Source organism: Zingiber officinale, chromosome 6A (genome assembly GCF_018446385.1).
Source record: "Zingiber officinale cultivar Zhangliang chromosome 6A, Zo_v1.1, whole genome shotgun sequence".
NCBI lineage: Eukaryota > Viridiplantae > Streptophyta > Magnoliopsida > Zingiberales > Zingiberaceae > Zingiber > Zingiber officinale.
Genome location: NC_055997.1, coordinates 149,274,321 through 149,418,499, shown reverse-complemented (window position 1 = coordinate 149,418,499; position 144,179 = coordinate 149,274,321). Strand labels below are relative to the sequence as shown.

The following is a 144,179-nucleotide window of genomic DNA, read 5'->3' as shown; positions in this document are numbered from 1 at the left end:
AGATGATACTCCTACTCCTCGGCGTGTCCGTAAGGTGGACGAAGCCTATCAATCCGTCGGTGGATGAGTCCCCGGAAAACCGGCTAATAAGAACACTCCTTTTGGGTGGAGAAACCTCGCCACAGAAACTTCTTGCAACAGCAAGAAAGGTGTACAAAAATACAGCACAAAACAGAAGACAATATGAATGTACAAAACAAAGCTTGCCTACTGTTCTTGTCGACTGGAATCCGAAGCAGCAACTTCAGGAAACTCACAGCAGCAGTTGATCAGTCGAGGAAAGCTCACCCGAAGCTTCAAGAAGGAGCGAGCTCAGCAAAGCTCAAATCACAGCAGTGAAGAAGAAGAAGCAGAAGCTTCGGAGAGAGAGAGAACTGTAGAAGGCCCTCGATCTCCTTTTATAACCTGCGCAAAGAAGACAGTGAAGAAGACGGAGATAGCCGTTGTCACTCACAACGGCTATACCTGGACCGATCAGGCTCCACCCTGATCGGTCCAGGGTGCTGCTGATCGGTCATGGGGACCGATCAGGCTCTATGCTGATCGATCCCCAGACCGATCAGAACGCTTACAGAGAGTTGCCCAACTCTCTGTGCGTACCCTGATCGGTCCCGGGGACCGATCAGAGCTCCCTCTGATCGGTCCAGGGATCGATCAGCACCCTTTTCTCCCGAACTTCTTGCCTTCTGATTGTTGTTTCCTGATCGGTCTACAGACCGATCAGATAACACTCAGTAGGCTACTGTTTGGTTACTGATCGGTCACCAGACCAATCCAGATACCCAGTGTATCACTGGATCGATCCACTGATCGATCCAGAGCTTGGTTTTTGCCCAAACCAAGTCCCAAGCCTTCCAAACCAACATCCGGTCAACCTTGACATGTTGGTACATCATGCTTAGCATCCGATCACTCCCTTGACCTGCTAAGACTTTCTCAACACCAGATGTCCGATCATCCTTGATCCATCTAGATTTTTCCTTGCCCGGCTTCACTCACCAGGACTTTCACCTAGCTTCACTCACTAGGGTTTTCACCTGGCTTCACTCACCAGGATTTCCAATCTGCCCAGCTTCACTCACCAGGACTTTCCCACTGCCTGGCTTCACTCACCAGGACTTTCCCTTTCACCTAGCTTCACTCACTAGGATCTTCACCTGGCTTCACTCACCAGGATTTCCAATCTGCCTGGCTTCACTCACCAGGACTTTTCCGTCTGCCTGGCTTCACTCACCAGGACTTTCACCATCCGGTCCAGAGAACGAGCTACCGAGCCCTCTCTGACCTAGTCCGGAGAACGAGCTACCGAGTGTTGGAGTGTATACTGAAAGCCTAAGCTTTGTAAACATTCATTATGAATAAATAATCACATTTGGTCTAATTATCTACATTTGTTTGTAGTTGTTCATTTAATTTATATTGTAGATAACATAGTATGTGGTGTCACATACAGAAGATGATGTTATCAGTACCTTATAAATTATAAACAGTAGCTCATGACCAGAATGGAAAGGAACAAACCATTAGAAGGTCGTAGTGTAATTAGGTATTAGTTTATCTTGACTATATAATTACACTAGTACACTCAGAGTGTATTGAGTAGGACCATTTGAGGTCGTTCCTTTTATACTGACTTTATAAAGGAACAAAGACCTCAATTATTATGGAAGTGTGTGCTCTTAATCCTAATATAATAACAAGCACATATGTTTGATATTTATTTCTTTAATTTATCAATGGGTGAGATTTAGTTCGATGAATCAATAAACCCGATAAATTGGGAAATGGTATCACTCATAGTGTGTGTTGTTGATTATAGAAGGAACTGTGTCCTAGTGATACTAGGTTGATAATGTCCTCAAGAGGAGCTCATAAAGATTGTCATGTTAAACCCCGCAGTGGACTTAGTCCGACATGATAATAAGGTTGAGTGGTACTACTCTTGGACTTAGATATTAATTAAATGAGTTGTCAATAACTCACTTAATTAGTGGACATTCGATATCTTAAACACAGTGAGACTAACACACTCATAATAAGAAGGAGCCCAAAATGTAATTTGGGATTGGTGCGGTAGTTCAATGATAGTTCTCTAGTGGAATGAATTATCATTGATAAAATTAAGTTGTGTTCGGGACATGGGATGCTTAATTTTATCGGGAGACCAAACCAATTCCTCCTCTCGGTCCCTATCGTAGCCTCTTATTTATAGAGTACTATACCCACATATACCCACCTTCTATGCCCACCTAAAGGGGGCCGGCCAAGCTAGCTTGGGAACCAAGCTAGGGCCGGCTTAAGGCTGGCCCTAGCTTGAACCCAAGCTAGTAGGGCCGCCATAATTAATTAAAAAGAAAATTTAATTTTAATGTTTATTATTATGTGGAAGATTTAATTTAAAAGAGAATTAAAATTAAAATATCTCTTGTAAAAGATTTACAAAGATTAAAGAAAGAGATTAGATCTCTTTCCTTATTTGTAGATTGGAGAGATGTTTTATTTTCTTTAAAATTATTCACATGTTAATAAAATTAAAATTATAGATATTTCCTTTTATTAACCATGAAGAGATTTTAAAGAGAAATTTTATTTTTAAATTTCGAAACAAATAAGGAAAGTTTTAATTGTTGATTGAAACTTGTCCAATTTGCTTCCTATTGATTTGGCCGGCCATCATTGTTTAATTGGGAAATATTATTTTATTTTTCTCAATTAAATCATGTCAAGGAAATTAAGAAAATTTATTGTAATTAAATTTCCTAATTTACCTAGGCCAAGGAATATAAAAGAAGGGGTGAGGGTGCCTTCACAAGACACAACATCTATTATTCCTCTCCTCTTTTGTTCCTTGGTGTGGCCGGCCATCATCTCCTTCTCTTCCTCTTGTGGTGGCGAACCTCTCCCTCTCCTTGGAGTTCTTGTGGTGGCGGATACTACTCGAGAAGAAGAAGAAGAAGGAGAGAAAGCTAGCATCTCTTGGAGCTTGGTTAGTATTTTGGTTTTCTCCTTGGTAAAGCTTTTCTTTGTGGCCGAACCTTGCTTGGAGGAGAAGAAGGTGGTTGGTGGTTTCTCATCTTGGAAGATCGTTGCCACACAACGTCCGAGGTTAGAAGAGGAATACGGTAGAAGATCAAGAGGTTTTTCTACAAGGTATAACTAGTAATTTCTATTTCCGCATCATGCTAGTTATTTATGGAAATAATACCAAATACAAGAGGCTTACGCTCTAGTATTTCGAATATGTTTTTTGAAGTTGTGTTCTTTTGTTTCTTTCTTTTCATTGTGATTTGATTGTTCTCTTTGGTTAACCTAAAGTTATTTTAGGAAATTAAATATTAGCTTTCTATTAAAGGTTTTGTCTAGTCGGTGGTGGTTGCTCCCATATCCAAGAAGGCCATGTGCCTCGCCACGTCAAGATCTGGGAACCTTTATGGAAATTAATATTTAATGGAATTAATAACTTAAGGAGACTTGGGTCGAACGTGTTAAGTTCCGCAGAGATCCAAGTCAAAACCTAAAAGAACAAATAGATTAAGTTTTGGATCAAACGTGTTAAGTTCCTAAGCGATCCAAAATTTAATTTAAAAGAACACATGGTAGCTAGGAAAAGGTTCAGACCTTTGTACAAAATTTTGTAAGTGGAACCTATAAGTTTTCCGAGTAGCAACCAACAATTGGTATCGAGCTAGGGTTTGCCCTGCGTATTTGGTATTTAGTTTAATTATGCACATGTCATACATAATTTAGGTGATAATAGTAGGATGTGCTAACTTTGTGGACGCAGGATCCAACTATTATGGCTTTTAGTTAATTATGTGTGTGATTGGACCCTTGGACATGTCAAGGGCAATTTATATGTGTGTGCATGATTGTATTAAAATACAGCAGAGTCGTATTTAGTTTTATTAGGATTTTATTTTTGATCTAGATACATGTACATTCCTTTTATGGAATATAGGATCAAAATGTAAAATTCTATTTATGTCATGGATCGAATCTTGCAAAGCGTGGAACCTTCTAAGGACCAGAGGCGCAGCGGAACTCGGAGCAAGATAGATGTGACAGTTAGACCCGGTGGCGGTGGCCAAATATGGCAGGATGACAACACACGGAGGATAATTAAAGATAAAAGCCATAATAGTTGAAAATTAGATTTTCTATTTATTGCTTTTATATTACCGTGTGTGCATGTTAGTTTACAAGTTTAGTAGGCTAGCATAGTTAAAATTCCTCATTTATAAATAACTAAGTGGGAGAGGATTTTTAAATAAATCCCATGGTCTCCATTACTTGGTTTGTAAGTGATGCAAACAAGCTTGCGCGTTGGCTCTGAGTGCCTTCCTCCATAACGGATGAGCTTGTTTGTGGATCACTAGAACAGACTTCCATTTTTGGATGACTATAGGAAGTTAATTAAGAGCGTGTGATCTTCCCCAACGGAAGGGGCATAATCTTATTAATGGACTTAGTGTCAAGTAATGGTATACACTTAGACACATCTAATAGTATCCTCCCTAACGGAGTCACTGCTATTATTTGTGTGACCAAATAATACCAACTATTAATTTTATTTGTCAAAAGTTAGGTTGACAAGATAATAAAATTAATGGGTTAAACCCGTCCTTTTACAAAATGTTGAATTTGTATACGTCCACACTAACGTGGCATACAAAATTCACGGTGTTTTGAGGTGTTGGTTAATTTAAAATAGTATTGTTTGAGGAATCAATATTATTCTAAATTTAGAGTTCTGACCAAAAGTTATTTGTGATTCTTAGGATGTCTTTCAACCCACTGTCCATCATACTTCAACAGAATAGACTTACTGGACCAAACTACATAGATTGGAAAAGAAACCTGGACATTGTTCTTACTGCTGAAAGCTATAAATTTGTACTGACCGAGCCTTGCCCTGAAGCACCTACTGGTGAATCTACCCAAGAGGAGATTGAATATCATAGGAAATGGGTAAAAGCAGATGAGATGGCACGGTGTTACATTTTGGCTTCAATGTCAAATGTATTGCAACATCAGCATCAAGATTTACCAACAGCCTATGATATTATGAACAATCTCAAGGAACTCTTTGGTCATCAAGATAGGGCTTCTAGGCAAGAAGCCATGAGAAAGATAATGACAGCCACCATGCAAGAGGATACTCCTGTAAGGGATCATATCCTAAAGATGATGGCTTATCTGAACAAGATACAGATCCTTGGAGGAGAAATTGATGGGGAAACCCAGATCGATATGATCCTCCAAACGCTACCTATAAGTTTTGAGCAGTTTCGCCTGAACTATAATATGAATAAGAGGGTTTATTCATTAGCGGAACTACTGACAGAACTTCAAGCAGCAGAAGGATTATTTCGTCACAATGCTCAAATTCACTATGCTGAAAATGGTTCTACTTCTAAACCGAAAGGAAAGAAGAAGAAGAAACAAGCTGGTTCAGCAAAGAAAGTGAATAAATCTCAGAGTACAGGATTTAAAGCTGGAGTGAAGAAGCCGAAGGGCAAGTGCTTCATCTGCAAACAGTCAGGGCATTGGAAGGCGGGCTGTCCTCGTAAGAACCAAAACAAAGGTATATCTCATGCTCTAGTTGTTGAAACATGTTTAGCGGTGTTATCTACCAGCACCTGGTGTGTAGATACGGGAGCCACTGATCATGTCTGCAATTCCTTGCAGGGGTTCCAGGAAACCCGACGACTATCTGAAGGGGAGATTACCGTCTACATGGGCAATGCTACTAAGGTGGCAGCTGTTGCAGTGGGAGACGTCTACTTATCTTTTAGTAGAAATAGAAATTTGGTTTTAAGAAATTGTCTTTATGTACCCAGTTTTAGAAAGAATTTAATTTCAGTTTCTAAACTGTTTTTAGATGGATATTCAGTTTCTTTCAGTAACGATGTAGTTATTAAAAGAAATAAAGTGATTATCTGTTCTGGTACATTAGTTGGCAATTTGTATACTTTAAATCCAATTTCTTCCACAAAGCAAAACATGGAAATTTATAACTCATCTTCTAATTCTAATAAGAGAAAAGAACCTTCGCAAATGAACCAAGCATATCTTTGGCATCTAAGGCTTGGACATATTAACTTAAGTAGGATTCAGAGGCTTATAGCCGATGGACTTTGAGTTCATTTGAGTTGGAAAATTTTCCAACTTGTGAATCTTGCTTGGAAGGTAAAATGACCAAAAGGTCGCTCAAGGCCAAGGGTATAGAGCCAAAGAAGTGTTAGAGTTGGTTCACTCGGATTTGTGTGGTCCTATGTCCGTCCATGCAAGAGGAGGTTTTGAATATTTCGTCTCTTTCATGACGATTATTCAAGATATGGATACATTTACCTAATGCGCATGAAGTCCGAGTGCTTTGATAAGTTCAAAGAATACAAGGTGATGTGGAGAAACGACTAGGTAAAGTATCAAGACACTACGACGATCGTGATGGCGAATACCTCTTAGGAGAGTTTAGGAATTACTTATCGAAGGGATTCAATCCCAATTGTTCGCACTGGAACACCCCAGAATGGTGTGGCGAGCGAAGGAATAGGACTCTTATGGAGATGGTTAGATCAATGATGAGTTATGCTGAATTACCAAATTCGTTTTGGGGATATGCTCTGGAAACAGCAGTATACGTTCTGAACTTAGTACCTTCTAAATCAGTTTCTTCTACTCCCATAGAATTGTGGAATGGGCGAAAACCCAGTCTAAGACATATTCGGATTTGGGGTAGTCCAGCACATGTGCTGAAACCAGATGCTGATAAGTTAGAATCTCGTACAGAAGTTCGCGTGTTTGTAGGATATCCCAAATGAACAAAAGGTGGTTTATTTTATAGTCCTAAAGACCAGAAGGTCATTGTTAGCACCAATGCCCAGTTTTTAGAAGAAGACTATATAATGGATCACAAGCCCAGTAGTAAAGTCGTTTTAGAAGAACTTAGAGAGGACATGTCTACTTCAATACCAACAGTACAAGATGAAGTACCACATGAGACTACAACACGTGTCACGCATGATACACAACCACAGATAGTGCCTCGTCGTAGTGGGAGGGTTGTGAGGCAGCCTAAAAGATTCATGTTTTTGGGAGAGTCTTCGGACTTGATCCCGGGAAAACATGAACCTGATCCCCGGTCATATGACGAAGCACTCCAAGATATAGATGCAGCATCTTGGCAAAATGCGATGAATTCTGAAATAGAGTCTATGTACTCTAATAAGGTCTGGGAGCTTGTAGAACCACCTGATGGTGTAAAAGCCGTTGGATGCAAGTGGATCTACAAAAGGAAAAGAGGGACAGACGGGAAGGTAGAAACCTTCAAAGCTAGGCTTGTTCGAAAGGCACTCGTAAAGAGGGAATCGATTATGAGGAAACATTTTCAGTAGTCATGCTTAAGTCTATCCGGATACTCTTATCCATTCGCTCATATGGATTATGAGATTTGGCAAATGGATGTCAAGACAGACTTTCCTTAATGGAAGTCTTGAAGAGAACATCCATATGAAGCAACGGAAGGATTTATTGACAAAGGCAAAGAGCATCTTGTATGCAAGCTCAATCGGTCCATTTATGGATGAAGCAAGCTTCAAGTCTTGGAACATCCGGTTTAATGAAGTAATCCAGTCATATGGATTTATTCAAAGTCCGGATGAGTCTTGTGTATATAAGAAGTGTAACGGAAACGTGGTGGTATTTCTTGTACTATCGTAGATGATATTTTGTTAATTGGCAACAATGTCAAGGTATTATCGCGTAAGGTATGGTTGTCCAAACAATTTGATATGAAGGACTTAGGAGAATGTGCACACATTCTTGGGATCAAAGTTATAAGGGATCGCAAGAAAAGAATGTTGTGTCTATCCCAAGCTTCATATATAGATACAATCCTTGCTCGTTTTAGCATGCAAGACTCAAGAAAGGTTTCTTACCTTTTAGACATGGAGTAGCTCTATCTAAAGAGATGTCTCCAAAGACATCAAAAGAGATAGAGGACATGAAAGCAGTTCCTTATGCTTCGGTGTAGGAAGCCTAATGTATGCAATGTTATGACGAGACCCGATATCCGTTTTGTTGTAGGCATGGTCAGCAGATATCGAGTAACCTGGACAAGGACATTGGACTGCGGTAAAGCATATATTAAAGTACCGAGAAGGACTAGGGATTATATGCTAGTTTACCAAGCGATGATTTGCTCCATGTGGGTTACACGATTTTCAATCGAGATAGGGACAATAGTAAGTCTACATCAGCTATGTGTTTACTTTAGGAGGTGGAGCCATTTCATGGAGGAGTGTTAAAGAATGCGTTTCGGACTCAACCATGGAAGTCGAGTATGTAGCAGCGGCAGCTAAAGAAGCGGTATGGCTCGGGAACTTTCTAATGGACTTAGATGTGATTTCTGGTTTGCCCAAGATCATCACAATTTATTGTGATAATAGCGGTGCAGTTGCAAACTCGAAGGAACCACGAGCTCATAAGGCGAGTAAACATATAGAGCGCAAGTACCACCTGATACGAGATATCGTGAAGCGAGGAGAAGTTGTCATCGCCAAGATTGCAGCGGATAACCTGGCAGATCCTTTCACTAAGGCCCTTCCGGCGAAAGCTTTCGATCGGCATGTGGAGGGAATGGGAATCAGATGTATGGTAGAAGATATGGCAGCTTAGTCATTAGTATAAGTGGGAGATTGTTGGAGTGTATACTGAAAGCCTAAGCTTTGTAAACATTCATTATGAATAAAGAATCACATTTGGTCTAATTATCTACATTTGTTTGTAGTTGTTCATTTAATTTATATTGTAGATAACATAGTATGTGGTGTCACATACAGAAGATGATGTTATCAGTACCTTATAAATTATAAACAGTAGCTCACGACCAGAATGGAAAGGAACAAACCATTAGAAGGTCGTAGTGTAATAAGGTATTAGTTTATCTTGACTATATAATTACACTAGTACACTCAGAGTGTATTGAGTAGGACCATTTGAGGTCGTTCCTTTTATACTGACTTTATAAAGGAACAAAGACCTCAATTATTATGGAAGTGTGTGCTCTTAATCCTAATATAATAACAAGCACATATGTTTGATATTTATTTCTTTAATTTATCAATGGGTGAGATTTAGTTCGATGAATCAATAAACCCGATAAATTGGGAAATGGTATCACTCATAGTGTGTGTTGTTGATTATAGAAGGAAACTGTGTCCTAGTGATACTAGGTTGATAATGTCCTCAAGAGGAGCTCATAAAGATTGTCATGTTAAACCCTGCAGGTGGACTTAGTTTGACATGATAATAAGGTTGAGTGGTACTACTCTTGGACTTAGATATTAATTAAATGAGTTGTCAGTAACTCACTTAATTAGTGGACATTCGATATCTTAAACACAGGGAGACTAACACACTCATAATAAGAAGGAGCCCAAAAATGTAATTTGGGATTGGTGCGGTAGTTCAATGATAGTTCTCTAGTGGAATGAATTATCATTGATAAAATTAAGTTGTGTGTTCGGGGCGAACATGGGATGCTTAATTTTATCGGGAGACCAAAACCAATTCCTCCTCTCGGTCCCTATCGTAGCCTCTTATTTATAGAGTACTATACCCACATATACCCACCTTCTATGCCCACCTAAAGGGGGCCGGCCAAGCTAGCTTGGGAACCAAGCTAGGGCCGGCCTAAGCTTGGGTTTAAGGTGGCCGGCCCTAGCTTAAACCCAAGCTAGTAGGGCCGGCCATAATTAATTAAAAAGAAAATTTAATTTTAATGTTTATTATTATGTGGAAGATTTAATTTGAAAGAGAATTAAAATTAAAATATCTCTCTTGTAAAAGATTTACAAAAGATTAAAGAAAGAGATTAGATCTCTTTCCTTATTTGTAGATTGGAGAGATGTTTTATTTTCTCTTTAAAATTATTCACATGTTAATAAAATTAAAATTATAGATATTTCCTTTTATTAACCATGAAGAGATTTTAAAGAGAAATTTTATTTTTTAAAATTTCCGGAAACAAATAAGGAAAGTTTTAATTGTTGATTGAAACTTGTCCAATTTGCTTCCTATTGATTTGGCCGGCCATCATTGTTTAATTGGGGAAATATTATTTTATTTTTCTCAATTAAATCATGTCAAGGAAATTAAGAAAAATTTATTGTAATTAAATTTCCTAATTTACCTAGGCCAAGGAATATAAAAGAAGGGGTGAGGGTGCCTTCACAAGACACAACATCTATTATTCCTCTCCCTCTTTTGTTCCTTGGTGTGGCCGGCCATCATCTCCTTCTCTTCCTCTTGTGGTGGCCGAACCTCTCCCTCTCCCTTGGAGTTCTTGTGGTGGCCGGATACTACTCAGAGAAGAAGAAGAAGAAGGAGAGAAAGCTAGCATCTCTTGGAGATTGGTTAGTATTTTGGTTTTTCTCCTTGGTAAAGCTTTTCTTTTGTGGCCGAACCTTGCTTGGAGGAGAAGAAGGTGGTTGGTGGTTTCTCATCTTGGAAGATCGTTGCCCACACAACGTCCGAGGTTAGAAGAGGAATACGGTAGAAGATCAAGAGGTTTTTTCTACAAGGTATAACTAGTAATTTCTATTTCCGCATCATGCTAGTTATTTATGGAAATAATACCAAATACAAGAGGCTTACGTTCTAGTATTTTGAATATGTTTTTTTGAAGTTGTGTTCTTTTGTTTCTTTCTTTTCATTGTGATTTGATTGTTCTCTTTGGTTAACCTAAAGTTATTTTAGGAAATTAAATATTAGCTTTCTATTAAAGGTTTTGTCTAGTCGGTGGTGGTTGCTCCCATATCCAAGAAGGCCATGTGCCTCGCCACGTCAGTACTGGGAACCTTTTATGGAAATTAATATTTAATGGAATTAATAACTTAAGGAGACTTGGGTCGAACGTGTTAAGTTCCGCAGGAGATCCAAGTCAAAACCTAAAAGAACAAATAGATTAAGTTTTGGATCAAACGTGTTAAGTTCCGCAGGCGATCCAAAATTTAATTTAAAAGAACACATGGTAGCTAGGAAAAGGTTCAGACCTTTGTACAAAATTTTTGTACAGTGGAACCTATAGGTTTTCCGAGTAGCAACCAACACCGAGCCCTCTCCGACTTCCACTTGCCAAGTTCCCATACTTGGACTTCTCCGTGCCAAGTCTCCATACTTGGACTTCCTCCCGTGCCAAGCTCCCTGCTTGGACTTTTCCCGTGCCAAGCTCCCTGCTTGGACTTTTCCGAGTCAGGTCAACTCACCTCGGGTCAACCAGGTCAACCTTGACCAAGGGTTGCACTCACAACCTCCCAAGTTTCTGTTCTTGTTAAACATCAAGATACAACTTGAGTCAGGTCAATTCGAGTCAGGTCAACCAGGTCAACCTTGACCTAAGGTTGCACCAACAATCTCCCATCAAAATATAACTCTTTTGTTCTTGTCAAACATCAAAATACAACTCGAGTCAGGTCAACTCGAGTCAGGTCAACCTTGACCTAAGGTTGCACCAACAGAAGTTTATGTAGAGCAATCGCCCGCATTTGAAAATATAGATTGTCCAAACCATGTTTATAAGCTTAAGAAAGCATTATATGGGTTAAAACAAACACTCCGGGCTTGGTATGAGAGACTTTCATCATTTTTAATCTCCAAGGGCTTTAGAAGAGGAACAATTGACCCAACATTATTTCTAAAGTCTAAGGATGGGGGCATTTTGTTGCTCAAGTCTATGTTGATGACATCATTTTTGGCTCAACAAATAATGAACTTCTTCATGACTTTATCAAACACATGGAAAGTGAGTTTGAAATGAGTTTCGTTGGAGAATTGAGTTTCTTTTTGGGATTACAAGTCAAACAAACTAGAGAAGGAACCCATGTTTACCAAACCAAATTCGCTAAAGAACTTATCAAGAAATTTGGATTGGAAAATGCTAAAGGAACATCTACCCCTATGGGGACTAATACCAAGATAGATAGTGATCCAAAAGGCAATTAGTTGATCTAAAGCAATATAGGAGCATGATTGGTAATTTGCTATACCTAACCACTAGTAGACCGGACATATTATTTGCGGTAGGAATGTGTGCAAGATACCAATCATGTGCAAAAGAATCGCACTTAGTAGCGGTAAAGAGAATTTTGAGATACATCAAGAGTGTTGGATCGAGACGCGCTAGAGGGGGGGTGAATAGCACTCGTGGCTTTCACTCGGTTCGGAATCGTAAAATTATCGGAGTTAAAACACGCAGCGGAATAAATAAAAGCAAACAGAAAGAACACAAGGATTTACTTCGTTCAGAGCCTAGATCGACTTCTACTCGAAGGCTCGCGATCCTTGATCGCTTTCCGTGGGAAACAACTATAAGCTCGATAAGGTTTACAAGTATAACAATTTACAGCTTCATTTAAACCAGAAATCTTATACCGACAACAATAGATGAAAAAGCGAAGCTCCAGGTCGTCGGTGTCAAGTCGCAGCACTTCCGGGTCGTTGATTTAGCAGCACGCAGCAAGAGGATCACTTGGAATGAGTTGTACTGAGCTGCTGGTCGAAACCCTCTTATAAAGGGTGTTCAAGGAACCTTGAAAGTCATCCAAGGCGCCTCCATGCTGGTCGACTCATACGCTGAGATAGGGATTGAACTGGTCGAACCTTATCAGGTTCAAGGCGCCTTCATGCTTCCTCAAGGCGCCTTCATCCTCCAGTCCAAGGCGCCTTGAGCCTCCTTCAAGGCGCCTCCAAGCCTACTTCGCAGCCAGCTCATCTTTTGCACCCGAGGCGCCTCCAAACTCCATGGAGGCGCCTCGGACACTATTCATCCGAGAATTTGTGCTCCTTTGCTCCTGCAAAAGTGTTAGTCCCAAACACATACCCTGCAAAACAAAGTTAGCACAAAATAACAGTAAATATGATAACATAATATAATGACAGTCTCCGGACTGTCCGGGTCTGACTTCGGATTTCCAACCGGAAACCCTAGGTCGACCCGACGCCTACTGTTCCCTCTACGGGGAACGCGTCCTCACCTACTCCACTCAGGAGATTTACCTGATGCCAGTGTGATCCTCCAGATCGACTTAACTTTTGCTCGGTGCTCGGTGCTCGGTGCTCGATGCTTCGGGACTTTCTGCTAGACTTCCGCTTTCCGGCTGGTCTAGTCTTTCACTTGGTTTGCGACACCAGGACTTTCCACCTAGGGTTACCCCCCCAGGACTTTTGCCTAAAGCACTCGACCCACCAAGACTTTCCGCATAGGGTTACCACCCCCTATGACCTAGGGTTACCACCCCCTAGGATTTTCACCTTGCCTAACCGCAACTAGGGCTTTTGCCTAAGTATATTTAGGACTTTCCTGCAATCTCATTCAGACCGTTAGATCACCACACATCTTAACTTTAAATCCTTTGCCATTATCAAAACTTAGGTTCGATCGTCGGATGCTTCCCGCACCAACAATCTTCCCCTTTTTTATTATGGCAACCCAAATTCAAAGTTAAGTAAAACAAATGCATAAGTATATTAAAAGGTTTTAAGTGAGCAAGCTTAAGTATATAAATTCAAATAAAAGCATAACTTAAGCTAACACTTAAACTTTTGTGAAGCTCCCCCTTAATTCAGGGCTTCCTTTTTAAATTTTTACTTTTGAATTTCCTACTCTCCCCCTTTGTCATTTATCAAAAATAAGCCAGTTTTAAATAATTTTCAATTTTTCTTTTTGAAAAATAAATTAGGTTATGAAGAAACGGGATAAGTGCTAAGTTGAAAAATAAATTTTCACCTAAAATTTTGAAAGCACTAAGTTAAAATTTTGCAAAACTATCTGAAAGGTGACTTAGGAAAATATCTTAGCAAGAATTTTTAAAGTTAGGTTTCAACGTTGGCTAAGTTTGAAAAAGTTTGAAATTTGCTCTATGAATCACTTAGCTAAGCCTTTTGCAAGCATTGAATTTTGAAAATATAGCTTAAGTAGAAAAGGGGTCTTATCTTAATTTTGAATAAAATAATACTTATTTTTTGAACAATTAGGAGTAAGAACTTGTTAATTTTTAGGATGAAGAGAGAGTAGCTAAAAATTTAAGTTATTTATTCAGTTGGTCCTTAAGTCCAAGCATGAGTCAACTTATTTAACTTGTCTTGATCAGGTATCAGAGCCCTAAATTATAAGCATGCTTAATCTAAGGCAACTATCTTACCTTTAGTTCCTTGCTGATTGCCTAGAGGGCAGCAGCTTTCACTTGGTTAGTCATGTTAAGTCATTTAGTCCAGTTAGATTTGACTAAGGCTGGAAGACTTGACTTGATTACTGTTAATAAAGTATTTAACGCCCAGACTCATATTGATGCACAGAAATAAACATTCTTGAGTTGAGGCTGTACCCTATGCATCTCACACCATTCTATGTTTTTCAAGCACAAGCAAGGTATATCTAGGTATTTGTGAGATGCTCTGCCTTAAATCTAGGGGAACATGATTTCTAGGGTAAAGCCTAAACTAAGTCCAATTTTTAAAAATTCTAAGAAAAGGGGATTTTGAAATCATTATTTTTCCTAGAGTTTTTTAAGAACAATTTAAAAGTGGTTTTGAAATTTTGAAAAAAAGGGACAAATAAGTACTGAATTAAAACATAAGTCAGCTAAACATAAGATAACCAACTCCAAGATCCAACCAAAATATGAGTAAGATATCCAGGTCCAAAAAGTGAGTGACATATCCAGACAATCTAAAAAGATAGGGGCAAGCAGGTGGATCGTCAGCTGGAGGATCAGCTAGAGGCTGCACGGGGGTTGGCTGAGGTTGTCCCTGACGCCGTATCTCGCCTCGGAGAGACTCAAACCCAACAGCTATCTCGGATCGCATAGATCGAAGGAAGCAATGGCTATCTAGCACAGCTCGTCGCGTCTGTGAGGACTCGATCTTGAGCCGAGTGAGTCTGTCCTCGACAAAAAGTGGTGTCGAAGATGAAGGCCCAGCTGATGTGGAGGGCCCGGCAGAGGAAGAAGGATCTGTGAAAAAAACCTCGGCTAAGAAGTCGTCCCACTCCTGTCCCTCGCCTGGTATGTCCTCGGCCTCTGGAGCAATAGGGCCAGCGGCTGGCTGTGGTCGACCTATCCAGGCTAGAACTCCATCAGCGTTGACCTCAGCATGGGCTAGTCTATAACTGTGTGACCCTAGTTCGTCGTATATGGTTAAGGGGATAACTGTCCCTCTGGTCACATCTATGCCCTCGATGGTCGAAAAGATGGAAGTCAAAATATGGCAATAGGGCATATGCACTATACGGGATGTGACTGTACTAGATGCTGAGATAATGTTCTGGAACATGTGTAAGGCTATATCAATGTCCAAACGATGACTCAGGGCATATAGAAAGAATGAATGTGAGGATCGCATATTCGGGGCATCCCGAGATGAGATCGGCAGTATGTAGGCTGTCAGGACCCTATACATAACATAGTCCTGGACTCTAAGAAAAACTGACCTGAACTCAGTCAAGCCGAGTGGTCTCCCCCCCCCCCCCCCCCAAAAAAAAGTACGTATAGATAGTGTCTAACGTAATATGAGAGTAGGGATCGCAAAATGGCAGATCCCTACCGGGGTAGAATAGGAAGGTACACTCTGACGCTCTAAGTCCTAAGGCGGTACGTAACGAAGTGGGGGTAAGCTGGATGTCAGTGCTACCGACTCTAGAGGAGTATGTGCGATCATCAACCCTTTCAAGGTTGTGATAGAATTGTGCACATAAATCATGATTTACTGCATTATTGCAGTAAACCAATTTGTCCAGCTGATAGTATTCTATCATCTGGACCGATGGATGATAGTACTGACTAAAAAAGAGCCTATTTACGTATCTAGGTTTGATAAGGTTAAATTTGAAGTTAGCAAATGTAGCCCTAAGTTGGTCGGTTAGGAATCTGAGGTCAGCTGATGGGAGTATAGCCGGATTGGGATCGACTTGATGTCATTTCCTATGTTCATCAAAATAATTTTGAAACTAAGTTTTAAAAGATTTTTAAAATAATTTTGAAAATAAGTTTTAAAAGATTTTTAAAGTAATTTTGAAAATCAATTTTTAAAAGATTTTTAAAATGATTTTTTAAAAGATTTTTCAAGTAATTTTGAAAATAAGTTTTAAAAGATTTTTAAAATAATTTTGAAAATCAGTTTTTAAAAGATTTTTAAAATAATTTTTTAAAAGATTTTTCAAGTAATTTTGAAAATAAGTTTTAAAAGATTTTTAAAATAATTTTTCAAGTAATTTTGAAAATAAGTTTTAAAATCTTTTAAAAATTTAAAATGATTTTTAAAAGATTTTTCAACTAGTTTTGAAATTAAGTTTTAAAAGATTCTATTTAAAAAAAATATTAATTACGAATTTAATTTTGAATTTGAATTTTAAATTCCTTAGTCATCTCACCCGATCTAAATTTTCAATCAGGGAATACTATAATTTTTATGAGATGAATTGAGGTTCAATTTTAGGGTTATGTTTAATTTTGTGTTAGATTCAGGTTTAGCTTTGGGTTCAACAAGTAAGCATTCTTTGGATAAACTTCTGGGTTATGGTGAGTCACAAGGAACTCATTAAAGTAACCATGTCTTCGAGGTTTTTCAAATAGTCCTACCCATTGAACTTAATACTAAACCTTGGTCTAACTAGTTAGGATCCATTTAAGGGTAGCTTCGGTCAGTTCCACTTGGCCAAATGCACCAGGTCGAAGCCATATCTTCCTAGACATGTGATGCCCAAGCTTCCCTAACGTACTATCATCCAAAAACTTCACCAGTACCGTGGGTCAAGTTAAACCTAGCTCCTTTTAATCTAACCTTAATTACCCTGTCGGGTAGTCTACTCTTGTTTACCCATTTCGGGTAGATTAAGTTTGGTTACCCAGTCGGGTAGTTTAGTTGGGGGTGCCAGCTATTCTGGATCCTCCTTCTATATTTTTTTTATTTGATTTAAATTGAATTTTGAATTTTAAATTTTGAATTTTAATTTAATTTCAAATTTTTTTAATTTTTAAATTTTAATTTAATTTCGAGTTTTTTAAATTGAATTTTGAATTTTAATTTAATTTTGAATTTCTTAATTGAATTTTGAATTTTAATTTAATTTCGAATTTCTTATTTGAATTTTAAATTTTAAATTTTAAATTTTAATTTAATTTCAAATTTTTTAATTGAATTTTGAATTTTAATTAAATTCCAAATTTCTTATTTGAATTTTGAATTTTGAATTTTAAATTAATTTCGTATTTCTTATTTGAATTTTGAATTTTAAATTTTAATTTAATTTCAAATTTTTTAATTTAATTGGAATTTATGTTCGTTTTATTAATATTGTTTTTCTTTTTGCTCCCCCTGGATCATAGCCTCAATATGGTCTATCGAGGTAGTGTATTTGATCCTTCGGAATCCAATATTGACCAAGTCCAATTTGATTAATCAATTTGGACTTGGGGATCCATGCTTGGACTGTTTTTTTATTTGTTCTTTTTACAAGAGATATGTAAGATTTGTATTTCCTTTTTGGTTTAAATCCTAGACCAGTTCTATTGTACACGGCTCTTTGTGTCCCAAGAATTAGGTCAAGATTCTTGGAACCTAAAGAAAATCGTTCTAGTGTTTTCTCCAGATCCTTGACTTGAGTTTTCAGATTGGAGTTCTCTTCTTCATGTTTTTGAACTTGAGTTGAGTTTTCAGTCTGAACTGGTTCAGTCAAAGATTTGGAGTCAGTCACTTCTTTAAGGATAACTACTTCCTTTAAAAGTGACTTAATTCTAAGATTTGACTTAGCTTTTTCGTAATAAATAATTGACTAAGTTATTGAGTCGAGGGATACTTACAGAGGGATCGGGCCCTTCGAAAACGGATACGGATATGGATCCGTGGCTTCGCTCGGACTCGGCCTCCGACTCGATCTCGCTCTCGGATTCGTTGATTTAGTCCCGGGCCATCAACACAAGTAAACTCGTCTGATCGAGTTCGTCATCGTCATCTTCTGAGGAAGATTCGTCCCATGTCGCCTTTAAGACCTTCTTCTTTCTTTGCTTCTTTGCATCCTTTTGATTAGGGCAGTTGGCTTTAATGTGCCCCTTCTGGTTGCACCCGTAGCAGATCACTTCGAATTTTACCTTAGAACTTGGTTGGGCCTCCTTGGATTGGACTAACTTCTTTAGGTCCCTCTTATTGAAGCCTTTCTTCTTCTTGTAGAGTCTCTTCACAAGGTTCATGAGCTCGGTTGTTAGTTCTTCATCTTCATCATTTGAGTCGGGTTCTTCTTCTGACTCTGGTTCAATTCTTTGTCGTGATCTAGATTCACGCGTTCGACTGGTACCTGCAACCAAAGTAACCCCTTTCTCGGTTGGCTGTGCATTAGTCTGCTCATGTAATTCAAACTCACAGAATAATTCATCTAACTTTATTGAAGATAAATCCTTGGAGACTTTGTAGGCATCTACCATTGCTTCCCACAATGTGCTCCTCGGAAACGAGTTTAGTGCGTACCTTATGACGTCCCGATTCTCTACCTTTTGCCCGATTCCGTGGAGAGAATTGAGGATGTCTTGAATTATTACGTGCAGTGAACTTGCCATCTTACCTTCTTGCATTTTCAGATTATATAATTTATTAAGTAAAAGATCTCTTTTACTTACCTTGGTATCGGAGGACCCTTCGTGAAGCTCGATCAGCTTCTCCCATAACTCCTTGGCGCTTGAGAATGGATCGACGCGGTTTAGTTCCTCCTTTGTTAATCCGCACTGGAGGGTACAAGTTGCTCTGGCATTTGCCTCCACCTTCTTGATTAATGCAGGTTCCCAGTCCTCGCAGGGTGTAGGATTGCAGTCTTTATCCGTTGGCAGATCCAAGCCAGTCTTGACGATCATCCACGTCTCGAACTGGATCTTCAGGAAGTTCTCCATTCTGCCCTTCCAGTAACCAAAGTCCTCTCCGGTGAAGAGCGGGGGACGGACAGTGCTATAACCCTCTTGTTGGGCCATTTTAGATCAACTATGAAGAAAATGAACGACAAAAAAATTTCCAGGACTTGGTCCTGGATTAGTAGTGCGGGAAGTATTTAAAAGAAAACGATCTCGAGTGGTGTTGTACCAACTTCGAGCTAAAACTGATTCGAGAAAAGAATTAGAATATAGCTATAAAGCTAAATTCTAATTGACTCCGAAAAATCTGAAAATACCACGAAAAATAAATTGTTTTGAATGGTGGTTGCACCGATTCAAAATGACCCCGCTCTAATACCAATTGTTGAATCGAGACGCGCTAGAGGGGGGTGAATAGCGCTCGTGGCTTTCACTCGGTTCGGAATTGTAAAACTATCGGAGTTAAAACACACAGCGGAATAAATAAAAGCAAACAAAAAGAACACAAGGATTTACTTCGTTCGGAGCCTAGATCGACTCCTACTCGAAGGCCCGCGATCCTTGATAGCTTTCCGTGGGCAACAACTATAATCTCGATAAGGTTTACAAGTATAACAATTTACATCTTAATTTAAACCAGAAATCTTATACAGACAACAATGGATGAAAAAGTGAAGCTCCGGGTCATCGGTGTCAAGTCGCAGCACTTCCGGGTCGTTGATTTAGCAGCACGCAGCAAGAGGATCACTTGGAATGAGTTGTACTGAGCTGCTAGTCGAAACTCTCTTATAAAGGGTGTTCAAGGCGCCTTGAAAGCCATCCAAGGCGCCTCCATGCTGGCCGAGTAATACGCTGAGATAGGGGCTGAACTGGTCGAACCTTATCAGGTTCAAGGCGCCTTCATGCTTCCTCAAGGCGCCTTCCTCCTCCAGTCCAAGGTGCCTCCAAGCCTGCTTCGCAGCCAGCTCATCTTTTGCACCCGAGGCGCCTTCATCCTCCAGTCCAAGGCGGCTCCAAGCCTGCTTCGCAGCCAGCTCATCTTTTGCACCCGAGGCGCCTCCAAGCTCCATGGAGGCGCCTCGGACACTGTTCATCCAAGGTAAACTTGTGCTCCTTTGCTCCTGCAAAAGTGTTAGTCCCAAACACATACCCTGCAAAACAAAGTTAGCACAAAACAACAGTAAATATGATAACAGAATATAATGACAGTCTCCGGACTGTCCGGGTCTGACTTCGGATTTCCAACCGGAAACCCTAGGTCGACCCGACGCCTACTGTTCCCTCTACGGGGAGCGCGTCCTCACCTACTCCACTCAGGAGATTTACCTAATGCCAGTGCGATCCTCCAGATCGACTGGACTTTTGCTCGGTGCTCGATGCTTCCGGACTTTCTGCTGGACTTCCGCTTCCCGGCTGGTCCAATTTTTCACCTGGTTTGCGACACCAGGACTTTCCACCTAGGGTTACCCCCCCCCCAGGACTTTTGCCTGAAGCACTCGACCCACCAAGACTTTACGCATAGGGTTACCACCCCCTATGACCTAGGGTTACCACCCCCTAGGTTTTCACCTTGTCTAACCGTAGCTAGGGCTTTTGTTTAAGTACAGTTAGGACTTTCCTGCAATCTCATTCAGACCGTTAGATCACCACACATCTTAACTTTGAATCCTTTACCATTATCAAAACTTAGGTTCGATCGTCGGATGCTTTCCGCACCAACAAAGAGTACACTTAATGTAGGTCTTTGGTATCCTAGGACTAGGAATTTTGAGTTGATTGGGTACACCGATTCCGATTATGCGGGTTGCAAATTAGATAGAAAGAGTACTAGCGGTGGATATCAATTTCTTGGATCTTCCCTTGTAAGTTGGAGTAGTAGAAAACAACCTTGTGTGGCCTTGTCCATAACCGAAGCCGAGTATGTGGCCATGGGTAGTTGTGTAGCTCAATTACTTTGGATGATGCATACTTTAGAAGATTATGAGCGTCACTATTCCAAAGTTAAGGTTTTGTGTGATAATGTTAGCACCATCAACTTAACCAAAAATCCGGTGCACCACTCTAGGACAAACCACATTGAAGTGAAACATCATTTCATTAGAGATCATGTGGTAAGAGGAGACATTGAACTACTTTATGTTGAATCTAAATCTAATCTTGCCGATATTTTTACCAAACCTTTACCCGAAGCAGAGTTCACCTCTATTAGGAGAGAACTTGGTATGTGTTTTGTCGAATAGTGAGTATCGCATTACATGCTCCCACATCACATTATGCATTTACCTTTTTGCATCTCACAATAGACCTAAGAAGTCTTGCTTGTGTACCTCTTCAATTAGACATCATGTGAGATGATTAGGATGATGTTTTTGGTTCAACATGTTCGTCATGATACATGACTTTGAGCTAATATGACATCTAGTCACATTGATCCTTAATTGGACCAATCATTGGGAAGGTTTGTGCAAAATTAATGTGTGCATAGCCCTTTGAATATGATTGGAAATTTTATATTTACAATATGTATACAACTTATTTTTGAAACTTTGGTTGCAGTTTGTGTTTGAATGGGAGTTATCATTGAATAGTTAGATACGAACCTACTAATATGTTGAAGTTTTCGATAATTTTTCAATTTTGTGTCAATCTTCAAGAATAAAAGTCGTTTGTGTCAAACCTTATGTTTCCTTGAGAATATGCAACATATATAGTGTGTAGACGAAATTTCATGTTTTTTTGGAGTAGTGTACAATTAGTTGTGCATTTTCAAAAGTCGGATCTGAAAATTTTCTGAACTGCAGTAATATTAGATTCCCCAATCGATCGGTCGATCGATTGGGGAGCTCGCACTTCACCATAAAAGGTAGTTGAATCGATAAATGAATCAATTCAGGGTGCTTCAATCGATCAATGGATCGATTGAGATGCATCTTCGATTTCACAGAAGCCATCTGAATCGATCCATGGATCGATTCAGGATGTTTCAATCGATCAATGGATTAATTGAGATGCGATTTCGATTCCCACAGAAGCCATCTGAATCAATCAATGGATCGATTCATCATTTTTGAATCGATCGATGGATCGATTCAAATGCATTTCCGTCATAGAGGCTTTGTGAATCGATCGACCGATCAATTCACTTACTCTCAATTGATCGGTCGATCCATTGGGAATTTAAAGCCCAACTTCAATCACTGTTAACCTAAGTTCGCTCTCATTTCTTCTCGACTCCGTCCCGTGCCCTAGCCTGCACGATTCACCCGGCGACTCTCCTGCCTGGGTTGGCCGTCCTCTCCGACGGTTCTCTCTGGCGAAGGGCGTCCTCCCATCTCTCTTCCATCTCCGCTCCTCTCTCTCGGCGAACGGAGCCACTCAGTTTCCTTCATCTCTGCATCGCCCACACATCATGAGAACTCTGAACCCTAGGTAATCTTTTCACTCTATTTTCATTCCTTTTTTTTTGGCTCTTATTTCTAACCCTGGGGTGCTAATCTCTGTGTGTTGTGTGTTCCTTTGTGGCACATCACTTCTCTCATGCATCGCATTGTCTACATTGTCATTGCATTTTCTCTACATTTCTTCTCTGCATTATTGTCGTGCATTTTCTTGTCATTGCTGTTGCTTGTTTCCTTTCATTGGTTATCTTTAGGAAGAAACAAAAGGTTCATAAGTCGGGTGAGGGTAATCTTAACAAATTTCATCGTGATGGGAATAGATCATTGCAATTGTTGGTCTTTAACGAGGAATTCCTAGTAAGCACGAGTCATCAGCTCACGTTGACTACGTCCCTGCCCTTTGTACACACCGTCCGTCGCTCTTACCGATTAAATGGTCTGGTGAAGTGTTCGGATCGGGGGGGAGGGCATGGGTGGTTCGCCACTCGCAACGTCTTAAGAAGTCCATTGAACCTTATCATTTAGAGGAAGGAGAAGTCGTAACAAGGTTTCCGTAGGTGAACCTGTGGAAGGATCATTGTTGAGAGAGCATATAGAATGACGGATGATTGTGAATGCGTGAATGTGTCCCTTTCTTCGCCCCACCCACGTCACATCGGTGGGCGATTGATCGAAGCTCGGTGCGATCGACACTAACGAACAATGAACTCGGAAGCGGAGGGCCCTTTGGCGTGCGCAGGGGAGCCCAATGTGTCGGAGATTCCTCGGAATCAATCAAGCGACTCTCGGCAATGGATATCTCGGCTCTTGCATCGATGAAGAACGTAGTGAAATGTGATACTTGGTGTGAATTGTAGAATCTCGTGAAACATTGAGTCTTTGAACACAAGTTGTGCTCGAGGCCTTGCGGCCGAGGGCGCACTTGCTTGGGTGTCATAGCATCGTTGCCTTTGCTCCATGCCTTGTCGGTTGGTGCCGAGCGCGGAAATTGGCCCTGTGTGCCCTCGGGCACAATCGGCCGAAGAGCGGGCAAGTCGGTAGTCGTGGGGCACGACGGGTGTTGATCGTCGTGAGCGGGAACAGAATGTTGTCCCCGTCGTTTTCGGACGAGTCCTCTAGAAACCCTACGTGATTGCTGCACCGAGCGAAAGAAAGAAAGTGTCGTGTCCATCAACTTGTGGCCCCAAGTCAGGCGAGGCCACCCGTCGAATTTAAGCATATAAATAAGCGGAGGAGGAGAAACTTACAAGGATTCCCCTAGTAACAGCGAGTGGACCGGGATCAGCCCAGCTTGAGAATTTGACGGTTGAATCCGTCCGAGTTATAGTATGGAGAAGTGTCCTCAGTGACGGATCGGGCCCAAGTCCCTTGGAATGGGGTGCCGGGGAGGGTTTAAGCGGCAGAGTGACCTTGCTACCACGATCCACTGAGATCTAGCCTTTCGTTGTGCGGATTCGTCCCTCCCCCCCCCCCCCCAAAAAAAAAAACATCCTTAGCGCCCTACAACTTCTAACCACGAGGTTTGAACATCCAATCTCGCAATACACCCTATCAAAGAGCCAAAGGCACCCACCCTATGGCCACAATGATTCGAAAAGCGGAGGCATGCTGCGCCAAGATGGTTCAGAAAGCAGACGCACAAAGTGCCTTGGTGACTAGGTGCCTCGGTGGTGCGCAAAGCGGAGGCACCTAGTGCCACGATGGTTCTGAAAATAGAGGCACCCAATGCCACGATGGTGCGTAGAGCGGAGGCACCCAGTGCCTTGGGCAGAGCGGAGGCACCTAGTGCCTTGGTGGTGCGTAGAGCGGGGGCACCCAGTGCAGTGCCTTGGTGGTGCGTAAAGCGGATGCATCCAGTGCAATGCCTTGGTAGTGCACAGAGCGGACACACCCAGTGCAGAAAACGAGGGCACCCAGTGACTTGGTGGTGCGTAGAGCGGACGCATCCAATGCCTTGGTGGTTCGGAAAACAGAGGCACCCAGTGCCTTGGTGGTACGCAGAGTGGACGCACCTAGTGTAGAAAACGAAGACACCCGGTGCACTGCCTTGGTGGTGCATAGAGGAAAGGCACCCAGTGCCTTGGTGGTTCGAAAATAGAGGCACCCAATGCCTCGGTGGTGCGCAAAGCGGAGGCACCTAGAGCCACGATGGTTCAGAAAATAGAGGCACCCAGTGTCACAATGGTGCACAGAGCGGAGGCACCCAGTGCCTTGGTGGTGCGCAGAGCGGGGGGCACCCAGTGTCGTGCCTTGGTGGTGGGCAGAGCGGAGGCACCCAGTGTCATGGTGGTACGCAGAGCGGGGGCACCCAAGGCAGCGCCTTGGTGGTGCGCAGAGCGGACGCACCCATTGCAGAAAATGAGGGCACCCAGTGCCTTGGTGGTGCGCAGAGTGGACGCACCCAATGCAGAAAACGGGGGCACCATTGCCTTGGTGGTGCGCAGAGCGAACACACCCAGTACAATGTCTTGGTGGTGCGCAGAGCAGACGCAACCTGTGCAGAAAATGGGGGCACCCAGTGCCTTGGTGGTGCGCAGAGCGAACACACCCAGTGCAGTGCCTTGGTGGTGCGCAAAGTGGACGCACCCAGTACAGAAAACGGGGGCACCCAATGCCTTGGTGGTGCCCAGTGCAGTGCCTTGGCGGTGCGTAGAGCGGACACACCCAGTGTAGGAAACGGGGGCACCCAATGTCACGCCCCAGGTAGTCCCTGTCCGAAGAAATTTCGGCAGCATCTCCCCTGTACGGCGGACAATATGAAGCTCAGTATACATATATCTCTATACCTCGGCCACACACGGCCGGAATAATACAATACAAATAAGAAACAAACCACGCAGTTTATATCAACATTCCACACAGATATAATATATGATCAATCCACGCAGTTTAATAAAGAAAGACGATATAGAACCTCGAAGATATATGTAAACAGCCTACTCCACTACAACGCAGAAACAAATCCACGAAGTAATGGAAATACAACCGCAGCGGAAAACAAAAGTAGCAAACCCGAATGTGCAATGTAAAGTCCACAATACAAACCCACAATACAAGTATATAAGATGCAAAAGCAAAATATAATCCGACAAAGAAAATCCTCGCGATAATGGGGCTAGCGACTGGAATCTCTCCTGACGGCCTCAACCTGAAAAAAATAGTAACAACGGGGTGAGTTCAAAGAACTCAGCAGGTAATCCAATAGATATGTACAGCAACATATAACTACCATAATATCCTAAGGTATCTCCTAAACCATAGGACCTACAATACAGTCTCCTAACAATATAACAGGTATGCATAGTGAATAAACTGTAGTAAGTAACAGCATGTAATACAGTTTACAGAAGAATAATAAGAAATGCATAACTGAAATAAACTGTACTCACTGCGAGGCTTGGGCGAATGATTGTGGACATACACAGATAAAGATAGGAACAAATACATATCCCTGTATGCATGTCAATCATATCCAATCACCCAAGTGTATCATCCAATATGCAACAATCACAATAAATGCAATCATGCATATGATGCGATATGACATGGTCACCCCGACGCTAGTCAGCCGTCTCACTGCGATGGCGAGACCGAGTAGGTAGGGTTGTACCGTGCACTCTGTCGTCACTACCCCGATGAGTGACCGAGTGGACGGATGCTTGTCGAGTACACCTATCCTCCTACCTCAAACATAGTGAGGAGCGTAACGCTCTCACCCGGTGCACGATGACGGGAGGAATCCCTGCCGGCTACCACGCTGCATCACACTACCCATGAGCGGACCAGGGAGCGCTACAGAGCAACCGCCATACACACCCTGGTGCTGTGCCACTACCCATGCGGTGGTCACGTGGCCCGTGTAGCCGACCGACGAGCTCAACAATAATGGAGTCGTCAATCTCCCAGATGCAATCATGCAGATGGTGCATGACACTATGTCATACCGAACATAGCCTCCTCCATATACGGGTGCCCAAAAGGTAAACGCATATATATAACCATGATATAAACGGATAAACTCAAAGATATCACATATAACAATGATGTAAGTATCATGAATCCAAGAGCATGTATCCCACATGTAAAGCAACTAATCCAGAGAGTAGAGCACTATAGACATGCATCTCTATGAACATATATATACATGGCAAGAGGTAAATATCCAATCCTGAAGTAAGGCAACTAACAGATGAAGCATGTGATAGGTATCAACTAGCTAAGACCAGGGAAGAAATAAATCTACCACCTATCACTAGCAACTATATATAAACTATACATATCATAAGACAGTATCAAAAGATAAGTCAAAGGGTACCCGCCTCCAATAGAAGGTACAATCAAGCAATCCAAGGTCGAGACGTCTGTCTCTAATCAGAGTCTTGTGTCAATCAAACAATATATATATATATTTTATTTAGCTAAATCCAAATGAATAGCTAAATAAAATCCCTAAACCTAAATTAGGGCAAAGCCCTAATCACAACCTCAATCTACATAATTAAATCTAATGGTTAATTAGGATTAGTTACCTAATCTCTAATCACCAATTAGATTAGAAATCCAATCTTAGATTAAATCCAATAGTTGACTAGGGTTAATTGTCTTAACCCTAATCATTCCATTAGTTTAATCTAAGCAATTAAATCTAATCACAATCAACATAACCCTAATTCATCCACAACAGGCATAACCATCTAAAATAACCAAACTACATGATGATCTACTACCCAATCAAAAATCCTACACCATACCTTAACCTCACAGCCCCCTATTGATGCTGGAACAAAGTGTTCTGCTCGATGGAGTAGCTGCCGGAACCAAAGAAACTCCACAGCAAGCACAGACCTCACCTCCTGATCGGATCAAGAAGGGTTCAATCAATGGAGATCACGGATCACACAATAAACCTTCAAGCCTTTGCTCGGCAACTCAATTGATCCCATCATCTCCAACCAAAACCTAAACCAACCACAATAAGATGACCAATTCAATCAGAGAAGAATCCAGCACAAGAAGATTCAAATCCAAAAGAAGAACCCTAATCTAGCTAAACCCTTGAATCAACAAGGATCCAGTGATGAATCAAGAGGCAATTTCAGAAGAGGGGCTTTCGGTTAAAGCTGGCTTACCCACGCCGGCGATCGAGTGATACAGATCCGGACTAGGGCACCTCTCCAAGCTTCGGTAGGCGATTGGTTGGGAGTCGACGCAAGATCTGGTCCTTCACTGTGCCCTAGCCGCCGCACCTTCGGCGATCGGCCGCAAGCACCACCGGAGCAGAGACCCTTCGGCCGAAGGCAGCCCGGTCTTCCTTGGCACCGTCGAGATCCAGCGATGAGTTCCTCAGGATCGGCGACGAAGGCTAGAGAGATCGAGGAAGGAGAGGGTCGCGTAGGAGGAGATCGGCTTCCAAATCCGCCGGACAGAACCCCCTGATCAGATCCAACTCCTCGGCACCGTCAAGCTCCGGTGACCCCACTAGTTTCCGTCGAGGTCGACGATCACCGGAACCCCCGGCTGTGCTTCGTCCGCGAGAAAGAGAGGTCGAGAGGAGTTGGGGAGATCCGGGAAGAAGGTGTTCGGGTTGGGTGAAGAGTCGGGTGAATCGGCGATGGGGTTTGGGGGAGAAAAGAAATAAAGGAAATGAATTTATATATTAACACATTTCCTCACTTAAACGAGTATCCTAAACAGGCTTTATCCGAGCCCAAAGTTTATCCCCTCAAAACCCTCCGTACGAGCTCCGAAAAATTCCCAGAAAATTTCTAAAAATTCCGGAAAAATTCTATAAGGCTATTTCCCAAATAACCTTATTTATTTAAATTTTTCCGAGATCTCACATCCTCCCCTACTAATAAAAATTTGGTCCCCAAATTTCGCTATAACCAGCCGCTAACACTAGATATAACCAAAACGTATAAATGCTGAAAGAAACTCTAACCCACATATCTCAAATAAAAAGATGGGGGTATCGAGCTCGGATCGTATCCTCCAGCTCCCATGTAGCCTCCTCGTCAGAATGATGCTGCCATCTGACTTTAACCAGCCGGACAGTCTTGTTCCGCAACTGACGTTCTCTACAGTCCAGAATTCGTACAGGAACCTCCTCGTAAGTAACATCCGGCTGAATAAGAACAGATATATCTGACAGAACATGTGCTGGATCGGATACGTATCTCCTCAGCATAGATACATGGAATACATCGTGAATGCCAGCTAGAGATGGTGGTAGCGCCAGACGGTAAGCTACTGCGCCAATCCTCTCCAAGATCTGGAATGGTCCAATATATCGGGGAGCTAGCTTACCTCGGAGCCCAAATCTCTTCACCCCTTTCGTGGGTGAAACTCTAAAAAATACATGATCACCAATGGAGAACTCCAGGGATCTCCGTCTCTGATCAGCATAACTCTTCTGACGGTCCTGGGCCTCTGACATCCTCCGTCTGATAGTGCGAACTAACTCTGCATCCTGCTGAGCTCTCTGAGGTCCTATCAGCTGGGCCTCCCCAACCTCTTCCCAGAGGATGGGTGTCCGACAAGGCCTACCATACAACGCCTCAAACGGTGCCATCTGGATAGCCGAATGATAGCTGTTGTTGTAGGCGAACTCCACTAATGGCAGGTGGTCCTCCCAACTGCCTCCGAAGTCCATGACACAAGATCTCAGCAAGTCCTCCAATATCTGAATAGTCCGCTCTGACTGCCCATCTGTCTGCGGATGGAATGCCGTACTGAAACGAAGCTGTGTGCCCAAGGCCTGCTGCAGACTCTGCCAGAATCGGGACGTGAACCGTGGGTCTCTATCTGATATGATGCTCAAAGGAACACCATGTAATCTAATAATCTCACGACAGTATAACTCTGCTAATCGATCCAGAGAATCAGTCTTCCGGATCGCTAAAAAATGTGCGGATTTGGTTAATCGATCAACGATTACCCAAATCGCATCATGGCCTCGTCGAGTCCTAGGCAGTCCTACCACAAAATCCATAGTAATATGCTCCCACTTCCACTTTGGAATAGGGATCCTCTAAAGTAAACCAGCAGGTCTCTGGTGCTCAACCTTCACCTGCTGACAAACAAGACATCTAGCTACAAAATCTGCGATGTCTTTCTTCATGTCGTTCCACCAATAGGAACGTCTCAAATCGCGATACATACGAGTCCCACCTGGGTGGATAGCAAATCTAGAACGATGAGCCTCCTGAAGTAACTCCTCCATGACCGGGTGAGACTGAGGCACACACAATCTGCCTCGGAAATAAACAATACCCTCGTCATCTCGTGTAAACTCGGTCTGCTGTCCGGAAACTATCTGGCTGCTAATGAACTGTAAATGCTGATCTCCGGCCTGGGCCTCTCGAATCCTCATCCTGATCGACGACTGAGCAACCATGGTAACAAGAATACCCTGCTCTGTCCGTCCCTGCTCCTCAAGGCCCAACTCGGAGAATCCCTGAATCAAGTCCGTGACTAAAACTCGGTGACAAGCTAAAGTCCCTCTGAACTTCCTGCTAAGTGCATCAGCAACCACATTAGCTTTACCCGGATGGTAGCTAATAATACAATCATAGTCCTTCAGGAACTCCATCCATCTCCTCTGTCGGAGATTGAGTTCCTTCTGTGTGAAAATATATTTGAGACTCTTATGATCAGTAAGAATCTCAAAAGTAATACCATAAAGATGATGTCGCCAAATCTTCAAAGCAAAGATAATAGCGGCTAGCTCTAAATCATGTACTGGGTAGTTCTTCTCATGCTCCTTCAACTGACGAGAAGCATAGGAGACTACCCTACCGTGCTGCATCAAAACAGCGCTCAAGCCCTGAATCTGTGTAAAGTATGAATCCGTCATCACCAGAAGGTAAAACCAAAACTGGTGCTGATACTAATCTCCGCTTCAGCTCCTGGAAGCTGGTCTCACAAGCCTCTGACCACGTGAACTTCACGCCTTTCCTAGTCAGACGTGTCAACGGCATAGCAATACTGGAGAAACCCTCAACGAATCGTCGGTAATATCCAGCCAAGCCCAAGAAACTACGGATCTCCTGGACTGACTTCGGCTGCTCCCAGCTAGTGATAGCCTCGATCTTCTGAGGATCCACAGAAATACCTCGGCTAGACACCACGTGTCCTAGAAAACCAACTGAGGGAAGCCAAAATGCACACTTGCTGAACTTCGCATACAGATGATGTCGTCGAAGAGTCTCCAAGACTATGCGAAGATGCTGCGCGTGCTCCTCCTCGGAACGCGAATAGATCAATATATCATCGATAAACACAATAACAAACTGATCTAGATACTCCAGAAAGATACGGTTCATCAGATCCATAAATACTGCTGGAGCATTGGTAAGCCCAAATGGCATTACCAAAAACTCGTAATGTCCGTATCTGGTGCGAAATACTGTCTTCTGAATATCAGAATCTCTAACTTTCAGCTGATGATATCCAGACCGCAGATCAATCTTAGAATACACTGACGTATCTCTGAGCTGATCAAATAAATCCTCAATCCGAGGCAAGGGGTACTTATTTCTGATAGTCACTGCATTCAGCTGCCTATAATCGATGCACAACCTCAGAGTACCATCCTCCTTCTTGACGAATAATACTGGAGAACACTAAGGTGGAATACCGTGGGGTTCTCCACAAGGACACTGGAATGCTCCTGCCCGTGCATGCTATATGCAACTGCTGCAGGGGGAGTTGTCCTCTGCTGACGATGCGAAGATTGGGCTTTCGGCCCCAGACTGACCAAACTGTCCTCCCGGAACAGAAATCCCGGAAGCTACATGCTGAGCCTTCAGCGAACAGTCTCGGCTCAAGTGCTCAGGCAGTTTACAATAATAGCAAACTGACTGTCCCAAGGTGCATGCACAGGTGATGTGATCTCGGGATCCGCATCGGGTGCAGTGTCACCGGTGGGTTGTTTCCGGTTCTGCTTAGAAGACCGGGAACGTCCAGATGAAGATCGTCCTGACTTCCGGGGTCGTCCAGTTGACCCAGAAGTACCCTGACCTATCTGAGTGCGACTGCTCTGCTGTTGTCCCGAAATCTGTGGCTGCTGGGTTTGTCCGGAAGTCCGATCAGTCTGCTTCCTTTTCTTGTCCGCATTTACTCTCTGATGAGCTAACTCAATCATAAGAGTTCTACCAGTGCCTCTATGTATGATGAACTACCAAAACCGGCAATCTTCACCTGAAGATGCCCGTCTAGTCCCTGGACAAACTGAAGCATACGAGATCTATCCTCGACAACTAACTCAGGACAGAATCTGGCCAACCGATTAAATTCGACATTATACTCCATCACTGAGCGATTATTCTGCCGAAGACTTAGAAAATCCTACCGTCGTGTCATCTGATACGCCCGGGGAAAACACTGACTCTCGAATGCCTCTCTAAATCTCGTATATATAACATGCTGCTCGCCTATGATCGAGCGCTGTGTGTCCCACCAGATCTCTGCCCCATCTCGTAAGTGGTAAGCAGCCAGCTCAGCCTTCTCCCACTCGGAGCAGGCCATGTAAAAGAATGTCCGCTCCATAGACTCTATCCAAGATTGAGCCACGCTCGGATCAGTCTCCCCGTGAAATAGCGTGAATTGGCTTTTCACCAACTCCGCCAAGGCTGGGATCCACGCTCGTGCCACAACCATATCCGTAGATATCGCTGCGGTACTGGGCAGAATCACTGGAGTTGATCTTATGGGTGGTACTGATGGATAGGTTGGAAGAGGTACCACTGGTGCTGCCACATAAACAGGGTAGGAACCACTAGTGGAACTACAGAGTAGGCATAAGTAGGGACGACTAAAGGTACGATGGGCGGTACCGGGTAAGATGTAACCGGTACTGCTGGTGCGGGTGCCGGGTGTGCAGTAACCGGCGCAGGTATCTGGGGTGCCAAGTACGTAGTAGCAGGCGCGGCTAGAGAAGGTGCCGAGTACCCTGTAGGTACTACTGGCGGTACAGTCGAGGTAGGTACCTCGGAAGTCGGAGCTATCGGGGTCTGATAAGCACCCGTACCCACAATGACCTGAGGAGTCTGCCCCTGACGGACAGGCTCAACCCTACCAGACCTCTCTGAAGGCTCTGTCTCAGGAGAATCTAACGGCCTCTTACGTGGCCGCCCACGTCTCGGTGCCGGTACACGTGTAGGTGGCATATCTGTAAAGAAAATGTTACCCAGATATCACTACAGGTATAAGAACTGAAAATTTTCCTAAATTACCTATTTGCCGTCTGGAGATGTCCTGTCGCTGCTTAGCCCCAAATAGAACCAATAAAACCGCGTCAAAATACCTCGGAATTTCGAAACGATAAAATCGACGAAAATCCGTACAATCCGAAATACCGAGAAATGCTTACGAAAGTAAGCCTCGTAAATCCAAAACCCGACAAGTAGGTATCGCAAAACCTGCTCTGATACCAAATAAATTGTCACGCCCCAGGTAGTCCCTGTCCGAAGAAATTTCGGCAGCATCTCCCCTGTACGGCGGACAATATGAAGCTCAGTATACATATATCTCTATACCTCGGCCACACACGGCCGGAATAATACAATACAAATAAGAAACAAACCACGCAGTTTATATCAACATTCCACACAGATATAATATATGATCAATCCACGCAGTTTAATAAAGAAAGACGATATAGAACCTCGAAGATATATGTAAACAGCCTACTCCACTACAACGCAGAAACAAATCCACGAAGTAATGGAAATACAACCGCAGCGGAAAACAAAAGTAGCAAACCCGAATGTGCAATGTAAAGTCCACAATACAAACCCACAATACAAGTATATAAGATGCAAAAGCAAAATATAATCCGACAAAGAAAATCCTCGCGATAATGGGGCTAGCGACTGGAATCTCTCCTGACGGCCTCAACCTGAAAAAAATAGTAACAACGGGGTGAGTTCAAAGAACTCAGCAGGTAATCCAATAGATATGTACAGCAACATATAACTACCATAATATCCTAAGGTACAGTCTCCTAAACCATAGGACCTACAGTACAGTCTCCTAACAATATAACAGGTATGCATAGCTGAATAACTAGTAATGAGTAACCGTATATGTCGAGTTCTGACAAGAATAATAAGAAATGCATAATTGAAATAAACTATACTCACTGCGAGGCTTGGGCGAATGACTGTGGACATACATAAGATAGTCGAACAAATACCATGTCACTGTATGCATGTCAATCATATGCGATACCCAAGTGCATCATCCAATATGCAACAATCACAATAAATGCATACTGTGCATATGATGCGATATGACATGGTCACCCTGACGCAGTCGGCCGTCTCACATGCGATGGCGAGACCGAGTAGGTAGGGTTGTGACACGTGCACTCTGTCGTCACTACCCACGATGAGTGACCGAGTGGACGGGATCTCGTCTGAGTACACCTATCCTCCTACCTCAAACATAGTGAGGGAGCGTAACGCTCTCAACTGGGAGGGATCTCGACGTGCTACCACGCTGCGATCACACTACCCATGAGCGGACCCGCGGAGCCTGACAAAGGCCATACACACCCTGGTGCCGTGCCACTACCCATGCAGTGGTCAGGCCCTTGTAGCTAGCCGACGAGCTCAACAATAATGGAGTCGTCAATCGCCCGCATGCAATCATGCGGGATGGTGCATGATGCTACAATATGTCATACAGAACATAGCCTCCTCCATATACGCGGGTGCCCAAAAGGTAAACGCATATATATAACCATGATATAAACAGCATAAACTCAAAGATATCACATATAACAATGATGTAAGTATCATGAATCCAAGAGCATGTATCCCACATGTAAAGCAACTAATCCGGTAGAGTAGAGCACTATAGACATGCATCTCTATGAACATATATATACATGGCAAGAGGTAAATATCCAATCCTGAAGTAAGGCAACTAACAGATGAAGCATGTGATAGGTATCAACTAGCTAAGACCAGGGAAGAAATAAATCTACCACCTATCACTAGCAACTATATATAAACTATACATATCATAAGACAGTATCAAAAGATAAGTCAAAGGGTACCCGCCTCCAATAGAAGGTACAATCAAGCAATCCAAGGTCGAGACGCCTGTCTCTAATCAGAGTCCTGTGTCAATCAAACAATATATATATATATTTTATTTAGCTAAATCCAAATGAATAGCTAAATAAAATCCCTAAACCTAAATTAGGGCAAAGCCCTAATCACAACCTCAATCTACATAATTAAATCTAATGGTTAATTAGGATTAGTTACCTAATCTCTAATCACCAATTAGATTAGAAATCCAATCTTAGATTAAATCCAATAGTTGACTAGGGTTAATTGTCTTAACCCTAATCATTCCATTAGTTTAATCTAAGCAATTAAATCTAATCACAATCAACATAACCCTAATTCATCCACAACAGGCATAACCATCTAAAATAACCAAACTACATGATGATCTACTACCCAATCAAAAATCCTACACCATACCTTAACCTCACAGCCCCCTATTGATGCTGGAACAAAGTGTTCTGCTCGATGGAGTAGCTGCCGGAACCAAAGAAACTCCACAGCAAGCACAGACCTCACCTCCTGATCGGATCAAGAAGGGTTCAATCAATGGAGATCACGGATCACACAATAAACCTTCAAGCCTTTGCTCGGCAACTCAATTGATCCCATCATCTCCAACCAAAACCTAAACCAACCACAATAAGATGACCAATTCGATCAGAGAAGAATCCAGCACAAGAAGATTCAAATCCAAAAGAAGAACCCTAATCTAGCTAAACCCTTGAATCAACAAGGATCCAGTGATGAATCAAGAGGCAATTTCAGAAGAGGGGCTTTCGGTTAAGGCTGGCTTACCCACGCCGGCGATCGAGTGATACAGATCCGGACTAGGGCACCTCTCCAAGCTTCGGTAGGCGATTGGTTGGGAGTCGACGCAAGATCTGGTCCTTCACCGTGCCCTAGCCGCCGCACCTTCGGCGATCGGCCGCAAGCACCACCGGAGCAGAGACCCTTCGGCCGAAGGCAGCCCGGTCTTCCTTGGCACCGTCGAGATCCAGCGATGAGTTCCTCAGGATCGGCGACGAAGGCTAGAGAGATCGAGGAAGGAGAGGGTCGCGTAGGAGGAGATCGGCTTCCAAATCCGCCGGACAGAACCCCCTGATCAGATCCAGCTCCTCGGCACCGTCAAGCTCCGGTGACCCCACTAGTTTCCGTCGAGGTCGACGATCACCGGAACCCCCGGCTGTGCTTCGTCCGCGAGAAAGAGAGGTCGAGAGGAGTTGGGGAGATCCGGGAAGAAGGTGTTCGGGTTGGGTGAAGAGTCGGGTGAATCGGCGATGGGGTTTGGGGGAGAAAAGAAATAAAGGAAATGAATTTATATATTAACACATTTCCTCACTTAAACGAGTATCCTAAACAGGCTTTATCCGAGCCCAAAGTTTATCCCCTCAAAACCCTCCGTACGAGCTCCGAAAAATTCCCAGAAAATTTCTAAAAATTCCGGAAAAATTCTATAAGACTATTTCCCAAATAACCTTATTTATTTAAATTTTTTCGAGATCTCACACCCAATGCCTTGCTGGTGTACAGAGCGGAGGCACCCAGTGCAGTGCCTTTAGTGGTGCGTAGAGTGGACGCACCTAGTGCAAAAAACGAGGGCACCCAGTGCCTTGGTGGTGCGCAGAGCGGACACACCCAGTGCAGGAAACGGTGGCACCATCCTAATTTGCCAACACTGATCTGAAAGTGTTCTAAGTATCATCAGTCTGCGATTAATTTTGACAAAAACTTGCACTTGGATGTTACATTGGGCGAACTTTCAGGCCTTAAAAGTAAAAAAATACAAATCCAGATAATTTACCCCAAAACTCCGTCGCAAGGTCCGAAGCGAAACGAAAACAAACGAGAAACGAAAACGGAGAAAGAGTTGAAGAAGAATGTAAATCGAGATAACTTACTCCAAAACTCCATCGCGAAGTCCGAAGCGAAACGAAAACGAAGAAAGAGTGGAAGAAGAATGTAAATCGAGATAGCTTACCTCAAAACTCAATCACGAAGCCCGAAGCGAAACGAAAACAAACGAAACAAGAGAAAGAGTGAAAGAAATGTAAATCGAGATAGTTTAAGTGAAACGAAAACGGAGAAAGAGTTGAAGAAGAATGTAAATCGAGATAGCTTATTCTAAAACTCTATCGCTAAGCCTGAAGTGAAACGAAAATGGAGAAAGAGTAGAATAAAATGTAAATCGAGATAGCTTACTCCAAAACTCCATCGCGAAGCCCAAAGCGAAACGGAAAAAGAATGGAAGAAGAATGTAAATCGAGATAGCTTAGCCCAAAACTCCATCGCAAAGCCAGAAGCGAAATGAAAACAGAGAAAGAGTGGAAGAAGAATGTAAATAGAGATAGCTTACACCGAAACTCGATGATGAAACCTGAAGCGAAACGAAAACAGAGAAAGAGTGGAAGAAGAAGGTAGATCGGGATAGCTTACTCCAAAATTGCATTGAGAAACTCGAAGCGAAACAAAAATGGAAAGAGCCAAAGCAAGACGAAAACGGAGAGAGAAAGGAAGGAATGAAGCACAGTGGAAGATAGTGGTGAGAGGCCTATTTATAGGCAAGGTTAGGAGAAGCAGGGCGATTGAGTGCCTGCCTGCTTAGTTAGGACAATTAGTTAGGACATGTGCCATTAATCTTTAATCTAGCGTCAAATTGGCTCATAAAATCGCCATCTCGCTATCTCCCTGATCTGGCGTAGCGTTTTTTATTATGACATAAGCAAATGATATTAATAATTATATATATATATATATAACTATTCTTTAATATTTAGAAATTAAGTTATAGTTATCAACATAAAAAATAATATTAAAAATTTTTAAATACTCACAAAAAATATATTTAAACATCTAATAGTATTTATTTCTTTTAAAATTTAAAATTAAATTAATTAATTTTAGATACTCGCGATATATTATATATAGTTAGGATTTAAAATTTTAAAAAAATGTTGATGTTCAAAAAATAAAAAATAAAAATAATTTACATGAAAAAATTTATCAAGGCGCCTATCAATTCCAGCGCCGAGTACCTGTGCTTGATTAATTTTAAAATATAATCCTCTTTCTTTTTTTTTTTTTTTGATAAATCTTAAACAACTTATATATATTCTCTCTGGTGATAAAATTAAATTTAAGCAAGTAGAAATTCTACAAGGCAATTTTGTTTGAAAAAATAAAAATTTCTGTGTTAGCTATTGGTAGACGTTCTTCGAAGTTTTTTTATATATAAATAGTTTTTTTAAATTATTCCTGCATTATTATATATCTGTATTTATGACATGAGAAAAGATAATATATATGCTACAATTAACAAAATCAATATTAATCAACATAGCAGTTGACTGCTACTCGATCCCATTCCAGAACAGTCTCTGATAGCGTCTTTAAAAACCACAATCTGATTCTTTCATTCCTGATATTCATCGAGACCCTTTTCAGATGCTCCAAAGGCTCATTAATCCTCAATGAACTCTCCTCCCGTTCGTCGAAATCTTCATCACACGGTTGCTAAAAATGAGAGATGATCAGTCAAGGCAAATTAAGAAAGCATCGCCATTAATAAATATCTCAAACTCAAACCTTTTCGGATTCAGTTAAAACGAGTGACTGTAGATTCGGCACACATCGAAGAAGATCAAACACTATGTTCAGGCTCAACCTCTCTGCGACATACATTTTGATCTTCAACTCGAGCAGTTTGTGAAAGACAGGAAACCCTCCTACGACTGCCTTATATTTTTTCTGAAACAAATCAAACCATCTGTAAGTCTGACATCTCCATTAGTTCTAAAACAATCAGGAGGAGAAGATCGAGCGAAAACATACCAGGAATCCCGTCTTCAAGCCTGAAAGGCATTTGTCCGACACAGTTATAGCTGCCGCAGTCACATCGCATAGCGTCTGAACAAATGTTCCGAAGCGCACGGAAGTCAAGGAGGGTGCTTCGATCTGCAAGTTTGTCAAACTGAATTCGGATTTTAGCCTTAAATATTGGAGTTTCGGACAAGTGATTTGAACATTTGCTGGAGCAGTTATAAGAGTCAATCTGAAAAGATTTGGCGCCGCTATTTGAACGAATTTGTGTCGGGGATATTTTGCATTTAATCTTAATTCTTCCAAAACAGGACAACCCGAGAGCAACCTAGCCAAGCCCTCGTTAGGAATAATATTTTCGCTAAGTCCGAGGGAAAGCGTCTTCAGATTGCTCAATCTGAAGGCGATGGAGTCGGAAATCGTAAATATGAAATTCACATCGTCCACGACTTGCAGATTCAACGACAAGAGCGATGGCCAATCGAACAGAAGTTGGAGAAAAGAATCGATTGTGATTCCGTATTCCTCAAAGAAGAAATTGAGGAGAGTCACGTGTCGGGCGCCGTGGGATTTGGCATATTCGACCAAGTCATAGAGGAAATTCTCACGTATAATTCTCAACTTGTAGGTCGATCCATGTCCGCCCAACTTTTTAACGGCAGTTTGACGTTGAATGCTGAGAATGCTGAGACCGGAGAGGTGAAGACGAGAAACAGAGTCGCCGCTGCGGGAAGCGAAGAAGCGCTTCATGATGAAGCGTTTTAGTTGGAGGTAGGAGAAGTCGACGACGGGGACGGAAGTCCAGACGCGGCGCCATCTGCGGGCCAGAACGGAGGTACGGATGGAGTCTATAGTGGGGAGGAAGGAAAGGATGTGATGGAGAAGCTCGTCCGGGAGATTACTGAGGTAGTCTTCCCCTTCCGACAGCACGTGCCGGCGAAAGCGGCGGCGGCTGCTACTCGAACCGTCCATGAAGAGAGAGAGGAAGACCGCTGCGGCGTCTGATCTACGGACCTACATATTTATAGCCTATAGCCAAATAATCTGATCCAAGACAATTAAATTACAGGAAAGCCCCGACAATAAAGGAAACATATAGTTTGACAATTTTTTTTTAAAAAATCTTTAATTTCCAATGTATCTGATTATTTTTTTTTTTTTTTTAATGCTATTCTAATTCAGAGCCGTCTCAACAATTGAGACTTTAAGGAAATTTTTTTTTTATAAAAAAAAATTACCTTATTTTTTTAAAAATTTAAAAATATATTATTAGAGATATTTAATTTTATTAATAAAATTTAAAAAAAATAATTGATACGATATAAGGAATTATTTTTTAATAGAAAATGATGACCAACTAGGTAATCTATAAATATTTTTATTTTTTTACAAAGCTCACTTTATTAGTAAAATTTTAAAACTAAAAATTTCTTTATGTTAAATTTTAAAGTATAATATAATAAAAATAATATATTTTTAATATAAATATTTTTAATTAAATACATAAAGTTAAATTTTATCCATAAAATGCTAAAAATACTAATTAATTTAGTAATGAATAATAATTTATAATAATACTATTAATATACATTTTGATTGTTATTTTAATTTTTTTTTATCAATCAATTTTAACTTTGATAAAAGAATATATGATGTAATAGTAAAATTATTATTATATAATTTAAATGATCCTGTCCGAAAGTGTGAAGTTGAAAAGTCGGAGATGTGACGGCTCTGCTAATTGGATGAACACCTTGCTCCACTCTGTAAAATAAACCAAACCAAGGAAAGGGTATTTGACGTTGGCCCTCCAATACTCAAGTTAGAAAAAATAGCAGGAAAAGAATATGAAAATAATAGAAATAGAGATGAATCCTCCCTTTTTCTTCATACCTAGCATACTCTTTTATACTTTTCTTAGTAACCCTTCATCTTTTCCTGTTTAATGACATTAATTACTAATAGAAAGTATATTTGTCTTGGCTTCTTCGCATTCAATGGTAGATGGAATGTTATTTTTTGTTTTCTCTTCCCCTTATTACATATTTATCTTTTCTTCTTTTATTATTTTATCGGTTCATTATTCAATGCCAATGTCATACCCCGTGCCGGACGGGTGGCCTGCTCGGCCAACCCTCCTATCGACCGGGTGGGCCGCTCGGCCCACCCTCCTATCGATCGGGCTGACACGGGCAGCTTGCTCGGCCCACTCTTCTGTCGACCGGGTTGATCGAACACTAGTGTTAGAATGTATACTAAAAGCCTAGCTTTTGGTATAAACATTTATCTAGAAATAAGAATCACATTGGTCAAATGTCTACATTTACGATAAATGTAGTTGCTCAATTAATTTATATTGTAGATAACATGGTGTGTGGTATCACACACAGAAGATCATGTTATCGGTTCCTTATAAATTATAAACAGTAGCTCACGACCAAGATGGAAAGGAACAAACCATTGGAAGGTCGTAATGTAATTAGGTGTTAGTTTATCTTAACTATATAATTACACTAGTACACTTAGAGTGTATTGAGTAGGACCATTTTGTAGGATCGAAAAGAATTTAGATATCTCCACAATGGTATGATATTGTCCACTTTGGGCCTGAGCCCTCATGGTTTTGCTCTTGGGCTCTCCCCAAAAGGCCTCATGCCAATGGAGATATCTTTCCTCTTATAAACCCATGATCTTTCCCATGTGTTTCCAATATGAGACTATGTTTGTAACCTTGCAACCCCAACAATCCCCCCCTCAAACAAAGGACCATAGGCTTCCCACGTCCGATCCTCGACCCACCAGGTCTTCCTGCCCCTCGGTCCACCCGACCTACTAGGACTTCCTTGCCTAGTCGCAACTAGGACTTCCTGCCTGGTATCTGGTCCTCTTGATCAGAACATAGGAGCCTCCACTTTCTTTGTTCGAGGTCAATATTGTACCCACATGGCTCAATCAGACCATAGCTCTTGTGCACAGTCGACGGTTAAACCTTCTGGCAGTCCGGGCTCTGATACCAATTGTAGGATCGAAAAGAATTTAGATATCTCCACAATGGTATGATATTGTCCACTTTGGGCCTGAGCCCTCATGGTTTTGCTCTTGGACTCTCCCCAAAAGGCCTCATGCCAATGGAGATATCTTTCCTCTTATAAACCCATGATCTTTCCCATGTGTTTCCAATATGAGACTATGTTTGCAATCTTGCAACCCCAACACATTTGAGGTCGTTCCTTTTATACTGACTTTATGAAGGAACAAAGACCTCAGTTATTATGGAAGTGTGTGCTCTTAATCCTAATATAATAACAAGTACATATATTTGATATTTATTTCTTTAATTTATCAATGGGTGAGATTTAGTTTGATAAATCAATAAGCCCGATAAGTTGGGAAATGATATCACTTATAGTGTGTGTTGTTGATTATAGAAGGAAACTGTGTCCTAGTGATCTAGGTTGAGAATGTCCCCAAGAGGAGTTCATAAGGATTGTCATGTTAAACCCTGCAGGTGGACTTAGTTCGACATGACGATGAAGTTGAGTGGTACTACTCTTGGAGCTAGATATTAATTAAGTGAGTTGTCAGTAACTTACTTAATTAGTGGACATTTGTTATCTTAAACACAGGGAGACTAACACACTCATAATAAGAAGGAGCCCAAAATGTAATATGGGATTGGTGCGGTAGTTCAATAATAGTTCTCTAGTGTAATGAATTATTATTGATAAAATTAAGTTGTGTGTTCGGGGCGAACACGGGATGTTTAATTTTATCGGGAGACCAAAACCAATTCCTCCTCTCGGTCCCTATCGTAGCCTCTTAATTATAAAGTACTATACCCACCTATACCCACCTTCTTACCCATCCCATAGGGGCTGGCCAAGCTAGCTTGGAGACCAAGCTAGGGCCGGCCAAAGTTTGGTTCATGGGTGCTTCAAGGTGGCCGGCCCTAGCTTGGGTTCAAGCCTGGTGTGGCCGGCCCAAATTAAAATAAAAGGATTTTTATTTTTAAAATTTTTCTTATGTGGATAACATGATTTAAAAGAGAGTTTAAAAATTTAAATCTTTCCTTTTATAAGATTCTACAAAAGATTAAGAGAAGAGCTAAATCTTTTTCCTTATTTGTAGATTAAAAGGTTGATTTTAATTTTGGTAAAAACTTTCATTTTAATTATGTTCATGATTTAAAAGAAAGTTTAAAAATTAAAAATTCTCTTTTATTAGTTTCTACAAAAGATTAAGAAAATATTTAATATCTTTCCTTATTTGTAGATTGAAAGGAGATTTTAATTTTTAGAGATAACTTTCCTTTTTGGAAATTATCCACATGTTTAAAAGAAAGATTTTAATTTGTAAAATTTCTTTTTATTAACCAATAATGAAGGGATTAAATTATTGGAGAAATTTTTATAAATTTCTAGAAACAAATTAGGAAGTTTTAATTTTTGTTTTAATTAAAACTCTCCTTGTTATGAGGAAAGAGGTGGCCGGCCAAATAAATTGAAGAAGAGAAAATTATTTTTAATTAAATAAATTTTCCTTTTCATGGCAAAAGAATTAAGGAAGTTTTTATTTAAATTTCCTTATTTGCCAAGACCAAGGATTATAAAAGAGGGGGTAGAGGAGGCTTCATGGTGAACGACTTTATTCTTTTTCTTCCTCTCTTTTCTTCCTTAGTGTGGCCGGCCCTAGCTTCTCCTTCTCTCTTCTCCTTCTTGTGGCCGAGACTTCATCATCTCTTGGAGGCATAGAAGTGGCCGGATCTAACTTGGAGAAAAGGAGAGAAAGGAGTCTTGTTTCATGCATCCCTTGGAGCTTGGTTGGTGGAAAAAGATCTTCATCTTTTGGAAGCATTGTGCTTGGACGAAACTTGAAGAAAGGAGAAGAAGGTGCTTTGGTGGTTTCTCATCTCGGAAGATCGTTGCCCACACAACGTCCGAGGTTAGAAGAGGAATACGGTAGAAGATCAAGAGGTTTTTCTAAAAGATATAACTAGTATTTTTCCTTTCCGCATCATACTAGTTATTTTAGGAAATAATACCAAATACAAGAGGCATATGATTTTAGTGTTTCGAATTTGCTTTCGATGTAGTGTTCTTTTGTTAGTTCTTTTCCTTGTGATTTGATTGTTTTTTTCGGTTGACCTAAAGTTATTTTAGGAAATTAAATATTAGCTTTCCTTAAAAGGTTTTGTCTAGTCGGTGGTGGTTGCTCCCATATCCAAGAAGGCCATGTGCCTCGCCACGTCAGTACTGGGAACCAATTATGTAAATTAATATTTAATGGAATTAATAACTCAGGTGATTTGGATCGAACGTGTTAAGTTCCGCAGGAGATCCAAGTCAAAACCTAAAAGAATAAATAGATTAAACTTTGGATCAAACGTGTTAAGTTCCGCAGGCGATCCAAGTTTAATTTAAAAGAATACATGGTAGCTAGGAAAAGGTTCAAACCTTTGTACAAAATTTTTGTACAGTGTAACCATTAGATTTTTCGAGTAGCAACCAACAACTAGTTCATCCAGACACCTGACCAAACAGTGGTTCCTCTGATCGGCCTGGTGTAGCCACTTCTCGAGCGACGCCATTGAGCATCTGAGCCCTGACATTGACCGTTTTGACTTTGACCTCCACCGTGGCCGTTGGCCCGTTCCAGGTGGGCTCCTGCTTACCGCCGCATCACAAGTCTCCCCTTTAAGTCTTGTCGAAGGAGCTTGCAAGTCCGATTGACTGGATAAGCAAAATGTGTCTTCGTTGACTGTAAGGTCCGTTTGACCCATATGTGTCAGTGACCGATCAGATTGTGCTTGGTCTTTAATTGCTGATTGGCCTACAAGCCGATGCCGCTTGGCTTCATTTTACCGTTGCTGGGTTCAGCCCTGTGACCCGTTCTTTGCACCAATCGGGATGATGAGCAGCACCACTTGGCACATGTTTTCCTTTTCCTTAGGCATCTTTGGGCGAGCTCGATTTTGACTGATGTCATCCAAATTTCTTGAAGACCGTGTAAATCCCTGATAGTTATGGCCGAGCACGTAGCCATACCTTTTTAATTAAGCTCATTAAATGTTATCTGGTGACCGAAGGACACATGCCCCACACTACCGCTCCACGCGATGCTGAGAGCTTGAGAGCTGCCCTTGAAATTCCCTCTGATTATTAAATCGGTCTTCCTTCGGCTTTTGACCGCTCGAACAAGTCGTCTCTGGGTTTTGTATGCTTCTTTAGGGACCAATGTTGGTTGTACTCGGAAAACCTAGAGGTTCCACTGTACAAAAATTTTGTATAAAGGTCTGAACCTTTTCCTAGCTACCATGTGTTCTTTTAAATTAAATTTTGGATCGCCTGCGGAACTTAACACGTTTGATCCAAAACTTAATCTATTCGTTCTTTTAGGTTTTGACTTGGGTCTCCTGCGGAACTTAACACGTTCGACCCAAATCACCTTAAGTTATTAATTCCATTAAATATTAATTTCCATAATTGGTTCCCAGTACTGACGTGGCGAGGCACATGGCCTTCTTGGATATGGGAGCAACCACCACCGACTAGACAAAACCTTTTATAGAAAACTAATATTTAATTTCCTAAAATAACTTTAGGTTAACCGAAAAGAACAATCAAATCACAAGGATAAATAAAACAAAAGAACACAACATCGAAAAACATATTCGAAATACTAGAACGTAAGCCTCTTGTATTTGGTATTATTTCCATAAATAACTAGTATGATGCGGAAAAAGGAAAAACTACTAGTTATACCTTCTAGAAAGACCTCTTGATCTTCTATCATATTCCTCTTCTAACCTCGGACGTTGTGTGGGCAACGATCTTCCGAGATGAGAAACCACCAACCACCTTCTTCTCCTCCTAGCTAGGTTCGGCCACAAAAGAAGAAGCTTCACCAAGGAAGAAAATCAAAACACTAACCAAGCTCCAAGAGATGCTAGCTTTCTCTCCTTCTTCTTCTTCTTCTCCAAATAGTATCCGGCCACCACAAGAGCTCCAAGGGAGAGAGAGAGGTTCGGCCACCACAAGAGGAAGAGAGGGAGAGGATGGCCGGCCACACCAAGGAACAAAAGAGGGAGAGAAATAATAGAGATTATCTCCCATGAAGGCACCCTCACCCCTTCTTTTATATTCCTTGGCCTAGGCAAATTAGGAAATTTAATTACAATAAAATTTCCTCAATTTCCTTGACATGATTTAATTGAGAAAAATAAAATAAAATTTCCCCAATTGAAATCTTATGGCCGACCACATCAATGAAATCAAATTGGACAAGTTTCAATCAACAATTAAAACTTCCTAATTTATTTCCGGAAATTTTAAAAAATAAAATTTCTCTTCAAAATCTCTTCATGGTTGATAAAAGGAAATTTCTATAATTTTAATTTTACAACATGTGAATAATTTTTAAAGAGAAAATAAAATATCTAACCAATCTACAAATAAGGAAAGAGATCTAATCTCTTTCTTTAATCTTTTGTAGATCTTTTACAAGAGAGATATTTTAATTTTAATTCTCTTTAATAAATTATATCTCCCACATAATAAAAATTAAAATTAAAATCCCTTTTTAAATTAATTTGGCCGGCCCCCACTAGCTTAGGTTCAAGCTAGGGCCGGCCACCCAATTTTATACCTAGGCCGGCCCTAGCTTGGTTCCCAAGCTAGCTTGGTCGGTCCCCTATTGGTGGGTATAGGTGGGTATAGTACTCTATATATAAGAAGCTACGATAGGGACCGAGAGGAGGAATTGGTTTTGGTCTCCCGATAAAATTAAGCATCCCGTGTTCGCCCCGAACACACAACTTATTTTTATCAATAATAATTCATTCCACTAGAGAACTATTATTGAACTACCGCACCAATCCCAAATTACATTTTTGGGCTCCTTCTTATTATGAGTGTGTCAGTCTCCCTGTGTTTAAGATATCGAATGTCCACTAATTAAGTGAGTTACTGACAACTCATTTAATTAATATCTAAGTCCAAGAGTAGTACCACTCAACCTTATCGTCATGTCGGACTAAGTCCACCTGCAGGGTTTAACATGACAATCCTTATGAGCTCCTCTTGAGGACATTATCAACCTAGTATCTCTAGGACACAGTTTCCTTCTATAATCAACAACACACACTATAAGTGATATCATTTCCCAACTTATCGGGCTTATTGATTCATCAAACTAAATCTCACCCATTGATAAATTAAAGAAATAAATATCAAATATATGTGCTTGTTATTATATTAGGATTAAGAGCACACACTTCCATAATAACTGAGGTCTTTGTTCCTTTATAAAGTCAGTATAAAAGAAACGACCTCAAATGGTCCTACTCAATACACTCTAAGTGTACTAGTATAATTATACAGTCAAGATAAACTGATACCTAATTACACTACGACCTTCTAATGGTTTGTTCCTTTCAATTTTGGTCGTGAGCTACTGTTTATAATTTATAAGGTACTGATAACATCATCTTCTGCATGTGGCACCACATACTATGTTATTTACAGTATAAATTAATTGAACAACTACAACTAAATGTAGACAATTTGACCAAATGTGATTCTTTATTCATAATGAATGTTTACAAAGCTTAGGCTTTCAGTATACACTCCAACAACCAATTCACCGTCGGTTTACGGTTCCCGATCCACCCTTTCTTCTCTGCTGTTTATAAATATTTTCATATTTTTTCCATCAATTAATGTCGAACTCCTTTCGACTACTGTGCGGGGTCATCATTTTATTCCACCTGCATGACATTCCCCTTACTCCTCTCCTCTTCCACTATTTCTATTATTATAATTTATCCGAGTCGAGGACTTTTCTCTTCTAAGCCCGAGTGGGTCTCATTTTCTTTTATAAGATGTCGTCCTCCAACAAGCATTAGAAGGATTACTTATTCTATGTACTCTTTCTCGAACGGCCGGACTTTCCGACCAGCTGGCAATTAAAGTGCCGAGCCCTTTGGATCTCAAGAAATACAAGAGCCAATTGAACTACCTCCACGCAGCTTCAAGCTTGGCCGGTCAGAAGTATCACATCCATAAGTTATTGCTGGAGGACATCCTCTATGTGTTCGACCTGAGCCCGATCCGCACAAACCCTCCGTCCAGCCTAGGTATGTTATTTCTTTCCCCCAACCTTTGAATCTAACTGATTTTTCTTCCGTTTGTGCAGCTCGGATCATGTTGCGAGCGCAATTGGTCTGTAAGTGTAAGCTTGCGGACGCAGACATCAACGCTGCGGCCATAACCGAATTGGAGAGTCGTGGTTTATGGCTGGTCGACTCCACTGAGGATCCGCTAGGCGAGGAGGAAGGAACTCAAGTACTGGGGAGCGAAGTTGGAGGAAGCCAGATAGCTACAAGCGACGCGACAGCAGTGAAGGCAGACCTTCCGCCCACTCGGGCGTCCATGGTCCCCATAGCGGTTGCCTCTGAATTAGGCACCTCCGATGAGCCTCTTCTACAACGCAAGATACGCCGAGCAGATGAGTCCTCCCGAACTACCACTTCACCCCTGCAGACCGCGACAACGGCCGTCTCTCGACCCTCATCCGAATGAGGTGAGACTTCACGTCCGCCTCTCAAGCAGGGAATCAGGGAACTCCCTACATCCCTATCCTCCGACCGGATACTTTCGTTGTATGTGCTACCTCAAGGGACGATTTGCGCGTCGTCGCTTGCATGCATGCCATCGCCTTTGCTAGCAGTGGAGGTGTCTCGCATCCGAACCATCTCCTCCTCACAGCCCACGGGATTGGGCAACTTCTGAACCTTCTGGTCTGAGCGGCTAGAGATCAATAACAACAATTATACACTTGCCGACTGACGAGTACCGCCATCTAGACGACCTAGTGTCCCTCACCCCCGAGCATCAAATAAGAATCCAAGGGCCGCTCGCACATATATGGGATGATGCCCAAGCCCGCATGATGATTATAACTCCGGGGGAATTGGCTAATAGCCACACCCAGATGTCTACTGGGGTATGTATACCTTTTCCTTTTTCTTTGTTGTTCGCTTGGCTTATATAATGCTGTCATCTTTACAGTACTGGTGAAAAGCCTAGTCATGTGCTACAAGCTTGCTTATCTGGAGCATGAAGTCTAGCAGCTTCGTGCTCTGAGCGACCAATCATTTGCTTCTCAGGTGCAAGCAGATGAGCGCTGAGATGGCTCAACTAAGAACTGATTTGAATAAGAGCGCCGAGCAGCTTGAGGCAGAGAGGGGCAGGAGCGCCGAGCAGACTACCCAATTGGCTCGGCTTAATAAGCAGGTCACCTCCTTCAAAGCGAAGATCCACTCGGCTAACACCAGGAAGCTCCGAGCTATAGAATACTTGAAAATAAAAAATAAGGAGTCGGGTATTGGTCAGAACCTGAAGGATGAGGAGGCCTTGCAGAACGCCGAACGAGAGGGAAGGTTGGCCCATCGGTCGGCAATGAAGTCTCTGCTCGACACTAAGGATGAGGAGCTGGCTCAGTTGAAGGAGGAGTTGCAAGCGTCCCGAATGCCAGCACAGTATCACCCTTAGTAAATTTCTCAAAAATCTTATTCACGTAATAAGATTAACTAAGAATAAGTCCTTTTGTTGTTCTAAGAATTTTGATTCCTATAATCACATCAGCTAGGCCCATATTTTTTATATCAAATCTTGAGTTCAACATATCTTTAGTAGATTTGATTATCTTATCATTACTCTCAATGATAAGTATGTCATATATATATGCATATGAGGTGTTGTCACCATGAGGTCTGGAGTTCGAATCTCGGTAAAGCCGAGGTAAATGTCTCCCTTATGTGCTAGTCACTATTCTAAAAGCTAATAGCCGCCCGTGATTTACCTCCTCCGTGTTAGCCCTCGGACGGGTGGCGAGGGTGAGCGTATTCGCCTTTTGCCACCACAAGATAACGTAGTCATTCTCTATGACTTTTATTTAGACACATTTATCGTACTCCTTGATTTTGAATCCACATTTTTTTCTAACATTATCAAATTTCTCATGCCACTACTTTCGTGTTTATTTCAAGTCGCATAATTACTTCACCAATTTACAAACCTTATATTTCTGTCATAGCATAAAAACCCCTTCAGGTTATTCTATGTAGATTTTCTCTTCTAAATCACTATTTAGAAAGACTATCTTTACATCTATCTAATGTATTTTGAGATTTCGTGGAACAATTATAGCCAAAATGCTCTAATAGAAGTTATTCTCGATACCGAAGAATATGTATCAAAGTAATCAAGGTATTTTCATTATCGATATCTTTTAATGATCAATCTGGCATTATACTCATCAATCGTGCATCTAATTTCATTTTCTTCTTAAAAATCCACTTGCAACCTAGTAGTTTGCTTCCCTGTGGAAGATCTACAAGTTCCCACTTCCCAAGTGTAATTTTATAAAATAGAGTTTCTCTTAGATGTAATTGTCTCTTTCTAGTGAAGTCCATCAGAAGAGTTTACTACTTCTAAGTAACTGTGGGCTCACTTTCCAACATGAAAGTAATAAAATTCATTTCATAATTTTTTTCCACCCTAACTCTTTTACTTCATTTGAGGTCAACCTTAACTAGTTCATCATCATCTTCTTCACCTTGTGTTTCATATGTCTGTTTTGAAGATTTACCTTCCTCTTGGGTATTATATGGAAACACATGCTCAAAGAATAAGGTATTTCTTGATTCTATTATCGAGTTCTTATGTATATTCAGTATTTGTGACTCATACACTAAAAATTGATATGCACTACTGTTTTGTGCATATATAATAAATATGCAATTAATAGTTTTTTGTCCTATCTTAATCTTTTTTGGATCAGACATTAAAACTTTGGTAAGATACCTCCACATTCTTAAATATTTATAGGATAATTGTCTTCCATTCTAAAACTCACAAGGGTTTTTATCTATTTTCATTGGGGACACTTTATTTAAAAGATAATTAGCTGTTAACATAGCTTCCCCTACATGAACTCTAGTAATCTAGAGTTTAATATTAGAGCATTTATCATTTTCTTTAAATGTGGTTCTTTTGCACAGCAACACTATTTTGCTAAAGAGTATAAGGAGCTGTTGTTTAGTATCTGATTCTATGTTTAGCACACAACTCAACGAACGATGATACATATTCACTATCTCGATCACTTTGAACCACCTTAATCTTTTTATTAAGTTAGTTTGCAACTTCATTCTTATAGTGAGTGAATTTCTCTATAGCTTTATCCTTATTTTTGAGAAGATACACAAAATAATACTTTGTGTTATAATTAACAAAAGTCATGAAGTATTTATTATCACCACATGTTGGTGTACCTTTTAGGTCGCACACGTCAATGTGGATTAGGCCAAGTATTTCGTTACTTCTTTCAACATATTGAAAGGATGATATTGTCATTTTCACTTCATCATAAATTTTACACTTTTATTTCAGGTTAAGGAGAAATATAGATATGCTTCGTGAGTTGATTAATCTATGCAACATATGTTAGGACCAAAATCCATGATCTTTCCCAGGTGTTTTCAATGTGGGATTTTGTTTACAACCTCGCAACCCAACAACATATCATAGTTAACATATCATAGTCTTTCATGTCATAAACATGAACATGAAGACTCAAGTGTAAAAGTGAAAGATTTGTAATTTTATTATCCTTAGATGTAATCGCCATTACACTAAGCTTAATAGTCCATTGGTTATATAACCCTTTCCTAAATACATTCCATTTTTAAACAGAACAACTCTGTCCGACTCAAAAATAATACGAATTAAAGTCATGTTTGCTCAGAAGTGATCCGAACACTAGATTTTTCTGAATCTTCGGAACATACAATATATTGTTGTGAGTCAACTCCTTGCTCGAGGTTTTCTTTAGCACTACTTTTCCATGGCCCATGATGTCTAAAGTTGCCGAGTTCCCCAACAATTTATCTCCATTGACTTCTTCGAAGCTGTTGAGCAGTTCCTTGTTGCAGTACACATATCTGGTAGCACCGGTATCAATCCACCATTGTCACAAATTTGAACCCACCAGGTTTAGTTCAGAGACCATGACACAAAAGGTTATTCATTTATGGTCTCTCATTCAGGTTGACTTCCTACTTTTTTTTTCAGCTTTTTGCACTCTGAATACTTGTGACCTACTCGACTATAGTTGAAACACTTCCCAAAAAACTTCTTGCTTATGCCTCTTTTGAGTCTCATCTTGGTAGTTTTAGGGTTCTTTCATTTTTAGATTTAACCGTGCTCGATCATGTTGGCTTTCATAGTAGCATGAGAGAATACTTTTCTCTCAGAACTCTTGTTGTCTTTTTTAATTTGAAGTTTAACCATGAGTTCTTCTACGTTTATCTCCTTCCCCTTGTGCTTTAGGTAGTTCTTAAAGTTCTTCCAGTCGGGAGACAGTTTCTCAATAATAGTAGTCACCTGGAAGGTTTCACTCATAATCATACATTCTGAGTGGATCTCGTGCAAAATCACCTGAAGCTCCTGGACTTGGTTGATCACCGTCTTGGAGTCAACCATTTTGTAGTCTAGGAATCAGCTACAATGAAATTTTTGGCCTTCCATCCTTCGTCTTGTACTTCTTGTTCAAAGACTCCCATAGCTGCTTAGTCATTCTCTTCATGTTATACACAGCATACATCGAGTCGGCAAGACAATTGAGGATACAATTTCGACAAAGGAATTCAAAATAAGTCCATGCCTCCGCTGTACTGATGGTATGAACATCAACATCCTCAGTATGCTTGGGAGGGTTCTCGGTCAATAACTGAGCCAGATTGAATGTGGTCAAGTAGAAGAGCATCTTTTGCTGCCACATATTGAAATTCAATCTAGTGAACTTCTCTGGCATTTTCCCATGGTTAATTGACACAGCTCCAATCGGGGTGGAGGGGACTTTCATGTGTTGAGTCTATTGCACCTCAACACTTTGTTCTGTGGCTATCTCAACATAACCGAGTTTGTTTTAATATTTTTTGACAATTTGTCAAAGATGTTGGAAAAAATTACTAAATTAAAATTACACAAAATCAATTCTAATTTATCTATTGCAATGACCTGAGCGAATAATCTCATGTTGCTAGTGGGGCTAGTTTTGCCAAGCTTCTGGTGGTCTGAGTTGTAGAGTCAATATGGTGCGCAATCGAATTGGGAAAGGAATTCGTCGAGGAAGATGGCAAGGCCTGCGCTCAGCGCAATTTCCTCGAAATAGATTCGCCCCACCTCCGATTGTGCTTTGAAATTCTTTCGGGTTATCTATTTTTTTAGGATATAACGATAGAACTATGTACACAACCAGGCACTGATTGTTCATGGCGAACTAAGAATGCACTCGAGTGTTATCACGAGTAGTTCAACCAAGCGGATGCACGACTGAGAGGGAAGAATCGGGGAACGAAAGTGGAGGAATTCTTTTGCTATTGCTCTCACTTTCGTTTTCGCTTATCTTCCACTTCCATATCACTTTGCTCAAGGTCCAGTCTCCTTAAATAGGAGCTCTTACATTTCTGCAATAAATGACTAAATTATGATCATTTGATGCTGGGTTTAACATTGTTATTAATATCGAGATGTTACGAAATTATCATTAATGAATTTAATATCGCCATTATAATTAAGAGACATTATGAAATTACTATTAATGAGATTAATATCGAGACATTAAAGAATCGTCATTAATTTCATATTAATGCTTCCATTATATTTATGAGTAGGTAGTAAAAAAAGATTTATATGATAAAATGTTGGTTCATTCACTTGGACAAATTTTGCCTAGACTGGTCCGACATTCAACATGCGCAGGTCGTGCTTGTACACAAATCAACTTGGTACAGTGCAATCTGGGTCTTGGATTTGCACCCACGCGTTAGAGAGAGAGAGCCTCTCCCCATGCATTTGTTTATGCATATGAACCAATATAAACTTCCAATGTGAGATTAAAGTCTCATTCATAATAGAGTTTCTTTCCTTTTCACCTCTTCTCCATTCACATATATCCATTGATCTTTAATACAATAACAGAGAATTGTAAAAGCCACCGCCTAAAACTAGGTTGCGTTCCTTTCAACTTCTTGGTTATGAAGGAATCATGTGGTCGGTAGCAGCTACCTCATTAAGACCGTCAGAGTTATACATTGTACTGTTCGCCGGAGAAGAACCTGTTGGAATGTATACTAAAAGCCTAGTTTTTTTATATAAACATTTATTAGAAATAAGAATCACATTGGTCAAATATCTATATTTATGCTAAGTAGCCTAAGTGTAGTTGTTCGTTTAATTTATATTGTAGATAACATGATGTGAGGAGACACACAGAAGTTCATGTTATCAGCTTCTTATAAATTATAAACAGTTGCTCACAACCAAGATGGAATGAGATAAACCATTGGAGTGATTGTAGTGTAATTAGATATTAGTTTATCTTGACTAATAAATTACACTAGTACACTGTGAGTGTATTGAGCAGGGTCATTTGAGGTAGTATCTTTTTATACTGACTATATAAAAGAACAATACCTCTGTTATTATGGAAGTGTGTACTCTTAATCATGATATAATAACAATCACATATACTTAATATTTATTTCTTTAATTTATCAAAGGGTGTGATTTAGCTCGTTAAATCAATAGGCCCGATAAGTTGGGAAATGATATTATTTATATGGTGTGTTGTTGATTATAGAATGAAACTGTGTCCTAGTAATCTAGGTTGATGATGTCCCCTTGAGGATCTCATAAGGATTGTCATGTAAACCCTGCAGGTGAACTTAGTCCGACATGACAATAAAGTTGAGTGATACTACTTTTGGAACTAGATATTAATTAAAGTGAGTTGTCAGTAACTCATTTAATTAGTGGACATTCAATATCTTAAACACAGGGAGACTAACACACTCATGATAAGAAGGAGCTCATATAGTAATATGAGATTGGTGGGGTAGTACAATAATAATTTTTTAGTGGAATGAGATATTATTGATGAACTTGAGTTGGGTGTTCGGGGCGAACACGGGAAACTCAAGCTCATCGGGAGACCAAAACCAATTCCTCCTCTCGGTCCCTATTGTAGCTTCTTATTTATAAAGTCTTATATCCACCAAAAACCCGACTTCTTACCCACTTCTTGGTGGCCGGCCAAGCCTAGCTTGGAGCCCAAGCAAGGGTGGTCGGCCACATATAGATTAAAAGGAGATTTTAAATCTTTCCTTATGTGGAACCCATTATTTTAAAAAAGAGTTTTTAAATTTTTAAATCTTTCCTTTTATCGTTTTTTACAAAGGATTAAGAGAAATGTTTGATATCTTTCCTTATTTGTAGTTAAAAGGAATATTTAAATTTTTGATAAAACTTTCCTTTTTAGCAACCATCTACATGTTTTAAAAGAAATATTTTAATTTATATAATTTTCCTTTTACAACCAACAATGGATTTAAAGAAAGAATTTTTTTAATTAAAATTTCTTTCCGAAAATAAATAAGGAAGTTTTAATTTCATGTTTAAAACTTTCCTTGTTTGGAATTAAAGAGGTGGCCGACCATGACAAGAAGAAAAGGAAATTCTAATTTTTTATTTTTTAAACTTTCCTTTTTAGTCATTGGCAAGGAATATAAGGAAGTTTTAATTATGTTTAAAACTTTCCTTATTTGTCAAGACTAAAGAATATAAAAGAGAGGGTAGAGATGCCTCACCTCACAATGATACATCTATTATTCCTCTCCTCTCTTCCCTGGCGGTGGCCGACCCTCTTCTTCTCCTATTCTTCGTTCTTGGTGGCCGGTGACATCTCATCTCTAGGAGTTGTTGGTGGCCGGATCTTGTTAGAGGAAGAAGGAGAGATAGGAGGTATTGTTTCTTAGCATCCCTTGGAGCTTTGTTGGTGATCGAAGTTCTTCATTTCTAGGAGATTGTTGGTGGCCGAAACTTGAAACGAAGAAGAAGGTTTTGGTGGAATCTCGTCTTGGTAGATCGTTGCCCACACGACGTCCGAGATAAGAAGAGGAATATAATAGAAGATCGTGAGATCTATAAGCTACAAAAGGTATAACTAGTTATTTAATTCCGCATCATAACTAGTTCATCTTTTGTATAGATCTTGAAAAACCAAACACAAGAGATTATCGGTTTTTAAGTTATCATTTTTGTTATCGATTTTATTGTTCGATTTCATGTTTTGATATTGTATTTCTATTGAGATCTCTATAGTTAAACCTAGTTTACTGTGAGAAGTTTAAATATCTAATTTTTTTGAAAGACTTTGTTTAGGCAGTGGTGGATGATCCCATAACCAATAATGCCTAGTGTCTCGCCACGTTTGACTTGAAGCCGATTCTTGAAATAGATATTTAATCAACTTCTGTAATTTGATTTAACTTAGAAAGATCACATCGGTTAAACTTGAAGTAAGAATGTTAAGTTTCGTTCCCAATTCAAGTTTGACTTCTAAAGGAAAATTTGGATTAATAATGTTAAGCATTGTTTGCAATCTAAATTTAACTTTAGTAGAACACATGGATAGCTAGGATAGTTCTATGTTTGTACAAATTTTTATACAGGGGAACTAGGACGGTATTCCAAGTAGCAACCAACAGAACCTGCACCGGAGTTACATTTGTTAGGTTTTCTCCGATGACCCTTTCTTTTCATAATAACCTATAAAGTTCGATGAAAATAATACTCGATTGGAGCGACGATTTTTACCTAGGCTTCATTCCACGTTTTCTATGACAAAGAGTTACACCATTCACCGAAAAATTTTCTCCACTAGCCCGACCGACGTTTGTCATCTCCTCTCCATTCCTGCATCGTTTCTCGAAAATTTACTTGCATCGTTTATCAGACGTTGTCTTTGGTTCAGACACAGGTCAATTTCTCTAAGAAAACACTTCGTGATTCGGAAAGGTCTATTTTTTTTAACTTCAGAAGGGTAAAATAGAAATTTAACCCCCAAAAAACTACGTTACAAAACGACTACCGATTTAGGGGGCGTTTGGTTTAGGGGAATAAGAGTAGGGAATGGAAATAGCAATCATTGATTACCATTGTTAATGTTTAGATTACAGTAATAGGAATACAAATAAGGGAATGAATAATTGAAATTGGGTAATGACTCATTCCCTTCCCCCTTCAATGAGTCATTACTCTATTTTCAACAATCAAAATATTTCTTTATTCCAAAAATACCCTTAACCTAAAATTAAAATTCCCCCCTTAATATGAAAATTTATTTGTTTAATTTTCCTTTCATATCATTTTTCTCTCCTTGTTCTCTCTTATCGTATTTCTCTCTCCTAATTTTATTACACACTTTCTCTCTCCTCAATCTCTTCCATCGCAATCTCTTTCCTTTTTTTCTAATCATATTGTCTATCTCATCATACTTTCTCTCTTCTCAATCTTTCCTGTCACACATTTTTTTTTCTTTTTCTCTCATCACACTTTCTCTCTCCTCAATCTCTCACATCACACTCTCTTCCTTTTTTTCCTCAACACACTTTCTCTCTTTTCATATTTTCTCTCTCCTCAATCTCTCCCATTACATTACTTTCCTCTGTTTTTTCTCATCACACTTTCTCTCTCATCATACTTTTTTCTCTCCTCAATCTCTTGCGTCACACTCTCGGTCCTATTTTTTTTCTCATTACACTTTCTCTCTCTTCATCCTCTCCCATCATACTTTCTTTCCCATCATATTTTTTTTTCTATCATGCTCTCTTCCATCACACTCTCTTTAATCATTTTCTCTCATCACACTTTCTCCCCGATTATACTTTTCTCCCATCATATTTTTTTTTTCACATTTAACTTTTTCTCATATCTATTTTTTTTCTTATTTACTTTTAAGAGTAAAAAAAGTAAATTTTGATTTAATATGATAAAAAATATTAATTAACTAAATATTACTTTTAAAAATGATATTCTACTCATATTCATCCCTATTACATAATATTATAATTCTCATTCGAAATTCTATTTATAAGAAAAAACCAAACACCCCATGCCCTTTACAGAAAACACAAAACTCTATCTACACTGGTTGGTAAATCGTCCTTTTTTTTATTAAAATTTAATTATATTTTTAAAATGATTTTAATAAATTAAAATTTTCAAATATTTTTATTTTCCCTTGGATTTCCATTAAAATTCATGCGAGGAGAGCGTGAGAGCAGGCAGAGAGACCTTTTTGTTTCGATCGAGTTAGGTAACGATGAGAGGCGCTCTCTGACGGCTTCTTCTCTTCCCCTTGGCTTGCACTCCGCAGAACGGCAACAGAGGCCGCAGCGGCCACTAGGAGGGCTTGGTCGGACGAGGTGTCATCGCCTTCACCACTGAGGACTGGTTAGGGTTCGTGTTTTTGTTCGTTTTCTTCTATTTTCCCACATTCTCGCGTCTTCAATCGGAGAGTGCAGCACTCTTTGATTCCACTTTGTGTTGCCTGTTTAATCCTACAGGTATCCTGGTAGGTTGCGTTCTTGATAGCACGCCTTGTACACTCTTTCAATCTTTATTTTGGTTAGTTTAGCTAAAGTTGAGGGTTTTTTCGCAGCCAGCATTGAACCAATGGTACGCGCGCAATCTCAAAAGAAAAATGCCGCCGGCAGCTCCAGGAGCAAGGGAGGCGCCAAAAAAATGAAAGACCTCCACGATTTGGGCATCTCTTGCTCAATGCAAAATGCAAACCCTAGTAGTGAAATTTCCAGTGGCAAAGGGAAGGACAGGGAAGAGATCATTGCTTCTAGCTCTGGACCCAAGGACCCCTCTCCCTTGAGGAGGTCCACCAGGGAATCTCTCATGAAAAAATTAGCCGCATCAAATTCTAACTTGAGTAAATCAGAACACCTGGAAAACCCAAGCTCGTCTACCCCTTTAAAGAAAGGGAGGATTGAAAGACAAGTCAAGAAAGTGGATCAGAGTCCTCTACGAAAGTCAGAGAGGATTGACAAATCATCTGCCACAAGTTCCTCAGGCTGTAAGAATGATAGCAAAAGCTCAGATTCCTCTGGTAAGAAGAAAGGTGATGCAGTGAAGAATGAAGGAGAGGCCAAGTCTAAACATATCAATTTGAGAATTCCTCCAACGGATAACAAGAGAAAGCAAATGACTGCTAGGAGCTATAGAGCTTCGTTAATATCACCACCTGCTAAGAAAGTTAAAATGTCAGGTATATATTTGTTTTATGTTAACACTAATATTTTTCTTCTTGCCAGTGTTTAGTGTTGACCTTTGTGATGGTAGCTCCATGAAACTCGTGACTCTGGTTCTATATTTGGCCTGTTGTTTGATTGTTTCGTGTTACCTGACTCCCACCTGGGCACCTTCTAGATTCTGCTGAAACACAGCATGAGCGTGATTCACTAGCTGCAGATACTGAAGCAGTGCTGGAGGATGTAGGTGGGTGCTGTCAAAGAAAGATCAGTGAGCAAAATGTGGAACTTTGCAAAGGAGAGTTCAAAGAAGACGCAGAGTGTTCTAGTTCATGTTCAAAGGAGGATTCAGTGAAGGCCCTGGGAATTGAAGGAGGTGCAATATCCATGAAAGAACCTTTTCATGATGTATTTCAGAGATTTTTGGATGGGAATGACAATGAATCTGATGTATGTAAACAAAATAGGAAAGACTTGTTCTTGAAGTCAAGAGAAATTTCTTTTCCAGATAGATCCAATCGTGCTGATACTTCAAGAGAAAATAAGAGCAGTCCAGTAGCTTTCACAAGTTTCCAGCGGACTGATTACGGTCCAGACATGGTAGTGACACCAAAAGGAAATGATAAACTAGCTCAGGAAGTTCATACAGAAGATGTTTGTCTTTCAACTTCTTCGGCTAAGAGGGAAAATTCTGAGAAATGCGCCAAGTGTGTTAAACTCACAAGGTCCTTGTATTAGAATAGTATCTTCTAAAGTTCTTTTTTTGTGCATACATTTTTTCTTTGATGTTGGGTGGATGCTTTGATTGTTGATGTGATTTCTATTTTTTGATAATTGTGTTGCAAACTATGCAGGGTTCAAGTCGTGCATGCTAAGGATTCATGTACCATGAAAAGGATTAATGATGTTTCTTTTGCTCCTCTTGAGGTTTAACCCAATTCCAGCATATTTCTTTGGATGCAATTTTGACTTGACTTTTTCTAATTTAGTGTACATCATGTATAATGGAGAAATTACTTTTCTCTTGGATTTGCTGGTTTGTTTTGTTTATGATACTGCTCATTCTGTCCTGATCAAATTCAATGTTCTAAGATTCAGTCTGTTTGCTAAAGATCAAATGAAAGTTAATAGCATGATACTGTGATCTTCACAGCTACTTGCCAAATGCCAACTATTGTGGATAGTTTATATTATGCCCTCGTTGTTTTGTACTTCCATGCTTGAGGTCACTACAGTGAAAAAGAGAAGTAATTGTGCCCTTAATGGAGGATTTCTTAAGACCTCCCCATGTGTGTTTGGAATAGAGTCAGCCTCTCAAGGAATCAACCACTATGTTAATAAATGTGTACAGCAGAATTTTAAAGGAATTGACTAAGGATACACATGACTCACTTAAGTATGGTTCAACTTATAACATTACTTACTTAAGAATGGTTCAACTTTATCTAGCCCACTTGTAGTTTACTCTCTGACACTCTGATCATTTATGCTACCTTTAAGTACCCATTTGAGAGATTCTGGTGTTATTTTTCTTAGTTAATTACCTAAGTTCTGATCTAATGTATTGATTGGGTTGGACACTAATGCAGTTTCGCCCTTGCTCCACATTTTGAACCTTGTGTTCTTGCCAACTCATTTGTACGTCAGTTTTCTTATCTCTTCTCTCCTCTCTCCTCTCTCCTCTCTCCTCTCTCCTCTCTGGCTTGCCACATGTCAACTGAGTGAAGCCCAAGAAATCATCAGCTAGAAGGATGAAAAAATAACAACCACTATTTTGCAGGATGAAACTGGGTAATTCCATCTTGACAAAGACCAAGTTTCTCATTTGTTAATGCTCCAATGTTACTCGGGATGAATGATTTTTGCTTTTGCTAGCCTCTAATGTTTTGAGTAATTTTGGTAACTCCATTGTGGTTATATTGATCACAAGGTTTTGATGTTTAACAACAGTTTTAAGTCAGATGACTTGGACTGAGGTCCTTCTCTTGGATTTGTTGTACTAATATTTGTAATAGGACACTGGACAATCCTAAGCTTGAATAAATGGATTGATAAGCATTATGATCTAAAATTTTAGTTTTAAAAACTGGACACATAATGCAGGTTGCTCAAATCATTATTTATATATGTATTCTAAAATTTCATAAGATAGAAAGTAATAATATTTAAATAACATAGATTTATTTAATTTGAAACCAGTCAGTTTGTGAATGCAACACTAGACTGTTGCCTGCTAACTGCCAGTTGATTTCTTACAAGTTTCTTCTTTTTTCCTTTTTCGTTTCTTTGCTTTTTCCTGTAGGTAGTTGACCATCCATCTGCTCTAGGAGCACATCAAAATGATGCCAATCCTATGGAAGAAGATAAAGCAGAAGGAACTCTATTGTCAAAAGCTAAAGAAAAATTGGACGGAGCAGAAAAGTATGACATCTAAGTTTTTTTTACCTGTTATATCTGCTTTCAATTTAGATTAAATGGCCAATTTTGTTCTTCAATTTAACATTGTTGCAGTTTTAAAATTATTTCGTTAAATTTTCATGAAAGGAGCCTTGCGCAACGGTAAAGTTGTTGCTTTGTGACCTAAAGGTCACAAGTTCGAATCCTGGAAATATCCTCTTGTAAAAAGTAAGGTAAGGTTATGTACAATGGATCCTTCCCCGGGATCCCGTATGGCGGGAGCTTCGTGCACCGGGGTGCCTTTTTTTTTTTTTTTTATTTTGTTAAATTTTCATGATTGAGCTATTTGTTGCAAATGTTGATGTCCTGCCAAATCAAATGACAGAGGTGATAAAAAAATGCCCAATCATCATTTATAATACTTAAGCTTTTTATTTTTCAATATTTCCATTTTTCCTTTCCTCTCTAGTTTCTCTCCCTCGCTTCCTATTCTTTTTCTCCTACATGTTCTGTTCCTTCTCTTCTCCCTCTTACCACTCCTTTCCTTCCTCATTCCTCTTCAATTGTTTTTAATGATTTTCTATTTTTCCTTTCACTTTGTCTCTTCTCTCCCCCCTTCTCTTCTTATTCCTCAACCATCTTTTCATACCCCATGCCTAGAGTAATCTACTTGGGCAGATAGTGGCTAAATTTGCACAGCTCCAAGCACAACACCAACAACACAACTTTACTAGTTTCAGAGCGTAACATATTTAAGTTAACCTTCTGTCTATCAGTAATCACAAACAACTATCAAATAACAAGTTCCACCAACTCGACAACCTCATGAGTAGAAACATCAAGAGTGATATTCCAACGTAGATATGATGCATCTCACTCAGCATTACAATGCAACTCAGTATAGATGAAACACTCGCTCATAGGAACAATGCAAAAGTTGCATCCCCATTATGTATAACGTATCATAATTGTTGCATCAATGCTGTCCTGAGTTTATTATACTCACACAATACATCAATGCCACTTCGTATCAGCACTGTTCTCAGCACATCAAAAAAATTATGGCTGTTATATCAATTGACAACGTGATCCTGCACTTTTATAATACTAACTGTATCTATCAATGCAACAATATGCAATAATGTTATCAGTTGTGTCATAAAGTAGATCAAAGCGTAAGACTTGTGGATTGTCCTAGGTACTTTGACGTTATGGAGATGTATACCATGCCTGCTCAAGCAATGGTACGACTGTTGGCAATATATTTGTAAAAGTTTTGTGTTCAAACTGACACAAGCACAACACTCATCAATGTTCGCATCATATGATCTACCAATAGGATATTTGCAATTGTGTCAAGGAGACAAACTCTTGGTCCATAATATAATCACAATGTCTGAAGACCAAAGACATATATCCTCTCTATAACTAGGCTAGAGGTTGACAAGCCATAGTTATATGACTTGTATTCTCAAAGAGATAAAATGTATGACATGATACCTGAATAATAAACAACTCATTACATACAACTAATGCAATCATAACTCAATAATATGCGGATGCATCACATGTTAGTAGAACATGTGAGCATAGCTTGTGATACTTGGGCTTGACAAAAGTGCTTTAGGTACCTATGTTAATACGACATGACACAGGTAGGGTAATGAAAAATGAATCTGACAAGGCGGACTTGCTTGTTTGCTCGGACAAGTTGAGCAGAAGAACAAAGGAGTGAGAAGGAAGAAAATAAAGAGAAACAAACACATAAGAAAAGAGGAAGCAGTGAAGGAGACTTTCCTTGGCTTCGACATTTTGAGGGAAGAGGTAGCAGGTGATCTCCTGTTTGCAGACAGAGGGGAGAACATCATCTGCTCGACGTGGGAGGATGCAGAAGATGCTTGGCTTACGTATAGGGTGGTGAGGAGAGGAGAGATTGCGAGGAACTGAACTGGATAAAATAAGAGGGGAGTATGATGCTTTTTGAACCAAATGAACCCTACTTTATCAGTGAACCCAACTGTTTTCCTAGTGAACCATACTAGTATAATTTAGAACGCACAATTCATGTTGGGTTTAGCCTGGAAACATCTAATTTGGCATTGGTTCAAGTCCAAATTGAACCCAGCTTGTGTACTTGTAATTGATCAAGATAGAGAGGAAGCCGATCAGAAGAGGAAGGGTACTGCTTAATTTCGGTTGGAACAGAGGCTCATTATTGTAATCTAGCTCTATCCGGGGAAGTGGGATTGAGTAAGAAGGAAGATCAAGAGGTAAAATTGAAATAATGCTGGTTCATATACACTGTCGCTAAGGATAAAAACTGCTATCACTGCTAATATCATCGCCTTTGCATGTTATGGGAAGTGCAAATATGTGCATTAAGCTCTCTCGTAGCCATAATGCAGAGTGAGTGTAAAGGGATGCTGATGCCTGATATGCTGATATCAGGTGGTGAATAGGTTCCCTGCTGTCCATCTCTCTCCCTCTTCCTCCTCCTTCTTCTCCTTTTCTCTCTCTTTTTCCCTTCCCTCTCCCCTCTTCACTCTCTCCTCCTTCTTCCTTCAACTCTTTCCTGTCCTCCTACATCTTTTCGTATCAGTCTCTTCTCTCCGCACCCCTCCCCCCCCACCACTATTCATGTCCCTCTCGCTCTCATGTGTTTCTCTACCTCTTTTCTTCTTCCTTGTCAGAGCATCATCCAAACTTTGTTCTGGGACAACGACAACAGTGAGAATAAGGGTAGGAAGAAAGAGGAGAGTAATAAGAAAGAGAGATAAAAATTTGTTGTTATATTATTTTTAAAATAACAAACAAATATGTTTTGATGAAAAAAATGCTGACCGAATATCCAGCTTTCCCTACTTCAATTTGACAGAATGGCCTAGATTTTCAGAGTTATGGGATAGTTAGATAGAAAATTGCTCTATGAAGTCACAATAATATCTGTAGTTCATGCATGAATTTGGTTATTTACCCTTCATCTCATGTAAACAAATTGTTCCAGAAATAGTGGATGGATCTAAATGTTTCTTTTACTTAACAGGTCAAGTTGTCACGTGCCTCCGGTTTGTACCACCAGTGTTGATAAAAATATAGAGAAGGTACTATATCTTTATAACTATTTCCTTGCTATTCACTGAAAACGTCGATTAGTTGGAGTGTGAGCTGCTTGATGCTTTATTTGACTGTTTTCTTGCTTGATATATTGTATTAGACAAGTGAGAGTTCCTATTGTCATACTTTGGGTAGCTCAAAGAGACATGTTTGCTCAACCGGTGAGCCGTTGGCTGAAATTCAAACAGATTGCGATCCCGATGTTTGTGTCCTTTGCAGACAACAAAAAACCGAATTGTAAGTCTCTGTCTTCCACATCAATACATGGTCTATGCTAATTGATGCATCCTAACTCTCAGATTTCTGATAACCCATAGCAATTTTTTTTGTTTAGCAATGATTACCTCGAGTTTGTGTTTCTATGAAAATATATTCTAATAAATAATCAGATGACAAGTTTTGCCTCAATGTCTACTTTGTTAGTTTTAATTATAACAAAGCTTTGGGTAAATGTCTTTATAATCTTAGGTTATGTCGCGGGAAAGGGTGCAACACACGCTATCATCTTTCTTGTTTGGATCCACCCTTACCGAATGCTCCTCCTGGTATTTGGCTGTGTATATCTTGTATAAAAAAGAAAATAGAGTTTGGGGTGTACTCTGTATCTGTAGGGATTGATTCTGTTTGGAATTTTAAAGAAGGTGAGGAAAATTAGCAATTATTATGCTTATCTTGATAGCCTACTTGGCTTCTCATAAGTTGACACTATTTACTTCCTCACCCATGCCATGGTTCTAGGAGAGCAGAATAGCAAACAATACCTTGTCAAGTATAAAGGTCTTGCACATGCTCACAATCAATGGATTTCAGAAACCCAGATGCTTCAAGAAGCTCCTTCAATTCTGTCTAAATTCAACAGGGATTACCAAAAAAATATGGTTGGTCTATTCATGTATCATGCTTTTCGTAGCCTGGTGCGTATATTGTTACACTTTTGTTGATTAACTTATTTCTTTTCAGATCATTAGATGGAAGCAGGAGTGGACTGTGCCTCATCGGCTATTGCAGAAACGATTGCTGATGCCTCAAGAACTAGCAGATCAATTTTTTGAAAAGCTTGGTAATAACTTTACAAAATGCTACCATGAATGGTATGTGGAATGGAAAGGCCTTGGTTATAAAGACGCAACATGGGAGTTGGAGAGTTCACAGTTTTTACGAACACCTGATGCACTGTTACTCATGCAAGATTATGAGGTTCGTCTCAAAGGAAAAACAGCATTTGATTCTTCCAATGCCGACAAGGTTGGTGATTATCTATATCACAGACATTTCTCCTCAGCGCCAATTGAAATAGCTTGATACTTTTTCTTAAAAGTGAAAAAAAAAGTTCATTTGTCTTTTTTGGTAGGCATATGAACGGAAACCTCCCCAGAGGAGCCTTCATCAGTTATTGAAACCAGAGTTATCAAAACTCTGCGAGATATTGAAACTTCCAGTAAGTAGTTTGAAACTTTTGAAAAGCTGAGATGATTTACAACAATTGCAGTAGCTTATATAGTATGGAGACTTTGCATCTTTTCTAAAATATGCTTCATGGAGATTTGTCAGTTCAGCTAACTTGCAGGCTATTTATTTGTATTTCCCAAGCAACATTACAAGTGCTATTTAGTTGTATTTGCCATTTATCTGCATCTTGCAGGCATTACCTTTTCAGGTATTCCAATATGGGTAGAAAAAGTCAGTAGAGATACTGTATACCAGTTCATAGGGATCTTACTAGACGATATTGGTAATTATGTACCTTTGCATGATCTACTTTATCATGCATGACCTATGATCTGATGGCTGACTAACTGGTAAGGCCATCAGCATAACTGTTTGTTTTCGATTGAATTGTAGGTCAAAGAATGTATCTTCAGGAATAGGTGAAGCTGCAAAGCAAAGAATCTTGATTTAAAATTACTAAGATTTCAGTATTGACCTGATGACCTCTTTGTGTATTGGTTGAACAAGAAACATGCATGTTACCATGTTAGTATTTTCAAGCTAATTTTTTTGGTTAATTCTTGCATAGCCTTTTCTTGTAAAAAGTGTTACTTGCCATTATGAACCACTAAATTCCTTGCTTCTGAAATTGCACACACCATCTCGGTATCTTAATCCAATACCAATATGTGTAAATCTGATAGAACAAAAATGAAGGTTCATGAGGTTTGTTTCAGTCAGCATGAAACATAATAGAGAAGTATGATAAAATGAGACATTTTCTGAGAGGCTATTCACTCTTGAAGCATATAAGCTGGAAGCCTGCATATTGCAATCATGCAATGTAATAAATCCTATGTTCGTTCTATAATCACTCATGGAAAAATTGACAAACACATTTATGTGATTTTTGTATGATGCTGGCTGATATACTTGAAGTGCTTCAAAACTTCAGACTTATTAGTGGGATTATATATTCTTATGCAAAAAAAATCAGAAATCTGGTCAACACAAGTTTGTTATCTTTGATTTGAATTTAATATGAAATCATCTTGTTCTCTATCTTTTTTCTTTCAACCTTCCTTGCAATCTTTTGAATAGTAATATATTTTTTCTCCATGGTAACATTGGAGGTTTATTCATTCTTTTGGTTCATTTCAGCAGTTTTATGTGATTTCTTGGTGGATGGTTTATACTTGCAGGAGAATGTTGCAGATATGGCTCAACTTTTTCTTGAGTATATAATGTATAATCATCAAGTGAATCCTGAACCAGAAGTAATCTTGCAAGCCTTCAAGATATCACTGGTTAGAACAATCTTCAGTATCTTTATTTACTGTCAAAAATGTGTTTGTATGCATATTTAAATATTTTGTTTTGTTTGTCTTCATGCTTCTAGTTCTGAATGTTATTTTTTAGAAGCAAGCAAATTCATGTATTATAATTTTCTAATAAGAAATGCACTTAAACTCGTTAACCATTTTTTCTTCTTTTCCCTAAAAGTCAAGCTTTAGTTTGCCTGGCAATTATTCATATCTTAAGCATATTTTATAGGGACTTTGGTTTGTGTTTGTTTCCTATAATTTGTAGGAGGAAGCGTGGTTGAAGTTAGGGTGTGCAAAAATTCGGTCAAACTGACTAGACCGACCGAGTTTTAAAATTCAGTTCAGTTTATTCGGAATTTCATTTATTTCTCTTAAAAAAATCAGTTAAATTGGTTTGGGTTCAGTTTTAAATTTTCTTATTTGGTTAAACTGAATAGACCGAATTTTTAGACCTTAATTAGAAAAAATTCGTTAATTCATTTTTTGACTAATTAATTGATATTTTATTGGTTCGGTTTGTTTGGTTATTTTTAAAAATTTGGTTGGTTTGGCTAGTTCAAAAAAAAACTCAGTTAGGTTAATTCGATTCGGTTTTAACCGAATACTCACTTCTAGTTGAAGTTTTGGTCTACTAGTATCCTGACAGGTGTGTATCAAAGTGTGTCAATGTTGTTTTTAAACATTCTTACATGTGATCAATAGGCATTCTGGGTGCCTACTCATAGTCTAGCTAGTGTCAGAATATTGATGTTAGGAATGAGTAGGGAAGGGATAGATCCAAGTATCTCAGTCAGCAATCTATAGCTTGATGAGAGTGATACATCACACTTGACCAGGTCTTCATATCACTAATAAGCATCATGGGCAGAATTTGTCATTTTGCTCATGTTGCCTACGATCCACCTTTGTATTATTCTTACTAAGCGATACGAGCTTAGCATGACTTAATACTGAGCACTAAGAACAATCTATGTCATTGCTCACAACTACTATTATTGTCAGCAGGGTTCTCTCTCCCCCTTAATCGATGTAAAAGATATCCATATCTCTCTTTTTCATCACTCAAGTTTCCTCTCCATCATTTAAGTTTTCTTGAACTCTATCTTTAGACCTTATGTCTAAACTCACTTAATCTAACTTTTCTATTGTACTTGGCTTACTTGGATGGAAAGTCTTTCCTTCATTGTGTTTATGTGGAAGAGTTGTTTGGGCAGGGGAATGAATTGCATGTAGCACCCTTTCAAGGACAGCGTTAGTAGTGGACATGGCTCAATTTACTAATTTGATAGAAACAAAAACAAACTGAAATTTTCAAACCATAAATTTGTTGATGGAGAATTTAATTATGTTCTGATTTTTGCACTTCTAAAGCTCAATATATTACTAAATTTATGAGGAATAAGCCTTAGGTGATGTGACTTATCCTTGATGTGATTGGAAGCAATTGCACTCATTGCAATTTGCAATATATATTGTGACCTCTGCAACAATGCTTAGTAGAGGGCATTCAATCTATTGCACCTTTTTTATCAATAGAAAATAGACTACAATTCTCTTGTTTAGCAGGCCGTGACATTATTAGCAGAAATATTCTGACTAATATGGCATTCAATAAGTCAACCAAAATTTTGATAGAATCATGGTCTTGAATTCATAAATTAAGCAACTTAGTATTCTTTTTTGACAAGTGATGGAGGGGAGGAGGATTGAAGTGGTGGGATAGTCTAAATCAAAGGTCAGCAAGGGCCAATTCAGATCATGTATCGATACTAGAATGTAGAGATTTGGGATATGGATTTCACTAAAGCTGGTATGTCATGGCACCTTGGACATTGTAAAGTTTTTTAAGTTAAACTAATTTTGGTACGATATATTGGATAGGTTGTGGGATTTATTAGTTTCAACGGTAAAGTTATTGTCATGTGATCAAAAGGTCACGGGTTCGAATCCTGGAAACAACCTCTTGCAAAGCAGGATAAGGCTGCGTACAATGAATCATTTCCCGGGACCCTGCATGGCGGGAGCTTCGTGCACCGGGCTTCAAAAATATGTGAACGCCTCTAAAAGCACTAAATCTCATATATGAAGGGAAGATATCTGGATTAAACAGAATAATATCAGTCTTGAATTTGTTTCTTGCTTCAAGTAAAAGTTCTTCAAGTAATATATCTAGGTGCTCGATTTTTGTATGTGACTTTCACCAATTTCAGATCTGTATTTTTTTTTGCTATTGCGACCATTGTAAATATTGCACTGCACTACTTTGAAACGCGGTAAGTTGGTTATAAATTTGGTTTTTGTTATTTGTTTTTCTGAAAAAAAATGATTTACTTAAGTATAAAAAAACAGTTTCAAAAATGTAATATTTATCTTGTCAAGAGTTTGACATTTTAATTTGTTTTTGCTGAGACCAAAATCCACACTTGCTATTGAACACTTTCTGATTCCAATTTAATCTGAAGCTTCTATCAAATTTTCTTAATCAAGTAAACTGGATTTTATTGCTTGCTTTTTAAGAAATCTCGAGTATCACTGCACTGTGTACATTCAGAACTCAAAATTTTCTATATGCTTTCTGTAGCTTGTAGGTAAATCTTGATTGTTTATCCAAAGTTTGTAACCCAGTGTTTGGTTTTTTACTTTCTCTCGTCAGAGACAAGTGATTAATTTGAAGTTTACAAATATTGGATAGACCCCAAAAAATGCACATATTTTAATAAAACGAAGTTGAACGCTGGTAAACATTTATCCAATTTCATCTTGAGATCGATTCTTCTCTTGGTTTAATATGGTCATATGTTAATTATGTATATTTTATTTATTTATTTATTATTTTATAGTACAAGCAGTTATGTGTTTTTTCTCTGACATGTAATTTTGTCATTGGAACTCAATAGTGTTGGCGGGCTGCTTCCTTCTTGAAGCACAAGATTGACCATGAGGAGACACTTGCACTCGCAAAGAAGTACTTGAACTTCACATGTGATGAAGATCAGGCATCTAATATTTATTCCAAATTAAGAATTCTAAAGAAGAAGTTTTCTCAGAAAGACTGCACTTCATGGAAAAAAAGGGAGTCTGGTCCACCATCTAGTGGTGCTGATATTACCGAAGAACCTGTCTCCAAGATGTCAACAGATTCTTCAGGGCTTAATGTTTCTGAACCTGAGAAAGGTGCCTGTAATGAGGATCCAGGTCATAATGTTCTTGAACAGCTAATGTTGCCAGAGCAGGAGCAAGATCCTGGGTGTGCAACACATGCAGATTTACAGGAGCACTCTGGCTCTCGAAATGATGAGCTTATTAGAAATCAAACTAATTCCATTAACAAAATTTGTTCAAGAAGGGAAGCAGATCTCAGTGTCAAGCAAAATGAAGAAATTTTAGATTTCAACAAGCACAAGGAAAAGATGGAGATGAGTCTTAAAAAGGAGCATGAGAAAAGGATTGAACCTTTTCTAGCTATGATCAATGATTCAACTGAGAGAGAGAACAATATTCGATTATCTTCAGAAAATTTGGCTAAAAAAATTGCTGCATTTAGTAAGCACATGAGTGTGCAATATGAAAAACTGAAAAGTATGCAATCAGTTGCAAGGGATAAGGAGCATCAGATAAAAAATCACTGGTTGGAAGAAGCAAAGGGTGGTAAATTAGAGGCTGTTAACTTAGTGGATTGTTTTTATAATATTCCATTGTCAGATTCTGGATTCATGCTGGAGGAATTCAAAGTACTAGACCAAGATGATTCTCATGATAGTTTGGGAATTGGAACATATGATTCCGACACAACTGGGTCTTTTCAAAATGAACAAACTGGCAATGTGTTATCTATCGGTAACTTAGTAACCACTGAGCGGCCTTCAAAAAATTTTGAAGTTGCTAAAGCTTCTCCAGAAGTAGCTGAGTGCCTTTCAGGTCAACGTGATACATTTATTACCCAGTCTTACAGTGTGGATGAAGTCCTTGGGGATTTGCCTTTGGAAGTTCCATCTAGTGTTCCATTTACAGATATAATTGATGTGCACATGGATACTGTTGCTCTTGCTTCTAAGTTACCTGTCATGGACATAGTGACTGATGCAGTTGATGGCATGCCTATCAATAGTAGAATAGCAGCAACTGAGAAGCAAGCATTTGACAAAAATTCAGAAAGATCATGCTCGAGATCATGTCCATCACAAATTATGGATCAAGGAGAACATATGAACTATGATGATGGCGTATGCTTGGCAACTTTATCTACGGAGAACCAGGTTCACTTTCCTTCATACATATCGAGTTATTATCAAGTCAGTTTTTTAAAACTAATTAGCAGCAAAAATCTCATTAGTTTGTAATCGCTAAGTCACATGACATTTAAATTGTTATGTCAATTTTGTTCCTGATTAAATGAACACACTAAATTTTGATGAGTTAACTATAAAGAAAATTTCAGTTTTGTTTGTTTTGTTATATGCAATATCCAGGACATAGATGACATGGTTGCCTTTCAAGATGCCATGCATGGATGCACCTGCACGGTTTCATACTGGCTTCTATATGTTAGAAATAATATACGTGTTTTGTCAAAAATGCTGAAAAACTATTGCAAATAGTAGCTAGGTAAATTTCTAAAAACCGCAAATATTGATGACGAGATAAGAGCTTTATGCAATCTTGATTTCCTTCCATTATGAAACTTGAATGCTTGAGGCAATCCAACTGCTGGATGCCATCGACAAATGTCAGCTCCATCAGGTGACCTTCTACGGAGGAAACATAGAATCTAGCGATATTGGTTCTAGAAAAATATCACATGACTATTATATGGGGCTCGTCATCACTAATCCATGCATCATATTTTGCTTTTCGTCTCTACCAACAAATAAAATGGCATTGCAAACCTTCAAGGCTTGAGAACCACCTGTTTTCTATTGCTTCATTAGAAGACAATTGAAATGATTGTATAGTTGATGTTGGAGGAAAGATTAAAATGACGGCTCAAATGCCCTTTGAAATAATAATGAATCTTCTATACTGAAAACTCAATTTCGCACCTACTGAAGTATCACCTGGGAAACTTACAACTAGCTTTGTTAATGTGCAGAATTTGTTTTAAAGTATTACTAACTACTAAGGAAGATTTATAGTAAGGTTTTCAAAATTCGCATCCAATAAGCAGTAGCACATAAAGACTGGTTTGTCAACTGTTGAATTGGAAATGACTAACAAAATCTGGCTTCTAGGTGGGCCAGCAAAACTATACATGACAAAATCAGATCTTATCTAATCCAAAGTAATCAATAAATCTTTGAGCATATAATTTCTTAATTATAGAAACTCTCTAGTGTCTACTCTTTAATGTATTAATCAACCTAGATCACAACATTTACCAAACCTTATTTGTCTTATCTTGAAAAGCCAAGAAAATGTGTTCAAAATCTGGACAAGTGATGCTCTCATCCTTAGATGTTCTAGTCTTTAATAGTGTTAAGTCAATTTTACATGGCTTCGAGCCTACCAAGTCTTTGTTAATTAGTACCTCCAGTAACAAAAGATTGGAAGAAAGATATGGAATTTTTCTCCTTGCACAATCTGAGGAATGTTGTTTGCTTCATTGTATTTTTTCACTAATTTTTGGGCATAATGTTATTTTCATAGCAATAAGATAAGCTTGTGAAGTTGATTGGGACCTTGTAGTGCACTTAGATCAATTCTTAGATTTTGTTTCCCAAAGGGAGTGGGATTTTGATAGTTTTTACATTAACTTGTAGGTAGAGTCATTAGAGCAAGTATGGTTGTTTAATTCCAGTTTTAAGTGACGCCTATTTCACTCAGCTTCCATCATCTTTCTTCTGTATAGCAAATGTGAATTTTTCTTTGATAGAATCACATGATCATGGTGGAATCATGCCTGCATAGGTTCCTACGTCTTTGCATTATGTACTAATTCTGACAAAATTCTACGTGTGCACTAACAGGAACCTTGTATAAATGAGCATGCAAGGACTGATAACTCACTTGTTTTTGAGGGCCAAGGCATTGGCACTTCTCAAGAAATTCCCACATCAAATTCATCTGACATTCTCACCTTCCCAGATGAACTGCTCACTAATAACATAGCTGTTTCTGATTATTTTGACAACCCTCTGCCTATTGGTAGGGTGCCTATATTTGTACAGTGTGAAGATAACATAGCTGCATCTGTAATCGAACAAGAGCCTTCTCGACAGATGAGTGGCTCATTGCAAAATGGCACGCCAATGTTGGAGCCAACTATGTTATCTTCTGCACTTGTCTCCCAGATTGTAGACCAGTCAATTTTACAAAATTCGCATATGAGATCGCAAAGTAGTATCGGAGAAGATCTAACAAATGTTTCTAGACAACCAGAAACATTTCGTTATCCCCTCTTTCCTCTTATACAATTGATGCCAATTCAAGGTCTTCAACCAGAACCGCTGAAGAATGAACTAGCAAGAATACGGATGCAAGATGACAGAATTGGCAAGATGCATGAGGATACGGTTTGCTTTCTATGAATTATTTTAAATGCTTTCTGCATGACCTTTTTACTCATTCATCATTTAGCTGTATCCTTGTATTTCTTTTTTCTCCAGAAATTGAAACTCAAACTTGAGTGTGATCAAGAGATGTTGAAGGTACAGAAAAAATATGATATGCTTCTTCAGGATGCGGAATCAGAATGTGTTCAAAGTAAGAAGACTCTAGCAACCATCTACGATAAAGTGTTCATGAATCAAGTTTTAGCAGAGGAGTTTAGGGCCAAATTTGTTGAGAACCAAGGAGGATCTTCTTCGACCTCACAAGGTAGGATACTTGACAAGTCTTCAGTTAGGAACATATGGTTCATGGATTTGATGTTCTTACTCAACTTCCATTCTTACAAATTTATGCGCATACTAAATCCTATTTTTTAGTTCTTAAATTTTAATTTAATTGAACATCAATATGATATTGCACTTATCATGTGTATTCCTGTGAAGATGAGTGATCATTTTTATTTTTATTTTTTGATGAGTTACTGGTGGAGAAAATGCAGTAAAAGTTATCATTTGTCAATGTCCCAATCCAATTTTAGGAGCAATTTTGTTACCTAGTAGAGTGGAATAGACTGCATGAAATAAGCATTACCTATGTGGGAGTTATAAGCCAACAAAATAAGATGTTACCCTTCTTGAATCTACATATACCTTGAATATCATTCACAGTTGTTAATATTGGTTGATGTTTTCTTTTGTATACTTTTTCCCTTCCATATTTATTGTCGCATCCTGTGTACTCTCTTCACCTGGTTTGTAAAGGTTTCGCCAGCTCAGTGGTATGTGCTAAAAGTGTTTTGTTTAAAATTAAGATGTTCTACTTCTGTAGTCCCACATAGACAAGTGCAGTGCTCAATGATGTCCATGTCATCCTCCTGAATGGATAGTCATTTCGGCAATTGACCAAAACACGCACCCAAAGTTCGGAATTGACCAAAAGACATTCCAAGCTTTGAAAATGCCCAAAAGACACCTTTTTCCTGTTTTACCCCTTTGTCAAATTTGACTTTTTCTATTTCTCTTTCTCTCTTCTCTTTCCTCTCTCCTATGCATGCAATCTCTCTTCTCTTTCCTCTCTTTTGCATGCATGCATGCATGCATGCATAACTATTGTTGTGCTGATTTTTGAAAATCTGCCCCACAACTTAATTACATTATTTTTCGGCACTACAATGGCCTGATTTCCCGGAGTAGGACCACATTCTAGCTGATTTTTTCCAATAATATTTTAACACATCCGGAGAAGCTGAAATAAACAATGGAGGAGAGAGGAATGAGAAGAGAGGTTGTATGCATAAAAGAGAGGAAAGATATGAGAAAAGGGCAGCCCGGTGCACGAAGCTCCCATCATGCGGGGTTCGGGGAAGGGATCCATTGTACGCAACATTTCCTTGCTTTTTGCAAGAGGTTGTTTCCAGGATTCGAATCCGTGACCTTTTGGTCACATGGCAACAACTTTACCGTTGCACCAAGGCTCCTCTTCAGGAAAGATAAGAGAAAAGAGAGAAAAAAAAAAGTCAGATTTGGTAGAGGGGTAAAATAGGAAAAAGGTGCGTCTTCTGGGCATTTTCAAAGCTTGGGATGCCTTTTGATCAATTCTGAACTGTGGGTGTGCCTTTTGGTCAATTGCTGTAGTCATTTTGATATGACATGAGCTAAACCCTGATTTAGAGTTATGTTACATATCAGGCATAGAAGGATAGCTACCAAGTACCAGTGTGCATTCAGAGACATATTAACAAGCTTGGTTCTATTACCAAGCTAGCATTTTTTATGTTGAAATTGTGAAATCATTTTTCTACATGACAATCTTGCTCATGGATGTGAGATCCTACTGCTAGGGCACTGGCTTCTCTGTTAGTAAACATATTTTCTTGCAGACAGGAACAAAAGTTCATTGCGTGTAGTTGCATTGAAGTTTTTAGTTATTGGCACTCAATTTTTAGCATTAATTTGTAATTGAAGTTGCACTACACATACTAGTTTGAGTATTTTGAAAGTAGCCTTGGTTTTGAAATCATCTGGTTTTGTTCTAATCTCGAGGCAGTTTTTCTTAACATTGAAGTTGCAGTAGACATACTAGTTTGAGTATTTTGAAAGTAGCCTTGGTTTTGAAATCATCTGGTTTTGTTCTAATCTCGAGGCGGTTAAATGTTCACATTGTTCTTGTTACTTTGTTTATACTGCAGGTCAGCAGCGATCATTGCATCATTTACTTCAGGCCTCCCAACCTCAATTTGTACAGAGGGCTGCATCATCAACAATTTCCATGTCTAACTCACTTCCAGTTACTCGTCCATCAGCTGCTATCCCACTTCCAGTCACTCGCCCAGCAGCTGCTAACCTTCCTCCAGATGCACATCCATCAGCTGCTATCCCACGTCCAGTTACTCGCCCATCAGCTACTATCCCATGTCCAGTTACTCGCCCAACAGCTACTAACCTGGGTCCATCAGCTGCTATCCCACTTCCAGCTACTCGGCCATCAGCTACTATCCCACTTCCAGTTACTCACCCGACAGTTGCTAACCTGCCTCCAGCTATCCCACTTCCAGTTACTCGCCCATCAGGTACTATACCACTTTCAGTTACTCGCCCAACAGTTGCTAACCTGGCTTCATCAGCTGCTATCCCACTTGCAGTTACTCACCCAACAGTTGCTAACCTGCCTGCAGCTATCCCACTTCCAGTTACTCACCCATCAGGTACTATACCACTTGCAGTTACTCGCCCAACAGTTGCTAACCTGGCTCCATCAGCTGCTATCCCACTTCCAGTTAGTCACCCAACAGTTGCTAAGCTGCCTCCTGCTACTCATCTGTCAGCTGCTAGTCCATCAGCTGCACAATCAAACTCATTTGCCACTATAAGACTTCGAGCTCCATCCATCCCTTCTGGTCAGACTGTCCGAAGTCCATCTTCAGTTTTCCCAAGCAATTCGGTTAGGCACCACTTCGGCTCCATGCTTCCCCCCCGATCAAACATTCAAATCGGAAGCGAAACACGTGCACCTGCACCACATCTCCAACGTTTTAGAGCCAATGCGTCACTGACATCTTCGAGTGTCATTCAAATAAGTGGGACTAGTCCTTTTGCCAATATTGGCTCAACCACCATGGGACAGGTTGCAAATACCCCTAAGCTGCAACCATGCTTTCTGCCTGTCAGTCGAACTGGAGAACCTGTCATCTCCAATTCTGTATCTTCTTGTCAAGATGTCTCATCAACTAGTGTTGGACTGCCCCTGAATGTTCAGGACATCGGCATTGGGGCAAGCCAGCAAAGCTCCTTTCAGTTAGCTAATTTAGTTCCTACGATTGACAGAAATTCATCCAATTTCCCATCAACAACCACCCCTGGTTTGTCTCAGACATCTGCTGCTGATGTAGATAGGCACAGAGTTAACTCAGATGTTGTATGTATATCTGATGATGAAAGTTGATGCTTTTGATTAGGGTTCTTAGCACTAGTCACCCATACCCGAATTTTGCTCACTGTTGTAAATAACAGGTAACAACCTCGGGCATGCTCGACTGACCGTTTTGAGATCAGAAGACACAAGTTAGTTTAGTCTGGGTAGATTTTGGGTAATGTTCACCACTTGGCTTCTCTTGTGTTCCAGCATTGAATCAGAATTTTATCTATATTTCTTCTCACGACCCTGTACTGTTCTCAACCTGCTGGATGTTTGTAATCATGATGTTTCCAGCCAAAATATCGTTGCATCTTTTCCTTGTTTCAACAGTCTTAATGTTCATGTATTTTGCAAATTTCTTGAGTCAGTGAAAACTCAAAGGGTGGTATGTGGATGTGTGAAATGTGCATTTTCAAGAACTGAAACAGTTCGTAGAATAATGTATCATTATCAGATTGCTGCTGACTTAGCTGCTGAGAATTGACTCGGGCGAACTTTCATCACCAGTTGGCATTTAAACTCAATGAACACATTCATCTTCATTTGAACAGGTAATTTCCCTGCCAAAATTAGAAAAACAGTTTTCTACTGATCGTTATCATTGTATCTTGGTTGTTCTACTGATGGTTGCCCGTGATCTTTCCTTCAGGTGCGAGCTTCATCGCTGTTTGATTTGAAGAAAAAAATGTTGGCCAATTTTTTCTTCAGAAAATGTGTACTAATGCCTTTGTTTTTTTTAAATTCATATATTGATCTGTGCTTTCCAGGTATTCCTGATCAGAGGAGGTGAAGGTTGTTCATGATCACTGACCACCCAGTGCACCAAAAAGAAAAAAAAAAAAGGAGCAATTGCTCACACTAATAAATCTTGATTCATTCCCATAATTTCCATTGAATGAGACCTTAGCAAAAGTATCACTAAGTCTTAATTTCCTAGTATTCTTGATAGACGAATTTATAAATTGTGATACAATAAGATCAATATAGGATTAAGGGGATATGTTTGTTTTTTTTTTGTTTGTCCAGACCCCAACTAATCTCAGAGGTTGAGCGGATTTTTCCCAGTTCATCCACCTGTAAATCTGAAAGTGCTTACGGTAAGCCTCCCAACAGCAGATTAATGGTGTTACTTTGTTAATGTAGGACCTGTTATTTCTAGCACATAGGAAAGAGAATGACAAATATTTGTATTTTATTTCGCCATTTATTGTTTCTTTTTTCTGTTTCTGAACACAGTTTTTATTGCTCTGGTAAGCAATTTTGGCTGAGCAGCGCATCAAGCGCCTTCATGAGGATATAGCCGAGTTAGTTATATAGATTTATAGAATTGAGGAATTACTGATAAAGACTGCGGATACTGTTTAATATGATGGCTGACTTTGATATTTCAATTTATTCATTCTCAATGGTATAGGATAGTTGTAGGGGACGTCAGTGACTGCCCCTTCTCCAATCAAGGACTCTGGTTGGGAGTTCTTTGCTGGTAGGGATGGTAATGGATTAGATTTGAGCGGAATTTCATATTTTCCATCCTCATATTTATTGGATATCCATACCTATATCTATTAAAGGAATAAATATTTTTTATATTAATATTTTTTTCTCTTTCTCCATCCAACTATCATCATCAATAAATTTAAATATATTAGAATTAATATCATATTTTAAAAAATAAATTAAAATTTAAAAATTGATTAAATATCAATATAGTCTATCCCAAACATCATAAAAAGTAATAAATAGATTTCGAAAAAAGATAATAATTGGATATTATAGGTCAGGATATCGGTAATCTTTTTGGATGCTCTTCTATTCGGGTCGAATATCATATTCTTCATTGGGATTGGGTTCGGGGAGAAATGGTCATTTCTATTTATCGGCTTGTTCACTATATATCATATTCTTCCTTGGGTTTGGGAGAAATGGTCACTTCCTATTTGTCGGCCTGTTCACCATATATGACCAGTACTCCGTCAACCAGTTGGGGATTGTGGTCCGCCTGCTGTCCAGTGCCACGTTCGCGTTCATGGCTTCTCCTTGAATCCCATCGTCTTTGGAAGATCGAGCTCTCAGCGTCCTCCCTCTCTCCTTTGTGTTCCAGCACCTGCTGCGGCACATCAGTGGGTGAGCATGGGCAGCAGGGGTCATTAGGGCAAAAATGAGCGCCCCGTGCCTGTAAAATGATACAGATGTCCTCCAATGCGCTTTATACATACACAAGACGGTAACTGCTTCAACTAAATAGTAAACTGCATTGTAACAATTTTAAGATTGTAACTATTCAATTAAATAGTGAAATTAGATAACGTTTAATTTTTTCCTAGGAATCGGAATGAGAATAAGTATCATAATATTGTAGAATGAGAATATGTATGAGTTTGAGTATCATTCTTAAAAATAATGTTTGATTAGTTGAATATTTTCAATCGGAATAAACCTAAATTTCATTTTTTACCCTTAGAGGAAAATAAGAAAAAAAAAATTAGATGGAAAAGAAAGTTGAATGTGAGAGAAATATATGATGAGAGAAAAAGTATGATGAGAAAAAATGAAGAGAGAAAAAGTGTGATGAGAAAAAAATGAAGAGAGAAAAAGTGATAGGAGAGATTGAAAAGAGAAAAAGTATGATGAGAGAGAAAGTGTGTTGAGAGAAAAAAAAGTGATGAGAAAAAATGAAAAAAGAGAGTGATGAGAAAAAAATAAGAGATTGAGGAGAAAAAGTATAATGAGAGAGAAAGTGTGATGGAGAAAAATAAAGTGAAAGAAAGTGTGATGAGAGGACATGAGAGAGTGTTTGATGGAAAATAATGAAGAGAGAAAATATAGATAGAGTATGATAAGAGAGATTGAGGAGAGAGAAAATATGATGAGAGAGAAAATACGATGAAAAAATAAGGAGAAAATGATAAGAGTGTGTGTGATGAGAGAAAATAAAGAGAGAAAATGGTAGAGAATGTGTGATGGGAGAAAATGAGGAGAGAAAATACGATGATAAAATGAGGAGAGAGAAAGTATGATGAAAAAATAAGGAAAGAATGAAGAGAGAAAAAAATGGCGAGAGTGTGTGATGAGAGAGAATATAGTAGAGAATGTGTGATGAGAGAGAAAATGATGAGAGAGAGTGTGTGATGAAAAAGAATACAAAGAAAAAATGATAGAGAATGAGGAGCGAGAAAATATATTGAGAGAGGAAATGTAATGATAGAATGAGAAGAGAGAAAGTATGATAAAAGAGAATAAGGAGATAGTGAAATGAAAACCAATATAGTAAGGATATTTTCATCCAAAACTTAATTCTCATTCCCATTCCATCAAAATCCAAGAGTCATCCATACCCAAGTTTTTGGATTTTATTCCAAAATTTTGATTTCATTCCCATCAACCAAACGTAAGATTTAGGAATAAATTCATTCACTCATTCCCAAACCTCTAAACCAAATTGATACAGATGTCCTCCAATGTGCTTTACACACACAAAATTGTAACTGCTTCAACTAAATAGTAAATTGCATTGTAACAGTTATAAGATTGTAAGTATTCAACTAAACAAAAAAATTATATTGCAATAATTATGATTTCATAACCACTACAACTGAGAATGATGAATCATTTGGAACATGAGTTTCTTTTTTAATATTTTTCTTTTTGAGTAGTGCTACAGAGATGTTCGATGTAGAAGATATATCTTAAATATGGAGTTCATTTCTAAATTATCTTATCAAGTTAGAAAAGAATATTCATCAACTAGTTAGTTTTAAGGTTTAGGGTTTAGACTTTAAGGTTTCTAAGCAACAATTTATTCTTGGAATTGTCACTTTTCTCCCAATTAAAAAATCAACTCCTAAATCTGCTTGTGCATGGATTTCAATTAAAAAAAATCAATCCCTAATTCCGCTTGTGCATGGATTTCAGTTGTAGTAATTGGTTCATAGCTGCTATAACTATTGTAATTGTAACAACTATACAATCAAGCATGAATTTCAGTTGTAGTAACTGGTTCATAACTGCTATAACTATTGTAGTTGTAATAATTATACAATTGTAGTTACTACGATATGAGAAAAAAACTTTAATAAAAAGGACTAAATTATTTTGTAACTCTTGAAAAAGACATTTTTTAAATCTCATACGGTTATGAATCGAGAAACCAATCCTCTTATACATCTTTGAGTTTGTTTATGATAAACTACTCCAAGTCCGGGTCTAAAAACTAATCCGATATGAGATTTTCAATTGTGAAAATCCTTTATCAATACATTAACTAATCACTTATAGTTGCAGTTATAACAACTACGATTCCATAACTGATATAATTGCTATAGTTATAGTAACTATGTTCCGTCACTGTTACAATTGTGTGACAGTTCAGTTGTAGCAATTACGAATTAATAGATGCTGCAACTTATCTATTTAGGTGGGAAAAGTTAGGAGAGAGATAATAGTGAAAATAAATCACTATTTTATAATGGAGAACAGTTGTATCATTTTAAAAGAGGGTGGGGTGCCCATTTGATAACAAATTAACATAAGACCTCCTTTGATGATTTGTTAAAAACCCTTTTTTATTTTTGCCCTTACTATTACATATATAACACTCATATCTTATGCTTTATATATATAGTCTAAAATATTTTAATTACTAGCCACAGAGTGTTTGAATATGTTTTATAGGAATCTTGATAGAGATAATATTGTGAGATGCACAACATAAAATGTAAACTATTTCACAAGCAATGCTCCTAGGAAAAGGACAAATCAAATCTTATGCGAGTCTATGTAGTTATAGAAAATATTCTTAAGAATCAGCTCAAGTACTGCTCCTATAATGACTAAGTTGCCATAAACTTAAGTGGACCACCAAGCTTAGAGGTTAAGTTCAACACATAAAGGCTTATGATTAACAAGGATGTATCGTCAACTGACAACCAGTTGGGTTAAATGGTTCTGTTCTCCTATGCATAATGACTGTAATCCTATACATTATTTTAGTTGATGTCTAAATCCAAATTTGAAAGCTTCATCTACATCTTTCTCCAACTAACTGACTCAACTAAATCATATTCATTAACATGATTGATCAAGTGAATCATTCTTTATCTAGCTCAGCTAATCCATCCAAATTGGCCAGGCAATGCAAATAAGTTATCTACTGGCTTTATCCAACTAACAATGATAGAGGCATGAAGACAATACAATCTTCAAGTGATGAAATATAAAAGGGTAACTTACAGCTTGTACTGATAATTTACATGATCAATGCAAAGCTTAATGCATTCATCCTAAGTAAAGAATCTCACCCTAATGAATCTCCAAAGCTTAAATCCAAACATCAGACAGATAAACAAGATTCTACTGATGAAAACAGAAAAACAACACAGGGTTAGCAAAGTTGGAACCTAGCTTGAATAGTAAAAAAATTAATCCGAACAGGAGGAAAAGTAAAAGGGGGTCACCAAATATCCAAGTATCAAAGAAAGCATGCATGGAAGATCTGCCTACACTTGGACCATTATTTGAAATAAGTAAATAACCAGATTGGTTGCCTGCAAGAGCCAACTCACAGTGCCAAAGTGAAGAAGATTTTTGAAAGAGAGCATGCTTTCAGATGAATGAAAAGTACTTCAGCAGGCATCCATGGCAACTCTTTTGCTGCTTTTAGTTGCGATAGGTGCCTTCCCTGCCAGGATCCTTGACAGAATGTCGGCTTGTTTTGTGTTCCCTTGTGCAATTAGGCTTTTGATTAACTCATCACAACCCTTCTTATCAACTACCCCTCCTTTAGCCTTGATTTTACACAGTATATTGTAGGCGGGCAGTGTCTTATCAGCAGCATAAAGCACGTCCAATACTCGGTCATAGCTCGAGAAATTTACATCATAGCCTCTCTCCAATGTGAATTCTGCCAGCTTTTGGACTTCAGTTGCCTTTTCACTATCACAAAGAACAGCCAACAAGCGATCGACATCAGGAATGCAGTCATTCATGGTCATGAGATTGATTCGACCAAGGGCTTCTTCAATATGACCCCTCATGAAAAGAGCTTCGAGAATCTTATGGGCCAAGTCCATATTCTCCTTCACTCCCTTCTCTATCATACTCTTCATCACCCTACTGGCAGTTTGAACTCGGCCATCTTCAAACAGAGCCGACATCACCGAGCGGAACAAGGTTGGACTGGGCAAGTGCCCCTGCTCCATCATGCTATCCAATGCTGTCCTGGCATCTGCTGGCTCATTCTTCTTCAAGAAGCTCTCAACGAGCAAGACATAAGAATCAGCATCAGTTGGAACTCCACGACGTGTCATGATGGTAAGAATATCAGATGCCGATTCTAGCATAGCCTCCTTTGCATGTCCACGGATCAAGTTGTTGAAGGCAACCTTGTCATCAACACCTTTTTTCATCAGTTGCCTGAAGAAAGCCTCTGCCTTCTTTGTCTGTCCATGATCACACAAGTACTCGATCATAGGATTGTATGTAGGGGGCTCTAAAGCGGGATCCTGGGGATTCAACAATGCGCCATTCTGGAGCAGCTCATCAAGCAATGCTATCGCACTCTCATACTTTTCTCCCTTGCACAAACTCTCAATCAAAACACTATACTGTTGTGGATCCACAGAGAGATGTTTGAATCGGCTCATTTTCTGGTGCACATCTACTGCTCCCTCCAAGTCACCAGATTGGCAAAGGGAAGACACAAGCCTCAAGAATATCGACGGATCCTTTGGTGTCATTTGAAGCTCAACCATCTTATTCAGTGCTTCCCGAGCTTCCGCACCTCTCCCAACATCATCACAGAGCCCTGGCAAGAGAGCTGCAAATGTCTTCTCGCTGAGGCTCAGGCCTTTCTCGCCCATACTAGAGAATAACCGCAGACCGTCCTCCGCCCTACCAGATGAGACATAACCTTTGATCATAATGTTGTAGGAGATTGAATTCGGTGCGAAACCAGCAGCAGTGATTTCATCGAACACCTTCTCTGCAACATCCATCTTCTTCGCCCGCACCCAACCGTTGAGGATCGTGTTGTACGTGACGAGAGTCGGAGCAATGCCACGCTGCTTCATGTCAGCAAAGAAGCGCTGGGCCGTCTCCATCTTGATGGAGACGCAAAAGCCCCAGAGGAGGATATTGTAGGTGGAGAGTGCCGGGGGGACGCCCTCCGCGAGCATGGCATTGAAGAATCTTTTGGCCATTGCCACGCGGCCAGTGCGAAGGATGGCTTTAAAGAAAGCGTCATAGGAGATAACCGTACGCGTGATTCCGAGCTCGGGGAGGCGGCGGAAGATCTTGACTGCCTCCTGGGGGATGCTGGCGCGACCGTAGCCATCGATGAGGGCGGCAAACATGTCCTCGGTGGGCGATACGAGGCGCTGGGGCATGTCGTCTAGGAGTATGCAGCGGGCGTGGTTGAGCATGGAGTTCTTGGAGAGAAAGGAGATGATCTCGCGGTAGGTCTCCGGGTCATGGCGGAATCCGGTCTTCTCGACCCACCGGAAGAAGCGAAGCGCGCGGTCCGGGTGCCCGGAACCGCGGAGGACGGCGAGGACGAGGGGCTGGTCGAAGGTGGGAGCGAGATTGCGGATGGAGTTCTGGAGGCGAGTAGTCCATGGCCGCTTGGACATCATGTAACAGATGGTCTCATGGAGCTTCTCATCCTTCCCCCCGGCGTTATCCCGGCGGCGCGAACGCGGTTCCTTGGAAGGAGGAGACGCGGCGTCGGAAGGGGCGGGATCTGCGTCGGTGGAGGAGGATGGAGGGGCGTCGGAGGAGAAAGCATGGTGGAAGAGGATGGAGGTGGGCGAGAGGGCGGCGAGGGTTAGGGTTTTAGTGGCGCGGTGGGCGGTGGCGGCGGAGTTGAGGGAGGAGTAGAGGAAGGCCATTGCCCTTTTAGTTGGTCTCGTCCTGCAAGAAGACGCGACTAAAAGGTCTCGTTGCTCTCACACTCATTAACAAAATAATAATAATAATAACAGAAACATCAAAATTATTTTATTTTAATTATTAATTAAACAGATCTAATTTAATCAAAATTAATTTAACTTAATCAAAATTAATCCAACATTATTTTAAAAAAATATTTAAACGTTAATATTCATTGTATTAGCACATTCCTTATATTAATACATATTCGGATTGATTTTAACGTTAATATATACTCATATTCATTTTTAAAATAAATTAAAAATAAATTTGAGATGATGAAGATAGTAGAGAAGATATTTTAGGAGAAATTTACTATGAATAATGTATGGAATAATTTATTGATGGTAAAAAAATTGAATACGCTCGTCCGAGCGCCCTAACACGGAGGAGGTAAATCACAGACTCAGTTTTGGAATAGTGACTAGTAGTACATAAGGAAGATATTTACTTCGACTTTGTCGAGATTCGAACTTCAGACTTTATTGGTGACAACACCTTATGTGTTAACCACTAGATTTATCCGAGGGGACTATATAAAATAATTTATAGAAATATATAAATAAGGATTTTTTCAAAATTTATTTGAATGTCTATTTAGCCAATTGGAATTTATTATTTTTATATATTTTTTATAAAATCTGATCTTCAGAGACGTTAGGAATTTATCATTTTTTGAATTTTTTTTTAATAAAAGCTGATACCGTTGGGAATTTCTCATTTTTAGATTTTTTTTTTATAAAATCCAGCTGGGAAGTTCTTATTTTTATTTTTCTGGATTTTTTTTAAAATTTATTTATTAACTACGTTGTTAATAGGCATGTGTTAGAGCACTCATTTACATTGATTACTCACCATCGTACAAATGTATTGTATGTTAGGATCAATTTATAATTAGAGGAGGGGATTGAATAGTTCGTCGTACTCAGTGTCTTTGTGATGATAATATATAGTGAAATGAAACAAGAAACATATTTACAATACTAACACGAAAAATTTACTTGGTATCCATCTCAAGATGAGATGACTAATCCAATGATCCATACACACGAGCACTCTCCACTGAGAAAGAAACTATTTCTCGATACTATCGGAAGTGGAGAAACCTCTTACAACACCCACACAACCATACAACTCAACGCAAGAAGAAAAATACAAAGAATATAAATGAAAAACCTTCCTCTTGCTCTCTTGTTGCTGGTAGATGTCTCTTGAACTTTGGAAGTGCAACAACACTTGTCTTTAAGAGCTTCCAATAACTAGCGAAGAGTAGTCGGAGAAATCATGTGAAGATCGGGATAATGTTTGCGAAGAAGAAAGCGTGCAACGACTTTATACTTGGAGCTTCTAGGACTCCCAATCGATTGGGCTGCTCCCAATCGATTGCCACGTCAGATCTTAGCAATCCCAACTGTCCAAAACTTGCAACCTGCGTAACGGTCATATCTCAATCGATCGGCTGATCAATTCAGAGCGCCTTTATGCTCTGCTGGAAAAGGCCTGAATCGATAGCCCTATCAATTCAACCTTTCTCATGTCACGCGAGATTTCCAACCCCAATCGATTGGCGGTGCCCAATCAATTGGCCGATCGATTGAGGATGCTTTTGTGCTCATGATTCAGGCTCTCAATCGATCGACCGATCGATTGGGCCAACCTTCACTCGTAGCACATCTTCAATCGATCGACTGATCGATTGGACTACGGTTCAATCGATCGGTTGATCGATTGACCTCCCTTTGACTTGCTTAACTTAAGTCCAAAAGTTTCCAAATCCAACATCCAGTCAGCCGTGACATGTTGGAACTCCTCATGTCTAATATCCGGTCAACCTTGACCTACTAAGACTTCTTCACCAAATATTCGGTCAATCTTTTTAACTAACTTGGATTTTTCTCCTCGTGCTAAGTGACCGGTCAACTATGACCCAATTGGACTTGCCGTATCGTGCCAAGTGTCTGGTACTCTATGACCCGGTTGAACTTCCTTCCACCGGATGTCTAGTCATCCTTGATCCATCTAGATTTCCTTGTGTTAAGTATCCTGTCACTCGTTTGACCTACTTGGACTTCTCAACACTAGGTGTCCGATCAATATTAACCCACTTGGATTTCCACGTGCCTGACTTCACTCACCAGATCTTTCCATCTGCCTAGCTTCACTAACTAGGACTTTCACCTATCTTCACTCACTAGGATTTTCACCTGACTTCACTCATCAGGATTTTCCCACTGTCCGACTTCACTTATCGGGACTTTCACCTAACTTCACTCACTAGGATTTTCACATGGCTTCACTGACCAGGATTTTCCCACTATCCCGCTTCACTCACAGGGACTTTCACCTGCCTGGCTCCACTCACCAGGATTTTCACTTGCTTGACTTCACTCACCAAGACTTTCACCTAACTTCACTCACTAGGATTTTCTCACTACTCGACTTCACTTATCGAGACTTTTACCTACCTTCACTTATTAGGATTTTTAATCTGCCTGACTTTACTCACCATGACTTTTCTAGTTAAGTATCCAGATAACTTTGACCTACTTGAATCTTTTTCATATCAGATTGATCAAACCTTGACCAAAAGGAAATTGTACCAACAATCTATCCAATTGGATGGTTATGCATGCAATCTCCATATATTGTCAAACATCGAAACTCACACATCATGACTCAAACTTGAGTCAAACTAAGATTAGTCAACTTGATTAATCTTGACTAGAGATATTGCACCAACATTATATAAGAGCAAGACTCATATAATAATATAATATAAAGACGACATTCAAGAACTCCAGTAATAAATTAATGTAATAAAATTTTTCATAAAAATTAATTTAATATTATATTTTATCATAGTTAAAAAATTAAGAAATATATCTTTAACCCAAGATATTTATTTATAGCAGATTTTTGATCTGTGATCGTATCAATATTAAGATGTTAGAATAAAAAATATGACAGATTTGTCCCGAGATTACCGTGTAGCGGGCATTTAATTATTTTCTAAGTATCCATAGTTTCTATGATTCCGAGTTACGATATATATTATAGAGATTTTTTAAAAAATAAAATTTGTAAAGATTTTTAGGCTGCATTATTATAAGTACTTTCGATGTATTCTGATCGCGTATGAAAAACTTTCGTGGCTCAACGTTAACCGCTTGATTAATCTTTGTTTTGTTTTTAATAATAAAAGGTCTCTTTTCTCTCTTTTATTAATTTTTTTTTCCGACATTTTGCGTCGTGGCATGACTTTTTTGGCACGCCGACGATTACCCGTCACAAGTTTTCAGCGTTGCCTCGGCGTTCGGAACCCATTAATTACCCGTACGATGATTCAAGAGAAAACGATAGAAAGGCGGGACCCCGGTTGACTTCCAATAGCGTGAGGTTAAAAACTTGGCGAGCCGAACTATCACGCCGTGCCTCTCACGACGAATGCACCTTTAAGTCACGACTTGAGTTACCAATCTTCCCGGTCACTGCGACCCATCCCATGCGAGTCGTTACTCAAGTGGCGACTTAAGCGGTTTCCGATGAAATTACATTATTGAATTATAAAATTTCTCGTGTCTTGCTTTTTCATTTTTTATGGTCTCCTGTCGATCGACTGCGGCTATCTCCTTCCTCCATCGAGCACGAATCGATCGATTCCCTTCGAACTGTGGAGCTCTGGTTAGGGTTTTCTCTCTCGCGATTGCTTCCTCACCGCCGGTGTCGGATCCCTCCGCTGAGTTCGGGAACAGATCTCGATCGTTGGAGGTTCCAGTCGCGAAATTCGGAGGCGGCAGCGGCGGCGAGAGATGAGCTGGTGGGATTCCGCCGAGCTGACGCCTTGTATATTTCTTGGGCTCTTCTGATCTGGGGGTTGGCGGCGAGCGAGATGTTCGTGAGCCGGCCGACGGTGCACCCTGTGGAGGCGCCGCCCCTTACGGATGCGGCCGAGAACCCGCCCAGGGTGAGAATGAAGGAGGTGCAGGGGATGCCGGGGACGGCGGGAGGCCTCGCGCTTCGTCTCCTCCAGTTCGCGTTTGCGGTCGCGGCGCTCGGCGTCATGGTCTCCACCAACGATTTCCCTTCTGTAACCGCCTTCTGGTAACCATCGGCCTGCTGTTTATTTGTGGAAACCTTACTATTTCCCATCTTTCCTTACTTATGCTGCACACTTACCTTTTTTTTTAAAAGAAAATCATTTCTATATCAGTCAGTGTTTCGTTTCCTGACCTTTTGTAGACTGCTTGCTAAACTAAATACTATTTTGTATATGAGCATGCTATTAAAATTGAGGTTCAGTGGCAGGACAGATTAATCGAACATTGTATAATCGAAACCTAAGATCCGGTTAAATTAAACTATGTATATAACTAAATTTTGAGTAGATTATATATTTATATAATCGAACATTCATCCGATCAGAGTAATTGGTAATTTTAACTAGATGTCGTATCAAGCCCATGATCCAAATGCAATATATATTTTTGGTTCTGATTGGTTCAGCATTGGATCAGATATTTATTGGATCAAGTTTTTTGATCATGCCTATTACACAAAAACCTAGATATCTCATTCAATGTGATGCATAGCTATTCATAGTAGTTAGATAGTTAATACATTAAGAGTTAATTAATTCTTTCAATTAGAATACAAGATTAGTAATCTCCTACTAAATATGTAGTTCCACTACATTTCACTTCCTTGTCCACCAATATTTTATGTTTCAGGTGCATGAGATCTTCTAATATTAATATCATAACAAGAAGAGAAGAGAGTCTATTATCACTCATATCCAAATTTAAAATGTTCATATGATGTTCATCAAAGTGAATTGGTCTAGATTGTAATATCTTAATGAATATCATAATTTAATATTCTATCCTTTTATCAAAAAGGCTGAGGAGAGTTTTTATGGTGCTGAAAGAGAATGTTTAAGATTTAATTGCCAAGTGCTTAGGCTTTCTAGTCGTAAGATAGAGAAGAACTATAGGAGTTGGACATGAAATGGCTACTATGCCCGTGCATCTTGTGAAAGATACTTCTGTATTCTTCTTTATGTCTTTGTAATTTATCAGCCTCTTACCTCTTAGCATCCATTATGATTACTTATCAGCCTCTTACCTCTATGTCTTTGTTGCTTCAGAGAGGTTGATTTCCATTTTATGGGTTGCTTGGTAAGGTTAACCATGTTGCTGTGCTTATGTTGTGTTAATATTTATTTTCATGCTTCATATGCATTCATATCAAGTATTGACCTGAACATAATCATGATTATTTTTTGAAGATTTGCACAAACAAGATATTTTGTTTAAATATGGAGCTTAGACTTCATTTTTGTTTATTATGGGAGCTCCTTTTCTTGGAGAAAAGAGAAAGAATTAAATCTATCAAACTGAGAAGTTCTGAAAGTATTCATATCTACCGATTTAAGTCTTCTTGCTGTATCCATCAGATTTATTTAGCTTAAACTTAGTAATCACTGTATGTACTAGGTCAAGCTGAGTATTTCGTAGATATAGTTTGATTATCATATATGGCAAAAAAAATTCAGGGAGTTGAAGCAGGAATTTGAGTAAATTATGTTGAATTGGCCTGTTACAATGGCAATGTGGCATTTCAGAAGATAAAAAACTTGGAAACAACAGAGATCCGCTTGTATTTCATTTTATTAGTTGCTCTGAATGATTTTTATGTTCAAGTTGTGGGTATGAGATGATTCTGTGAGCGATGACAGTTAGGATAACAATTTTGTCTGCCTTTGTAGCTGTCATTTTGATCCATGGCTGATGTTTAGAATCTTGCTCTTCTGAAACAATCTTAGACTTGTGAATTTTACAAAACCAGAAATCATGTGTAAAGCAAGTTTTACCGAAAACAAATACATCATGATTCAATGCAATTAATTCTTCATCAGTTTCTCAAAAGAAATATCTGTGCGTTGTAAATGTAGCACATCCAGCAGCTGGTTGTATAATTCAAGGTCATATGATCAAGCATAATAAAGTCATGTCTTATTCCTAGAGTTCATTAGATTGTAGATTTGTTCTGTCCCCCAGTTGTATGTGAATTATCTCCTAGTTGTTCTTAGTGAGCATTATCAAATTACAGTTTTAGATTTAGTAAGTATTATGTTGATAAGCCAGCAATGTTTATCTTTGTTGATGAGTTTATCTGATTAATAAAGTCATCTTGCCATTAAACTATGGTATTGCATTTGTTACTTAACTTGGATTTGGTTACCATCCTCTTCAATCAAATTCAATAAGCCCTTAATGAAAAAACTAAAAGAAGTGGACATTAGTATTTTGCTTGTTAATTCAGTGCAACCAGGAATGAAACATTTCCTGATACTAAATCTTCCATTATTTTCGTGTTACTTTTACCGGTGAAAACCAGGACTTTCGACAATCTAATGCTTGGTTGGTTGGCTGCTCAAAGAAGCCATTTAGTATAAAAAGTTGCTAATATATATTTTTTTATGTACCACATAGTGACATATTGCACGCTTTGTCTGAAATATATGTGATGATGCCTGTACAAGAGGCAGTAATATCTTTTCATACATTGCACAGCTATCTTGTCTCGGTGGCCATCCTACAGAGCCTGTGGAGTATCTCCTTGGCCATGCTGGACATATATGCTATTCTCGTAAAACGCTCCTTGCAGAACCCTAAAGCTCTCTGTTTCTTTACCATCGGAGATGGGGTAAGGAAATTTGTCGAGCATATGCTCGATAACAGCTGAATTTCCATTCACAGTTTATTTCTTTACCTTGCCACGATTCTTCCCTAGAAGCATATTTGTCTTTAGAGGTTGAGTCGGGAATCATTTACTCCATCTTCAGCGGAGTTGCTTGATTTTTCTTACCTTTTCGTTTGGCTAATATTTTGATCTCTCTGTAGATCACATCCACACTGACATTCGCTGCAGCTTGTGCATCTGCCGGCATTACGGTCCTGATTGGTAATGATCTAAACATATGCTCACAGAACCACTGCACGAGCTTTGAGACCGCCACAGCAATGGCCTTCATCAGTTGGTTTGCTGTCTCTCCATCATTCCTCTTGAACTTTTGGTCATTGGCATCTAGATGAAGAATGAGAACGACTGAAGTATCTCTTTTTTTTGTTTATCGTCTATGATCAAATTGCCAATTGCTATCATTTGTATAGTATGACTCGACTCCGACAGGACTGATTGAATATATGAGTTTGGTGTACTCTTCAGACGGTTGCTCCATGGATGTTCACAATATTGCATCTCAGCAATGTACCTCGAGTGTGCTTTTTGAAATTGGTTAAGGTTGTGTTGCCTATCTGTACTCTCTTTGTCGGTGATGATTCTTTTCGATATTGCCATCATCGTGTGGTTCATCGATAGAACGTGTTCTAAGTTTTAAGTTGTGCAACAGCAATAGTGTAGTGTATCAATCAATGTTAGCTATAAAAAGGCAAGTTGTGTGATGAAACAACCCAAGATTTATGGTGTTAGATTCAGTGTTATTAGTTATTTTTAGAGAATGCAATAAAATTAGAATAACTATTTCTGTTTTGAAAAGTGTAATATAAATAAATAAAAGAATTCATGAACAATAAAGAATAAAAAATTCTCCGTGAAAGAAAAAGAACAAAAAAATATATGCACAAACAATGGACGCATTCGAGTTTATTGTACAAGAAGGAAATTCTGTCGACTAATGTTTGAGGTTCTGAAAAATATGAAACGGAAACATAAAAATAAAAATTCTTTTCTATCTCGCTATTGCTGAGTGAGAAATTTACTCTTCGGTTGGGGGGTCGACCCAGCGGCCGTGGTCCTTGATGAGTTGAATTAGAGCATCAGTTGCATGCTCCATTTGGATACCTCTCTTCAGCACAGTCTGATGCAACAAAGTCAGGATCTTGAATTTAGCAACAGATGATTTCTCAAATTTGCTAGTGATAATTATGAGAATTAATGTAGTAATTTGAGACTGGCATTTTGCTAAAAAAAACTCATCGTCGCTTAATTAGTTTGTTTCGCCTTGTTTAGTAATACAGTATGCCTTAGAAGCCAGAAATTACCTTCCCGACATAAAGGTCAATCTTTCCTGGGGTACCTCCAACATAACCAAAATCTGCATCAGCCATCTCTCCGGGTCCATTCACAATGCAACCCATGATCGCAATCTGTGAAAGTGTTGAGGAGAGTATCAGTTTTGATATAAAAAAAAAGTAGCTTGACTGCTCAAGCAATGCCTGCTGCGGAGGCATAATTTACCGAAACACCAGGGAGATGTGAAGTCTTTGATCTAATCTCGGCGCTTATGTCTTGAAGATCAAAGAGTGTTCGTCCACAGGATGGGCAGGAGACGTACTCCTGCAATATAGTTGCACACACAGATGAGTGAAGGCGTGGAGGCGGAAGCTATCGAACTAGTTTTCAAAGATTCAGTTCGAAGTAACAGGAGATCTATATCCATCTTACGGTCTTTGTGTTGCGCATTCTGCAACCTTGAAGTAAGTTGAAGGATGTGTCCCGCAGGAACTCAAAGTCCTGTTCAGGCGCCTCAAGTAGGATACCATCTCCCAGGCCATCGACTAAAAGAGAACCAGCATTGCTCCCTGCTGTGATCACCAGATCATCTCTGCCAATTGAAGGACCAGAATGAGAAAGAAATTTACATTTTTCCACTCTCAACATTCACTTCTTTATCAGCAAGATCGCAATCGTACCTGTGGATCCCTTTAAGGAATTGGATATGGTGAATAACTGGAAAGTTGAGAGAATTTTCTTCAAGATACTCAAACAACCTGAAAAAGAATAAAGAAAGAGCAAAAGTGTCAAATGATACATTTAGCTTAGACGAGAATTTCGTAGATTGTGTTTGTATGCATCACAAGGACAGTCACTATGATCATTTACCTCCTTGCGGCGTGAACTCTGCTGAACTTTTCTTCAACTAACGGAAGATCATGTAGCAACATTGTGATATCATCAACATTCTTGAGGACGTCTAGTTCCCCGTAAGGTTCGTCCCCACGAACGGTTACAGCTAATCGAGTGCCTAAAAACAAAGCACAGTTTTAGAATCAGTACAGCCTTCAAAGAAAGTAGCAAATGTGAGTTGGTTGATAAACCCATGTGTCACCTTTTGGCAAAAGCTTGTGAGCCCCGGTTGAAAGTTCATTGAGGTTAAGAAGCACAATTGCATTAAGAAGTGGTTTAGCCAGCTGTTCGGATAATGGAACTATAATGCCCATGCTTATATCAATCAACCTTTTGAGAGCTAACCTCTGATCAAATATAACAATACAAGTCAAGTCTTAGATTTAAGAAACACAACCATTAGACAAAAAAAAAATATCCAACTTGTAGCCATCTAGTTCTTAAGTTGAAAAGAAAAATTAGGCGATAGCTTACAGATTCAACATCTTCCAGAGGAGGGAGTTCTCTTAAAAGAATAGAGTCCACCGTTGCCAAGTCCTGAAAATTTGAAAAGGTTCAGCAAAGTACAAACATGAATCTGGACTAGTCTAACTTCAAGTGTAACAATTTGACGAAAAAGAACCTTGAAAGGCATTCCGACCACAAGCTTAGCTGCAAGAGACTTGTAAAGAAGTTCTGGTGTCTGACAACAAATAAAGAGAAAAGTAGGTAAAGCAAATGAAAGAAACAAGGTAGCAAGATGTAAATTATATTTAGAGATGATGATGAATGAAGTTACTAAGCAATAAATCTGCACAATAATGGAACTGATTGATACCTCTAAACCTTAAAACAGCTTGACAAAATGTTTACAAAAAAACTTCTGCAATTATTGCAGTGTTTCACATTCCAAGCAAAATCAAATGTAAGACACACTAGGATAGAGAATATAAAAGAAACATTCACTACCTACCTTCAGCATGTCCAAAGACACTGGCATGAGGACAGAACCATCACGATGAAGAACACCTCGGTAATCTACTTCTTCACCCTATACAAGACGTGGCAAAAGTTAGAAACATTCTATACATGATGCAATGGAAGGAAAAAAAAAGGATCTAACCTCTTTCTGCACTGGAAGTTGACCAGTTCTACGCTGGAAGTCCCAATATCGTCTATGTTTCTCCTCAAATGGTGCCTAAATAGTTTGTTAGGAGATACAAATTAGGTTATAAAGGCAAAAAATAGTTCATAAGTGCTAGAAGTTAGACATCTAATATATAATCCTTGCTGCAGCAGTTAGCAGTTAATCAAGGAGTGGCAGAAAATGGCAAGATGGAAAGAGCCATACAGTTCCTTTTTGGAGATTTGAAGCTTGCATTCCAAGGTTAGCCAACCGCTTACAAGGATCAATCTCTTTCTCTGGTGGTTCAGTCAGGGACACCCGGATTGTGTCGCCCAAACCATCCTGTTGAACAACACCACACTTGTTAGAACATATTAAGTTCAACAATCAACAACAAATGTATTTGAAAATTGCAAGCATAATTCTCTAGTCTTATGAATATAAAAAGTAGATCTAGTTTATCAACAGAGGCTATTGAGCTTCCATAGGGCTATCAGTTTGTTTGATCGAGTACAACTCTATATAGATTACATCTATGATTCAATGAGCTGCAAATAGGGATATTTAGGCAACTAAAAGGCGTATAGATATTGCTTATTATATTTTATAGATCTTTTCAGTTTGCATCATAGTTAAAATGAAATCTGACAATATATAAAAAATATGATTTAATCATGAAATTAAATATGTTTCTATATAAAAAGACATTATGGTTCAAGCAAATAAACAAACAAAATAATGAATGCTTTCCGTGAAAAAAGTAGGCAGTCATGTGATGATTCTTAAAGCTATTGCAAAAAATTTGCTAGGTGTGTTTTGTTAAAAATATCATATATAGTGAATATAATACTTGAATTGGAAAAAAGTAGTAGAAATCTAGTTCACACTGTCCTGCATTAGGCTCATGACAATGGAGCTTCAAATCCTCAAATAAAGTGATTCTGCTTGAGATACCATCAGGAATTTGGAAAAAGTTGGCAAAGTATGAACCTGAAGAAGGGTGCCAATACCAATAGCAGATTTCATCCGTCCATCTTCTCCCTCTCCTGCTTCAGTAACTCCTAAGTGCAGAGGATAATCCCAACCTAGAGCATACATCTCAGCTACAAGCAAACGATAGGCTTGAACCATGATGACTGGGTTGCTTGCTTTCATTGAGAAGACAAAGTTATGGAAATCTAGCTTCCGGCATATCCTTGCAAACTCAAAGGCAGATTCAACCTATTGCAGGAACAGCAAGCTCTTCAGCATCAATTCGTGTATGGGAAAAAAAAAATAAATCCAAGGGGTACTATACAAACATACAAACCATTCCACTAGGAGAATCTCCATAGTAGCTCATAATACGATCAGAAAGACTACCATGATTTGTCCCAATTCGAATTGCCCTTCCATACTTCTTGCATTTCTCAACCAATGGAGTGAAGATCTGAGCAGGAAGATGAACATAAGATGAAAGGAATAGGGAAGAATTGCATATGGGACATGGGAAACGTAAAATAACACCAATCCACTGCACTAATAGATGTTTTTAGTTTTTCAAAAAGCAGGAAGAACACCGACAAATTAATTTTTTTTGCACCTTTTCAATATGTTCAAGCTCTTTTTGATATTCTTCGTTGGTATACTCTAATTGCTCAAACTGCGCACGCCTATCAGCTGCAAGAAAATGTTCCAGCTCTATTGGTTAGACTTCACTAGTAACTGTATAATTCAAAGTTAAAAATTGTAGAATGTCTGACCAAAATTTCCAGGGTTGACTCGAATCTTGTCAAAACATTCAGCTACTTTTAGTGCGACTGCAGGTGCAAAATGAATGTCCGCGACAAGGGGGATATCATAACTGTTCATTGGCAAAGAAAATAATTATACCAGTATGAGAGAGTCTTCAAAAGAGTAAAATTGTCATGGCAAATGGAAAAGTGAAAAAATTGCAAGGCCTACTTTTTCTGAACAAGTTTGTTCTTAATTTCAAAACATGAATCAGCTTCTTTCCTCCCTTGGACAGTTATCCTAACCAAATCTGCGCCTCTATCTGCAATTCTCATCACCTGCCAAGTCCCAACATAATTAATTTCTACCATACAGTAGAAAAGAATTAAAAGGATCAACATGACAGTTTTCACTTGGGAACAAAAAAAAAACAAAACACAATAAAATAATGAGAGAATAACATTGAATTTCTGATCATCAAAATGGGGTCATTTGGTAAAGCCCGAAAAAGCAATAATGGCATAAATCATGGTTATAACCAAATCCACATTCAATAGGAAGGTAATAAGATGTAGTTTCACATTATCATTTGCTTACCCTTTTCTACATTAAAGTAAGAAACTAGTATCTTTCATCACTCTCCTTTTAAAGCAATTCAAAAGTTAGAAGGCATGAAATTGCCTTAAGATTGCTAATTCTTTAGTCCAAATATCCTGTTTAAGGTTTATTGAGGTTAAGAAACAAGAAAAATGCATGAATCAATAATCATCACTTTTATTAGTGATACCATTGGAGCGAGAATGAAGGAAGCAAAAAGAGAAAAGGCCATCAATCAATCTTGAGTTTTAACAATCTGATGATAAGTTTAGAATGGTACAAATACAAGATTAAATCTGAAAAATCAAAAGGTTATGTAAGCAGACCTCCTCGACAGTCTTGTCAACATCCTTAGTATCTGAAGTGGTCATAGTCTGAACTCGTATGGGATGCTCACTGCCAAGGGCCACATTCCCTACCATCACAGTACGAGTCTTTCTCCTCACGGTCTTGTATAAAGATTCACAATATTTCTGCCTGGGAACTAGGGAAACAGAAATCATAGTGTTAGAAGGATTGCTATTGTCCGGCATAGGCCTTTTCATAATTCCAGCAAGCATTATCTGACTTGTCTAACGATCTCAATTGATAATTAAACAATTTAATTACCTGTTTCTAACTCATTTTGCATATAGAAAACAAGAAAAGGACCAAATGCTAAGCTAAATTAATATAAATGAAAGATGATGTCCCGTGTATTAAATTGCAAGGTATGGCACATTTTCAGAGCATGCAAGATCAGGACATCGAATGGACCATTGTAAATTAATATCTGACATCCCAAACATCAAAATGGTACAGGACTCATATTTGTACCTAGGAGAGGACTTCCTTCTGAAGCAGGCTCCAGCTCCACAATCTCAGAGCCAGATTTGGAAGAATTTCTGATCGCAGACGCAATTCTTCTCTGAGGCTTCATTCTTTGTTGCCCAGGAGCACAAGCAATCCTAGCAAAGTCTACATTCTTCACGAAGCCCAAATTGCAGTCACTGGTCCGCCGATCAGTCATGCCAGTCATCAATGAAGGCATTGTTCCAGTTGCCATGATTCTCTATACCGTTTCCCCGCCTTACCAAACCTGCGAAAAGAAAGATCCCGGAGTACCAAATGAGCTGTGTGTTCGAATTCAACGAGTCTAAGAGAAAGCAAGAGCAAAACAAACACGATCGGAAGGCGCTTCTCACCGACTCCGACAGGAAGACCGAGGGGGTCGTAGGATCGCGCTTAAAAAGGCAGTCCGAGCTCGAGAGCTTCCTCCTTCCCTTCCCGTCGCCTCCCTCCGCGTCTTATGCTGCCTCAGGTTCCGATGCGCTGGCGGTGGAGTTTTTGGCCCTTCAATCAACCAATCGAAGTCCCTCTCACCCCAAATTCCACGCTTCTCACATTTTTGTACACAAATTAAACGCCGTAACGGAGGGAATTAATTGGGATACTTCCCGTCGCCTTCGGATAGAGGTCAAATCATCGCTTTTCATCACGTTTGAAGCTTCAACGTAGCCTTAGCAACCTGGTTAGGACCTGCATCTCAAGGCTCGCGCTTAGCTAATTGAGCACCTCCACGATTTGGATCAGCTGAAAGGATGCACTTGCAACAGATGTTCAGAGATCGAAGGTCATCAATTATATACGAACATAAAATCTTGATCTGCTGCACTTTAAATTTCACCCGACCTTCAATCATCCCTCCTATTCAACTTAATTGTAATTTATGAATATATGTGAAGACGATTTTACCTTTTTACAACGCTTTAGCTAATTGAGCACGCCATGTTCGACCACACCCAAAGTCTAATCTCTTTGGATCTGACATAAGAAGCCTACTTTATCCGGCAATTAAATAAAGAAATTGAATCCGATTAGACGAATAAGGGTGAGAATTCGATTAATTTAACATTAATTTTGTATAATTTTTTTATTATTATTTTAAATAAATTTAATTAATTCAATGTTAACTGAAATAACAGATTCAATTAATTTAATTTTAATAAAATTTTAATTTAATTCAATTAATTAATATTAAATTAATTCATAAACAAAATTAATCAAATAATCACCCTAAAGACAAGGCAGGTCATCCCCCAGTGGACGGTGCGCTGCTGGCTGCACGGGCGGCGCCGAAGAGGTTACCCTGTAACTCTAAGATATTGCTCTGTATATTACATCAGTTGTCTTGAACCGTGTATCCCAAGCACTGATTACACGCAGTATATAATGTCATAAAGTTTTACAAAATTAAAAATGGCAAAGTAACTGGGGAAAAAAAAAGATGAGGGAGCGAACCAGGATGATCTGAGGACTTTTAGATCCTCCAGACATCCTTCTGAATGAGTGATTGCTTAAAATTGTGGAAGTGAAGAATGCACAGACAATGCATGTCCAAGGCAGCGAGTGCTGCTATGCTATATATCCCGCAGGAGAGGCCAATGGGTTTTTACTATCTCGTCGATCTTGGCACTAATCTTGCTTTGGATATTTGAAGGGCAAAGTTCCGCAGCATAGCCATTCAACTTGGAAGCCAAGTTGGAGGTTAAGAGTTCGTCGTTTGACAAATTACCGATCAACTGCAATAGAAACCATTTGCGCTTCAGCTCGAATTTCTGCATCAAGTGGAAGAACTTAGTGAACATTGTATCATGGAGCAAGCATTTAGATAGGACCTAAAGGCATATAAAAATTTGTCAGATGGCATTTACAAGCAGGATAATGAGAACAATCTATTGCCAAGTTGAATGCTCCAACAATACGTTGTCTAGATCAAATTTTCTTTTTGTATTACTGAAGAGAATTATTTCATCACATAAAACCATGTATTTCATGACCAAAACAATAATTTTTTTCTTCCTTTGAATCACACAGAAATCATGAGAAAACAACTGTATTCGTATCTTAACCTTTAAGAAAACAACATGAGAGGATCACTCTGTAATTTCTCTTTTATCCTGTTACCATCTCCATTTATCTCACTTTCCATCCTTATAGGAAAATGATACAAAATGACATGAAATGAGCCAATTCATCTATAACAATGGAATAAAACAATATGTGAACTGATCTATTATTATATTCTGACTTGGTTAACCTACTTCAACCATCATTAAATGAGAACCCTTTTCCTCAATTGGTTAAGATTTCATTGCCCAGTTGTCTTGTGAGCCTCAATGCTGTGTCATATCAAGATTGTCTATAACACAGGATATGCCACTCATTCAGGAGTTCTGGTATCGTGTAATGCTCATCTATAAAAACTCACTAACTTAGAACTGTTATAAATCGTCACTCCCACAACAAACCCTTGTATGTGGGGCATTCAATCTCATCATTTGCAGTTCATAACAGAAGCTTATCTATGCATTACTGCTTACCCACTTACAACACTTGCCTTTAGTTTTAACTTTCTGTTACACTAATTACTAATGATTTTTGTCATATATTGAGTGCATGCCTTTTAATTTTCTCCAGTTGATTCCAGCTGAATGTCAATTATCGTATAAACGTGTTGACATTATCTATGTAACCTTGGGGTGTTTTGAAAACTTTTGTTATAGCATCTCTGATATTTAAGTTAGTTGCAATAGATAGGTTGAGCATAACTTAGAGCAAGGTGTGGAGAAACTACCAGACAAAAAACTGGTAGATATTCCCTGTTATTACACCAAGACCTTGATGTGAATCCCTCATTCAATTGGTCGACAGCCAATTTAAGCAGTTACATGTGAATCCCATACTAAATCATATGTTTTGGCAGATATTCCTCTTGTTTGACTGTACTGATCCATCAGATCTTTGAGCTCGTTCTTATTTTTTTAGGAATCCTATCGAATGATTATCTAATATTTTCATATAAAACAACATTCTAAAATATACAAACATTAAATGCAATGAACCAGCCAAACACAAGGAGAAAAAGCAATATTACCAATACATCAGAATTAAACACTGGTGGAATAAAAAAACCTGATGTTCAGCTTCTGCAGGATAAAATACTCCAAATTCCTGGATTTCTGTGGTCACAACACTGCTCCTACTCTTGGCCTGTTCCCTCTCTTTACTCAAAGCAGCTATCCTACTCTCTTGTGTTCCATTTGTAAAGATAATGGATCTGTAGAGAGCCAAATCACTTTAGAATTTGCAAAGTTCGCACAGGTAACAAGAGAACCACTGTTATGAGCAGCATCACACATGTATATTCTCACAATTTGGCCTCTATTCAGCATAACAAGTATATGACATACCCCAGTGAAAAAGGTAATCAGACCATCACAAGGCTTATACACATTAGCTCACAAAGCTCAAGATGTTAATAGCATAATTAGAATGAGAAAATACAGTTCTGTGTGTATGTCATTGGAAAGTGTCACTTACAAAAAATATTGACTTAGCTTTCTCGACTATATAAACCATCATCCCCCAAATGTTAATGATCTTATCTTATAGATCATAGCAATATTCTGATTGCACTTTTATACCAGAGAAGTTACTTCACCAAGAGGACTAATCGTGTAAAGAGTGAAGTTTAGGGAAGGCAGTCATACTTAAAAGAAAATATTCATGTGTAAAGTTTGTTTCAATTTACGCTGCAAATAACAACTAATATTACTTTAATAAAGCAACAAATAAGCAGACCAGCATTAAATTTAGTGCCCCTGAAATAATAAAACAGGATTTTATTTATTTACTTATTCATTTTTGCATTAAGGAGATTTTACAATAAGAAATTTATGGAAAAACAAAAGATGACCAGGTATCAACTTTTCACAGTACGAACAAAAATGGCAGAAAGCCACAGTGATTCCAGCTTTGCAATATTGATCAAGTCTGAAGAACAAAATTGTTTTCTTATTTGCAAATACACAAAGTTTTTGTAAAATACCGAAAATAGGCGAATATTAATAAGGGAATTTTCCGAAATTTTTGGAAATTTTTCGGAGCTCGTATGGATAAGTCAACGAGGATAAAAACGGGGCCCGGAAAAGCCTGTTTAGGCTATCCCATTTTAACGAGGAAAAATTTTCTTTTCCTTTTTATTTGTTCTTCTTCTTTTCTTTATTTCTTTTCTTTTTCTTCCTCGCCGAAACCCCCCCCCCCCCCCCGCGCGCGCGCGCGCGCCCTCTTCTTTTTCCCGACGGCTGAGCCATAACCGCCCCGGCGATTTCTTCTTCCTCCTCTCATTTTATTTCTTCTTCTCGATCGTGTCACGCCTCTGCCGATCCACCTCCGCCGGCATTCGAGCCCTAGGTTTTTCCTTTCTTCTCCGATCGACGCTGGTCCGTCATCATCTTCTGATCTCGGTGCGTCGACGCCAACAGCCACCAGTCGACCTCACCGTGCCACTGCCGATCCACCACAGGCGCACCCGTGCCCTAGCAATGTCGCCGGATCCTTGATCACCTCCGATCAGTGGAGAGGAAGAGGTAAGAATAATAGATTTGGTTGGAATTAGGTTGTGGGTGGACTAGTGATTTCCCTTCTTTGATCTGATCCGTGATCTCCACTCTTGATCTCATGTTTGATGTCCGACCAGTAGGGTGAAAACCAGCAAGGTGTTGTTCTAAGGCTTTTTCTTGGGTCCGGTGGCCACCTTCCAGCGGCTACCTTTCTCCGGCAGCAACATCCCTGCTGAGAAGTAAGGTAAGGTGCTTAGGTTATTCTGGAAATTGGGGTATCTTTTGGAAATTGATTTCTTGAACCCCATTTTATGATCCGGACAGTGAATTGCAGGGTTTTACTTGGGTTTCTAGCAGTTTCTAGCAACTGACCTGTATGGCTGTGATTTAACCGGAGAGGTTTAGTGTTGAGGTAAGGAATAGAGGACTTGTTTCAATTGTAGTAGCGTACACAGGAATTTGATATGTTTTGTAGTTGGACGATCATGTGTATGTTGATTAGGTTTATGTATTTTTAAAATTAAGGTTTTGCCCTAATTTAGGGTTAAAGAATTTATTTAGCTATTTATAGGAATTTAGCTAAATAATCGTATATCTATTGGATACAGGACTTTGACGCGAGACGAGTATCTCGATGTCGGATTTGGACATTCCTATAGGAGGCGGGTACTTCTGATTTTATGTCGTTTGATATGCATAGTAGTGAATTTAACAAATTGCAATAATTATGTTTCTTATCTGTTTCGGTTAGTCACTACCCGATACTTGTTACGTGCTTGGTTGATACTTGTTTTGCATCTCATGTTATTTCTTACCTGCTTATACATGCTTATAAGGGGTAGTGATATACCATGCTTTACCATGTTCAGGACCTAGGTTTTATACCTTATCTTATCTGTGTACCTTTGATTTGATTCATTGACCTAAGGTGCACCTTCTATATATATATGGATTAGCTCAGGATATTTCCATGGTTAGTGCCATGCACCATTCGCATGATTGCATGCTGTGCGATGTTCCGCTCCATTATTGTTGAGCACATCGCTAGTTACATGGATCTGCACACACCACCACTCATGGGTTAGTGATCGATTCAGGCAGAGTGTATTGCAGCAGGGACTTTGTTTGGCTTTGTTGGTCCGCTCATGGGTAGTGTGACGCAGCGTGGTAGCCGGCAGAGATTCCTCCCCGTCATCGTGTACCGGGAGATGAAAGCATTGCGCTCCCCCATTATGATTTGGGATAGGAGGATAGATGTACTCCGACAGCATCCCGTCCACTCGGTCACTCATCAGGAGCAGTGACGACAGAGTGCATGGTTGTCACAACCCTACCCACTCGGTCTCACCATTGTGTGTGAGATGGTTGACTGGCGTCAGGGGTGACCAGGACGCATCATTAACATCATACGCATTGATGCATTTGTTTCTTGTGATTGTGTTTGCTGCATTTATTTGCTACATTTTGGTTGGATGGTCATGCCTGACATGCATACAGGATTTCTATACCTCTCGGACTGTTTATCCTAGTACCAGGTCCTGGTTAGTACAGTTTTCTCCTGTTTACTACAGTTGCATTTTATCCTTCTTATATCAGGAGACTATACGCATGATTAGTGCTAGATGTTATTTCTCTACTATGTATATCAGTTGTTACCCGCTAAGGAGTTGACTCATCCCGTGGATATTTACTATTTTCAGGTTGACGCTGTCAGGAGAGTTCCAGTTGCTAGTCTCCTACAGTCCACGAGGATATTTATTTGTCTTTTGGTGTCTTTTACTAAACTATATTGAGACTTGTTTTATTTTAATACATTTGGATTTTGTATGGATATTGTCGATGAGTTTTTATTTGGATTTGTTTTACTACATGCCTGCCTGGACAGCAGAAGAGGTAAGATGATCTTATCGTCGGATTTGAACTTTATGGGTGTAGTTGAGTAGGATTGTTTTTGAATCATATATTCACTGTTACAGTTTATTTATTATTAACTGCGTGGTGATGGATATATATATTACTTTATTATCTGTTGTGATTCCGGCCGTGTTGGCCGAGGTATATGTGGCCCAGAGGGCATTGTAGGAAGTTTCAGATTGTCCGTCGTACAGGGGAGATGCTGCCGAAATTTCTTCGGACAGGGACTCCTCCGGCGCGTGACAATTTAGTGGTATCAGAGCCAAGGTGGCGATACTTGTTTGATTTTCGTGTGTTGGAGTTTCGAGATTTATCAGATACCAATTTATTGGTATCAGAGCGGGTTATGATACCTGCTTTTGGTGTTCTAGATATTTGGATATCTATCTCAGTTTATATGGATTTTCATTGGATTTCTCGTTCGGAATTTTGAGGTAAAATGGGGACTGGACAGCGACGGAACATCTCCAGACGGCAAATATGTATGATGTTTATTTTATGATTGTTATACTTGTAGTAATATCTGTTATATAACGTAACAGATATGAGGAGATCTACACGTATTGCTGCGAGACGTGGTGCTGGACGGCCACGTACGAGGACCGTGGGATCTAGTCTACGGCGTACTCGGCACCACCACCACCTGGACCTACAGTGTACCCGATACCAGTGGCACCTGTGCCCCCAGTACCTACAGTATACCCAGCAGTACCTGCACCAGCAATACCGGCTGCTCCATATCCGGTACCATTACCTACCGTACCTCCAGCCACGGCCACCTATGTTCATCCTACAGTGCCACTATGCAGCAACACCGGGGATACCTCCTCCGGCCTATGCAGCGGTACCCCTTGTTATACCAGCTCCAGTGGTTCCGCCAGTTCCTGCAGTCGTCCCTACTCACCTCACTAATATAGTTACGACACGAGCTCGGATCCTAGCACTGGCAGTCGATGAAGAGTCGATTCACACTATTCCGAGGAGACACTGATCCGAGTGTGGCTCAGTCCTAGATAGAGACTATGGAGCAGAAATTCTTCTATATGGCTTGCTCCGAGTGGGAGAAAGCAGAGTTGGTTGCTTTCCATTTACGGGATGAGGCTAACGCCTAGTGAATTACTCAGCGTTCCATCATCGGCGAGCGGAGCATTACTTGGGCCAGGTTCAGAGAGGCTTTTGAGAGCCGTTTCTTTCCACTAGCATATCAGATGACTCGCCGGCAGGATTTCATGAGTCTGCGGCAGAACAATCGCTCGGTGACAGAGTATAATACTGAATTTAACCGGTTGGCTAGGTTTTGTCCAGAGTTAGTTGCGGAGGACAGATCCCGCATGATGCAGTTTATTCAGGGACTGGACGGTCATCTGCAATTAAGGCTTGCCGATTTAGGGATCACATCTTACTCATATGCACTGGATCGAGCCTTGATAATAGAGTTAGCTCAGTAGAGAGCATTTCCGGACAGGAAGAGGAAGCATACGGGTCAGGCATCCGGGCAGATCCAGCAGACACAGGCGACAGGACGGTATCAGAGTGATCGTAGTCGGCCAGGTCAGGGTACTTCTGGGGTCTTGCGTAGGCCTCAGAAGTCAGGGCGGTCTTCTTCAGGACGTTCCCGGTTTTCTCAGCAGAACCGGTAACCACCTCCCAACGATACTCACTGTTTCCGATGTGGGTCCAGAGATCACCTCACCTGCTCTGGGACAGTTTGCTTTTATTGCTGTGCAGGCACAGGCCGAGATTATCGGTGAAGGCTCGGCCGCGGCTGGAGGTCGGGTCGAGGGGGCAGTCTAGTCGAGGCAGGCGTATCGAGGAGGCGGCCCAATCTTCACATCGTCGGCGAGGATAGCTTCACTGCGGCGGCGTTGGCGTGCTTGGACAGAGTACTCGGTGCTTCCATGCACCCGAGTTACATTCGGGACCTTATTATCAAGCGAAGGCGATGTCGGATGTAGCCTCGGCCTGGCGATACGGACTCGGTCGATCGTGACGCGATATCGATCGCGCCCTCTCGATCTTCTCGGCATTATCGGCCGACCTCGGTGGCGAGCTTACGCCCGCGGCGGCCGTTAGCGCGTTACCACCTCCTCCTCCGCCAGAGGCGATTAGCAGAGAGGATGCGCAGGAGCCGGCGGATCCGTTTTCCGTGATACGATTTCCATTTATGCATTTCCGCTGATATATTGATTGATCTGGTAGCTCGCGTTCTTTTATATCCCGTACTTTATGCGGAGATTGGTAGATTACCTACTTTTAAATTGCAGTGATCGTCTCCCTACCGTTCGGTGATACTTTAGGCGTCACCCAAGAGGCCGAGGTTGCCCTTTAGACTTTGGCAACATGATACTAAGTAGATCTTTTAGTATTGGAGATGATCGAGTTTGATATCGTACTTGGCATGGATTGGTGTCAGTATATCATGCTACCGTTGATTGCCAGACGAGGTGGTCACCTTCCGGCCTCCAAACCAACCCTCGTGGAGTTTCTTGGCATCGAGGCGGCGGCGTCTCGATTATTTGGCGATCCAGCGAAACTCTTCTCTGGTGTCGCGGTTTCTATTATCTCTTATTAATCTTGAAGGCGTGATGGTTCGCGACTCTCAAGCGTTCACGTGGTCAGTAGTACCGGATGTGTTTCTGAGGCTACGGTTTGCCTCCCGAGGCCGGTGGGAGTTCGCTATTGAGTGATTCGGGAACAGCGGCCAGCTCCGTATCGTATGGCACCAAAAGAGTTGAGCGAGTGAAGGTTCGACTCCGGAGCTTTTAGACAGGGGATTTATTCGGCCTAGTGTTTCTCCGTGGGGTTCTCGGATATTATTTGTCAAGAAAAAGGACGACACTATGAGATTATGTATTGACTACGGATAGTTGAATGCAGTCAGAAATAAATATCCTTTACCACGGATCGAGGATTGATCAGCTGAGATACATCAGTGTATTAAGATTGATCTGCGGTCGGGTATCATCTGAGAGTCGAGACTCGGATATTGACGACTTTACATACTAGATACGGTCGTTATGAGATTTTAGTAATCTTATTTGGGCTTCGATGCTCGGTGAGTGTTTATGGACTTAATGAACCACGTCTTTCCGGAGTATCTGGATCGGTTTGTTATCGTTTTCATTGATGACATATTGGTCTACTCGCGTTATGCACAACATCTTCGCGTAGTCTTGGAGACACTTAGGCGACATCTTGTACAAGTTCTTGAAAGGCAATGGTTTTCTTGATCGTTTTTAAACGTATCTCGGCGGAGAGTATTTGATAGATCTTGAGAAGTTGTCCCAATTTGAACCAGCGAAGTCAAGAAAGAGACATTCGTCCAGGTATTATAACGATTTGTTTATTTCACAGCTTATTTTAATTGCGTTGTACGTCTTACCGGAAGGCGTGAAGTTCACGTGGTCTAGGATTACGAGACCGCTTTCGTGAGCTGAGCGGAGATTAGTGTCGGCTCGGTTTGATTTTACCTTCGGAGATGGATTTGTGCTCTATACCGACACGTCTCTTGAGGGTTTGGGCGTTGTTCCGATGCAGCATGACGGGGTAGTCTCTATGCTTCTCGGCAGTTGAAGGGCATGAGAAGAACTACCCAGCATGATCCGGAGTTAGTCGTCATCATCTTTGCTCTGAAGCTTTGGCGGCATCGTTTATCTGGTATTACATTTGAGATTCTCACCGATCATAAGAGTCTCAATATATAATTTACTCGATTTAATCCTTCTGGGGAGATGGATGGAGTTCTGAAAGATTACGATTATACCATTAGCTACCACAGGAAAGCTAATGTGGTGTCGATACTTTCGGCGGAAGTCCAGAGGATTTTGGCTTGCCACGAGTTTCGATTCTGAGACTTGGTTGGGGTTTCTCGAGTTAGACCTTGAGGCGAGGGACATCAGGCGGGGTATTCTTGTTACCTTGGTTGCTCGATCGTCGATCGGGACGAGGATCAGAGACCAGGCTAGTGATCGGCATTCTGATTCGTTGGCGGCGGATAGCTTAAGGCGGTGAGTTCACGAGACGAGGAGGGTATTATATACTTCCGAGGCAGATTATGCGTACCTCAGTCTCATCCGATTTTACAGGAGCTACTTCAGGAGGCTCATCGCTCTCGATTTACGATCCATCCAGGCGGAACCCGCATGTATCGAGATTTGAGACGTTCCTACTGGTGGAACGATATGAAGAAAGACATCGCGGAATTTGTAGCTAGATGTCTTGTCTGTCAGCAAGTGAAGGCTGAGCACCAAAGACCTGCCGGATTACTTCAGCGAATTCCTATTCCCGAGTAGAAATGGGAACATATTACTATAGACTTTGTGGTAGGTTTGTCGAGGACACGACGAGGCCATGACGCGATTTGGGTAATCGTTGATCGATTAACCAAATCTGCGTACTTTTTAACGATTCGGAGGACTGATTCCCTGGATCGATTGGCAGATTTGTATTGCCGGGAGATCATCAGATTACATGGTGTTCCTTTGACTATCATTTCGGATAGAGACCTCCGGTTTACGTCTCGTTTACAGCGATCTGCAGCGGGCCTTGAGCACGACTCCGATTTGTCTGACTTTCCATCCAGCGGACAAATGGACAATCGAGGCGAGCCATTCGGACTTTAGAGGACTGCTGAGGTCGTGTGTTATGGATTTGGAGGCAGTTGGGAGGACCATTGCCATTGGTAGAGTTAGCCTATGCAACTTTCGTTCGGCTATCCGGATGGCACCGTTTGAGGCGTTGTATGGTAGGCCGTGTCGGACACCCACCCTCCGGATGAGGTTGGGGAGGCCATTGTTGGGACCTTATAGAGCTCGGCGAGGAGAGAGTTGGTCCGTATTATCGAGACGGAGGATGTCGGGCGAGGACCGCCGAGAAGAATTATCTTGATCGAGACGAGACCTTTGGAGTTCTCTATTGGTGATCGTGTTTTTTCAGAGTTTCACCCACGAAAGGGGTGAAGAGATTCGAGGTAAGCTGGCTCCATGATACATTGGCCCTTTCCGGATCTTGGAGAGGATTGGAGCAGTACCTCCATCTCTAGCTGGCATTCACGATGTATTCCACGTATCTATCTTTGAAGAGATCGTGCGACCGCGTGTCTTGACGGATGTCTCGGTTCGATTCGATTCGACAGCGTCGCTTATGAGAAGATTCGATGCGGATTACGGGCCGGAAAGAGCGTCGATTCGAACAAGACTATCCGACTGGTTAAAGTCGGATGGCAGCATCATTCGGATAAGGAGGCTAGCTACTTGGGAGCTCGAGGATACTATCCGAGCTCAATACCCCCATCTTTTCACTTGAGGTATGTGATTTAATTTACCGTTCGGCGTTTATACTCTTTATCTGTTGTTAGTATTTGCTGATGGTAGATAACGAAATTTGGGGACCAAATTTTAATTAGTGGGGGAGAATGTAAAATACCGAAAATAGGCGAATATTAATAAGGAAATTTTCCGGAATTTTTGGAAATTTTTCGGGAATTTTTCGGAGCTCGTATGGACGAGTCAACGGGGATAAAAACGGGATCCGGAAAAGTCTGTTTAGGCTACCCCATTTTAACGAGGAAAAGTTTTATTTTCCTTTTTATTTGTTTTTCTTCTTTTTTTTATTTCTTTTCTTTTTCTTCCTCGCCGAAACCACCCCCCCCCGCGCGCCCTCTTCTTTTTCCCGACGGCTGAGCCCTAACCGCCCTGGCGGTTTCTTCTTCCTCCTCTCATTTTATTTCTTCTTCTCGATCGCGTCGCGCCTCTACCGATCCACCTCCGCCGGCATTCGAGCCCTAGGTTTTTCCTTTCTTCTCCAATCGACGCTGGTCCGTCGTCCTCTTCTGATCTCGGTGCGTCGACGCCAACAGCCACCAGTCGACCTCACCGTGCCACTGCCGATCCACCACAGGCGCACCCGTGCCCTAGCAATGTCGCCGGATCCTTGATCACCTCCGATCAGTGGAGAGGAAGAGGTAAGAATAATAGATTTGGTTGGAATTAGGTTGTAGGTGGACTAGTGATTTCCCTTCTTTGATCTGATCCGTGATCTCCACTCTTGATCTCATGTTTGATGTCCGACCAGTAGGGTGAAAACCAGCAAGGTGTTGTTCTAAGGCTTTTTCTTGGGTCCGGTGGCCACCTTCCAGCGGCTACCTTTCTCCGGCAGCAACATCCCTGCTGAGAAGTAAGGTAAGGTGCTTAGGTTATTCTGGAAATTGGGGTATCTTTTGAAAATTGATTTCTTGAACCCCATTTTATGATCCAGACAGTGAATTGCAGGGTTTTACTTGGGTTTCTAGCAGTTTCTAGCAACTGACCTGTCTGGCTGTGATTTAACCGGAGAGGTTTAGTGTTGAGGTCATGGCCGGTCCCAAGCCCGGATAAAGGAGGAGGGTTGCGTTAGGTTGCCAGCCAGCGTCAAACTATGGCAAATATTTCATGAATGAATCCATTAAACTATTGTCTTGTTCCCTGGAAGGAACTCAATTCAGGGTCAACTGTAACGTCTCGGCAAGGACCACTACATCTCCGTAACTCGGGTGTAGTGATAAATATGCAAGAGTTCGCATTGCAACGTCTCAGCAAGGACCGCTACATCTCCGTGAGAACTTGGGTGTAGTGTTAAATGGCAAGAGTACCATAGGTTAGATAAGAACAAATATGATAGGAAAACTAATAATCTAAGATTTGGAGCATGGAACATAGGAACTCTCACTGGTAAATCAATGGAGGTAGTAGATATGATGATTAGGAGAAAATTAATATTTTATGTGTACAAGAGACAAAATGGAGGTGAGAAGGCGAAGATGATAGAGAACTCGGGTTTTAAGTTATGATACACTGGAAAGAGTAAAGCAAGAAATGGGGTGGGTATTATTGTAGATAGTTTGTTAAAGGATGAAGTTGTAGGAGTAGTTAGAAAAGGGGATAGAATTATAACCCTTAAGATAATAGTGGCGAAAAAAACTATGAAGCGTATATGCACCATGAGTAGGATTAGATGAAGCTACAAATTAAGGTTTGGGAGGACTTAGATGAAATATTACAAAATATTCCACGAATGAAAGGATTTTAATAGGAGGTGATCTAAATGGGTATCGGAGTAAAAATGAGGAATATGAGAGATACATGGGAGTTATGGGTTTGGAGCGAGGAATGAGGAAGGAAAACTATATTAGATTTTGCGATAGCGTATGACCTATATTAGCTAATCGTTTTTAAGAAAAGAAGAACATTTAGTCGCGTTCAGCAGGAATAATAGATCATAATTGACTTTCTTATGGTTAGGAAGAAGGATAGAAAGATTTGTAAAGATTGCAAAGTCATCCCTGAAAGCTTAACTACCCAACATAGGGTAGTAGTGTTGGATATACGCCTCAAACATAGTATCAATAGAAAGAAAATATATACAATTCCTAGAATTAAGTGGTGGAAGTTAAAGGATGGGAAGCAGAATATATTTAAGGAGAAGATAGAAGTACAAGCATTAGGTGAAATATATGATAACTCTAATATAACATGGGATAAGATAGTATCAAAGTTGAAAATAGTAGCTAAGAGTGTACTCGGTGAGTCAAAGGGGCCTTATTGTTGTCACCAAGTTTGTAGTGTCAATTCAAGTAATTTGGTTAGAAATTGATTATTGCAGTTGGATTAGCTGCAGTTGGAATTTCATATTTTCTCGTCAGAATTTACCTTTGTTTCCATCTTTGCTTGGGACTTTTGGTTGCTAACATTAGTTTGATTGAGGTGCAGTTTTAGGTCCTTAGCATAGTGATTCTCTTTACTCTACCAGCATTTTTGTTAGGATTGATACCGAGACCGCTGAGTGCGAGAGCCTCTTTACTTTAACAACATTGTGACTAGGATTAATACCTAGAGTGTTGAGTGTGAGAGCTATGGCTTCACTTAGGACCATAATCCATCTGTTGACTAGTAAGGTTTTTTCTCATGTTATTTATTCATCATTGTCCAATTATTCTTGTGTTTGTTATTCTCTGTGCTGCGAAATAAGTTACTAGATCTAATTTTGGCTTATCCATGCATGGATTATTTGCCTCAAGATTTGAGTGACAATTCTATTATTAAGTCATCTATCTATATAATTGAAATGCTTGGTTTGCATGCTAATCTTCATTCAAAATTGTAGTTAATTATAGGGGCATTATACCAATTAGCTATACCATGAAACATTGAGAAAGAGTAATAAGAAAAAGATTAAGGAGTTTAAGGTAACAAAAAATTAATTTGGATTAATGCTTGAAAAGTTGACGATAGAAGTTATACATTTTCTTAGACAACTTATTGAAAAATATCAAGAAAAGAAGACTTGCATGTGATATTCATTTACCTATAAAAAGCATATAATATAGTCCAGGGAAATTATATGGAGAATTCTAGAAAAGAAAAGTAGCATAGTGTATATTGAAACAATTAAGAATATGTACGGGAATGACATGACAAGAGTGAATACTCTAGGCGAATTAATAAAAGCGCATCCTATAAAAACTATGTCTTTTTACACTAGTTATGAATGAAAATTCTAGACACATCTAAAATACGTTATCATGGTGCATGTTTGTAGATGACATTGTTTTGGTTGATGGAAATACTGGACGTTAGAGGTGTTATACTTAATAGAGTAAAGATAAAATATATAAAATTCAAGTTTAGTAGTAGTAGGTATAACAAGATAATTGCTAAGATAGGAGATGACGAGTTAACTACAATTGAAAATTTTAAATATCTATAATCCAGAGAGCTTTAAGTATTTAGGTTCGTTTTTGCAGAAGGGAGGAGGGGTTGAGAGATGTTTTATATAGAATGATGGTTGTGGAGGAAAGCGGAAAATGTTTTTTATCATCATTAAGTACCTCTAAAACTTAAAGAGAAGTTTTATAAAATAGCGATCAGACCTACTATATTATATGGAGTTGAGAGTCGGAGAGATGAGGATGTTAAGTTGAATGTAACAAAGATGAGGATGTTAAGATGGATGTGTGGGCGTACGAGGATGAATGAGAATAGAAATGAGGGCGTTAGAGAGAAAGTGGAGTTTGCGTATTGAGGAAAAACTGGGAGGCGTGTTTAAGATGGTATGGACATATACTTGGGCGACGAATAAATGCTCAGTTAGGCGATGTGAAACTATGATAAACATGCATATAAAACGAGGAAGAGGAAGACCAAAAAAGACTTGGTTAGCAACAATAAAACAAGATAAAATTTATTTAAATATAGATGATGATATAATAGGAGATAGAGCTCAATGGCGTAAAAGGATTCATACAGCCGACCCCACCTAGTGGGAAAAGGCTTGGTTATTGTTGTTTAGTGTTGAGGTAAGGAATAGAGGACTTGTTTCAATTGTAGTAGCGTACACAGGAATTTGATATGCTTTGTAGTTGGACGATCATGTGTATGTTGATTAGGTTTATGTGTTTTTGAAATTAGGGTTTTGCCCTAATTTAGAGTTAAAGAATTTATTTAGCTATTTATAGGAATTTAGCTAAATAATCGTATATCTATTGGATACAGGACTTTGACGCAAGACGAGTATCTCGATGTCAAATTTGGACATTCCTATAGGAGGCGGGTACTTCTGACTTTATGTCGTTTGATATGCATAGTAGTGAATTTAACAAATTGCAATAATTATGTTTCTTATCTGTTTCGGTTAGTCACTACCCGATACTTGTTACATGCTTGGTTGATACTTGTTTTGCATCTCATGTTATTTCTTACCTGCTTATACATGCTTATAGGGGGTAGTAATATACCATGCTTCACCATGTTCAGGACCTAGGTTTTATACCTTATCTTGTCTGTGTACCTTTGATTTGATTCATTGACCTAAGGTGCACCTTCTATATATATATGGATTAGCTCAGGATATTTCCATGGTTAGTGTGTACACCGTTCGCGTGATTGCATCTTTGTCGATGTTCCGCTCCGTTATTGTTGAGCCATGATTCGTGGATCTGCACACACCACTCGTGGGTTAGTGGTCGATTCGAGCGAGTGTGTTGCGTGAGGACTTTGTTTGGCTTGTTAGTGCGCTCATGGGTAGTGTGTGACGTAGTAGGCGAGATTCCTCTCCGTCGTCGTGTCTTAGGAGATGAGGCATTCGCTCCCCATTATGATTTGGGGTAGGAGGATAGGTGTACTCAAGCGTCCGATCCACTCGTCCACTCATCGGGAGGCGGTGGCGGAGTGCGGTTGTCGCGTACCCTCGGTCTCGTTGTGTGTGAGATGGTTGGTAGCGTCGGGGGTGACCGGGGCCGTCGTTGGCATCATACTCATTGATGCATTTGTTTCTTGTGATTGTGTTTCTGCGTTTATTTCTGCATTTGGTTGGATGACCATGCTGAGCGTGTATCTGAGTTCTATACCTCTCGGTATTTATCCTTTTACGGTCACAGCTCTGATTCATTTATCCTTCTTATATCGGAGACTGATGATTAGTGCTAGATGTTATTTCTCTACTATGTATATCAGTTGTTACCCGCTGAGGAGTTGACTCACCCCGTGGATATTTACTATTTTCAGGTTGATGCTGTCAGGAGAGTTCCAGTTGCTAGTCCCCTACAGTCCACGAGGATGTTTATTTGTCTTTTGGTGTCTTTTACTAAACTATGTTGAGACTTGTTCTATTTTAATACATTTGGATTTTGTATGGATATTGTCGATGAGTTTTTATTTGGATTTGTTTTACTATATGCCTGCCTGGACGGCAGAAGAGGTAAGATGATCTTATCGTCGGATTTGAACTTTATGGGTGTAGTTGAGTAGGGTTGTTTTTGAGTCATATATTCACTGTTACAGTTTATTTATTATTAACTGCGTGGTGATGGATATATATATTGCTTTATTATCTGTTGTGATTCCGGCCGTGTTGGCCGAGGTATATGTGGCCCAGAGGGCATTGTAGGAAGTTTCAGATTGTCCGCCGTACAGGGGAGATGCTGCCGAAATTTCTTCGTACAGGGACTCCTCCGAGGCGTGACAATTTGTTCTGTATATATTGCTAATTTCTTTTGTTTATAGATTATTGTCTGTGTCAAGAATATTAAAATACCTACAAGAATATTTTTGTTAATGCTTGTTTGTCACGTATACTTAATTAGCTTCATTTCATAAATTCTTCTTCGTTTTCTTTGAGATTGAATTGTGTACCACCGACAGACTACACGAGGATATTTTGGTATAAAAAGGACCAAAACCAAAAACATACTATACAACATTTTTTTCCTTGGATAAACTCCGACCAAACAATTAATTCTTTATACATCCGTTGCATATCTTAACTGCCTTAAAATGAGAGCAGAGTTATTAGAAAATAATATTACCTGTACTGGTTACCAACATCGGGTCCTTGTCCAAAAACTTGCCTAGAATCATGGCTAGCCCAAAAGACATCAAGGAGCTGTTTGAATTGAATCAACTTGGGGTTGTACTCAATCTTCATAAAATGAAACAAATAAATCATTAGTAAAGAGATCCATAAGCACAAGAATCCATGTAACCATAAACTCATAAATTGTAATTGTATAATTTTTATAACTATTATTTGTTATTTATCCATTACGTAATGGTTTAGCAACTATCAGCATCAGATCTTTCTAAATTTGACACTACAGAAAAATGAGCAAATAGACAAGCCACAAAACACAAGCACACTATATAGACTAAGTTCAGTAGGCACAGAAACTTGAAATCCAGTTTCACTACTTCGTTAAACAAGCTGAGGCTCACTCAAAAGCATGCGCCCAAAAATTACATTTCACAAACAATTAGAAAGGTATATTTGAATCTTATTTTCAGTTGTACATATAACTCTTAATTAATAGTAGTGAACTACAAGCATTTCTACAAAAACAATTTTCCGTACAACCATATATGCCAACAACTAGAGAATTTGCAATAAGAAATTGATTAAAAAATTATTAATCAAGATAAATAAGTACTATTATATAGGAATTTATTTCAGTAGGAACAAGAATCAGTGGATGAGAACTTGCCAACAAAAAATGATATCTCTAAATGATAAAAAGTGAAATTGGTTTCAATATAAAACAACTTTGAAATAATTTTTCCCTGCGGTAAAGGCCATTTAATTACTTAAAATGAACAAACTTCGAACAACATGGAGCAGACATAGAATCAAGGGACATTACGCTTATATAACTTCCTAGGAGAAACTAATAAGAAAAATGTTGAGGATAGCTCATATCTTCCAGTATACTATAAAAGACTAATCATGGTTATTTAATGATTTTAAATCTTTAAAAAAATTCTAAATTTGAATTTAATTGGTTTACTTGAAAACACTTTCTCCCTGCAAAGGTAGACCTGATCCATTGCTTTTATCATCTAAAAACATTCAAGAGTACATAAAATTGTTTTAAGGATTATATAGTATGTTTTTGCTGCTTCGAAGTCTTGAAAGAGTCTTTCACAAGCACTTCAGTGGACCAAAATGGGGGAGGAGTAAAGCAATTACATCTTACGCAAATTTATTCGACCAAGTCCGTCAAAAACTCGAAGTAAAGACGAATGCACCTCCTATAATCCTAATTAGATTTTTTTTTTTTTGGGTTGGGTAATTTTCCAAGCGACATACGACATGTCCCCCAACAAAAAACCCTAGATGTCTAACATAACAAACAAATAGAAGCAGAAAAGGGAACACAGTCAAACAGATCAATCTCAATCCACAATTACCAACCTAAAGGAGGCAACAAAGCACAAGTTTCAGTGCAGAGAACACATTAGAAAAGAAGACTCACGCGGACGCACTCGGCATGATCTCCCAAATTGCGGTACTCGGGGTTAGTCTTGGATCCACCGGCGTAGCCGACGGAAGTACGGACCACGCCAGGAAGACAGCCGAAGGCCGCCTCGGATCGCCAGAAGCTCCCGAGAGCAAACACAGCAATCCGAAGCGTCTCCTGGTTCGTCGACGGTGGCGGTTGCGAGATCCTACCGGGGAACCGCGCCGCCGACGCCCAGTCGGCCGTGGAAATGGCGAAGAGGAACAGAACGCACAGCAGAAAGCGGAGATCTGCCATGGCGAGCTCCAATTCGATTCGGATCGCGAACCGATCGGCCGTTGGCGAGATGGAACCCGTGGACCTGCGAGCCACTTCCTAATCTCCTCGAACCATTTTGGTTTGATCGCTTCAGGTGTGGAATATATATATATATATTTCTAATTGACCTTTCTAAATTTGACAAACTACATTTTTCACTCTCATACCACCAGCCCCCTTTAAAATGGATGATCAGTCAGGTTCATTAATAATCAGGATATATCGAGTTCAAAAATCCAACATCCTGTAATTACATTTCTATTTTAAAAAAAATTCTTGTAAATATATGTTCAGATCGAACCCTGAATAATAATTTAGATGTCTTACAATGATAATAATTGTAATAGTAGTTATACTTTATAGTTATTATTGTAATTATAACAATGAGAGGATATTAAACTGTTAAAGTACAAATATATAAGTCTTATTTGACAGTAGTTATAATGTGAATTGTAATAATTATGAAATTAGAGTTATTATAATGTAAATATCATTGAATATGTCAAATCCGTCCTATTGAGAATTTAAATTTAAAATTAATTTTTCAAATTAAAACCCACCTAAAAATATATTGATCCGGTAGTAAGAATGAGGGATTCTTATTGGCGGGAGGTCAACGACACGTGGAGGTCAACGGTAAAGGAAGTCTACCCCAAGATCGTGCCGAACGGACAGAGGTCATGCCGAGCGGACATCCGACCAAGGGTCTCCCGGACCGAACGAAAGACAACCCGACCAGGGGTCGGGTTTCTGACGCTCAAGTAGAGTCTATGGGCCGAGCGGAACGCTCGGCCGAGCTGCAGGACAATGATCCGCAATCCCAGCCGAGCACGTGTATAGGGCTTTTTGGAGGACATGAGCGCCGAGCGGCCGTTCCGCTCGGCCCGGGAACAGATAGGAGCGCTAGGAGATAAAAAGGACAGTTGGTAGCTTCATCCTTGAGACACTTGCCGCCGACAAACAGCACGGTCCACGCCCGGAGCGGACAGAATATCATACGGTAGAAGCTTCCGCCGTCACATCCGGGATATGCTCGGACAATTGCGGAATGACGTCAGACGTACTTTTCTGATACAGCCTTACTGAGGTATGTTTGGGGAAGCGTGCACGTATCGAGAAGCATGCCCGCGCCTCCCCGGGGTCCTATATAAGGACCCCCAGACTTCGACGGAGGTATGCACTCTTGATCACTGTAGCCACAGTAATGTTACTCTGCTTCTTCGCTGCCTGACTTGAGCGTCGGAGGGTCGTCGCCGGAAAACCCCTCCCGGCTCGACTTCTTTGCAGGTTCGCCGGAGATCTACACCACCAGTCGGAGACAGTGGAGAGTGTCACGTCCCCAGCGTCCGTCGACTCAGCGCTTGGACATGATCAAATTGGCGTCGTCTATGGGAATGCACCTGAATCCGATGGAAGAAGCTGGACGCCAACTCACGGTGACACTCTCTCCCGAAGATGGTGGAGCAGCAGCAGAAGGCTCAAGCCGAGAGGATTGCACGGCAGGCGACTTCTGCGTCGGGTGGCAGGGCAGCACCCCGAGGACCGACTGAAACAACTCTCGATATGGGGGAAAAACAAAGGTTCGACCGGCACTCAGATGGAAGCGCCGCCCGCACCTATGTCTTTCCATAGGGCTCTGTTCCAAATGCCCTCGGAAGTCGTGCAAGCCAACCTTGACCGGGGATCTTCATCCGACGAGGCGCCCATCCGTGACGCAAGGAAGGGCAAGGCGCCCCGGACAGACTCGTCCCCCGAGCGGATCAATAGGCAGTTCTCCGAGGCCATCCTGCGTGATCCGCTGCCAAGGCATTACACGCCCCCGGCGATCGGGGAATACAATGCGACCACCGACCCAGACGACCATCTAGGTAAGTTCGACAACACAGCCACTTTACATCAATATACAGAAAACGGACGACTCGGAAAGTTCCGCCCTACTCATGACTTTGATGGTTTTCGATGAGTATATTGTATCCTCCTCACTCCATGGGTATTCGGGAGTCGAGAAATTGAGTCAGATTTTCTGCTGGTCGGCAGGTCAGCTTTTTAGTTATATTCTTTTTCGGTCATAGAATTTATCATAGTTTCTCGAGCAAGGACTCCCAGCCGATCGGCTAGGTTTCCATCATATCCGAGCCACCGGTTTGATGGCGAAGACCCCGTGTCGTTTGGGCGGGGTGTATATTATCCAAGCCACCGGCTCGATGTCGAAGACCCCGTGTTGTTCGGGCGGGGCGTATATTATCCGAGCCACAGGCTTGATGGCGAAGACTCCGTGCCATTCGGCTGGGCGTATATTATCCTAGCCACAGGTTCGATGGCGAAGACCCCATGCCGTTCGACCGGGCGTATATTATCCGAGTCACAGGCTCGATGGCGAAGACCCCGTGCCGTTCGGCCGGGCGTATATTATCCGAGCCACAGGCTCGATGTCAAAGACCCCGTGCCGATCGGCCGGGCATATATTATCCGAGTTGAAAGCTCATTGTTGAAGACCGTCGAGCGATGACGTTAAACTCTAGAGTCGAACCGACGACTATAAACCCCCCGGCTTGAAAACCGTCGAGCGACGACGTTAAACTCTAGAGTCGAACTGGCGACTATAAAAACCCCGGCTTGAAGACCGTCGAGCGGCGACGTTAAACTCTAGAGTCGGACTGGCGACTATAAACCCCCCCCCCGGCTTGAAGATCGTCAAGCGGCGACGTTAAACTCTAGAGTCGGACCGGCGACTATAAACCACCCGGCTTGAAGACCGTCGAGTGACGATGTTAAACTCTAGAGTCGGACCGGCGACTATAAACCCCCCGGCTTGAAGACCGTCGAGTGACGACGTTAAACTCTAGAGTCGAACCGGACTGTAAAACTCACGAGCTAAACTGAGGCCCAGATCTAGGGCCGATGGTCAGCAAGCCTTGATCAAGGACGGGCGATAAGCGACGCTTACTAGCGTCGATCAACGATAAACTCTCGGAAGACCGTCGAGCGGCGACGTTAAACTCTAGAGTCGGATCGGCGACTATAAACCCCCCGGCTTGAAGACCGTCGAGCGGCGACGTTAAACTCTAGAGTCGGACCGGCGACTATAAACCCCCCGGCTTGAACACCGTCGAGCGGCGATGTTAAACTCTAGAGGTGGACCGGCGACTATAAACCCCCCGGCTTGAAGACCGTCGAACGGCGACGTTAAACTCTAGAGTCGGACTGGCGACTATAAACCCCCCGGCTTGAAGATCGTCGAGCGGCGACATTAAACTCTAGAGTCGAACCGGCGACTATAAAAACCCAGGCTTAAAGACCGTTGAGCGGCGACGTTAAACTCTAGAGTCGAACCGACGACTATAAACCCCCCGGCTTGAAGACCGTCGAGCGGCGACGTTAAACTCTAGAGTCGGACCGGCGACTATAAACCCCCCAGCTTGAAGACCGTCGAGCGACGACGTTAAACTCTAGAGTCGGACCGGCGACTATAAACCCCCCAGACGAGGCAGCGTCGCGTTGAAGCACTTCAGCGAGACATCAGCAGAAAGTCCATGTAAAACGTACAGTCATTTGAACGATCGGGGTAGTAAAGAAAAACATTACAACGAAAAGCTCATAGAGGTCCCAGGTATAGTGGGAGGTCGTTTGACCGATCGGCGAAGTTAAAAAATTCCCTGCGGGAAAAAGGTCGAGAGACCAGTCGGCGTAGCTACAGGAAGCACTCAAACGAAAAGCTAACAAAGCAAAAGTTGGCATTCCAAAATTACATTTAAAATCTCGCCGACCAAGGGCAAAGTTACAGATGTCATTCATTAAATCAAGGTCGTTTAAGCCGACTGGGAGAAGTACGGAAAAAAGAAAGCAAGTCTTCATTGAAGGTAAGGCTGTAGGAGCCGACCGGGAGAATTACAGAAAATACTTTCACTCAAGAACGTCAAAAATGGGCTCGGGAATGTGCTCCAGCAACCCAGCTAGATCCTTGGGAGGGATAGAAGCCGCCTCCGGAAGCTGGCCTTTAGCCTTCAAGTACGTAGTGGTGGCTTGGATGGCTTCTTCAAAGGCAAGGACCAGCCGATTGCTGAACTTGTTACCAAAGTCATCCGACCGGAAGTAGTTGTGCCTCATCGTCGCGAAGCACCCTGGTTCGCCATCTTGGTATTCTTTGAAGGCGGCTCGGGCGGCTTCTAAGGAATCTTGGAGATCTTTATTGTCTCCTCAAAGTTTAGCCTCAGTAGTGGATCGACCCTTTTGCTCAGCGGAAAGCAGATCGGCTAACTCCTGGACACGCCGCTCCAATGCTCGGGCCTGCTGATTCTTGGCCTCTAAATCAGAAATGGCCGTATTTTATCTATTGGTCGCCAGTTTCATCTCCCGGTCGTAAGACTTGACCTGGGCTTCAAGGCTAGCTACCCTGGTTTCCAAGCCAAGGACTTGTGCCATTCGGCCTCCAGTAATTTCTCTGATTTGCTCAGTTCGGCTCGGAGCATGGCGTATGATGGCCCCTGCGCGGGCGCCCTCCGGAAATTTGAAGCTTTTTTAATTCTTCCTCTAGGGCAGCCAGGCGATTGCTGACCGCAATGTTCTCCACCCAGTACTGTTCAGGCGGAATAATGTTAAGAACCAAGATTAAGCATATAGTAGGTTAAAGAGCATACCCCGGTTGCTTGTTGTAGATGGCTGTCGCCGAGCTGCCCGGGGGTCATGAAGGCAATGTGAGCCCTCGCATCTTCCCATACTTTGGCGAGCGGTCCTCGGATGGTGATCTGTTGCTCCGGAACAGTTGGTCGATTAGCAGCCAAAAGGAACTCTTCAGTGGGAAGATGGAGGACGACCTTGATCGTTCGGCGCCCGCTCGGATCTGATTGAGAAGAGATGGATCGACCGGATGACTCGCCGAGCGGAGCATAAACTATTTCTGAGCGTCTGAGCCGAAGACGAACCCGGGGCAGGGAACTAACGGGTCGTGCTTCAAGGGAGGCCGCTGGTGGGTCGAGCTGGGAAGGAGTTCGGTCCGAAGAGATGGCCTCGGTTAAAGTAGGGACTGGGTTGACCGCTTCAGAGGGGGCGTCAACTAGCTCGGTCGCTGATTCCACAAATGTGAGATCCGTTCGGCGACGTTTGCGTGTTATCAAGGGGGAGTCGTCGGCCGACTGCCCCACGTCTTCAGAGGTAGGCTGACCGGCTGACGAGATAACATCACCGATCGCTCCGGTTGCAGGAATCCGACAGGTAGACTCTCGGGCCTCTGTTGGAGCCTCTTTGCTCTCACCCTCATGCGAGCCGACTGGCGCGATACCCAGATCGGCCATCTCCTTAGCCGCCGCTGCTTCTATTTCGGCGGCCTTCAATTTCATCTGCTCGGTGGCCTTGGCGCGCCACATGATGTCAGCTGCATAAAAGAAGAATAAATCAGTTAGACCAAAAGGAGCGGGGACAGGGAAAGCGCTTACCCATGGTGCTCGGAAGCTTCGTTCGGATCGAGCTCAATCCGAATATGTACAACACCCCTCGTGAAGTAACTTATTGATACTGAACCTTTGGCCGGCTAATAGATTGGCTGCATGAAGATAATCCGGCTGGCTCTTGTATTTACCAAGGTCCGGCGAGCTCGGCACGGTGGTCTGCCATTTGGTGCGAAAGGATGGTCATTCGGGAAAGCGAAGGTAAAAATAATTTTCCTTCCAGTGCTTGTTCGAGGTCGGCATCTTGTCGAAAAAGACAAGACCGATCCGCGATTAGAAGAGAAAAGTACCCCACTCGGACTGTTTGGGATAGTAAAAATAATGGAATACTCTGGGGACTAAGGGAATGTCGTGCAGCTTGAAAAGGATCACTACGCTGCACAACAACCTAAAAGAGTTGGGGACAAGTTGGCCGAGCGGGAGGTGGAAATAATTACAAACTTCACGGATAAAAGGATGTATGGGGAAGCGTAAGCCGACCACAAATTGATCGCGAAAGAAACAAATAGTGCCGGCCGGCGGATCGTGAGTCCGATCGGAAGAGGTGGCCAGAACTAATCTATGGTCAGGAGGAAGTTCGAATTCGCGAAGGAAGCGTCCCACGTCATCCTCGTCAAACCGGCTTACCATGGTCATATACCATAGGTCAGGAGAAGGATCAGAAGGTTGCGAGGTGCTAGCCATTGCCGGGACAATATCGAGGAAGAAAGGAAGAAAGGAAGAAAGGAAGAAAGAACGAAAGGGTTGACGGAGGAGGTCGGAATTGTATCGAACAGGCGCAAAGGCCACCGGAATGGAGAACACGGAAAAAGGTAAAGATAGGAGAAGGCTTACTGGGAGGTGAAGCGTGAAGAAGAGGGAGGTCGAAAGTTCCTCGGGGTGCCAAGGCAAGCGAACGTCGGGAAACTGGACACGAGAGGAATCACCAAAAGCACGAAGGCAAGAACGATGGAAGTGTTAGGATGTATACTAAAAGTCTAGCTTTTGGTATAAACATTTATCTAGAAATAAGAATCATATTAGTCAAATGTCCTACATTTATGATAAATGTAGTTGTTCAATTAATTTATATTGTAGATAACATGGTGTGTGGTGTCATACACAGAGGATCATGTTATCAATACCTTATAAATTATAAACAGTAGCTCACGACCAAGATGGAAAGGAACAAACCATTGGAAGGTCGTAGTGTAATTAGGTATTAGTTTATCTTAACTATATAATTACACTAGTACACTTAGAGTGTATTGAGTAGGACCATTAGAAGTCGTTTCTTTTATACTGACTTTATAAAGGAACAAAGACCTCAGTTATTATGGAAGTGTGTGCTCTTAATCCTAATATAATAACAAACACATATATTTGATATTTATTTCTTTAATTTATCAATGGGTGAGATTTAGTTCGATAAATCAATAAGCCCGATAAGTTGGGAAATGATATCACTTATAGTGTGTATTGTTGATTATAGAAGGAAACTGTGTCCTATTGATCTAGGTTGAAAATGTCCCCAAGATGAGCTCATAAGGATTGTCATGTTAAATCCTGCAGGTGGACTTAGTCCGACATGACGATGAAGTTGAGTGGTACTACTCTTGGAGCTAGATATTAATTGAGTTGTCAGTAACTTACTTAATTAATGGACATTTGTTATCTTAAACACAGGGAGACTAACACACTCATAATAAGAAGGAGCCCAAAATGTAATTTGGGATTGGTGCGGTAGTTCAATAATAGTTCTTTAGTGGAATGAATTATTATTGATGAAATTAAGTTGTGTATTCAGGGCGAACACGGGATGCTTAATTTTATCGGGAGACAAAAACCAATTCCTCCTCTCGGTCCCTATCGTAGTCTCTTAATTATATAGTACTATACTCACCTATACCCACCTTCTTACCCATCCCATAGGGGTCGGCCAAGCTAGCTTGGAGACCAAGCTAGGGCCGGCCAAAGTTTGGTTCATGGGTGCTTCAAGGTGGCCCGGCCCTAGCTTGGGTTCAAGCTTGGTGTGGCCGGCCCATATGAAAATAAAAGGATTTTTATTTTTTAAAATTTTTCTTATGTGGATAACATGATTTAAAAGAGAGTTTAAAAATTTAAATCTTTCCTTTTATAAGATTCTACAAAAGATTAAGAGAATAAATTAATCTCTTTTCTTATTTGTAGATTAAAAGGATGGTTTTAATTTTTGGTAAAAACTTTCCTTATTTGTAAATCATCCACATGTTTAAAAGAGAGTTTAAAATTTGAAATCTTTCCTTATTTGTTGATTAAAAGGAGGATTTTAAATTTTAAGAAAACTTTTCTTTTTAACCATGTTCATGATTTAAAAGAGAGTTTAAAAAATTAAATATTCTCTTTTATAAGTTTCTACAAAAGATTAAGAAAAGATTTGATATCTTTCCTTATTTGTAGATTAAAAAAGATTTTAATTTTTAGAGATAATTTTATTTTTATCCACATGTTTAAAAGAAAGGTTTTAATTTATAAAATTTCTTTTTTACTAACCATGAAGGGATTAAAATTATTGGAGAAATTTTTATAAATTTCTGGAGACAAATTAGGAAGTTTTAATTAATTAAAACTCTCTTTGTTTATAGCTTGTGGTGGCCGGCCATATGAACTGAGAAAATAAATTTGATTTTTAATTAATTAAATTTTCCTTTTCATGGCAAAAGAATTAAGGAAGTTTTTATTAAAATTTCCTTATTTGCCAAGACCAAGGATTATAAAAGAGGGAGTAGAGGTGCCTTCATGGGTGAACGACTCTATTCTATTTTCTCCCTCTTTTCTTCCTTGGTGTGGCCGACCCTTCTCCTTTTCTCTCTTCCTCTTGTGTGGCTGAAATCCTTTATCTCTTGGAGCTTGGAGGAGGTGGCCGGATCTAGCTTGAGGAAGAAGGAGAGAAAGCTTGCATCCCTTGGAGCTTGGTTGGTGAAAAAAAGTTCTTCATCCTTTAGAAGATATGCTTGGCCGAAACTTGAAGGAAGGAAGAAGAAGGTGCTTTGGTGGTTTCTCATCTCGGAAGATCGTTGTCCACACAACGTCCGAGGTTAAAAGAGGAATATGGTAGAAGACCTAGAGGTTTTTGCTTGCAAAAGAAAAGGTATACTAGCATTTAATTTCCGCATCATACTAGTTTTACTTCTTTATAAAAATACCAAATACAAGAGGCATGCGATTCTAGTATTTCGAATTTGTTTTCGATGTTGTGTTCTTTTGTTTTTCTTTTCCTTGTGATTTGATTATTCCTTTTGGTTGACCTAAAGTTATTTAAGGAAATTAAATATTAGCTTTCCTTAAAAGGCTTTGTCTAGGCGGTGGTGGTTGTTCCCATATCCAAGAAGGCCATGTGCCTCGCCATGCAGTCCTGGAAACCAATTTTGGAAATTAATATTTAATGGAATTAATAACCTAGGTGATTTGGATCGAACGTGTTAAGTTCCGTAGGAGATCCAAGTCTAAACCTAAAAGAACAAATAAATTAAACTTAGGATCAAACGTGTTAAGTTCCGCAGGCGATCCGAGTTTAATTTAAAAGAACACATGGTACCTAGGAAAAAGTTCAGACCTTTGTACAAAATTTTTGTACAGTGGAACCATTAGGTTTTCCGAGTAGCAACCAACAGGAAGGAAGATCAGCGTCGCCACTTCATAAACTCGGGGCTTAGTCCACAGCAACCGTTCGATCCAGGTCATCAAAAGGAACGTCGGCATTGGACCGTCGGATTTGAACCGACGTCTATCCCATCGAAGATGACGCCCTCGCCGTACGATGATGATGAACTTGCCAAGTGGCGATCAGTGATGGGGCAACATTTAATGAACATCATTACTCGCGCGTGGGCAACTTAATAAGAATTGGTGCGAATTCCGAGGAGACCCGACGACTCAGACCGTCCTTAAAAGCGGTAGCGCGACAAGCGGCGAATAGAAATCAAAACTACCGAGGGATAGCCATCAACTCGCCGGTCGGCCGAATGGACCTCCCTATAGCCGAGCGGAGGTACACTTTCAGGAGCGGCAGAGTGGATGTCGCTCGATCAAACTCATAGTCCAGTCAGTCGGACTTAGCGCCTCCTTCGACTAGACTTGAGGGGGAGGCATGTGATCCGGTGGTAAGGACGAGGGACCCTCATTGGCGGGAGGTCAACGACACGTGGAGGTCAATGGTCAAGGAAGTCAACCCCAAGGTCGTGCCAAGCGAACAGAGGTTATGCCGAGCGGACATCCGACCAAGGGTCTCTCGGACCGAACGAAAGACAACCTGACCAGGGGTCAGGTTTCCGACGCTCAAGTAGAGTCTATGGGCCGAGCACGTGTATAGGGCTTCTTGGAGGACATGAGCGCCGAGCGGTCGTTCCACTCGGCCCGGGAACAGATAGGAGCGCTAGGAGACAAAAAGGACAGCTGGTAGCTTCATCCTCGAGACACCTGCCGTCGACAAACAACACGATCGGCGGCCGGAGCGGACAGAATACCGTACGGTAGAAGCTTCCACCATCACATCCGAGATATGCTCGGACGATTGCGGAATGGCGTCAGGAGTATTTTTCTGACACAGCCTTACTGAGGTATGTTTGGGGAAGCATGCATGCATCGAGAAGAGTACCTGCATCTCCCCGGGGTTCTATATAAGGACCCCCAGACTTCGACGGAGGTATGCACTCTTGATCACTGTAGCCACAGTAACGTTACTCTGCTTCTTCGCTGCCTGACTTGAGCGTCGGAGGGTCATCGTCGGGAAACCCCTCCCCGCTCGGCTTCTTTGCAGGTTCGCCGGAGATCTACACCATCAGTCGGAGACAGCGGAGAGTGTCACGTCCCCAGCGTACGTCGACTCAGTGCTCGGACAGGATCATATATATATATATATATTCATTTGATTTTTTTTTATTTTAATTATAATAAATTTAGCATTTATTACTATAGTATAAAATAATTTATCTAAAAATTAAAAAAGTGATGAGTCCGTCCCAATTATATGAAAAAAATAACTATTAAACATTATAAGCTATGATTATATTTAATATAATAGTGCTTGAACAATATATGACATCATTTTGATATTTTTAAAAAACTTCTTTTTTTTTTTTGACCCTACCGAAAATAGCCGGATTACCTTCCCCGGAGGCCGGAGCAGCGCTTGGCGGGGGCGCCGTGGGGCCGAAACCGACGTGGTGGCAGGAGACGGCATTGAGGGCGGAGCACATGTCCCTGGACGACGCCCTTCCCAGCAGCAGCGCCTTCTTCTACGGAGTTGAGGGCGAGTCCGACGCCTCCCGCAGCCCCGCCGCCGCCGCCATGCTCGGGTCCTCGTTTCCCAAGTCCCTGTTTACTCCAAGGGGAAGGAAGGGGAGAGAAGGTGAAGGGAGAGGAAAAAGCAGTTAACCGAGGAGAGGAAAGCATTGAAGACAATCAAGAAGAGAGGTTTTTGATTTAATTAAAATAATAGTATTTTATCGCCTGTATAAAATTGCTTAAACTCTTGCAGGAACATTAGATTTTCTTCCCAAAATAGGCCACCAGGCAAAATCTGCGCAGGGTCTTCAATGTTCATCCTTCTTTTCCTGGAATAAATGACCAAATCCACCAAAGATTTATTTGGAGATCCTGCAAATGGCAAGCAGGGCACCTCCCAAATCCCCAATCCCTCGATATCCCTGGTACGATTCTGCTTTCAGCTTTTCAATCCCAGGAAGAATCCAAGGCCGTAATCTTTTCAGAGAAGCCATTTCTCCAATCCATCCCCCCTATATCTTTTCATTCTCATAGAAGCATTATCTTCCATATTCGTAAAGCTTTCATGCCACGCTCATCCTTATAAGAAGGCTCCTGCTTTCCCAGGAACAGTACTTGGGAATTGAGACGATGGAGGGGGGAAGGGCGAACCAGAGCGGCGACGCTTCTAATTCGATCTTCTCCGGCGTTCAGCTTCCGGTCACTCTCAATGTGGGCAGTGTTCAGATAGTGTTTTTCGCTCAGATGATTGTTTTTTTGATTGATAATTGCTGGTTTTGGTGGTGCAGTGGCAGGATGTGGTGTACAAAGTGAAGGTGGATCGGGGGGAGAAGGTGATCCTGAAGGGCGTCTCCGGGTGCGTTCAGCCGGGGGAGCTGCTGGCGATGCTTGGCCCCTCCGGCAGCGGGAAGACAACGCTGCTGACGCTCCTCGGCGGGCGGGTGGCGCCCACTAGCCGCCTCACCGGAAGCATCACCTACAACGGCAAGCCCTTCTCCAGCTCGCTCAAGCGCACCCTCGGCTTCGTCACCCAGGATGATGTCCTCTACGCCCACCTCACTGTGATGGAGACCCTCTACTACACCGCCCTCCTCCGCCTCCCCCGCACTCTCTCCCGCCGGGAGAAGGCCGCGCAGGCCGAGGCCGTCCTCGACCAGCTCGGCCTCACCGTGTGCCGCAACAACATCATCGGCAGTGCCCTGGTGCGCGGCATCTCCGGCGGGGAGCGCAAACGCGTCAGCATCGGGCAGGAGATGCTCATCAACCCCAGCTTGCTCCTGCTCGACGAGCCGACCTCTGGCCTCGACTCCACGATTGCCGCCAGGATCGTCTCCCTCCTGTGGAAACTCACGCAGACGGGCGGCCGCACCGTCGCCATGACCATCCACCAGCCCTCCAGCCGCCTCTTCTACATGTTCCACAAGGTCTTGCTCCTCTCCGACGGCAACCCCGTCTACTTCGGCAAAGGCTCCGACGCTTTGGACTACTTCAACAGAATCGGCTACTCGCCGGAGATGGCCATGAATCCTTCAGACTTCCTGCTCGACCTTGCTAACGGTAAGATCTTCAACTCTGATCCGACCCCCCTCAAAAAACTCACTCAATAGCATATCAAATCACCAGGTGTATCTGCAAACGAAGAGACATTGGAAGAGAAAGCAGCAACTAAACAAGTGCTAGTGGAAGCTTACAGAGTACACCTGCATCCTCTGGTGAGCGAGGAACTCACGACCCTGAGCAAGCAATTCAAGGAGCAGGGCAGTGAGCAGTCGACGAGGAAGATGAAGCAGGAATGGAGCACCAGTTGGTGGGAACAGTTCGAAATTCTACTGCGCAGGAGCTTGAAGGAAAGAAGGCACGAGGCTTTCTCCAAGATGCATCTGATTCAGATCTTCGTGGTGGCCATTGTCGTCGGAGTACTGTGGTTCAAATCCTCCGATAATGTTACAGATCAGGTTATACATCTAACATTATATATAATTAATCGCGTTTAATTTCATCGATCAACAAGCCATGCCATGCAAAGCACTGAGACTTCGATCATTAGGTTGGGCTTCTTTACTTCGTCAATTCATTCTGGGGGTTCTACCCTGCCTTCCAGGGCATCTACACCTTCCCCATGGAGCGCACCATGCTAACCAAGGAGCGGTCTTCCGGCATGTACCGCCTCTCCTCCTACTTCATGGCTCTAACGGCCGGCGACCTTCCGATGGAGCTCGTCCTCCCCACCTGCTACGTGTTGATCATCTACTGGATGTGCGGTCTCAAGTCCCAAGCCGGCCACTTCTTCATGCTACTCTCGTCCATCCTCTTCACCGTCCTTGTGGCGCAGGGCGTCGGCCTTGCCATCGGCGCCGTCCTCATGGACCTCAAGAAAGCCATCACGCTCTGCTCCATCTTCATGCTTATCTTCATGCTCGCCGGAGGCTTCTTCGTCCAGAACATGCCCTCTTTCATCTCGTGGATCAAGTACATCTCCTTCAACTTCTACAGTTTTAGGCTGCAGCTGCTGTCCCAGTTCAGCCGGCACGATACCTATGAATGCGGCCAGGAGACGCGGTGCCTGGTCGCCGACATCCCGTCGGTGAAGGTGGTCGGGCTCAGCGATGCGTGGCTGGCCGTCGTCGTCATGTTCGTCTTGCTGGTCTTCTACAGGCTGGTTGCGTACGTGGCGCTCATGCGGATTGGCCCCGGAAAGAAATGAACTACGTGACGATATTTTATTCCGATCATTTTGAGCACAAATAGTGAGTTAAACCAGTTGTGTACGATTAAACATTCCCATGTGTTTTTTTTTTCCTTTTTTTGGGCTAAAGTACTTCGATAATTACATAATATAATTTCGATTTTAAGATTAATCGTGGACAATTGGATCTTATTAAGCACAATTAGAGCGATTAAACCTCCACAATGGAAGCTCTCAGAGCAATCCTTAATATACTCGGAGTTTATATATTATATCTCCTAATTCCTAAATATTAGTACATATATTTATAGATATTTTCTTTCAAATTAAGCGTGCAACCATAGGATAGGATGTAAGATTTCTAAATTATCCGATATACATATTTTTCAATTTATCTTGACAGTTGATAAAAAATTTCTATATAACTAAATTAATCATTCTAAGATCTAATATTATCTGGTTCAATATATTTTTCATAAGCATGTGTAAAGAGCTCCTTCACTTTTCCGGCTCCTGTTTTATTTTAATTACAATTATTTTTTAATTATAATTTTTATAAAAGAAGTAAATATAGTAAAGCATTATAGAATTTTAAGAATCTTTTTAGAAAAATTGTGAACTATATAATAGTCCATTGTATTATTTAGTTGAGAATATCTTGATACACTACGATTGTGATTAGTGAAAAATAATTTATTAATTATAATATATTTAATTATTTTATGTTAAATTTCATGAATCATTTGTAAGAAAGTGTGAAACTCATAAAAGAGTTGGATTCTGTCCGAAAGCGGAAAAGATGATAAGTTGGGGATGTGATTCAAAAGTTGACGAAGCGAAGACTCCACGTGATCCTGCAACACAAACGACATTAGTGCCTGACTGGGAAGGAATTCCCGACGTTCGCCTTCTATCGCTCAAATCAGTGATCCTCGTAAATAAAGTAGTAGAAAACTGTAGCTAGATATAGCATGTGAAATAACGAAGTTGCGAATACCTTCGCTTGTGAACGGGACCCCCTTTTATAATGTCACTATAACGTCTGTGTACACATCTCAAAGTGTGTGCACATTTTCCCAAAATGCCCTAGGAAAAAATAAGTTAAAAAGTGCAGTCTCTGACATATTTCCTTTAGCGAGTATGCAAATCCTTGATGTGACAGGTTGAAAGCTTTTAAAGTACGATTTACCTACAAAACATGCTCTGTTGTCAATGACACAAGCTTTCAAAAGGGTACGATGAGATATGTAAGTGGGTCCCACTATTGGATGACCGGATCCCATTTGGACTAGTTGTTCTTGTTCGACAATGTCACTTGGAGCTGCTAGCTTGTCCCCTTCTCCACTTCCTACCTGTTAGTGGTTTCCTTCATTTGACCGGCCGTAAAGCCCGATCAGCTAGGACTGGAAGCTCATTGCTTATCACTTACCTTTTAACTCCAATTGCCTGCTACCAGAGGATGGTCGCTTGGCACCCTCGCTCGACAGATCGGGGTACCCTCTCGTCCGGTCCGTTCGGTCACCTAGGACTTTTGACCATTTTTGACTTTGATATCCACGTTAGCAAACATTTTCCCTCCTTTTATCCTTCTTTGGTGGGGCCCCTCTTCATCACCGCATTAGAACTATTGAAAGGTTTTTTTGATATTGGAGAGATAAGTAAAGTTTTTACTTTTGATATGACGTTGATGTAATATTGTGGGAGCTCTCCAAGGGCTCCCACAGTTAGAGATGCCCTTAAGCTCCTAATGATGTGACAAATAGAATGAGCTCTCTCATAGTGGTAGAGGACTCCTTTTATTAGCATTGAGGCACAAATCAGGTATGAGAAATGACATAATTATCATAGTTAATTAAATGGATCAACTTCAAAAAAAATATCTTTAGATGATTTAGAAATTATTCTCATATAGAGTTACACTTAACTTTAACAATTATAAAGCCAACTAAAATAAGATTTTCATTACTATCTACTATTATGACCATCAATGGTACACCCAGATCCTTGTCACTCAAGTGCGTTACATCAATTTCAATAAATTTACAAAAATATATTCAAAAAAATCTTCTGCATGCACCAAATGCCCAAAAACAATGTTGGAATTTATCGCCATTTGTTTTCAATTTTAAATGCAATGCATGTATCTGAGTTTCTATATTTTAGTCTAGGAAGATTATCATAATCTTTATTGGCCTATCACCTTATTTAAAGCTTTCGCACGTGCATAGTATATCTTTCGATATGATATATGCACTTCAAATCGTGATTTCATCTCATTCTGAATATTCATGAGTTTATAATCTTTTGATGTCATAAAATAACTTTCAATCTGAGAAGTTATAAAAGAAGACGTGCATGTAGGATGATTAGTTGTTGTCATACTAAAATCGCACTGGTGACTCTCTAAATATTTTGTAATTGATACGGTGAATAGGATGAGACCCTCAATGCAAGTGTCAAAGTCTCGAGAGATGTGATAGTCAAAGTCTCATGGGATGTAGCGATCAAAGTCTAAAGGGGTGTACCGGTCTAAGTCCCAGAAGGGTTAAATTGAGCGGTCCGGCCTCAAGCTAGCCTTTAGAGTGAGAATGTGATTTTTTGGAAGCCTAATCGAGCACTTGCAAAAAAACCACCCAGGTAGCCTTGGAAGGTCTAAGCAAGCGCATTCTCTATAATGTTCCAAACGAACGTCTCCATCGATTGGCCCATGGATTTGCTACACTTGGTTGTTCTCCTCAAGCTCCGACCAGACTTCACCATGTAGAGGGGTTAAATTAGCAAGGATTAACTCAACCAAACAAATACTCAATCCCTTCCATATATCCGATCAAACCTGAATGGGATGGAGGTCCAGTAGGATATTATTAAATGGTGGATTGCTATAGGAACATCATCGGGGCCCATCAGGGCGGCCTGAAAGTCCCAAAAAGCCCATCAGCCCAATAACTCTTTTAACACCATGTGTAATCGTTGTCACGGAAGCACTAGAATATGTTATGTGCAACCCGTATAATGGAGGCTTCCATCCTTTATACGCGAATTCATTGGTACAATTGGGGAAAGGCAACAAGTTGTCAGTATCGTTGACCTTATTTTAATAAAATGTCTCGTTCGTGCTAAGAGAAACAACACTATATATAAGTTGTCAGTAAGCTCACACATCGCTCTCCACTATTCTTGACTATTGTCCTTTGATTACCGCTCCTCAGCTCAAAAACTAACTTGAACGTTGGAGACCCCGCCCCAACCTGTCTACTGATGCTTCTTTTCTCCTCTGCTTTTCTATGACATGGCAGGCCCACTTACAGCTTGGAATCCTCTCTTGAGGTCTTCTTGAGACAACCTCACCAGCGGTCCATCTTCACTGACTACAGACAAGAACAGTAATCATGAACTCAATATCTCCTCTTACAATTATTGTACATATGCAATTTTCTCCATCATAGATTGCTTTAATTATGTTCTTTCTAGTGTTCTTTATTTTGTAAGCGAACAACTTCTCATAGTATACTTAGCAAGTGCATCTTTAAAATATTTTTGTGTTGCATAAACCTACAACAAAAATTGATATATATATTTATGTTAGTATTGCTGAAATTAGACAAACGACGTTAACATTATGAAAGTTTTAAAACATAAATTACCTGACCAACACAAATTTCTCAAGAGAGTCACTTGGTTTTTGCATTTGCAATAGAACAAGTCTTGAGTTCATTACATATCCATCTTCAACTAATGGAAACTTTTCTTCAAGGTCGCTATATTCGTTAGTGTTGCCTGGCGCATCTAATGAATAGTACATATCATTTGCTAAGAATTTATTCTCGGGGATATCCCTTTCAATTTCTACTTCCATTCTATTAATGTTATAATCTTATTCAGTCCACGTATCCTCAATAAGATCTTCCAATTATGTACTCATTGTTAGAGTGTATACTAAAAGTCTAGCTTTTTGTATAAACATTTAAGAATTACATTAGTCAAATATCTACATTTATATGCTAAGTGTAGTTGTTCAATTAATTTATATTGTAGAAAACATGGTGTGTGGTGTCACACACAGAAGATCATGTTATCAGTTCTTTATAAATTATAAACAGTTGCTCACGACTAAGATGGAAATGTTGGTTAGTCCTAGGAAAACGTACCGGTTCCACTGTACAAAAATTTTATACAAGTGTCGAACCTTTCCTTAAATAACCTATTGTATTCTTTAGAAATTAAATTAGGAATCGCAGACGGAACTTAACATCATTGATTCCAAATTTAACTTATCTGTTCTTAATGATTTAGATTTGAATCGCAAGCGGAACTTAACACTATTGATTCAAATCCACCTATGTTATTAATTCTATTAAATATTAATTTCCAAAATTGGCTTCCAGGACTGCATGGCGAGGCACATGACTTTCTTGGATATGGGAGCAACCACCACCACCTAGACAAAGCCTTTTAAGGAAAGCTAATATTTAATTTCCTTAAATAACTCTAGGTTAACCAAAAAGAACAATCGAATCACAAATTTGAAAAATAAAGAAAACACAAACTCGAAAAACTAATTCGAAAAACTAGATCTAATGCCTCTTGTGTTTGGAATTCTTACAAAAAGAAATAACTAACATGATGCGGAAAACAATTACTAATTATACCTTCTCTTTGTATGCTAATGACCTCGAGATCTTCTACCATATTCCTCGCCTCGCCTTGGACGTCGTGTGGGCGACGATCCTCCAAGATGAACACCACCCAAAGAGCTTTCTTCTACCTCCTCTAAAATCCGGCCACCACCACCAATTTAGGAATCAAAGAGAGCAAGGGAAAGGGAAGGGGAGAGATCCGGCCATCATGAGAGAGCACAAGCAAGAAACTAGAATTAGATGCCTCCTCCTCCTCCTCCTCCTCCTTCTTCTTCTTCTCCTTCTCCTCCTTCTTGTATCCGGCCACTTAAAAGAACCACAAGCAATATGTGGCCGGCCCTAGCATGATAAAGAGCTAGGGGCCGGCCCTAAGGAGGAGACTAGAGAGAAGAGAGAGAAAAAAATATTAATTCATGAAGTCTCTCCTCCCCTTCTTTTATAATACTTACCCAAGGCCAATAAGGAAAAACTTTTTACAAAAAATTAAAATCTTCCTCATGTTTTTTCTTTTTCCTTTTTATTTTTCCTTTTCTTTCCTCTTGATTGAATCAATCACCAATCATAGATTAGTTTTAATTTGATTGGATGATGATTTAATCCTATTGACCGGCCCCTTGCCTGGACACCAAGCAAGGGTGGCCGACCCTTATAAGGAATGAAATATATATATTTTTTTATAAAATTTTAGAAGAAGAAATCCTCTTATAAAATTTTACAAGCTCTCTTTCAATTTCCTAAAGTAGGAGTTAAAAAAGGAAAGTTTTAAAAAATTAAAACCATGTTTTAAAATTTAAAACTTCTTTTATAAAATTTCCTTTTATAACATGGTGATAGAAAATTTAAATTTTAAAATTTCTCTTCCTTTTTTTTTCTAAACCATGAGGATGGTTAAAAAAGGAAAGTTTTAAAACTTTTAAACTTTCTTTTAAAACACGTGACCTAATTCAAATAAGGAAAGTTTTTAAATATAAAATCTCTCTTTTAAAACTTGTAGTTTTCTACAAAGAGAAGATTTAAAAAATTCAAAAACACCCCTCCTTGTTTGAATTATTATGGTCGGCCCCCCTCTTGCTTGGGCACTAAGCAAGGGGACGGCCCCTTAAGAGGATAATGTGGTCGGCCCTTGCTTGGTCACCAAGCATTGGGCCGACCCCCTTCTTGGACACCAAGATGAGCTTATATTTGGATATACTTGAGGCTTTAATGAGGCTACGACAGGGACCTAGAGGAGAAATTGGTTTTGGCCTTCCGATGAGCTTGAGTATCCCGTGTTTGCCCCGAACACACAACTCAAGTTCATCGATAATGTAATGACCCGACCCATTTGGCGGCTCATTTGGCGACCCTCGGGTCGTCGACCGTTCACCGTCGGCCGTGCCGTTACTCTCTAGGACTTTCCACCCCTGGCAGTGGATTTTTGCCTCCCCCAGGATTCGAACTCTAAACCTCCACTTGGTTACCAGGATTCATAAACTCTAATACTTAAGCCTGGAGGTTTAGAGTTCGAATCCTGGGGGAGGCAAAAATCCACTGCCAGAGGTGGAAAGTCCTAGAGAGTAACGGCACGGCCGACGGTCGACGGTCGACGGTCGACGACCCGAGGGTCGCCAAATGGGTCGGGTCGTTACAGAGAATAACTCATTCCACTAGAGAGTTATTATCGCACTACCACACCAATTCCAAATTACATTATGGGCTCCTTCTTATCATGAGTGTGTTAGTCTCCCCGTGTTTAAGATAACAAATACTCACTAATTAAGTAAGTTACTGACAACTCACTTAATTAATATCTAGCTCCAAGAGTAGTACCACTCAACCTCATTGTCATGTCGGATTAAGTCCACCTGCAGGGTTTAACATGACAATCCTTATGAGCTCCTCTTGAGGACATTCTCAACCTAGATAACTAGGACACAGTTTCCTTCTATAATCAACAACACACACTATAAGTAATATCATTTCCCAACTTATCGGGCTTATTGACTTATCGAGTTAAATCTCACCCATTGATAAGTCAAAGAAATAAATACTAAATATATGTGTTTGTTATTATATTAGGATTAAGAGCACACACTTCCATAATAACCAAGGTTTAGTTCTTTTATAAAGTCAGTAAAAAAGAACTTACCTAAAAAGGTCCTACTCAATACACTTGGAGTGTATCAATGTAATTTATTAGTTTAGATAAACTAATACTTAATTACACTACGACTACTTCAACGGTTTGTTCCTTTCCATCTTAGTCACGAGCAACTGTTTATAATTTATAAAGAATCGACAACATGATCTTCTGTGTGTGACACCACACATCATGTTGTCTACTATATAAATTAATTGAACAAATTACATTTAACAAATAAATGTAGATATTAACCACTGTGATTCTTTATTTCTAAATAAATATTTATATAAAAGCTAGGCTTTTAGTATACACTCTAACAATCTCCCACTTATACTAAAAGACTATGCTGCTATACATCTGATTTCCAACCCTTCAACATGCCCATCAAAGGACCTTAGTGAAAGGATCTACAGGTCATCACCTGATGTAATCTAGGCGGCAATAACTTCTCCTCGTTTATACGATTTCTCGTATTGGGTGGTACTTGCGCTCTATTATGTTTACTTGCCTTATGGACTTATGGTTTCTTCAAGTTTGCTAATGCACCACTATTATTACAATAAATTGTAATAATTTTTTTTTGGGCAAACCAGAAAACATGTCTAAGTCCATCATGAAGTATTTGAGCCATGCATCTTCTATGACTATCTCAAAGGCTGCCACTTACTCAGCTTCTATGGTGGAGTCCGAAAAGCACCTATGCTTAACACTCCTTCATATTATGGCTTCACCTCCTAAAGTAAACACAAAACCCTGAGGTCGACTTACTACTATCCCTATCTGATTGGAAGTCAAAATCCGTGCAACCCACAGGGACTAAATTATCTGCCTTGTAAGCTAGCATATAATCTCAAGTGCCTATAAGGTACTTCAATATATGCTTTACCGCAGTCCAATGTCCTTTTCCAGGGTTACTTTGATATTTGCTAACTATGCCCTCGGCAAAACATATTTCTGATCTCGTGCATAGCATACATTAGGTTTTCGACAGCCGAAGTATAAGGAACTACCTTCATTTCCTCTATCTCCTTTGATGTCTTCGGAGACATCTCTTTAGATAAAGCTACTCCATGCTGAAAAGGTAAGAAACCTTTCTTGGAGTTTTGTATGCTTAAAACGAGCAAGGATTGTTTCGATATATGAAGCTTGGGATAAGAAAAATATTCTTTTCTTGCGATCCCTTTGATCTCAAGAATATATGCATTCTCCCAAGTCCTTCATATTAAATTGTTTGGACAACCATACCCTTACTTCTGACAACACTTTGATATTGTTTCCAACTACCAAAAATGTTATCTACGTATAGTACAAGAAATACCACCACGTTTTTATCACACTTCTTGTATACACAAGACTCATTCGGTTATTAAATAAATTCATAGGTCTGAATTACTTTATTAAACCGAATGTTCCAAGACCTTGAAGCTTTATTTCAGTCCATAGACTGATTGAGCTTACACACAAGATGCTCTTTGCTCTTTGCAATGAACCCTTCTGGTTGCTATATATGGATGTTTTCTTAAAGACTTCCATTAAGAAAAGTTGTCTTGACATCCACTTGCTAAATCTCATAGTCCATATGAGAAGTAATAGATAAAAGAATCTGAATAGGCTTAAGCATGGCTACCGGTGAAAAAGTTTCCTTTTTCAACAAGCTTTGCTTTGAAAGTTTCTACCTTCTTGTCTATCCCTCTTTTCCTATTATAGACTTATTTTCACCCAATGGCTTTTACACCATTTGGTGATTTTATAAGCTCCCAGACTCTATTAGAATACATATATTCTAATTCTGTATTTATTGCTCTTTGCAAAGATGATGCATCTTTATCTTGGAGTGTTTCGTCATATGTCCGGGGATCAGGTTCGTGTCCACCAGGGATCAAGTCCAAAGATTCTCCCAAAACATGAATCTTTTGTTAGGATCTTTCGTACGGCTAGAGAGGGGGGTGTGAATAGCCGCCCCAAATTCTCGCGTTTCTTCCTACGATTAGGGTTAGCGCAGCGGAAAATACAATGTAGAAACGACAAAGAAAGAGATCAAACCTCAACGCATCGATGTAACGAGGTTCGGAGATGAAACTCCTACTCCTCGGCGTGTCCGTAAGGTGGACGAGCCCTATCAATCCGTCGGTGGATGAGTCCCCGGAAAACCGGCTAAATCAAACACTCCTTCTGGGTGGAGAAACCTCGCCACAAAGTCTCTTGCAACAGCAAGATAAGTGTACAAGAAATACAACAAGAAGCAAGAACAATAAGAATGTAAAAACACACACTATCTTGCCTTCGACTGGTTTCCGTTGACGAAGCAGCAACTTCACGGCCGAGCCGAGGGAAGCTCACGAAGCTTCACAGTAGAGCTCAAAGCTCAACTCCGCAAAGGGCAAAGAAGAAGAAGAAGAAGTTCAACAGTGGCTTCTCAACCTCTTTTATAACTGCGAAGAAGGCGGAAGAAACTGGCGGTTGCGTCAGCAGCTAGAACTCTGATCGATGCGTGGACCGATCGGGAAAAACCTTTGCATTGGTCACGGATTGGTCCACGGGCCGATCAGAACTTCTGATCGATGCGGGGACCGATCGAAGCTTTTACATTAGTCACGATCGGTCCATGGACCGTCGAACCTCTGATCGGTCCATAGACCGATCGGGCTCTGATCGATGCGGGGACCGATCGGGCTTTTGATCGGTCCACGACCGATCAGCCCCTCGCGCCTCGCTCTGTTAACGATCGACTCGATCGGTCACCGGACCTATCGGTTATCACCTGATATACTCGATGTATTCTTGATCGGTCACCGGACCGATCGAGAATGATAATCGCTGGATCGATCACGGATCGATCCGACTGGTTTTCGCCCAAACCAAGTTCAAACCAACATCGGTCAATCTTGACTGTTGGTACATCATGCTTAGCATCCGGTGGTCCCTTGACCTGCTAAGACTCTCCACCAAGTGTCGGTCAATCCCTTTGACCCACTTGGACTTTCCTCTTCGTGCCAGTATCGATCACTCCCTTGATCTACTTGGACTTCCAACACCGGATGTCCGATCACCCTTGATCCATCTGGATTTTCCTGCACAGCTTCACTCACGGGACTTTCACCTAGCTTCACTCACTAGGGTTTTCACCGCTTCACTCAGGATTTCCAATCTGCAGCTTCACTCACGAGGACTTGCCTGGCTTCACTCACGGGACTTTCCGAATGGCTTCACTCACCAGGACTTCCACTTTCACCTAGCTTCACTCACTAGGATTTTCACAGCCTCACTTCATTCCCGTGCTGGCTTCACTCACGGGACTTCTCACCCAGCTTCACTCACGGGACTTTCACCTTGGCTTCACTCACGGGACTTCTCCATTGCTGGCTTCACTCACCGGGACTTTCCACCGCCTAACATCCAGTTAGGACTTTCCCCTTTGGCTTCACTCACGGGACTTCTCCATTGGCTTCACTCACGGGACTTTCCACCGCCTAACATCCAGTTAGGACTCTCCCATGGCTTCACTCACGGGACTTTCCCTCGTGCCAAGCTCCTGCTTGGACTTCTCCGTCAAGTCTCCATACTTGGACTTTTCCGATGCAAGTCTCCATACTTGGACTTTTCCGTGCCAAGTCTCCATACTTGGACTTTTCGCATGCCAAGCTTGGACCTTTCCGATGCCAAGTCTCCATACTTGGACTTTTCAGTTCAACCAGGTCAACCTTGACCTACGGTTACACCAATAATCTCCCAAACATCTATTCTTGTCCCATATCAAGAATAGAACTCCCTCACAGTGTCAAACATCAACATGCAACTCAACTAGGTCAACCTTGACCTAAAGTTGCATCAACAATCTTCCCAGTCAAACATCAAAATACAACTCGAGTCAAGTCAACTTGAGTCGGGTCAACCAGTCAACCTTGACCTAGGTTGCACCAACAATCTCCCCTTTTGATGTTTGACAAAATCATAATCAAGTTAGGTTAACTTGATAACCTAACTTAGGTTTTCAACCATCTTCCAATGTCGATGTTCTTTCCTTGAACATTCTGGACATTCTCCCCTTAGGTTAACCCGATAACCTAACTTGGGTTCTCCAATAATTCTCCCCCTTTTTGACACACATCAAAAAGAATTCCAATGTTCTTCCTCGAACATTCCTTGACATTCTTCCCCTAGCTTAGGTTAACCCGATAACCTAACTTGGGTTCTCCAATAATTCTCCAATGAACACTCTCCCCTTTTTGACACACATCAAAAAGAAAAAGGAGAGTATCAAGGTCAAGAGTTTCTTCCTAATGAAAGTCCCATACCTTTCATTGAAACTCTTAATTTCCCCCTTGATACTAAACTCAACAATCAACTTAGTGATAATCCCATATCACTAATCCTCAAAAGTCTTAAGGAGTAAAAACTCCCCCTAAAAGTCAACTCCCCCTTGACCATTGCACCAACAATGTCTTTGGGAGTTTCAAACCTTTAGAAATCTACAAAACCCAACTTCCGCTGAAATTTCAGACCAACGGTGAAATCGAGCGAGCGCTCGATCGGTCCCGGACCGTCGAAACCATGGATCGGTCCCGGACCGATCGGGCCTTCACCGAGATCGCACCGTGCTCGGAACCTCTTGGATCGATGCGAGACCGATCCATGCTGGATCGGTCCGACCGATCAGGACTTCTGGATCGGTCCCGGACCGATCCAGACTGATAGGATTTGAATTTCCTTCCGAAATTCAAAAACCTAGAAAATTCAGAAAATTCGAAAAATGTGAAATTCTGAGGATACATTCCTCATAACATATACTACCATGGAAAAATAGTTTTCTATGAAAGTAGTTTCCATTTTTCAATCTTGATACAAAGTTCAAAAACTTTGAAAAAGTTCAAGTTTAACTCAACTTTGTATCACAATGTTCAATGATGAATGCTATCACTAGGAAAGCTTCATCAAGGTTTTTCAAATCAATTTTAAAATGCTTTTAAAACCATTTGAATTTAGGACCATAATCTTAGGGCTATATGCACATAACTTGTACACAAGCTTTCCCTATGATCCTCCATATCTTGAATTAGGCTCATCTAGGTACAAGAACTATGCACCTTGATCCTAATTCATGATCCTAATATCTCACACACATCTAAAGTGTATCAAGCACATCCATGTCAATTTTGATGTGAGATATGGGTTTAGGTATCTTAGGCTAAGGTCTCATGCATTTTCTAAACACAAATTTGATCTCAATATCAAAATATGTTTTCATCCTTAAATCAATTCAATTGATTATTAATGCAAGAGATGATGACATGGCATAAAATGGTATCATAAATGAGAACATGTGCCAATGTCATGATGTCATGGCATAAAGTTTGAAACTAAACTAACACATGACATATAAACTAGCCTAAGTATTATCATGACATTTCAAATGATAATAAAATAAATATGATGTCATGGCATGGCATATGGCAACCAATCATGGCAAGTTAGCTCAAATAAAATACCTAAATCCGTATCTAAGTATCCTTAGCCTTAGCTAACTTAAAATCTAACCCTAGATTGCCCATATATCCCTAAGAAAACCAAAATCCCAATTATGGTATTTCTCTAGGTTTTCCTCAAATTGTGCCAATTAAAATCATTCTTTTCCATAATGGCACATTTTACTCTTTAAGGAGTAAATAATAATTCTTTTTCATTTCCAAAGGTTATCAAGACCTTGAAAATGCTCCTTGAGTGTCAATTTCCTCAAAGTTGGGTTAACTACCCTTCTAATTGGAGTTGACACTCTCTAACCCATCTATGGGGTAGAGAAGATGCTCCTAGGAACCCAATACCTATTAGAGCTCATTGGGTTCACTAAATATTCACTAGGGATGACTTCCCTAGCAACTCTCCTAATGACCCTCTTAGGCTTTAAAGCCTTGGTCATTTGGGACTCATCAAGATCAACTCTAGGGGTGACTCCCCTTGTGACCTTGGTGGTGGTCTTCCTAGCCCTAGGTTTTGTTCCATAATTGAATGGAACATTATGATAAGTGGGCTTGACCACTTGGGACTTAGGTTTGTGACCCAAACCCTTCTTGTCCTTGGACATTGGTTTTTGACCCTTAAACCCTAGAGATGACTTCTCCAAGTTCTTAAGAGCCTTTTCCAAAGTATCAAGTCTTGACCTCAAGACTTGATTCTCCTTCTCTAATACCTCAATTTTGATTTGTCATTTTCTTTGAGGCATTCCTAGGCATGTGTCTAGTTGATTTGGGATTCCTACCTAGGTTCTCCTTAACCTTAGATGAGGTAATTCTAGGGTTGGCTTTCCTAGGGTTATCCTTATCTAGGCTCACATGTTTGGCACCTAAGCATGTGTATTGATTTCTAATGTTATCATGCTTATCATTATTGACTAGTGCAATAAAATTTCTAGCATGTATCTTACTAGTATTGCACGAATGAGACTTAAATGATACCTTAGGGTTTGCCTTAGCTCCCCCTATAGAAGTGCTCGGTTTCTTGCCCTTGTGAGGTTGCCTCCCCTCGGACAATGACTCCGATAATGTCCCCTTCGCTTGCATTGGAAGCACACCACGTGCTCCTTGCCCTTGCGTGTCGGGACTCCGGCTACCTTGACCTTTGGCGCCGGTGGAGTCTTCCTTACCCTCTTTGGACACTTACTCTTGTAGTGCCCAAATTCCCTACACTCAAAGCATATTATATGTAACTTATTTGAAATTGAAATGCTTGAGTTACCTAGGTTTGGGGATGGGTGTGAGCTCTCTTCCTCATCCCTTCCGGAGGTAGATGTCTCTTCTTCTTGCTCCGAACTTGAACAAGAGGAACTCTC

At 40.4% G+C, this 144,179-nt stretch overlaps 7 protein-coding genes, 1 long non-coding RNA gene and 1 other non-coding gene across 14 annotated transcripts; 4 read left to right on the top strand and 5 right to left on the bottom strand.

The window, feature by feature from the left end:
* Positions 1-23,071: 23,071 nt before the first annotated feature.
* LOC121999046 lies at positions 23,072-23,227 on the top strand. The gene has a single exon (XR_006116791.1). It is a non-coding gene; the product is annotated as a 5.8S ribosomal RNA (ribosomal RNA).
* An 11,132-nt stretch (positions 23,228-34,359) lies between these two features.
* LOC121994564 lies at positions 34,360-35,766 on the bottom strand. Its single transcript, XR_006115778.1, has 3 exons — positions 35,170-35,766; positions 34,792-34,999; positions 34,360-34,419 (listed from the first exon to the last, which is right to left on the bottom strand). It is a non-coding gene; the product is annotated as an uncharacterized LOC121994564 (long non-coding RNA).
* A 1,932-nt stretch (positions 35,767-37,698) lies between these two features.
* LOC121995489 (F-box/LRR-repeat protein 25-like) lies at positions 37,699-39,162 on the bottom strand. Its single transcript, XM_042549218.1, has 3 exons — positions 38,203-39,162; positions 37,957-38,118; positions 37,699-37,884 (listed from the first exon to the last, which is right to left on the bottom strand). The coding sequence occupies exons 1-3, from the start codon at positions 39,160-39,162 to the stop codon at positions 37,699-37,701; spliced, it is 1,308 nt and encodes a 435-aa protein (XP_042405152.1).
* Positions 39,163-57,355: 18,193 nt separating this feature from the next.
* Positions 57,356-76,905, top strand: LOC121998710. Of its 5 annotated transcripts, none has more exons than XM_042553740.1 (17): positions 57,356-57,554; positions 57,757-58,371; positions 58,533-59,079; positions 59,209-59,281; positions 60,657-60,775; positions 63,795-63,852; positions 63,966-64,102; positions 64,334-64,506; positions 64,604-64,743; positions 64,826-65,110; positions 65,217-65,303; positions 66,496-66,600; positions 69,516-70,874; positions 72,582-73,127; positions 73,221-73,431; positions 75,353-75,733; positions 75,839-76,905. In XM_042553740.1, the coding sequence occupies exons 2-17, from the start codon at positions 57,771-57,773 to the stop codon at positions 76,603-76,605; spliced, it is 5,589 nt and encodes a 1,862-aa protein (XP_042409674.1). In that variant the 5' UTR covers positions 57,356-57,554; positions 57,757-57,770; the 3' UTR covers positions 76,606-76,905. The 5 variants fall into 5 exon arrangements, with proteins under 5 accessions (XP_042409674.1, XP_042409673.1, XP_042409671.1 ...); XM_042553739.1 differs by having other exon boundaries at positions 57,357-57,554; positions 75,806-76,905; XM_042553737.1 differs by having other exon boundaries at positions 57,357-57,548; positions 75,353-76,905.
* A 5,053-nt stretch (positions 76,906-81,958) lies between these two features.
* LOC121998709 (pentatricopeptide repeat-containing protein At2g37230-like) lies at positions 81,959-84,504 on the bottom strand. The gene has a single exon (XM_042553734.1). The coding sequence runs from the start codon at positions 84,459-84,461 to the stop codon at positions 82,200-82,202; it is 2,262 nt and encodes a 753-aa protein (XP_042409668.1). The 5' UTR covers positions 84,462-84,504; the 3' UTR covers positions 81,959-82,199.
* Positions 84,505-88,085: 3,581 nt separating this feature from the next.
* On the top strand, positions 88,086-91,816 carry LOC121998708 (CASP-like protein 5A1). The gene is made up of 3 exons (XM_042553733.1): positions 88,086-88,602; positions 91,074-91,206; positions 91,404-91,816. The coding sequence occupies exons 1-3, from the start codon at positions 88,391-88,393 to the stop codon at positions 91,593-91,595; spliced, it is 537 nt and encodes a 178-aa protein (XP_042409667.1). The 5' UTR covers positions 88,086-88,390; the 3' UTR covers positions 91,596-91,816.
* Positions 91,817-92,138: 322 nt separating this feature from the next.
* LOC121998706 (4-hydroxy-3-methylbut-2-en-1-yl diphosphate synthase (ferredoxin), chloroplastic-like) lies at positions 92,139-98,422 on the bottom strand. 2 transcript variants are annotated; one of them, XM_042553732.1, is made up of 20 exons: positions 98,007-98,422; positions 97,661-97,922; positions 97,171-97,328; positions 96,479-96,585; positions 96,277-96,377; positions 96,117-96,193; positions 95,844-95,963; positions 95,525-95,755; positions 94,760-94,876; positions 94,532-94,606; positions 94,382-94,459; positions 94,052-94,111; positions 93,904-93,966; positions 93,632-93,776; positions 93,406-93,547; positions 93,216-93,293; positions 92,968-93,127; positions 92,761-92,859; positions 92,565-92,669; positions 92,139-92,380 (listed from the first exon to the last, which is right to left on the bottom strand). In XM_042553732.1, exons 2-20 carry the CDS (start codon positions 97,887-97,889, stop codon positions 92,279-92,281), a joined length of 2,247 nt encoding a protein of 748 aa, XP_042409666.1. In that variant the 5' UTR covers positions 97,890-97,922; positions 98,007-98,422; the 3' UTR covers positions 92,139-92,278. The 2 variants fall into 2 exon arrangements, with proteins under 2 accessions (XP_042409666.1, XP_042409665.1); XM_042553731.1 differs by having other exon boundaries at positions 98,029-98,421.
* Positions 98,423-98,975: 553 nt separating this feature from the next.
* LOC121998705 (peptide methionine sulfoxide reductase A5-like) lies at positions 98,976-117,326 on the bottom strand. Its single transcript, XM_042553730.1, has 4 exons — positions 116,921-117,326; positions 115,481-115,593; positions 100,799-100,943; positions 98,976-99,441 (listed from the first exon to the last, which is right to left on the bottom strand). The coding sequence occupies exons 1-4, from the start codon at positions 117,200-117,202 to the stop codon at positions 99,244-99,246; spliced, it is 738 nt and encodes a 245-aa protein (XP_042409664.1). The 5' UTR covers positions 117,203-117,326; the 3' UTR covers positions 98,976-99,243.
* Positions 117,327-127,881: 10,555 nt separating this feature from the next.
* LOC121995488 (ABC transporter G family member 9-like) lies at positions 127,882-130,615 on the top strand. The gene is made up of 7 exons (XM_042549217.1): positions 127,882-128,035; positions 128,165-128,224; positions 128,301-128,383; positions 128,518-128,622; positions 128,679-129,468; positions 129,535-129,866; positions 129,959-130,615. The coding sequence occupies exons 1-7, from the start codon at positions 127,882-127,884 to the stop codon at positions 130,613-130,615; spliced, it is 2,181 nt and encodes a 726-aa protein (XP_042405151.1).
* The last annotated feature ends 13,564 nt before the right edge of the window (positions 130,616-144,179 follow it).

What these genes read in the sequence shown, in the direction of transcription:
- LOC121998705 (XM_042553730.1), bottom strand. Translation starts at nt 117,202, where the DNA reads ATGGCAGATCTCCGCTTTCTGCTGTGCGTTCTGTTCCTCTTCGCCATT. An exon ending in ATCATGCCGAGTGCGTCCGC is followed by an intron (nt 115,594 to 116,920) that starts GTGAGTCTTCTT and finishes CATTTTATGAAG; the next exon opens with ATTGAGTACAACCCCAAGTT. An exon ending in CTGCAGAAGCTGAACATCAG is followed by an intron (nt 99,442 to 100,798) that starts GTTTTTTTATTC and finishes CACTTGATGCAG; the next exon opens with AAATTCGAGCTGAAGCGCAA.
- LOC121995488 (XM_042549217.1), top strand. Translation starts at nt 127,882, where the DNA reads ATGTCCCTGGACGACGCCCTTCCCAGCAGCAGCGCCTTCTTCTACGGA. An exon ending in AGCTTCCGGTCACTCTCAAT is followed by an intron (nt 128,623 to 128,678) that starts GTGGGCAGTGTT and finishes TTTGATTGATAA; the next exon opens with TTGCTGGTTTTGGTGGTGCA. An exon ending in CCTGCTCGACCTTGCTAACG is followed by an intron (nt 129,469 to 129,534) that starts GTAAGATCTTCA and finishes TCAAATCACCAG; the next exon opens with GTGTATCTGCAAACGAAGAG.
- LOC121998709 (XM_042553734.1), bottom strand. Translation starts at nt 84,461, where the DNA reads ATGGCCTTCCTCTACTCCTCCCTCAACTCCGCCGCCACCGCCCACCGC.
- LOC121995489 (XM_042549218.1), bottom strand. Translation starts at nt 39,162, where the DNA reads ATGGACGGTTCGAGTAGCAGCCGCCGCCGCTTTCGCCGGCACGTGCTG. An exon ending in GCTTGAAGACGGGATTCCTG is followed by an intron (nt 38,119 to 38,202) that starts GTATGTTTTCGC and finishes GATTTGTTTCAG; the next exon opens with AAAAAATATAAGGCAGTCGT. An exon ending in TTTTAACTGAATCCGAAAAG is followed by an intron (nt 37,885 to 37,956) that starts GTTTGAGTTTGA and finishes TCTCATTTTTAG; the next exon opens with CAACCGTGTGATGAAGATTT.
- LOC121998706 (XM_042553732.1), bottom strand. Translation starts at nt 97,889, where the DNA reads ATGGCAACTGGAACAATGCCTTCATTGATGACTGGCATGACTGATCGG. An exon ending in CTCTGGAAGATGTTGAATCT is followed by an intron (nt 93,777 to 93,903) that starts GTAAGCTATCGC and finishes ATATTTGATCAG; the next exon opens with AGGTTAGCTCTCAAAAGGTT. An exon ending in TCACAAGCTTTTGCCAAAAG is followed by an intron (nt 93,548 to 93,631) that starts GTGACACATGGG and finishes CTTTGTTTTTAG; the next exon opens with GCACTCGATTAGCTGTAACC.
- LOC121998710 (XM_042553737.1), top strand. Translation starts at nt 57,771, where the DNA reads ATGGTACGCGCGCAATCTCAAAAGAAAAATGCCGCCGGCAGCTCCAGG. An exon ending in TTTCTTTTGCTCCTCTTGAG is followed by an intron (nt 59,282 to 60,656) that starts GTTTAACCCAAT and finishes TTTTTCCTGTAG; the next exon opens with GTAGTTGACCATCCATCTGC. An exon ending in ATCTTCTTCGACCTCACAAG is followed by an intron (nt 73,432 to 75,352) that starts GTAGGATACTTG and finishes TTTATACTGCAG; the next exon opens with GTCAGCAGCGATCATTGCAT.
- LOC121998708 (XM_042553733.1), top strand. Translation starts at nt 88,391, where the DNA reads ATGTTCGTGAGCCGGCCGACGGTGCACCCTGTGGAGGCGCCGCCCCTT. An exon ending in CCTTCTGTAACCGCCTTCTG is followed by an intron (nt 88,603 to 91,073) that starts GTAACCATCGGC and finishes TACATTGCACAG; the next exon opens with CTATCTTGTCTCGGTGGCCA. An exon ending in TCTTTACCATCGGAGATGGG is followed by an intron (nt 91,207 to 91,403) that starts GTAAGGAAATTT and finishes ATCTCTCTGTAG; the next exon opens with ATCACATCCACACTGACATT.